The following is a 143,084-nucleotide window of genomic DNA, read 5'->3' as shown; positions in this document are numbered from 1 at the left end:
CCCAAAGTATTTTTGTTCTCCCATTGGTCCATTTCAAAAATACACTTCCACCATTACTTTATGAGTTATTTACAAATAAACCAAGGTCTACTTTTTCACCTACCATTTCACCTTTACACATGTCATTCTCCTATTCACCCTCCCAAAAGTATTTTTGTTCTCCCATTGGTCAATTTTAAAAATACACTTCCACCATTACTTTGTGAGTTATTTACAAATAAACCAAGGTCTACTTTTTACCTAGCACTCCACATTTACACATGTCATTCCCCTATTCACTCTCCTAAAAGTATTTTTGTTCTCTCACTTCTATTTATCAAAAAACCAAGGATCAAAGAATGTTTTTAGGGTTTCTTCACAAATGTCATCTTTACCCTCATACAAATGGAAAGTCCAAAAAGAAACAACCTAAACCTCATGTCTATTTTCTTTATTTTATGGTTGGACCACTTTATCCCCAAAAGTTCTTCAAAAACTCTATAAATACCTTCATTTTCTAAGAATAATTCATGCTCTCAAGCGCCCATCTCTCAACCTAAAACTCTACCAAAATTTTTACTCACTCTCTCATCTTCTAAACTTCAATCCACTCAACCCTCAATCATCTCATTCAACTCTCAAGTCTACCTTTCAAGGTTCAAGTTCATCAAGGGACAAGGTGGGGTTTAAGATGTAGTTCACTTATTTAAAAGTTTGCATTCTCTTCTTCTAACCCTCTCTTTTCTTTATTTTTAGAAATTCCTAAGATGTAATGTATACCCTGTCCCATCCCCGGTAGATTGGACTAAGGTTCGATCGAAAAGATGGGGGTTGAAGCCCTTTTCACCCCAATCTCATGCATCATCTTGTACACAATGCACACACTCATCTATGCATGGCAATGATGAAGAAATGTGTCACCCTCTTGATGAGGTGAAACACTAAGTTTCTAGCCATGTATACATGCATCAAGGTTGTGGCCTCAAGGGAACTCCATCATGGAATCTCTCTAAAAGCTCAAACCTACATTCATATTCATAAATGCAATGTAACTACATAGGTCATTCTCTTCCATAGAATAGCCTTAATATCACTTTGAAATCAAGACCCTTTTAAAAAGGGGACATTTCACTTTAATGCACACACCACCCTTGTCATGCATTCTCATGCATTTTCAATATTTTTTTTCTCAAATTTTTACAAAATAAAATGGCCAAGTAAGGTAACCACCTTTTTGTGGAGAGGTTGGGGTGTCTAACACCTTCCCCATTCTCTAACCGGACCTCCTTACCTAGATCTTAGGTACACCTTGCCCTTTTCAACAAATGAGAGTCACTACAATGCCATGAAAAAATGATTTTTAAAAAATCAATTCGGGTGCCCATTCACACCCATTTCCAAAAAAGAATGGTGGCGACTCCAAACAATGTAACATTGAGGTTCATTGTGAACATTTCATGTCTACAGGAAGCATAAGTTGGATAATCTTGCATAAACCAGAGACCTTCATGAAAACTTTTGGATTCCAATCAATGGTTACATCGAACCATCTTCCGATCCACGAGCAACGACTTGCTACGTGGATTGAGTCATGTTTTAGAATTAATTAGCATTTTTGAGTAACTTGCAATGGTAAACTTGACTTCTCTAAGCTTCTTTCCCATATTTCAAAGCTCTATTCTCTATTTTTTTTTATTCCAATTTACAAGTTGATTCCCATTTTATTTGTGCAACAAATCAATTATGTTTTAAAACCAATCTGTTTCTAACTCTATTTTAGATTTTAACCGATTGAACATTTGAATCCAAACTGTCCCTATGGAACGAATTCGACTTACCCAAAGTCCATTTCTTAATCTCTATCTCTACATTTATATATCAAACTTTACAACCGATCAAAATGGTGCTACTGCCGGGGACAGCGAGTTGATTCATTTTCCAATTCGGAAAGTATCCGAAACAGAACTGCAATTTGTTTTGCTTGAAACAGAAGTCAAACGAATAGAAAAAAATTTGAAAAAATTTTCATTACAACTCTCAAGATATTAGAAACCATTTCCAATTTGAAAAATCGATTTTCATCAAAATTTCACCGCTCCGCGGTTGCCCCTAGGTTCTCCGCGGTGACGTGGCAATATTTTTTGTTGATTTTTATTGAACAAGTTTCTGACATCATGGACATTGAAATGGTCATATTGGTTTTTTCCTTGGTATTCTGATTTGAATAATTTTATTATTTTCAGGTGAAGGACTCGACGAAAGTCAACGAAAATTGACGAAAGGCGACACGTGGAATTTTTATCCACTTGATTGATTCCCTCACTAAGAAGATCAGCAATTTTCAATTCTCTGTTCATTTTATTTCTTTTTAGAAAATAATTTGTATTAGGAATTTGAATTTGTATTAAATTTTAATTGTATCCGAGAGGGCTCGGATTGTAATAGAATTAAGGACGGACGATAGTGGGACGAAACTATCTCAGCCCCTAGGGTTCGTACACCAAATTTGGTGTTGGTGGCCCGAGTCGACTCAACTCGATCATCCCCCGTCTAGAACAGAAGGTAAAATTTTGAAACACTCACGCATCACTCGCTAGTAAGTTTCTGTATTGCTTTTGAGTGACTAATCTGTACACATTAGATCGCACATAGTAATAAGGGTACCCTTACGAGGATGGCACCATAAGATAAGAATCGGATTTCATTACCGATATCTTGCCCTTCTAGGAAAATCAAATTCATAGCAAATTAATTAATTAAAATTTGATTAAACTGGACTCCATGTTCTATCGAGCTCATTAAGCAAAGCTAATAAAAAATTGCACCAACTGCACTTCTTGATCGTGAACAGTGCCTAAGCGCAATCTTGCCCTGTAGTTCTACGTGAATTCAGGGGATAGACACACGTCTATTCAAGACGAAAGGTGATCTAAGAGTTCCCTTGCTCAGCATTGTGCGTCACCTCTCCTCTAGAGATTAAACTGGCTGTTCCGATTTCAGAGATTTGGGTTGGAGGCTTTGATTAATCCTTTGAACCAGTTAGCAGCTGTCTAATAATAGGCACCCAGTTCTCATATGTGAATTTCTCCCTCCTATTGTGTGCAATTTGGTAATGTATGTTAAGTAGGAGATCGCAGAAAAATCCAATTATTTTTTATCCGGAGATCACAAGGTCTCACCCACTACCTAAGGTTAGAAGAGAAAGCAACATCATTCTCACTCCACCAGTCCTGGAAATGGATCATCCACTTCATCACAACCATGAGGATCAGCGAACTCTCAATGAGTTGTTCGCACCTATTACTGCCAACCCTCCATTATGTATAGCTTTACATGCCGCTAATATGGCTCAATTTGAAATTCGAGCAGCCACCATCAATATGCTGCCCAAATTCCACGATTTCGAGAGTGAACAACCGTACAATCACCTCAATAAATTCTTGACTTTATGCCAGACATTTAAAAATGGTCATCTCAACGATGAGAATGTCAAGCTTAGGTTATTTCCACTCTCTCTCGAAGACCATGCTGCGGCTTGGTTAAATTCCTTGTCCTCCAACTCTATCACTACGTGGGATGAGTTGTCGAGAAAATTCATGGCCAAATTCTTCCCTATGGCTAAGACGGAATAATTCAAAAATGCCATTCGGAACTTCAAGGGAAGACCGGATGAAAAGTTTTCCCAGACTTAAGAAAGGTTCAATGACCTTCTTGTTAAGTGTCCGCACCATGGGATAGACAAAGCCCAATTGGTTAATTTCTTTTATCGAGGTCTCCCAACAGCCCAGCGTATTCTTCTCGAGTCTATGCATCAGGGTAAATTCATGAATCAAACTCCTAATCAAGCTTATGAATTCTTAGTCAAATTGGCTGAGAATGCTCGAAATGTCATGAATAGCCTTGTGAGTAGCTTACAAATATAGGGGAGTTCGATAGAGGAGATTTAGGAGCCAAGAAGCCGGGCATGTATGAGGTTAAGTCTGACCCTGAACTCAAGAATGTCATGAATAGCCTTGTGAGTAGCTTACAAAGTCTCAATAAAAAGTTTGACGCTTTCAGTATTAAATCCAACTTTCAAGAAGCCACTCCAATTCTACAAGTCGCCACAGAGACATTTTCATCATGTCAACTGTGTGAGAATTTCAATCATTCTACGGAGAATTGTCCTACCTTGACTCCCTCGCAGTCAGAGCAAGCCAATGCTGTTGGAAATTATAGCACATACAGGAAACCCACTCCTAACTCCTATAGTTAGACGTACCATCCCGATAATAGGTTTCACCCCAATTTTTCATATCGACAAAGTGAACCTATCCAATCAGGAGGTCCTCCAGGGTTTCAAAAAAATTTTAATCGTCAAACTCATGCCAGTGCGAACCTATCTTTGGTTTCGCAACCATCCTATTCTTCACCTCAAAATTCTGATCAACGGGCGATCGTTGTCGACCTTATGACCAATTATTCTCCTCTTGTTGCTCAAACAAACTCAACATTGGAATCAATAGTGGCTGAGATATTAAAGCAACAACAGCAACTCATACAGTAACAAATCCAAACTACCCAGAACCAGTCTCAGACCAACCAGGTCACTACACAGGCAGTTAAAAATTTAGAGGTTTAGATGGGTCAGTTAGCTTCATCCATGGGAGAGAAAAACAAATGCTAGTTTCCTAGTCAAACTGTGCCTAATCCAGCAGGAACTGTTCCAAGAGGACAGTATGAAATCAATAATCAGGCGGGTCCCTCAAATTCTATTCAAACCGTCCACACCTTACGATCTGGTAAACTGGTGGACAATAAAGTTGAAATGCCTGAGGATGTTCTAATCAAAGAAACAGCCTCTAGTACACCTTCCATAGAAAAAGAAGACCAGTCTAAGGAAACTCCTCCTCCTCTCGAGAGTCGAATGATCATTCTCAGAGCCTCATTCCCTCATAGACTCATAGATAACAAAAAAGAAAAACATTTGGAAGGAATTCTAGAAGTGTTCAAAAACGTTTAAATCAATATTCCCTTCCTTGACGCAGTTCGTCAAATTCCCTCATATGCCAAGTTTCTCAAAGATCTCACCACAGTGAAGTGAAAAACTCTTATGCCAAGAGAGGCTGTGATGACAGCCCAGTCTTCCTGTTTGATTCAGCAGACAATTTTTCCAAAATTCAAGGACCCAGGCTGTCCTACAATTTCTGTGCACATTGGAGATACGATGATTGAGAAATGTCTATTAGATCTTGGGGCTAGTATGAATCTTCTTCCTTTCTCAGTCTACCAGCAATTAGGTTTAGGTGAACTTAAACCTACGGATATCACTCTAAGTCTAGCAGATAGATCTGTGAAGATTCCCAAGAGAATAGTAGAGGATGTGATCATTAAGGTGAAGGATTTCTATTTTCCTGCCGACTTCGTAGTTCTTGACACTGAACCTGTCATTAACACAAATTCTCATGTTCCAGTCATCTTAGAAAGACCTTTCTTAGACACTTCCGATGCAGTCATCAAGTGTCGCAATGGTATCATGACCCTATCATTTGGGGACATAAAGGTCAAAATGAATGTCTTCCAAAATAAGTTTCAATCTACTGACATGGATGATTTGGAAGAAGTCAACATGATCGACACCCTGGTCAGTAGCACTTTTGAGGAAGCGAAGAATAAGGATCCGCTAGAAAAGTATTTTGGCCAATTCGGCCTTGAGTTCGATACTGAGAAATCCATCAGGGAGGTGAACTCTCTTCTTGAATCCGTCCCTATGATGGATTGGCAGCCAAAAGTACAGAGTCTTTCCACTCTCTCGTCATCACCAATAGTTGAGGAAATTCCAAAGCTTGAGTTAAAGCAATTGCCTGATACGCTGAAATACGTATTTTTGGGTAATGCTGAAACCTTCCCTGTCATTATCTCCTCTACTCTAGAAAAATCACAAGAAAATCGGTTACTTGACGTTTTGCGCGAAAATCGAGACGTTATTGGGTGGACCATAACTAATATTAAAGGCATCAGTCCTTCTATGGTCATGTATCAAATTCATCTTGAGGAAAATTTCAAACCTTCGAGAGAACCACAGAGGCAGCTCAATCCGGTGTTACAAGAGGAAGTCCAAAAAAAAGTCATCAAACTTTTAAATGCGAGTATTATATACCCCATCTCGAATAGTAAATGGGTTAGTCCAGTTCAGGTTGTCCCTAAAAAGTCGGGTGTCACAGTTGTAACCAATCAGGATAATAAACTCATACCTACTCGAGTCCAAACCGGATGGAGAGTTTGTATAGACTACCGGAAACTAAACACGATGACACGTAAGGATCACTTCCCTCTTCCATTCATCAATCAGATGCTCGAACGTTTAGCCGATCATGCTTATTACTGTTTTCTTGATGGATATTCGGGATACAACCAGATCCCAATTGCTCCTGAAGACCAAGAAAAGACAACGTTTACCTGTCCATTTGGGACCTTTGTCTATCGACGCATGCCTTTTGGGCTATGTAATGCTCCTGCCACTTTTCAAAGGTGCATGTTAAGTATATTTTCTGATATGGTCGAAGACTTTCTTGAAGTCTTCATAGATGATTTTTCTGTATTTGGGTCGAGTTTTGATAACTGTTTGGATCATCTGAAGCTAATTTTGAAAAGATATCAAGAGAAGCACCTCGTGCTAAATTGGGAGAAGTGTCACTTCATGGTTACTTCTGGGATAGTTCTAGGACACATCATTTCTCACAAAGGAGTTGAGGTAGATAAAGCTAAAGTTGATCTCATCGCAAATTTACCTCCACCTAGAACTGTGAAAGAAGTTCGTTCATTCCTAGGACACGCAGGATTTTACAGAAGGTTCATCAAGGACTTCGGAAAAATTTCAAAACCCCTATGTGATCTGTTAGTCAAAAACGTTTCTTTCGAGTTTTCTAATGCCTGCTTATTAGCCTTTGAGAAGTTGAAAACTGAGTTGACCTCAGCACCTATTATCCAACCACCCAATTGGGATCTCCCATTTGAGGTGATATGTGATGCATCCGATTACGTTATAGGTGCTGTATTGGGGTGGCGAGTTGAAAAACTCCCCCATGTCATCCAGTATGCTAGCAAGACGCTTAATGACGCCCAGCTCAATTATTCCACCACTGAGAAGAAACTACTAGCAGTAGTTTTTGCCTTAGATAAATTCCGTTCCTACCTCATAGGGTCAAAAGTAGTCATTTTCACTGACCACGCAGCGCTAAAATACCTTCTTGCCAAGAAGGATGTGAAGGTGAGGTTGATACGATGGATCCTTCTTCTTCAAGAGTTTGATCTCGAAATTCGAGACAAAAATGGATGTGAGAATGTGGTTGCAGACCACCTATCTAGGCTAGTAGTTGAAATTCTTTCTAACTCTCTTCCAATTTTTGAAAATTTTTCTGACAAGCAAATCATGGCAGTTTCTAATTCTGACACACCTTGGTACGCTGACATTGTCAACTACTTGGTGACAGGTCAAACTCCCACCTCTTGGAGTAAACAAAATTACCTGCGCTTCCTTGCCCAAGCCAAATGGTTCTTCTGGGATGATCCGTATTTATTCAAATACTGTCATATAATTCGTCGGTGTGTTGCTAAGAGAGAACAGAGTGGTATTCTCGAGTTCTGCCACAATCACGCTTGTGGTGGGCATTTTGAAAGAAAGAAAACAGTAGCTAAAATCTTACAGTGTGATTTTTATTGGCCCACAATCTTTCGTGACGCTCATCTTTTTGCTAAATCTTGTGATAAATGTAACCGTCTAGGAAAAATCAATCGAAGAAATGAGATGCCCCAACAACCAATTTTGATCATCGAAATCTTTGATGTTTAGGGCATTGACTTCATGGTCCTTTCCCCATTTCACACGGATTCCAATACATATAGTAGTCGCAGTCGACTACGTGTCAAAATGGGTTGAAGTTATAGCTTGTCGAACTAATGATCATAAGGTTGTCGTTCAATTCTTCAAAAATACAGTGTTTGCCCGATTCGGTACTCCTCGAGCCATCATTAGTGATGGAGGGAAACATTTCTGCAATCGAATTTTCGAAAGTTTGATGTGCAAATATTCAATCACTCATAAGGTAGCTACTCCGTATCACCCACAAACCAGTGGGCAGGTCGAAATTTCTAATCGTGCGATCAAAACCATTCTTGAAAAAACCTTCAATCCGACTAGTAAAGATTGGTCCTTACGATTATCTGATGCCTTGTGGGCCTAGAGAACAGTGTTCAAAACTCCCATAGGAATGTCCCCTTACCGGTTAATCTTTGGTAGAGCCTGTCATCTGCCAGTCGAACTCGAGCATCGAGCTTATTGGACGATCAAACATTTGAATTTTAATCTAGCGAAGGCCGACGAGCTTAGAAAACTTTAACTCACTGAGTTGGAAGAATTAAGGAATGATGCTTACGATAGCGCAAAGTTATACAAAGATCGAACGAGAATCTGGTATGATAGGCACATTCAGAGAAAATATTTTCACGTAGGGCAGAGAGTGCTCCTTTATAACTCTCGCCTTCATTTATTTTCAGGGAAGTTAAAGTCCCGTTGGACTGGACCATTTTTTATCCACAATATTCACCCTCATGGAAACATTGAGGTACTTAATCCAGCCAATGGAAATATTTTTCAAGTCAATGACCAAAGACTAAAACCATTTCAGCATCTCCCAATTTCTCAAGAGAAAGACTCATTTCCGAGTAATCCTGTGTACCAGGATTAGCTCTAATTCCATGTCTGGCTGAAGACATTAAACTTAGCACTACTTCGGGAGGTAACTCTTGATTTCTGTACATATTCTGTGTGACCATGTAGGATTTATTTTTTTCAATTCTTTCTACATTCACTCACTTTCTTTCAAGTGTACACCCTGTGTAGTGTGCTTTTCACTTTCACACCCTGTGTAGTGTACTTTTCACTTTTACACCCTGTGTGGAACACTTCTTTTGGTTATACCCACAACTTTTGCAACGTAATGACATCCTCTTTCAGGTGTACTCTAAACCTCTACTCTTTAATCATTGAGGACAATGCTAAATTTAGGTTTTGGGGTGTGGGATAGCACATTTCAATTTTTCAATTTTTGTACATTGTTTTCGGTACATTTTCAAAAATACCTTCATCAAAATGTTTATATATACTGTCATCATACGAATTTTTAAAAACCAAGCTCATGTCCAATTTGTTTATAAATTCTTATTCCTCAAAAATAAGATATTTAAAAAAAAATTTCACGTCATTTCTGATTGTAGTGAAAAAGTTATTTTGGATTAAGAGTTGTCTTCTTCGATGTCTAGAATAAGAGGGAAAGCTTGAAAATACTGAACTTTGACCTCATTGTCCTTTGGTTGGCTGAATAGAAGAAAAAAGAACTGTAGTTGATATTTTTGAAACAGCAACCATAGGATTAGACTGGATACCTTGAAAAGGGCTACCTGCTTTTTGAAAAAGAATATCGAAAAAATGATAAAAGCATGAAAAATGTTGAAAAGAAAAGCAGAAAGATATGAAGATTAAAACTAAAAAAGTACAAATTATTAAAAGAGTCCAATGAGACCAAATAGTTCAGTAGGGTGAAAGCCGTCAATGGTAAAAACGTGAGTACACTAGAATATCACAGATAAAATCCCTTAAAGATATTAAAGTGAACATCCATACTTCTCACAATCCCAGACAGGAGGCTCAGTTTCGAGTTAGAATTTAGGCAAACCTAAACATTTTAGTAGTTAAGAAGGGAAACCTTATTCCGAAAAATTTATGTTACAATCAGAAAAATTTGTACACACACTAAAGATATTTCTGAAAATGAGGAATAAAAAGAATTTTTGCTCAAATAGACCTTTGACTGAATTTTTGAAAATTGGTGTGATGGCATTATATGCAATAATTTTGAAGTTGTTATCTTTTTAAAATGTTAGAATTTTGTAGGTATATTCACTGCAAACCCTCACGAGTCAAACTCGTCCACTAGGGGTAACCTAGGGGTTTAAGGGCTTACTGCATAAACTAAATGCAGTCGGGAACCTCACGAAAGAGAAATTGTTTAGATTTAAGTTTTGCTTGGGACTAGCAAAATTGAGGTTTGGGGGTGTGATAAAGTCCCAATAATGTCACTTTGGGACCTTAATTTCACCAAGATTATCAAAAGTTTAAGTACTAGTTCCCTTAAAATAATAATAAATTTTATTTAAACCCAAATTTATGTAGCTAACAATAATATGTTACTAATTTCAGGTGAAAATGGCACATTCGGAAAACCAACAAAAGATGTAACAATTACTGTAACAACATGCGAGCAAAGAGGAAATAGCCAACCAAGACCATGCTGCGATCATCTCGAGGAATTTATCCTCGAGATTTACACCAAAGCTTCTAATTGCTTCGGTGATTGTAATTGATTGGGTCATTCGAATCAAATTATCCGCCAAATCACCCCGATTACCCGAATACGAACATTATAAATTGGAAGGGTGATTTCAGAGAAAAGGGCCTTCTTCTTCTTCTTCTTCCTCTGTAATTTTTGGTTTTTCTTTCTTTAATTCTCTGTAATTTTCTTTTGGGTGAGCTTTTGAGTGTAGTGAGAACATCAAGAGCAATCCATTAGCTCTATTATAACTCTTTTGAGAGACCATCAAGGAAGGAATTAAGTTGCAGCACTGTTCTACATTCTCTCCATCTATTATCTTCTTGCTTTTATTACTATTGCAACATGATCCTTGCGATGATCAGCTAGACTATCATTAGAGAAGTCAAGAATGCCGGAACAAGTTCACTCTATTAGTATTGTTTTAATTCATTACTTCTGTTTTACATGCTAATTTTATGAATATCTTCATGATAAGATCGGCCAATTTATACTTCCATTTCAAGCTTTGATGAGTGTTACTTAGATAAACTCAAGAACATTCATGCTCTGTGATGAATGGAAGCTTAAGTTGGATAATCTTGCATAAATCAGAGACCTTCATGAAAACTTTTGGATTCCAATCAATGGTTACATCGAACCATCTTTCGATCCACGAGCAACGACTTGCTACGTGGATTGAGTCATGTTTTAGAATTAATTAGCATTTTTGAGTAACTTGCAATGGTAAACTTGACTTCTCTAAGCTTCTTTCCCATATTTCAAATCTCTATTCTTTGATTTTTTTTTTTATTTCAATTTACAAGTTGATTCCCATTTTATTTGTGCAACAAATCAATTCTGTTTTAAAACCAATCTGTTTCTAACTCTATTTTAGATTTAACCGATTGAACATTTGAATCCAAACTGTCCCTGTGGAACGAATTCGACTTACCCAAAGTCCATTTCTTAATCTCTATCTCTGCATTTATATATCAAACTTTACAACTGATCACTCATGATTTTTAAAACTCGGTTTTGCATCTCGTTTCGCCCATGCCAAATCTCAAGTCCTCTCGGACAAGTTTTCTGATACGTTGAAACATCTCGTTTAAAAATGAGAAAAATGAATGTAGGGTTTTGAATGTCGTCCAGAAAATTGACTTGTTCGTTAGTCTCATCCTTGCTTGATATCAAGATGACTTCACCGATACATCTCAATCTCAGACGAGTTTTGAAACCATGATCATACTTGCTCTTTTCAATACATGTGGCTTCATGCCATTGGTTCATCAGCTTAGCACAATAAATTTGTACTCGACAACCATGGGTTATGTGTTTGGTAATGGACGTTTTTATTTTATTTTTATTAATCCATGTATGCAAATCTATTCTAGGTTGGGATAAAACCTAACAAATTAAAATTGGGTGGAATTTATTCTTTTTCGTTAGGCAAGCAAGGGTTATTTTTCAGAAGCTAACAAGCAAGGGTTTAATCTATATCAAGATAAAACCTCCAAAAGCAATCATCCGCATAGCCTTAATTTGCAGATTTGAATAGGGCGAATATATAGTTCCGGGACAAATTTGAGTATTATTGTGTTTTCCATTAAAAAAATTGGTAATTTTTGTTTTAAAAGATTAATTAAATACAAGCTAGGTTTAGAATGACCAGACCAGCACGATTTTACCAAACAGTCTCAATATCTTGAAAGTGAGTTTAATCGGTGTAAAACAATGTATAGTCTGCTCTCCCAAATCATTTCTAGATTATATTGGAGTATACTTGTGGGTGTTGCCAAACACCCTCTTGAGTGTTAGTTATTGTGTATTTCATTTTCTTATATTAATGTACGGCACTTCAGCTTGCTGCAACGTATTCTTGGAGACGATTGTCTTAAGGTGGAATCATTGTGGTGTTTAGTGCTGATCTGATATTAAATAATTTTCAATTTAATTTACTTAGGTTATATTAAATATGGGAAATGTTCAGCACCCTAAGCTTTACCCTACACTTTAACAAACGTTTTTTGTCCTACATGGGTTAAAAGTTTTGGAATGGGCTGATTTTTTATGAGGATGATCTCTATGATTAGAAGATCATCCTCCCCAAAAATCAGCCCATTCCGAAATGTTTAACCCCATGTTTACAAGTTGAAAAATTGTGGACCGTTCATTTTTGTGTAAACCATTTTTGATGAGGTTAGAAGTTTTGGAATGAGCTGATTTTTGGTGAGGATGATCTCCTCACCATAGAGATCATCCTCACCAAAAATCAGCCCATTCCGAAACATCTAACCTATGTAGGACAAAACACGTTTGTTAAAGTGTAGGGTAAAACTAAGGGTGCCGAACGGGACTCATTAAATATAGAGTTACTAGTGCCACACCAAATTTTACTGACGCCACACCAAACTGTGTGCAATGTGATTTTCATAGGAATTGGTGTGGCATTAGTAAAAGTTGGTGTGGCTATAGCAGCTCTCAAATAACCAAGTAAAGTGGTCAACATTCAAGGGATCAGGGCCCTACATTCAATGGGACCTATAAAAAATTTCTTGATAGTAGCAAAGCAAGAACATCATCTATTATCTATAGAAACTTGGGTGATCTTCATTATTTGTTGGGCATGCATGCTAAACTCAATTCCAATGGAATATGTTTTACATCAAACAAAATATTCAGTCTTTTTTTATTTTCTCCTTCACCGTATCATTTGGTCAACTTAATTGGTGACTTGTTAGTATAGTATTTGATTTTTTTTCTTGAATTATTATCAATGATTGATCATATTTTAGGGCTCAAATCAAAAGTCTATGCACATCAACCAAACCATTTTTTTCGTCTGTAAATCTAATTAGTTATGGAATTAATGAAAATCATGATTGTAGAGGTAAAATCTCGGATATCACCGATTCCTTGAGGTTTACTCCTATTGATAAATCTTTATTATTCTTAATGAACAAAAATGATCAAAATCATACACACACAAAAAAAAAATTCGAAGTAAAGGAAAAAAAAAGACTAAACACAATATATATTCACAAAGTTTGTCCCAAATCAGGATTACGTCCCCGGACTCAAAATAGTCATTTCACTATTCTTGAAACCATTACAAAATCTTCAAAACCTATCCTCATCTTCATTTTTTCTCATCATCTTTTATTTATTACCTCTCCTTATATAAATACAAAGCCAAATCCTAAAAGGAAAGACAAACAATTCAAAATTCTCTCTTAAATTTATCATTATCTAGAGATAGATACTCCCTAGTCAATTAAGGGACTTTCTATTTTAGGATAAGATTACATTCTTAACATAATAAAATTTAATTCAAAATATATCAATTGATGCCTTAAGATACACATCATGACTTGCAAAGGACAGGTGGGGATAGGTTGCTACCAAACTCCTTAGTAGTGCAAGATTTGTCTCTTATAAATGTTATTAAGTGGAAGGCATTTTAAAATGTTTAAATAAGATATTAAAAATGATAAGTTCATCGAATATAAATTTAAAAAAAAAAAAAAAAAACAAATACATACATACAAATATAAATTTGGGAATGAAAGAGATTTGATATCACAGCTTACGTAAGTTCGTTAATGATTGAAGAATTTTTAGGGTGGAAGCTAGGCCAGCCGGTTCTTCTAGCCATCTTTTTCAATCTATTTTTGAGAAGAGGTATTAGAAATTAATAACTCGGATATTACATACCACAGCAAACATGATTAAACCTTCATTTTTTTTTTTTCGCCCTCAAGAGTTGATCCCAAATAAGACCATAATTGGCATCTCCATGATTTGCAACCACAAAGTACTACAGTAAATTCAAGATCATCCATATCGAATTTGCAACCCCGGTCCATGATTTCCTGACTCGGATAGTGAGTTGCATTGGCATTTTCTTGAATTGGCTCCAGAGTTGACTCGGAAATGGGTTGTATGAGACCATTCAGAACAGGAGCGGGATCATTCATATTAGAACAATCTTTTAAATTTTGGGGCCAATGACTCCAAAGTCATTATTTTTTAATTTAATCTCTAAACCATCTACTAGAACCTCCAATGCTCAAGTTACTTCTCTTAACTCTGAGCCCAACAGTAGAGGCTCAAGATCAATTTGTTTGAAGGGAAAAATAAATAAATGTAGTCTAATAAATGCCCAAACTAGACCAATGCCCCAGCCCATGAAGGAGTCGTAATATTGAGACAATCTAAGACTCTAAAGAAGCAATCGTTAATAATCGAGTCCACATGAACCCTACATTGAGTCAAATAGTTAGTTATCACCACGTCTGTCATGTCCTTTTATTTTGGTATGTTTGTTAATTGTTGATTTAGTATTCTGCCACATTATAGCAGTTGTAAAACGTAGGCTATGTTTATGGTTTTCAGTTTCCTCTGTAAGGCTATTTAATAGTCAAGTTTGTTATTCAATAAGTAAGTGATTTCCTCCATCTCCTCTGTTTCTATCTTTCCAGTCTTTATTTCCTAACATGATGTAGCAACTACAGCTTTGCTGTTGCTTCTTCTCCCCAAGCAACTCAATAGCACAACAGCCCCTCTCCTCTCTTTTTATCATCCCAAGCAAGCAGCCCCACCTTAACCTCTCGCCCTCATTAATACCGCTTCGTCTTCTTCCTCCTTACTACTCTAGGCCCAACACTAATCACAGACTTCTATCTTGGACTTTATTTTATTCGAATTCTCTCGACTTTATTCGTCTCTGATCTTTTGCAAACCCTCAAACTCTGAAGGAATCCTGGCAACCACATTAGATTAAGAAGTTAGCCAAATTGGCCGAATAAAAGGTAATGCATTGTTTCCTTTGTTCATTACTATGATACAATTATTAATCCATTGATTGTTGCAGGAATAATATGAGCATCCAAATATTCAGCCACAAATATCGGCCATTTGGAGTTCATTGAAATCATGAATATCGGGTGATCATTTTTCGTTGTTTATCTTCCCTTCAAGGAGAAATAGTTCTCTCTTGCCCTCATTGGCTAAAAATAGAATTTTCCTTTGAAAGTGATAACCAAGTTTTTTTATGGATGAAAAATTAATAAGAAATTGGCTATTCTTACTCTATAAAAATGATGAGGCGACTCATTATTCACTAATTTTTCATAAGTATGGGACCAATCAAATTGATTTTTTTCTTTAAAGGTAGTGAGTCGACTCACTGAATTTCTGTGAGTAAAGGATCAATGAAATTGTTTTATTGCAAATAGGGATGTCAATGGATAACCGAAATTCGAATCCGAATTCGAATTCGAATTCGAAAAATCGGATATTATCCGAAAATTTTGAATATCGGATTCGGATTCGGATGTTATTTTAAAATTCGAATGAATTTCGGATACGAATTCGGATATTGCGATATCCGATTCGATAATATCTGATCCGATATAATATATGTATTCTGTATTCATGTTTTACAACAAAACATTTGTATATATATATATATATATATGCTGTATATTCACATTTTACAACAAAAATTTAATCTGTTTTTATCTCCTCTCAACCTCAACCATACAAACCAGAATCAATCGAAGTAAACGGAGGGTTTCGACCGTGCGGGGTTGCGAGCTCCTTCTCCGGTCGGCGAGCATACAGGTACATATTTTCTCTCTCTCTCTCTGTCTCTCTTCCTCTCTCTCTTCCTCTTTTTCGGTAAAACCCATTTATCGACGGTGCGAACTCCATAACCTCCGGCCGAAGAGCTTCAACGATCTCAACCCCTTGCGATCACTGTAGGAATCTCTCTCAGCGGCTCACCTTCGGCATCGGCGTCCATTGACAGGTCGTATCTAGGGGTGCAACTTAATTCGGTTCAAACAGATAACCGAACCAAACCATAGAATTTGGATTGGTTTGGTTCGGTTTACATTTATGTTGGTTCGGTTTCGGGTTTTAAAAATAAAAAACCGATGAATTCGGTTCGGTTCTCGGTTCAGATATAAAAAACCGAACCAAACTGAAAACCGAATTAATATTTATTTAAAAAAAATATTAATTTAATATATAATATATTTTTCATTTTTCATTTAACGAAAATAAACTCTCATCTCTCTCGTCTCTCGTCTCCCTCTCGTCACTGCGATCGGCTCTCACCGGCTAAAACCATGGAATCTCTCTCTCGTCTCTCTATCTCGTCTCTGCGAGTGGCTGCTACCGGCTAAAACGAAACCCATCTCGTCTCTGCGAGCGGCTGCTACCGGCTAAAACGAAACCCATCTCGTCTCTGCGAGCGTCTGCTACCGGCTAAAACGAAATCCCATCCCTCTATCGTCTCTGCGATCGACTGCCATCGGCCAAAACACCTCATCTCTCTCTCGTCTCTGTGAGCAGCTGCCAAACCCTCATCATCGTCTCTGCGATCGGTTGCCAACGGCTGCCGGCTGATCTCTGCGACTAGGACCTGCAACTTGCAACAGCCAACAGGTTCCTCTCTCTCTCCCCCTCCGGCTGCAACTGCGGCTGCGGCTGCGATTAACCACCAAACCATGGAACCGAACCGAACCAAACCGAAGTAAGGTTGGTTTGGGTTGGTTCGGTTCTAGAACAATTCGGTTCGGTTATGGTTCTCATATGATGGAACCGATCTTGATCGGTTCGGTTCTGATTTTGCTCTAACCCGAACCAAGTTGCACCCCTAGTCGTATCGGTCAAAATCTCTCTCTCAAAACTCATTTGATTTTATTTATTTATTTTTTTTCGGATAATTTTCGAATTGTAGATTTCGGATTCGAATCGGATAATATCGGATATCCGATAATTTATTCGGATACGAATTCGAATATTCGTTAGTGATATCCGATCGGATTCGAATTCGAATTCGGATAGTACTAAAAATTTTCGGATTCGAATTCGGATATAACACTATCCAATCGGATATCTATCCGTGGACAGCCCTAATTGCAAAGTCTTAGCCAATGAGTTGACTCATTAATTTTGAGCATGTGGCATTGAAATTTGACTCTTATATTTTTTCCTAAATGTGACCAATGAGTCAACTCATATTTATAAATTTTCTATTTTGGGAAATTTATGTTCATATATTTTTATTTTAGAAAATTCATGCTTTGCAAATTTCTAATTTGAGATTCGTCACATATTTGTAATTTTCTATTTTGACAAAATTTATTCTTATAAAATTCTAATTTGGAAATTTATCATATATTCTTAAATTTCTAATTTAGAAACTTCACAAGGTACCATTTTAGAAATTTTACATTTCTAATTTTCTAACTTGAAAAATTTTTACAAATTCCCATTGTTGTTAATTTGAAAATATTTGCATATTTGGATTACTAATTGACTTTAGATCATGGGATATAATTAGGATTTTTTCACAAATTTTTCCTTGTTATGAGAAATTCGATGAATAATTTAAATAATTGGATAATTTTATTCGTAAGATTCGTTTAGTAAATCCGATATAGATTGATGATGATTGGATCCTAGTTTGACTTTATCTTTGTGTGTTGACCATAGGATAGTTTTAGATCATAATAGAGACCGATCATCTCGATCGGGTGGGTTCGGTACTTAACACCTTCCGAAACCCGTAATCTAACCCCTTGCCTATTTCTCTTATTCGTGGATGATCCAGATCCATTTGGAGTTATTTTTGGTTCCTAAACCTAAGTTAAGTGGCGACTCTCATTTCTTAAAAAAATCCCCAATTTACCAATCGGACTCCTTTAAACTATTTAATGAAAAAAGGTCGAGGCGATTTCAGGTACGAAGAACCCAAACCCAAAGAAACATGGGAAAAGGACACCACAACTATATTCTGGGGTCAGTTCCAAAATGACCTCAGAATATCACCCCCTTCCCTAACTCGAGAGGTCTTAAACTACTACCACAAAGTCTCGAGGCAAATGATGGGGAATATTTTTCATCAGATCTACATGGTGGAGTTGATGAACTTTCAGCTCCCAACGGATTAAAAATTCGACTTGGTGGACATTTGAGCCCAATTTTTGGTCACCCTCGCCCTGAATTGGCCTAGGTTCTACTACATGTTGAAAAAGTAGGGGCGAGAGACCCTGCTCCAGCTTCTCGAGACTAACAAAGATTGATTCCTCTACCCTATCAGGCTAACAGATTCTTGGGAGTATGCCCCGGGGTGATCTTCCCCCGTCGTCAAAAACCATTTTTTAATTGGAACGGTAAGATTTTTCCCCTAACTCCTTTGTTATACATATTTTTCGTTCATCGACCTTATAAAGTTTCTAATTTTGTAGGTGTCAAAAATAACACTCCGTCCCCTTTCCCATTCTTGAAGCTATCATCAAAGATAGGGAGTTCAAGAAGAAGCTCACTTCTATCTCTCCCTCCCTCCCCATAGTCTCTTCTCATCAACGAAGAGAGGGTCATTCCCGACCTAGGCTTCTTTCTTCCACCACCTTCTCCAAGTTCGACCTCGGGTCCTCTTCTGACATCGAAATAGACGAAGAGATGAGCTCCCAACTCCAAGCCCACACCCTGCAAGCATCATTCCAACCTCAATGACCCAGTCCCCACCCCGGTCATTGTCCTTCTCCCAACCGACCCTTCTCCTATTCCTACCCACACACACACACTCAAATTGGTTCCCAACCTTGGAACGGTGACCTAGCCAACTAGGTCACGCAACTGGCTCGAGGGGGTGGGTAGCTTTTGAGCAAACGACAAAAGAGGAATGCTCTTATGAGGGATCAGGAGGTGGCCATGATCCCTTCTAATAGTAAGGACCAAATCAAAAGGAAAATATATTTTTGATATTATTAACTTCAAATGTATCTACCTTTTATTTTAAAATTTGTTATTTTAATACAAATTCTAGATTTTTCCTTGGAGACACCCCAATTTAATCGAATAAGCCCGAGAGTTCATTCGAATCCACTGGTGAGGGCCAAATCAAAAGGATTTGTATCAATCAAACTGGACCCACTTAAGCCTTCCAGCGAGTTTGTCACTTTTAAAATCGTTGATTATTACCAGTGAGATCACAAGTAATTTTAAAGGGACTTTTATAATCAACGATCTTGCCCATTGATATGTTTAACAGGTAATTCGTTCGTATTTTATCAGTGAGATCACTAATTGTAAAAGTGACAAATTCACTGGAAAACATGTTTTAGGAATTAAAATGAATAGTGTATCATAATCGAAATTTTTCCATATTCAATGCACTCTATGGTAATTTACCCATTTAACAATTATCAACATATACACTGATGTGTTATAAGTAAAATTTTGGTAAATAGAAATTCTCTGATACAAATTTATTTTGGTACTAAAAATTAATTATCGCATATGAAGCATAGTCACAAAATTCTCAAAATTTTTCGAAAAATTCATAAAATTCTGCGAATTAGGTGTTAGAGGAAGAAATTATATTATAGCTTACTTAATTCAATTCTCGATTTTGAAAGAAATTTCAACGTAGATTGGGCGTTGAACTCATTGCTCTGTGTTTGATCTGACATTGGGCTCATTGCTGTCATTTCAGGGTTAGCTTCAAGCTCAATGCTTGGGGTAATCACACTAAGATTTAAGGTTTATATATAGAGACGGAGTTTTCTGCCCCTATAAGGTCCAAAACTGTGTCGATAGACATGTAGTTAGTGATGGATGTCATTTCCACCATGATATGTTCCATTTGCTAGACATTTAATGCACTGCAATATCTTCCATTGCTAGAGATTTGAAGGCATACTTTTGCATCCATCTCTGTAGATTTGGTTACGACCCCAAAATCTCTTGCTATAGAACTCAAGGTTTTTAAAAAAATATATCACTTGTATTTGTAGCATCAAGCTCGATGTTTGTGAATTGTGATTGAGTGAAGCATTGACCTCAACACTTGAAAATGTTCACTTCGCCTCTTACGATCTCAAGCAAGGACTTCAACGTACTTTTGGGTTCAAAAAACTTTGAGTTGGACACTTCCCATTGAAAAAAGAGTTGGACTTGACAGTTGAATATTCTTTATGTCTCTTATCGATGTTAGGGATTATCAAAAGAGTCAAGCTCAACGTTTGGATTAAAATAGCAGCCGCCAAATTAATGACAAACAATGGCAAGTCCTTTGAGGAAGAAAATCAATTTATTGTCTAAGAAATGTCAAAAGATACATGTTCATGACATCCTAAAAGTACAAAAAACATATGAGACCATATGTCAATATGCAACAAGGTAATTCAGGAGGCCAAGCAGTTTAGAACAACCAACCGGAGGGGGGCAAACCCCTACTAGTTTTACCATTGAGCCAACCCGGACCCTTGAGGCTTTGTGGATCAAAATTCTTCTCTTTGCCAAATCTACATAAAGAAGATGCTTCCGTGGGTAAGAATATTCATGAGATCCATGATCAAGTGTGTAAAGGCATAGGGCTTAGTTAGTAAGAATATTCGCGGGTTCAAATCGAGTTTACCCATAAAAAAAATAAAAGAGTGCGTAAGCTTATATTTAGTAAATTGCAAATGGTAAGTGAGTTATGTGAATTAGGAAGAAAATATCTTATTCACATTTAATTTGAGAACTAAGAGATGGCTAGCATCAAAAATAACCTCAAGGTCACCATTAAGAAGAGTTGCGTACAAGTCTAGCTACAAATTCCTCAATATTTTTATCTGAGCTTCCACCTTCATTAGTTGCCTCTTTAACCAATTCTTTCCACCTGTTTAAATTTGTCTTTATCTCTTCTCCTTTCTCTCCATTCATGACTTCCCTAACACAACCCTCTATTTCATCCCTTCGAACAATCCCCTTCTCATCTTCCTTAGCTCTGATTCTCACTCTCCAAACATCCTCCATGAACTTAGCATTAGTAGTTTGATCTGCAAAATTCGGCATTGCAACCATACACCCAAGCTCAATGCCTCTAGTGTAGAGTTCCATCCGCAATGAGTTATAAAACATCCTATTGATGGATGGGCTAACACCTCCAATTGAGGACACCATGTCACTACCAACCCATTCTCTAACATCTCCTCCATGAACGTGAACTTGGTATCCTTTTCAACCCTAGAAATTACCCACAAGTAGTAGTTATTGCTCCTCATCATCAACCCCGACATTAGTTATTCCATTTGCTCTGCACCTAGTATGGCGATAGTCCCAAGCGAGACATAGATGACCGATCTAATCTGTTTCGTGTTTAACCACTCCATGCAAGTATCCAAGTTGAGTATGGAGAGATTAAGACCATCTTTGAAGAGATTAAGAACATTATGTTTGTCACCTTCGACTCGATAATCTAGGTAAATAGATTGCACGGTTGATCCGATCGTCATTATCCGCCTTGGCCATTGCTTTTTGATCCAAGTCACTACCTATAAGGATTTAGAACATGGAAAATTAGAATTTCCAATAATAATAAAATCCTCATCAATGATCCAACTAATTAAAATTGATGAAATACAATAGTATTCCAAATAGGTAGTAAAGAGAAAGTCGATTGGGATAGTTTGGTCATGTCATATCAATTGAATGTTTCAGTTAATGAGAAAAACGATATGGTATCGGCTAATACATACGCAATATACATTCCTGAAACGTTCAATGTTTCAAGATCAATATGAATGAACACAGGCATGACTTGAAGCATAATTAAACAAAGAATTGCTCATATGAACCCCCATATTTTTGGGATAAGACTTTGATTACGATAAAGATGGATTTGATGAAATATATAGGGACCAAAGTACCAACCTCATCCTCCAACTTATCAAATGTGTTGAAAAAGATCCAATCTACTTCATCGACCTTCGAGAATTGATTCAAAAAGTATGGCAACATCCTTGGGTACGATTCGGTATCAATAACGCATGACTAGAGTTTGCTCCTCTAGGTTGTGCGTTCGAAACTCTGGACCATCCTTGATTAACTGCCGCATGTGCTGTGTGGACCAGGTGCATGAGGCCATGGATTAGTCCTGTCGGGTATGACTGGGAAAAACTGGATCAGGCCTGTCCAATGGACTGTCTGATGAACCGGGGCCCGGTCCGCTACCAACGGGGATACCATGTCCTAAAAAAAAAAACATAAGTCGGTAATTCATTTAGTTCAAGCAATGGCAATCCAGGCATGGATACGATCGGCCCTTTTACAGGGATTGTCAACAACCCACAGTGCAAATGGTAGTAAATGGCATTGACGGCACACGTTTGAGTGAAAAATGGAGCGCCAATAAGCCCGTGCCGTTTAGCTAAATCTAGACCCCATGGTGTAAAAGAGTCATATATGAGGCATGTGATGGGGTACTTAGTGCCATTATATTTCTCAATAAGCTTAGACAAGCTTATCGAACCGACTGCTTCTAAACGCTCAAAATAAACTTCAATTGATCCGGCTTGTAACATTCCTCCTTCATCGGAGCCATCTGAAAATGGTTCAATTGCGACCGCTCCGGATTTAGGTTTCATAGACTTGGCAATGAAGCGGGTGATGGCCAATGTAACTTTGACTCCTTTGGAGGAGAAGCGCTTAAAGAATTGGAGCATTGGGTTTATGTGGCCTTGAGCAGAGAATGGGAGCACTAGAATATGGGCTTTCCAAGCATTCTCTTCTTTTTCTATTTCTCTTGTTCATCACAACAAGTTATTTAGAAAAGAAAAGTGTTAGAAACCATGATTTTAAGAAACAGATTTTGGGACTACTCCAAGGATTTGACAATACTTAATGAATCTATATATTTGCTTGATATCAAATTAATTAGAATTTCTCTTACTTGCTGAAATAGCAGCTTTGCTACTAGAATAATAACAGATTCTACATAAAAATTCAATTTTAAATTGATCTCAAATATATATATTTAAATTCTTTCAAACAATACATTATTAAATGAAAAAAAGAAAAGAAAAGAAAACTAATTCAAAATGGTTGATTCAGCCCAAAAACATGCCAATTTGAATCATGATTTCAAATCTAATCCAAGTTTAAAGCCCCAAAAAAGAAAAAAAAGAAAAAAAAAAAAGCATTATTATATTTGATCTTCTCTATCATACCTGATTTCTTGTTTAAATCCTATCTCCTCAAATGCTTCTTCCACTCCACTCTTTCTTTCAATTGGCATTAGACCCACCCACCATTAAATTTGTACCAACAGACCTCAAATTTATTATTCATATTATATAATATATATTCTGTTGACTGGCAAAGGAAGAGTCCAATTTAATTTTGTCTTTATTGCTCAACTAATAATCAAATGCTGTAAAACCCAAAATTTAATGAGGCCTCAAAGTCTAGAGGTTTGTGGAAGAGTAGTGGGATGAGCGGTGATTAAAATTTTGGGGGTGTTGTGTACTTTTCTAGAACCCAATTTGGACTCATACCTTTTGAGTTGCTCTTATTAATTTATGTGGTGCTTTTATAGACTGTAGAGTACAGGACACCTTTTCGATTTTCAACGATGAAAGGGAACCTACCTGTTAGAAATATAGTTGAAGCCCCCCCCCCCCCCCCCCCCCCCGCTTTATTCTATGTTTTCAATATAATGTGTTCTCAAACATAATCATATTGGTTATGAGGTCAAAAAAATTTTACTCAATTAACATATCCTTTGTTCAAATTAATATACTATTTAAAAAATGAAAAATCATAACATCAACATATTATCATTCCTTCTCATATTTCTACATTTTATAATGAACCAATTTCTATTATGTATGAAATCCCACATTAAAAAATAATCGTGAATAAAAATCACAAACAATTATAAAGCTATAAAGAAAGTGGTGTTGTTTTTTTTTTTTTTTCTTTAAAAAAAAAAAAAAAAAAACATGAAAATACTTGTTTAAAACATAAAAACGTATTTTAAAAATGAAAAAACACAACTTTTTTCAAAATAAAATATGAATTTTTAATTGTTTTAATCATTAGTGGTTTAATAAGTGTTTTAAATCCTTTTAATATATATATATATATATATACTATTTTTTATTACTACGGTTACATGGTACACAACACTATTATGAGTATGAATATATATGTAGCGAAATACTAACATCCAAGATCTCATGAGGCATTAGCATTTTCCAACACTTTTTTTTTCTAATAATGCTCCTATCCATTTCGTCTTTTAGTGAAAATACAAAGGTATATTAGTCTTTTTACATAATAAATGTTCATTTACATAATAAATACTTGTCTCACATAATAAATGTCAATAGCATTTAAACTTTAGAACTAAATGACTTGTTTGCTGTAACGCCATAAATTTTATTACGTATATCGAGGAATTAAATCAATTATATTGACATCTTTTCTTATTAAATTTTAAAACAAAATTAATTATTAAAAATTAATCATGATATTATCGATCTAAAATAACATTTCTAGAAAGAGAATTTGTTAAATAAAATGTATAATTTGAGGAAACTTATCATGATTATGATCAAATAATTAAAATATTTAATCGAAGTAAATAAAACTCAAAATTTTATAGGAAGCTCTTTTGGTCAAACGGATATTATCATTGACTTCAAAAACATCAAAAACATAGTTTAAACTGTCAACATGCTTAAATCTGAGTTTAATATGATAAGTTATGAAAATATTAATTTTATGAAAAAAACATAGTACGTAAGGGTATTTTGGTCAACAAAGAAAAATTTGTGAGGAATTTCAAAATTTCAAGATACACAATTTGAATTAGTCTAATGTAACGAACATAACGGAGAAAAAAAAATATATGGAAAAAATAATACAATTTAATAATTTTTATATTATTAAAATATTAAAATAAATTATTTTATTAAAATTGGGTTTAATTATAATTAGTTATATAAAAAGTATAGATTTGAAATTTTGAAATGTTAAAGGGGTAGAATATAATTAAAATAAATATAAATATTGTTATATTATATTAATATCATAATATATTATAAGTTAAAATGTGTTAGAATATGTGATACACACTTGTACTCGTTTATATATTATAATATAAAATATTATATTATTATAAGGTTAAAAACAAACCGATGTGTTCATTACACCCGTGAGATTGAAATCGAAACAAAGACGAGTGAGTTCGAAAGTGGGTTCGCGCACGTTGCATTCAATTTAAATTTAAACGCATTTAAGGTGTGAATTAAAATCCGGCATCCAAGAAGAAAATATCCATGACTTCGAGATCTACTTAATCATCGGATTATTTGGTCGAATCGTAGAAGAAATTAGCTAGAAAAATCATTTTAACGCTATAATGATGTGTAAAACCTAGTTGTGAAAGTAAGAAACTTATAATTTCAAATTCGTAGTATAGCTTTCAATGAAATTTATTTTATTTCAAATTTATTTAAATTCAAAATCATGTATCGAATTGTAAAATAATTTATTTTAAATCTTTTTTTTTAATATTTAAATATTATGAAATAAGAATAAATGAATTTTGGTGAGTATAACTAGAAAATCAATTTGTTTAACAAATTGATTTTTATAGTAATTTTCGTTGAGTATTCGTTTAAAAAAAACTGTTAAGACTCCTTATTTTGAAAATATATTTTCATTAGGTGATTATCTATTAAAAAATATGAAATGTTTAAATTTTAATTTGAAATCAAGAATGAAAGTCTCGATTGGTTGGAATCGATAATGGGATTCTCAACTATATGTATTGATGTTGATGAATTTCCAAGTTTATAGTGCTTTTGAACACTGTGTAATAAAATATGAGATGCAATTAGGACAGGGTACCTACATATTTATTGTTTTATGATTTACTATTTTCGATATACTACTATATGTTTATAATTTTATAATATTTGGGAATATCATCATACTTACAAATTTGTTTTAATTTATTTCAAATAAATTTTGAAAAATGTAATTATTATTTTTATTATCCATTAAATGGATAATGAATATCCATAAGATTAATCGATAATTCTTTCTAGAAACAACCAATTAATTGAGAATGAAAGAGGTTTGATATTTTCTCTAGTAATATGTGATACCACTTGAGAATATTTGTGTACCTATTATTCGAGAAATTCTTATCTTATCTTTATTGGAAAACAACAAATTGTACTGTAAAGATAATTTGTAAATGATTAGATTGATTGAAGATGCATGCATACCATAGAGGTACAATGAAGTTGACTTGTTAAATGATCATTTATAGTCTATACTAGTCAAACGATTGATCTCCATTAGGGATCAACGGCCAACCTGAGTAAAAAAATACGATCAACCAATTATAATAAATTCTTAGACCGATCATAAAATTAAAAACTAATCGTGAGTTCCACATTGATTAAGTACTGGAGCATCGATATTTAAATTAGTATTTTTGTATCAATTGTATACCTCATCATTCTTATCACATACACCACCAGGATTGATATTTTTATTGCATATTTATATTTTTTTATTGTGAAATGGAGATATTTCGTTATCGTTTTATTAAATGCCTATTTCGAATGTTATTTATTTTGTTTATTTATTTAAAATATATTAACTTATTTATCCATTTATATTAGGACTATTAATTTAAAATGTGAGTTTACTATTGAGTAATTTTCCTGTTACTCACCCTACTAACAAAACATTACAGTGTTCCCAATTATTGAAATACATATTCTTGATGAAGAACATTATATAGAGGGATCGCAAGATTAGGATGATGAATACTATTTCTGTTATATGTAAACATTATATAATGGAACTATTTTGTGTAATTTTGGACTTCCTTATATATAGTAGCATTATGTGTGTTGTGTTTTTTTGTATGTATATATTCAAAAAATTAGAGTTAATGTTTATGACGTGAACAACTGTTAATCAATATGAGATGTATAGTGGATCTATGTACACTTTTGGATTGTAATTATAGTATATTTTTTTAAGTGATGTATATTCGTTATAATATTGTGGTTAGAATACAAGAGATATATGGATTTTGATTATAAAGGTGTATTTCTATAGGTGGAAATTTTTCATAAGTCCAATTTTTAAGGGAACTCTGTCAAAATTATTTGGAAGAAATCTATATCGTATTTAAGCTTTGAATATCTTTATTTGGATTTTCTTTAATTATTTTTCGCTCCACCCTCGAGATTTGGAAAAATCTAGATCCTAAATTGGAGGTGTGACATTTGTAATAAATGATTTGGGAATCAATGCAAACAAGCATTTATTATATAAAAGACTAATATACCACTATTTTTCACTAAAAGATAAAATGAATAGGGGTATTATTGAAAAAAATAAATATTGGAGAATGTTAACATCCCCATGAGATATATATATATATATATATATATATATATATATATATATATATATATGGGTCAGGTTCCGTAGACACATAAAACTACTCATAAAGCTACAACGTTTTTGTCTTATATGGTTAAAAATGTTCAAAATGGGCTGATTTTTTATGAGGATGATCTCTATGGTGAGGGAATCATCCTTGCAAAAAATCATCCCATTCCAAAACTTCTAACCCCATCAAAAATGATTTACAAAAATTGGACGGTCTAAAATTTTTCAACTTGTAAACATGGGGCTAGAAGTTTCATAATGGGCTGATTTTTGGCGAGGAAGATCTCCTCACCATAGAGATCATCCTCACAAAAAATCAGCCCATTCCAAACATTTTTGCCCATATAAGACAAAACGCGTTGTAGCTTTATGAGTAGCTTTATGTGTATACGGATCCTAATCCTATATATATATATATGGACAACATTCGGTAAACAAAATTGTAGACAACGATCTAGACAAAGTTTTATCTTATATGACTAAAAATTTTGGAATGGGCTGATTATATGTGAGGATGATCTCTATGGTGAGGAGATCACGCTCACAAAAAATCAACTCATTCATAAACTTCTAACCCCATGAAAATTGATTACAAACTAATAGTAAAAAATTAACGATCCAAGATTCTTCAACTTATAAATTAGGGTTAGAAATTTCAAAATGGGCTGATTATTTTGTGAGGATAATTTACACATCATAGAAATCATCCTCACAAAAAATCAGACCATTATGAAATTTGTAGCTCATACAGAACAAAACACTTTGTTTAGAAGTTTGTCTACGGAACCTAACCCTATATATATGAAAATACTTTCATAAGTAAGTTAGGAAGCAACATTGACTTTGAAGCAGACAGGCTTAGTCAAAATTTTAAGGCAAACTATTTTAACGCATCACACGTGTTTCAACTTCGGACGTTTGGTTGTATATTTTTCCTCGAATTCAATTTTCCATCTTGGCGATTTTGAACCCTAGGAGGGAAAATGGATTCCCATCCCAATCCTCTAGAAAATAATTTTTCCATCACCAAATGCTATTCTCTTCTTTCTAACTTATAAAATAGGAAGAGATATATGAAGGAAAATAACTTGTAGCGGGTAATAGACCGAAGGAGAGATGAGATGTGATTATGGTGGAAAAGTGGGATTTATACATGGTTTTAAGTATTGGTAGTTGAAATGGATGCCAAGAATTGGTGGGTCGATTTTGAGTTTTCTCATCCCATCAAATTCAAGGAATTAGGTGAACAAGAAGTCAGATAAAATTGTGCATAGATGTGTAACATGGGGCTGGGATACCAAGAATAATAGAAAATTGTTGGTCCTACCTTTTGAAAGCGCCGTCGATCCACGGGGTGCACGGATCCGCTTTTGACCATTGAGGTTTGGGAGTCGCCACCTAGTTATTACGGTCTAGGAACCGATCAATGACTCTAAACGGATAAAAAACTAATCTAGAACAGAAATTGAATTCGGGGATCACATTACGGGGTTGGAAGGTGTTAGGCACCAACCCCGCCCGGTCAAAGTCGGTCTCTACAAATTTTCCAAATAAGTTACATTGCTAAAAAAAACCTAGATAATTAAAAAAAGTAAGAAATTATACCTTTTCGATAGCAAAGACCTTGTTCCCTCAGATCCGACAAAACTGCTCCTTGTACCATACTCCTTGCTTCGTTCTATCTCCGGATTTGATTTCTGATCTCCGAGGTAAGGTATCTCTTTGTTGGTCTGGATTCTTCGAGTTTGTTAGGGATTTTGGGTGTTTTTGAAGAGCTTTTAGGTGTTTTTTAGGCTAAAATCGAAAAAGGGATGTTAGGTAAGGAGTTAAGGCTCCAAAACTAAGGTTTATGGGAGGCTAGGGGGGCTTTTTGACTTACTTCTCTTAGGGTTTATCTTTTGATACGAAAATAGGGTGTGAAGACCTTTATTTATAGATTTTTTTAAGAGTAGATTTAGATAGAGTTAGTGTTTAATTAGAGTTCATTTAGTTAGAGTTGTGTTTTAGTTAGACTTGTTTTAGGTAGAGTTGTATTTTAATTAGAATTTTTTTAGGTGGAATTGTGTTTTAGTTAGAACTCTATTAGATATAGTTATTATTTAATTAGAACTCTATTATGATTTTGACTTTTGGTCTTATTTGATTGACTTTTAATATTTTGACTTTAGTCTTAATTGATTGACTTTTAATATCTTGACTTCAATCTTGCTTAATTGACTTTAATTTTGACTTTAGTCTCACTTGATTGACTTTTATACCTTGACCTTAGTCTTGCTTGATTGACTTTAATTTTTTGGAGAACCTTCCTCTATTATATCTTTAATTCTTTGGACCCCCAAATGGAGGGGTCCTTAAAGAAATATCTCACGATCCCTCAATAATTTTTTATGAGAGCCCGATTGATCGATTTTTTTAGTTCAAAATTTTAAATTAATTTCATTAATGTTTCACTTTAATTATTTAATGTTTTATTTATTAATTTCGAAATTTTTAATTATGAAAATTGTGAAATTAATGTTTTACCCCCGAAGATGATTTTTCACGTTTTAAGTCAGTTTTTAATGTTCTATGATATTTTAGAAGCGATTTTTCATAAGGAATTAAATGAAAATATTAGTTTGTGTCATTTATGAAATTTTTTTGTGTGAAATGGTTGTGAACTTTATGAGGGGCATTTTCGTAATTTTGTCAAATTTGGTGAAAATTGGCGAAATTATTTATTTGGTTTCGATTTGTTATTTTATGTGTTTGAATGAGTTTTCCTAATCGTAACATAGGCTCTAGGGTTGTTTTGATGTTAGGGGTATTTTGATAATTTGGCCAATTTTTAGTGATTTTTATCGTGAAGCTTCTTTTTGGTCTGAAAAATGATGATTTCTATGTTCTAAGGTCAAATTTTCCTAGCGTAGCGTGATTTCTACAGTTTTGTCAATTCAAGATACCTCTTCCGAATTTCTAAAACATATATGGTAACAAAATAAAGTAATAGAATAAAGATCCATCATTGGGAATCGTTGCGATCGGGTTGACGAGTTGATTAATCAGGCGGATGCAAAAATGGGGTGTCTACAGATGCCCATCTTTGGTAGAGGGTTGAAGCAAACTAGATAGCAAATCTATTTTGGTAGATAGTGCGATATCCGAATGCCAAAGCTAGTGACAGTTCATTTTGCAGCCTGATTTAGCAATTCGTCGGGGTATTCGGATCCTTGAGGGTAAAACTCTCCCCGAATTAAAATGCCAGGTCCTTGAGCGCGAGCTCTCATTGACAGTGTCAGATCCTTAAATTTTAAAGAATTCTCCTTGACTAAAAAGTGCAAGTGTGAGTGTGTGTACTGTGTGAAACTGAGTAAAAATGTGTCAAATTTTAGAGATCTTCTCTTACTGAGAAAAATGATTCAATATTGAAATGTGCTTATGCAACGAAAGCAATCATGGCAAGGTTGAACAATGAGGTAATTGGAGTCATAACAATATAGGAATTTCATTAAATCCTATTAAAATTCTTTTTTAGAGTTCGAAAAAGTATGAGTTTCATTTATCGAACTCGAACCTATTGTAACCACGTTTCTCGGGCTAAAGAACTTAAACAATCTTGTTAATTCAATATGATTCAAACAAAGCTGGAGTCTCGTTTCTCGGACTCTAACTAAGGTTTAGAGGAACTTAAACAATCCTATTAAAATTGGAGTCTCGTTTCTCGGACTCGAAATAAGGTTAATAGGCACTTCAAAAAACCTATTCATTATATGATTCAAAAAGTTTGAGTCCCGCTTCTCGGACTCGAACCTAGGTTTGTAGGCACTTAAAAAAACCTATTCATTCTATGATTCAAAAAGTAGGAGTCTCATTTCTCAGACTCGCACTTAGGTTTGTAGGCACTTCAAAAAACCTACTCATTCTATGATTCAAAAAGTTGGAATCTCGTTTTTCGGACTCGAACTTAGGTTTATAGGCACTTCAAAAAGCCTATTCATTATATGATTCAAAAAGTTGGAGTCTCGTTTCTCGGACTCGAACTTAAATTTGTAGGCACTTCAAAAATCCTATTCATTCTATGATTCAAAAATTTAGAGTCTCGTTTCTCGGACTCGAACTTAGGTTTGTAGGCACTTCAAAAAGCCTATTCATTCTATGATTCAAAAAGTTGAAGTCTCGTTTCTCGGACTCGAACTTACTAAGTCACATTTCTCGAACTTAGATTTATAGGAACTTAAACAATCCTATTAATTCATTCCATGCTTCAAAATTTGAAAGATCAGGCCTTTATTGACTTATCATGCATCTGGATTCATAATTATCATTGGGCTTCGTCGGACTTTTAAGCTTTTGTAAGATTTTTTTATACCATGTGATTAAGAACAAAAACTTTGGAATTAAAATGACCTTCAAAAATGCCCCTAGTTTCAAGGGTGACTTTAACTGGGATTTGACTACGAGACTGATGGAATGAATTATGCTTGAAAAATATGGACTCTGATATATGACAGATAGAAGAACTGACATTCTCTTAAATTTAAGACTCTTAAGATTATCATATGTGCAATAAAGAATTGATCATTATTTTTGAGAAATGCTTGAGCTGGACTTAAAAAATCTTGATAAATATTAGAATAGAAGATCTTTCTCTTCAAAGTTGTTGATGATTCTACATCTTCCATTAGCGAACACTTGAACAAGTAACATACTTTTGGAGATCCTACAATGTTCAAGATGACTTCTGATTTTTTGACTTCAACATTGTCTTCGTCAGATGTGAGCTCTTGATTAAAAAACGAATATTGTGACTTTATTGGTTCTGCATTTTCTAGTTTCTGCACAAGTTTCCTTCTGAATTTTTCTTCTTGATGGGACATTTCCTCCCATTTGATGATGTCCTAATTTTTGCCTAGATCGCCTCTTTAGGTTTTCAATCTAGCGGACTTTGTTTTTCTTTTTATGATGATGACTTGATTTTTGCCTAGGTCGCCTTTTCAAGTTTTCAACCTAGTAGATTTTCTTTTTTTATGGTTATGCCCTAAATTTTGCCTAAGTTGCATTTTTGGATTTTTGACTTAGCAGACTTCTCTTTTTTTCTTGATGATCTTGAATAACCAACTCGACAATTTCTTAGTTCCCTGCACCTTACCGAGTCAATTAGCATTCAGGAGGACTTAATAGGTGGGCTTAGGATATAGTTTAGAAAGAAAAGATATAAGGCTCAACTTCCCAAAATGCCCATAGTCTAATATTCTTTTTTTTGTCATTCTTTTCTATAAATTCTTTTGACTTTTTTTCTAATGCCCCTAGTTTGACATTTTTTTCTTTTGAACCTTTCAATAGAGGATTTTCCTTTTGGATGACACTTTTATTAAGAGAATACATTTTATTTGCGTGACCGGGCCTGAAATAACTTCTCAGGTTGCCTACGTACCCCAAATATTTCTTTTTCTTTGGGATCAGGTCAAAACGTAGTTCATACTAAGATTCCCTCCCAAGGTTGGTCGGTGTGATTTAGAAAGAAAAGATTATTTATTTATTTTTATTTTTTTAAAGGCTGCAAGGGACTAAAGAAATTTTTTTTTTTTTTTGGTAAGACAAGGAAATGGTTCGACCAAAGGAGGCCTCCTTTGATGAATGCTATTCGACTGGGTCAAAGTTTCAGAAATTTGATATCTGGATTGCTCTATCGAGTAAGGTCTTCTTTTGAAAATGAATATTTTTCAGTCTTCTTTTGTGAAATCGAGTATAATCGAGTTTTCTGTGTTTGACTATTCAACTATTTTATAACTCTGAGAAAATCTTTTATTTTCTTATGAATGAAAACTCTCCTCTTTTGAGTTATAAACATGGTAGATCTACTTGTAAGTCTTAGCGTTTTTGTTGATGCTTTCAACTATATCATTTTTGACCGATAATCTTTGACTTTGAAATCACTCATGACTTGATCTACGTTTTTGTGTAATCCATCCATATATCCTTATGAGACCATGCAAGAATATTGTTGAATTTCTCAAGTAAGTTTACTATTCTCTCATGTTCTCCTAAGGATAACGTATTACCAATTTGCACTTCTTGAGTGTACTCTTTAATTCCAATAGTTATCAAATTTGGTTAGTGAGCTTTAAGTCATTTCTCATGTTAGATTTTATATTCACATCATTATTGCACACATGATAATCAAAAGCTTCCTTATTTTATTAGAATTGAAAAGAACATAGACTGACAAACCTTACTAAAATCCAAAAATAAAGATGACTAACTGAATTCAAAAATCGACGCAACTGAAGCTAAAAAAACTAAGAAGACTTAAAAGACAACATCATTCTGAATGGAGGGACACAATTCTAGAGTCTATGCCACTTCAGTTATCTACGATGGATAACTTGAACTTGCCTGCTTTTACTATCTCTTCATATTCCGATTCAAGCCTGTCATATGCGGGACAACCAGTTGCTTCAATGATTTCTCTGTTCTTCAATTTTGTCATTGCCTTAGGGTAGTTGAGCTCATTCTGGCATGAAGCGAATGCACTGTTAAGACCAATTGGGTGAATAAAGGAAACTGGGTCAATTGATTCAGGTTTGGATATGGATATTAGGTTCAGAGTAGGAGGGGGTTGATTTTGAAAAAGTAGGCAAAGGGTTAGTCTTAACATTCGGAGTAGTAGGAGTGGGTATGATAACCTTTCCTTATTCAATCAAGTCTTGGATAGCATGACAAAGAGTAATACACCTATCAAGAACATGACCAGACATCTGATAGAATTCACAGAATTGCCCATTATCCATGTTTAGAGGAAGATGATTAGGCAAAGGCTTAGGTTGTAAAGGTGTTAGCAATCCCTTTTTCATCAATTTTTGATAAGCAACACTAAGGGACATTCCAAGATTGGCAAATTGTCCCCTAGGCTTGGCTTGTGAAGGTTGAGTAGCTTGAGAAGATAATACGAAAGAGGTGTTGGCCACTTGTAAGGAATTGACATTAAGTTTGAAATGTTTGGATTTTGACTCAGACGAATTACCAAAAAGTCGCGAAGAATAGGCATCCTCAACTTGATTTCCAGCCTCAAGGAGGGATTGAAAAGTAGAAAGGTACTAAGGCATCAAGTACTTGGCATAATTTGGAGTGAGATTCCTGAGGATAATCTTGACTTGTTCCTTCTCTTGAAGTCGATCCCACAATTGAGCTGCTTTAGCTCTCCATCGAGCAATGAACTCAGTGAAAGTTTCCCCGGATTTCTATTTAGTAGTTTCTAGATCTCTTCTTGTGAGTTCAATATCCGTGTTGAATGAATATCAACCAATAAACTCTTTTATCAATTCATGCCATATTCTTACCCGAGACGAGTCCAATGACATTAACCAGCGTAGAGCAGGACCTGTAAGGGTTCTTTAAAAAAGTTGAACCATCTGTTCTTCACTCAGACCCTGGGATTGCATTATGCCGACATAAACTTTTAAGTGAGTCCTAGGGCATCCAATACCGTCAAACTTCTCCATATCTGGCATTGTGAACTTCTATGGCAGACGGACCGTGGGAAATAAGGTCATTGCCCCTAATCCAAGAATAAGGTCATCGGGGTCTTTAATATTCTTCAAAGTAGTTTCAACCTGAGTTATTCGATGAGCTAGGACAGGGTCAACGTGTAATTGATCATCTTCTTGGTTTTCAACAAGGTCAAACACATCCTGAAGTTCTATAGCTTTATCTTTTCCCTTTTCAATTTTCAGGGATTCGATTTGTGTTTGGACAGAAGCAATAATCTATGCTTGAAAAGATTCTAAAATCTGACGGAGCGCAGCTTCATCCGTGGTACTCGTTTCTTCTCGTGGCAAAGACTGACTACTTAGCAATGGTACTCTAGAAAGACGACTTTTTTCACAGACCCAAAGTGGTACAGATGGAGGTTTAGAACGTTTGGGACCAATTATCACCTGATTGGAAGTAAACTAAGGTTAACCATTGACTCTAAAAGTTTGACTCTTAACCACATGATTAAAGTTTCGATATAGAATAGCCCCCAGTGGGAAATATCGAATCCAAATGCACTATAAATCTATGGTGACCAAGAAAGTAAGAAATGCTAGACGTGGGTCTACCCCTGATTAGGATTAATTTGATCCTAAGATCGAATCTATCTATAAAGTGGTCTGGATATTTAAAAGTGAAATCAATTAATCCAACTAATTTGATATTGATCAGTTTGATCCATTTGTCAATTGGGCCAACTGGTTTAATCGGTACATTTCACTGATTAGGTCGATCCGATATTACGGGTTTTGTTTGATCATTCTGGATCGGTCCGCCTACTTACCTGTTAGTTGGATTGAATAAAGCAACCCGGGAACACCCATAGTCAGTTTGGGTCGTAACCTATAAGAAGGCTTCTAGACTCTAAGCTTACTACATGCAATGCATTTTATCTGGCCACCCTTGCCCAAATACACCTATATACCTCTCGATACGTGGTGACTTGGTTTGATATACCATATGGATGATAATCTAAAACCTCAACTCACTTCTCTAAAGCCAAAAATAGCCAGTTTGATCTCCAGTTGAGAGGTGACGCACGATGCTGAGCAAGGGCCTACTTAAATACCTCTCGTCTAAAATAGACGTAATCTATCCCCCTCGTACAGTAGGGTACAGCGGGGCAAAATCTTGCTTAGACACCGATTTTGACCAAGAAGTGCAATTGATATACTTTGATTATCTTTTACATACATATGGGTACGAGTCAAGAGTTGTAGCTTTCATAAATGGTTTGGCATCCCACAAGGGGACCGACCACGTACTAGTACTACGTTGGCAATCGGGACATGTGACTGTGTGGCTCACAATAGGTCAAAGGCTCAGGTCGCTCCAGCCTGGGTGCATCGATATACCTTTCAGAATCATCTGATAGGACGGTACTGATGACCCAGTTTAATATACCCTAAGGTACGTGACTGGAGTTGTGGTTTTCATGAATGACGTCACATCTCCGAAGAGACTGGACCACGCATTAGTACCACGTTGGCTATATAGGACATGCAACATGCAATGCAGTAATATAAACATGCTAGTGATGTGTGCGAAATAGGGTGGGGTGTGCCCGAGGCTTTTTCCAAACAAATGGGCCTATGGGCCTGATCACATCATTATACATTGGATTTCACATAAATATTAGCTAAAATAAATACCAATCCAATAATATTATTAAAATCATAAATAAACACATCAACTATATATCTAATCAAGATCAATGGCAAATCATTAACGGGCATGGTATAGAATGGTTAATCAAACCCGAACATCGTAATAGACATAATTTTTATAATTTTTAAGGTCCAATCCAGGGTTATTTTGGGTGACCCTAAATAAATCGAAATTCTCAAAAAATATTGAATTAATGATGACATGACAATTGTTAACACATGAAGTAATGTCTTTCTTTTCTCTTTTTTTTTTTTTGAAAAAAACAATTTTTTATTTTTGTTTAAAAAAACAAAAATGAACAAAAATTGACCCTCTAATTTTTCGAAAGCAAACTAAATAAAATAAAACTAATATAAAACTATTAATGATTATTAAAGGAACCTAAAAAAAAGTCTAATAAAAAAAAAATCTATTGTTACACCATCTCATACATTTGCAATCAAAACAAGATTAATAAATAATCTAAATGGGGTATACCATAGGTAAAAGTTGGTGTGGTCAATAAAAAAAACATTCCCTCCTTAAAATCATTACAAGAGAGATGATATTCTCAATGAATCCCCCTTTTTTTTTTTTTAATTATCAAATTATATTTTACCCATAAATAAGAGAATAAAAACATAACACAATTAGTCTCAAAGTCAATAGAAATTTCTCAACTTAAGAGTGTAAGTTATAATTTCTCAACTTACACTCTTAAGACAAAGCTTCTCCTGCTCTTTTGTTGATGACAACAGACGCAAAAGTGAAACAGAAGGGAACAAGTATGACTAAGAGATAGACCCATAGAAGCCATGAAATAAGGCAACAGCGTCCATGAGATCGGCAAGAGATACAACCGTGAAAAGGACTCCTAAAGCAATTATGGGTTTCTCAAGAGACTTCTTGCAATCTACGTTACCATTACAGCACTCCATTTGAGTTCAAATCGAGAAACCAACGCAACGATTTGAGGGCAATAAACTGACTCCTCCTTCCTCTCCTAAACGATTCTAGTCTAATCTAAAAAAGTTAGGAAAAACAAACAAAAAATAAATAAATAATCAAAATAAAAATAAAAATCAATTCCTCCAAAACAGAGGTTGATCTAAGCCCAACTACACAATAATGATCATCACAAATGCTTAGCTCAGTAGGATCTACTCTGTCAATTTTCAAAACTCTCCATAGCGTTAAAATTTCGATCGAGTCTCGTAGTTTGAAAATAATTCCTCGGTTCCTACTCATCTTCAATCCGAAACTTCTACTCATTATTTGAATCCACTGGTTTGGATTCCAAGCCTCAGACGCAGAAAGAACTCGATAAAGATCAGCAGACACACCATAGATAAAATCACTTGAGTTCCAAACTCCAATAAAATAACTTTCGGTTGCTTTAAATAGAATATCTTCTTCCAAATCCCTTACTTGTTCGGCAACCAAATCTTTTACCAAGCAGCCGAACCAAATCAAATCACATAGAGAGATAACGTGAAATACAAATCTTTAAAATCTCTGAACAACAGAGTAGAAAGCAAGGGAGGACCGAAATCGAAACTGAGAGAACTTGGAATCGAAGCTTTTAAAAGAGGAAGTGAGAGATTGAGAGGGATGAGAAAAAATGGCGTTTTTATTTTATTTTATTTATTACTGTTTCTTCTTTCTCAAGTTGAGAAGAAGATAAAAATAAGAAGACTTACCTTCTTCTAATGGCACACCATACTTAAAATTGGTTTAAAACGGTGATGTTGGCCAACAGCACCCTTAAAAAAAAATTATATTTTTCTTATATATTTTTTTTTAATTTTTTTTGCAATTTTCCTTCTTGCTGTCAAAGGGCAGCACACCTAACATAAAAAAAAAAAAAAAAACCATTTTTTTTCTTTTTTTTTTTAAAAAAATTAACCAACAACTTTAACACATAAAAAAAAATCTAAAAACTAAAAAAAAATAAAAAATAAAAAATTGCTTGTCCAAGGATCAATCGCACACACCTAAAAATATCCTCTTCTCTTTTTTTTTTTTCTTTTTAAAAAAAAATATAAAAATAATAACATTGTCAAAGAATGGATCAATACATGTTAAAAAAATCGAATAATGATAGTCACTTAGAAAGACAAATTTTTTTAACAATCTCCACGATCTATTAATCATTATCCTAAATAAAATTGTCCCTTTGGAATTTCGCATTATTTAGGGTCATTCCGAATGACCCTCAATTGAACCGCAAAAGTAATACTTAATTGAATAATATGCTGAGATATCCAATATTAAAAAACACATGCTCCATAATCGAATCAAAACTCAAAGATGCAAATAAAATAATAAATAAAATAAAAAAACATTCTAGGTAATTTTAGCAATGCTCCCATACTTGGGGTTTTTCAAATCTGATCCTCAGAAAGTCCCCAGTGGAGTCGTCACTGAAAGCGCCCTCGATCCTCGGGGTGCACGGATCCGCTTTTGACCCTTGAGGTTTAGAAGTCGCCACCTAGTTATTACAGTCTAGAAACCGATCAATGACTCTAAACGGATACAAAACTAATCTAGAATAGAAACTGAATTCGGGGATCACATTACGGGGTTGGAAGGTGTTAGGCACCAACCCCGCCCGGTCAAAGTTGGTCTCTACTAATTTCTCAAAAAAGTTACATTGCTAAAAAAAACCTAGATAATAAAAAAAAGTAAGAAATTATACCTTTTCGATAGCAAAGACCTTGTTCCCTCAGATCCGATAAAAACTGCTCCTTGTACCATACTCCTTGCTTCGTTCTGTCTCCTGATTTGATTTCTGATCTCCGAGGCAAGGTATCTCTTTGTTGATCTGGATTCTTCGAGTTTGTTAGGGATTTTGGGGTATTTTTGAAGAGCTTTTAGGTGTTTTTCAGGCTAAAATCGAAGAAGGAATGTTAGGTAAGGAGTTAGAGCTCCAAAACTAAGGTTTATGGGAGGCTAGGGGGGCTTTTTGACCTACTTCTCTTAGGGTTTATCTTTTGATACGAAAATAGGGTGTGAGGACCTTTATTTATAGATTTTTTTAAGGGTAGATTTAGATAGAGTTAGTGTTTAATTAGAGCTCTTTTAGTTAGAGTTGTGTTTTAGTTAGACTTGTTTTAGGTAAAGTTGTGTTTTAATTAGAATTGTTTTAGGTGGAGTTATGTTTTAGTTAGAACTCTATTAGATATAGTTATTATTTAATTAGAACTCTATTATGATTTTGACTTTTGGTCTTATTTGATTGACTTTTAATATTTTGACTTTAGTCTTAATTGATTGACTTTTAATATCTTGACTTCAATCTTGCTTAATTGACTTTAATTTTGACTTTAGTCTCACTTGATTGACTTTAATACCTTGACCTTAGTCTTGCTTGATTGACTTTAATTTTTTGGAGAACCTTCCTCTATTATATCTTTAATTCTTTGGACCCCCAAATGGAGGGGTCCTTAAAAAAATATCTCACGAACCCTCAACAATTTTTCATGAGAGCCCGATTGATCGATTTTTTTAGTTCAAACTTTTAAATTAATTTCATTAATGTTTCACTTTAATTATATAATATTTTATTTATAATTTCGAAATTTTTAATTATGAAAATTATGAAATTACCGTTTTGCCCCTAGAGAGGACTTTTCACGTTTTACGTCAGTTTTTAATGTTCTAGGATGTTTTAGAATCGATTTTTCATAAAGAATTCAATGGAAATATTAGTTTGTGTCATTTATGAAATTTTTTGTGTGAAATGGTTGTGAACTTTATGAGGGACATTTTCGTGATTTTGTCAAATTCTGTGAAAATTGGTGAAATGATTTATTTGTTTCGATTTGTTATTTTATGTGTTTGAATGAGTTTTCCTAATCGTAACATAGGCTCTAGGGTTGTTTTGATGTTAGGGGTATTTTAATAATTTGGCCAATTTTTAGAGATTTTTATCGTGAAGCTTCTTTTTGGTCTGAAAAATGATGATTTATATGTTCTAAGGTCAAATTTTCCTAGCGTAGCGTGGTTTCTACAGTTTTGTCAGTTCGAGATACCTCTTCCGGATTTCTGAAACATATCTGGTAACAAAATAAAGCAATGGAATAAACATTCATCATTGGGAATCGTTGCGATCGGGTTGATGAGTTGATTAATCAAGCGGATGCAAAAATGGGGTGTCTACACGTTTGAGCATGAACCTATGCAAAATTGCACTGGTCCTTGTTTCTAGGACGGATAGGCAAAAATAGGCTTGGTCCATGCTCTAGGCATGGACCAAGTCTATTTTAGACTTTTATTGGACTTGGGATTTGGGCCGAGCCACTACTTTGGATATTTGGAGAATTTTGGCGCTGGGCTTTTTCTTGCAGGATTTTGGTAGCTCTCAGGTTCGGTCTAGACAAATTGGGTTGTTTACACTAGAGATGTTAATGCTTTGATGTTGTTTGCAACAGAATTCAAGCGACTACATGTAGTAGTAACACATCAAAGTTTCCAAACAAATGTTGTCTTCTTAATAGGTATGGTACCATTTCAATGGCTCCCCTGTTTGGACCAACTTAAAGCATATTTCCACCTTGGCCATGGTGGGTGCTAAAGATCAAAAGTTTTCAATAATGTTTTATTATGCTTTCATTCCCACACATAATTTACCTCTATATTACATGAGGATGTAATCGTGTTTTGATCTTATTGATGGGTGGGGCCTCACAAACACCCAAGTCACATAATAAATAAAAACTAGTTCATAGTGATATTTGATTTGGAATTCGAATTGTACTCGAAGACCAACGGAACTAATATAGCTTCTTATTAATGACAATCCCTGCTCGGAATTTCATAGTAGTTTTATTTGAGATACAAATTCCTCAATGTTCATGTCTGAGCTTCCACCTTCATGCACTGCCTCCTTAGCCAACTTTTTCCATTTCTCAGAATTCTTCTTTATCTCCTTCCCTCTTTCTCCATCCATTACTTCCTTTATACAAACCTCTATTTCCTCCCTTGTAACAATCCCCTTCTCATCTACTCTAACTCTAACTCCTACCTTCCACAAATCCTCCATCAACTTCGCATTAGTGGGTTGGTCTATCCCTTGTGGCATCCCAACCATCGGCACAGCCAAGCCTAATGCCTCTAGTATTGAATTCCATCCGCAATGAGTTATAAAGCATCCTATCGCTTGATGGGCTAACACCGCCAATTGAGGACACCATGTCACTACCAATCCTTTCTCCAATGTCTCATCTATGAAATTGTTCGGTAGTTTGTGCTCTTCTGAAGCTCTTACTACCCACAAAAAGAAATGTTTGCTCCTCCTGAGTCCCCATGCCAATTCCTCCATTTGATCTTCTCCTAGAGTAGCCAGACTTCCAAATGACACATATACAACGGACCTCATTTCCTTCGTATTTAGCCATGTCATGCAAGCTTGAGAATCGGGCTTGAAAAGATTCAACCCATAATCCATGTCACCTTCCACTCGCTTGTCCAAGTACATACTTGGCACCATTGGTCCAATTGTTAGTGTCCTCATTGGCCATTGCTTTGCCATCCAATTCACTACCTATAAGAATTTAGAACATGGTTAGTTATTATATGATGTTCAATCCAAATTTAATGCAAAAGGCCTAAAATTAAAAATCCTTTAAATTTATTAGTAAGCCAAGCTTAAAAAGAAACGCGTGTGGATTGAGATACTAAGAACATATATGAATACTCTTGAATTGATTGATTTTCTTCTCATGGTTTAGAAAAAATTCAACAGAGGAATAATATTTTGTTTCAATAAGCTAATTAAAATTTTTGGACAAGCCTTTGATTAATGATGCTATATCCAAGCTAATTATAATTTCTAAAACTAGAGGACTTACAATACCCACCTCATCTTCCAACTTGGCAAATGAGTTCACTAAGCGCCAATCAGCTTTGTCGAAATTCGAGAATTGGCTCAAAACAACCTGTAAGAAACAGGGATACAATTCCATATTATAAATATACGATGGCAATTCATGAGTTTGAAATAGTGGCAATCCAGGCAATATTATTGGCACAGTCGGCCCTTGAACAGGAATACTCAGGTTCCCACGGCACACGTGGTAATAGATGGCATTGACCGTGCATGGTTGAGTGAAGAATGTAGCTCCAATTAGGCCAAACCGTTTGGCAATATCAAGAGCCCAGGGTAAAACTGAGTCATATATAAGGCACTTGACCTTGTACTTGGAGCTTTCATGTTTCTCTATGAGTTTAGCTAAGTTTCTTGAGCCAATGGTTTTAAGGCTCTCGATATAGGCATCAGCGCTGCCTGCTTGTTCCATACCTCCTTCGTCGCAGCCATCAGAATATGGTTCGATGCTTACCAAGCCAGCTTGGGATTGGATGGACTTGGTGATAAAGAGGGGGACTGCTAGTGTGACTTTGATTCCTTTCAAGGCTAAGAGCTTAGAGAATTGGAGCATTGGGTTAATGTGGCCTTGGGCAGGGAAAGGAGAGACTACAACATGGACTCTCCCAACATTCTCTTCTTTCTCCATTTCTCTTCACTATACTTCTCTCTCTCTCTCTCTCTCTCTCTCTCAATCTCCTTTTGGATTTTAGAAAATTAAAGGAGTCATTTTATAGGAATAGTTGGATAAGTGGTTGCTATAATACATGCAACATTGGATCACAAAAGTGTTAGAAATATAAAAGATACATAGATCATCTACTTCAAGTCTCTTTGTAAAGACAATAGGGGCCCTCTTATATTTTGATTTCTAACAATTAGTGCCACATACTTGTATTGTGGGAGGGGCATATTATTAATTTTAATTTGCATATATGGTTTATTGCCCAATTTTGTTTGGCACGGCCAATAAATTTCTATCATGTGTATCAGACAAACCTGAGAAGCTTAATTTAGCAATTATTCTTCTTTCTTTTGATCCTATGCATATTTTTTTAAAGGAGACTGATTATATTATATATGTTCAAACCCATATTTATATCTAAAAATCAATATAAGACTGTTCTATGGCATTAGATATCCAAGAAAGGGTGGGCCAAAATTTTGTATCCTGTGCGCATCATGACTTGCAAAGGAGAAGTGGGGATAGGTTGCTACCAAACTCCTTAGTAGTGCAAGATTTGTCTCTTATAAATGTTATTAAGTAGAAAACATTTTAAAATGTTTAAATAAGATATTAAAAATGATTTGATATCACAGCTTACGTAAGTTCGTTAATGATTGAAGAATTTTTAGGGTGGAAGCTAGGCCGGCCGGTTCTTCTAGCCATCTTTTTCAATCTATTTTTGAGAAGAGGTATTAGAAATTAATATCTCGGATATTACGTACCATAGCAAACATGATTAAACCTTCATTTTTTTTCGCCCTCAAGGGTGGATCTTGTTAATCCCAAATGAGACCATAATTGGCATCTCCTTGATTTGCAACCACAAAGTACTACAGTAAATTCAAGATCATCCATATCTAATTTGCAACCCCGGCCCATGATTTCCTGACTCGGATAGTGAGTTGCGTTGGCATTTTCGTGAATTGGCTCCAGAGTTGACTCGGAAACGGGTTGTACAGGTGTTGAAGCATTTCCTTGCACCATATTACTCCATTCAGAACAGGAGCAGGGTCATTCATATTAGAACAATATTTTAAATTTTGGGGCCAGTGTTTTCTTTCAACACCATCACATTAGCTGATTTTGCCGATTCATGCCCCATAAATACAGAGTCATTATTTTTTAATTTAATCTCTAAACCATCTACTAGAACCTCCAATGCTCAAGTTACTTCTCTTAACTCTGAGCCCAACAGTAGAGGCTCAAGATCAATTTGTTTGAAGGGAAAAATAAATAAATCTAGTCTAATAAATGCCCAAACTAGACCAATGCCCGAGCCCATGAAGGAGTCGTAATATTGAGACAATCTAAGACTCAAAAGAAGCAATTGCTAATAATCGAGTCCATGTGAACCCTACATTGAGTCACTTTTAATTAAGGTCCAAAAGAGGCCATTTGATTTTGTTTCTTTTGGGTTGTCGATTTAATTTTCAAATTATTTGCTTTGGTCTAGGCCATATAATCATTATTAACAAACGTTCGAGACATGATAACTCTTCATCAACCATCACATTCATCAAAGATGAAGGGTATCTGTCTCAACGTTCAGATTTTATTAAGTGTAGAGAGGTATACAAAGAACAAAAATATTTTCTTTTTCCTTTTAAATCAAAGAATGAAGAAAGAATACAAAGAATGTCTGTTTACTTTGAACAAGGGGATGTCAACCAATAAAAGGTTTAGTTTGGTTTTTACTCGAGCCCAGGGACGACATATACAATAAGTAGTTCCATCTATAAACAGCTTGGTGGTGTGACTACACCCCGAGCAATTCCACGTATGTTACGACAGAAGGATTCAGCTGGTCGATCCTGGTAAGTGAGCTTTATATCTTGCAATCCGATTCCTTTGCATGGAGAAGAAGCACTGCAATCGAATTTCATTGCCACTTGAGACGCAGATGTGCCTTTGATGTCTTTGTATGTTACCTGACTGACTTTTATGCCAGAGTTCTGCATTAACATGTAAAGTAGATAAATTTAAAAGAAAAAATGTTATAAGATCCAACTCAAAGCATGAATCTATAGTCCTATAGAAAATGGATCACAACAACATAATCCAATTACCTGATTAGGGCAACCTTCATTCCGAGGGCAATAATTTTGATCGATAACGATTGGGTTTTGAACATTATTCATTACAGCTTGTTTAAAAACTATTCCTCTAACAAACCCATTACTTGGCCTTCCCCAAGATTTGATCCTCAACCCATTTTGAGTTCCAGTGAACACTACATTCTTTACTGTCACATTTTGTACTCCATCTTCTTCCAAACCCTTCCCTAGACTTCCAATACTGTAACATTAATATACATAATGAGTCACTATAAATAAACAAGTTCACATAATTAAATCTTATAAAGTACAATATAGTAAACTATATGGTGATAATGAGTAGTCTCTCTCACCTTATTCCGTGTCCTGGTCCACACGCGATACGTTCAATCCACAAGTTTTGAGTCCCCGGACCAATCGAGATACAATCATCCCCAGTCTTAATACCCGTGTTCAGCACACGCACATTGACTGCATTTTGAACGTGTATGCCATCCGTGTTAGGACTGTCCTCTGGAGCATAGATTCTAACTCCGTCAAGTGTTATGTTCTGGCATGAGTGGACGACCACGTGGTAGAGTTTTGCATTGATTGATGTTAAGTTGCGGATTACTACATCTTTCGATCTATAGATCGCAAGTGACTGCAAGCAAGAACTCAAACTTATAAGCTTCTTAATTTGAAAGAATATAAAAATAAAGGGCTTTTACAAAATATATGGATACCCCATGTTTATAACTTGTTGACTAACCCCTAATTTTTTGGTCTTCAATGAGAGACTAAAAGAAAAACCCATTGCTTAAAGATAAGGGTTTTTGAGTTGTGTTATTAGTACAATTGAAGTGGAATCAACAACCATGTTTAAAACACAAGGAATTGAATTCCGGGAAAGAAATAAAAGATTTTTGGCAAGGGGGGTGTGTGATCAAGTGAAAATGTACATTTTGTTTGTGTGTGGGTATCTCTAATTCTCACCGAAAAGCAGGAGAGCTAGAAGGTACCACCAAGGTGACATTTAGAGAATAGAGATCAAAACTTAGAGCATACCGTTGCCCCTGCAGGACACTTACGACGGGCGCCCTTGCAAGCCCACAATCTTGAGCCTAGACCATCAAGATATCCCCCTAAAACAGTCACCCCTTCCACACCATTGAATGTTAGCCAATTTTCGGTGGAACCCATCTTTACATAGTCAGGAGAAACTAGTATCCCATCGATTCGAACTCTGATTTCAGGACTCTTACATGGTCCTTGGAACACTATAGAGCTAAGAAAATATCTTTTACGTGGAACATATATTGTCGTCGGTAACTTAGAATTACAAGCAATAGTCCATGCTTTGAGAAACGCCTTGCTCGAATCGGTCTTTCCATTGCCCTTAGCACCAAAATCCGCAACGTTGAGATCTGCGTTTACGGATGATAACATGGAAATGACAAAGATGAGTGGGAGAAAAGTGTTGATTAGTGTTGCCATTGCAGAGAAGGAAATAAGAAATGTGAAGCTCCTTTGAATAGATAGGTTGAGAGAGTGAGTGTTTTAAGGTGAGAGAAGTTATAACCGTTTGGGTTCTTTTTATAGTTATAGGAAGAGAGAGTGGGGTTGAGGTGGTTAATAGAACTTAAAGAAAACAACGCCGAAATGGTTAGATTCATAGTTCAAATGTATAAAGCAGTTAACTTAGAGAAGAGAGACTTCAAATATAAGAAATTGGCGCCACAACAAAACTGGGGTTATTTTGGTCCTTTTAAGTTATAGCCATCTTTCAAAACCTTTTAATAAAGCATGTTTGGTAATGGGTGCAAGTCTATTCTAGCTGTGTTGGGATAAAATCTAACAAAGATAAAAATTTGTGCAAGTTTATTTATTTTTTTGGTTAGACAAGCATGAGTACGAATTTGCTGCTAAGGAATTTCTGAGCTGAGATGGTGAACCAATGGCATGATGCCACGTGTATTGTAAAACACTTAAAATCCGAACGTCTAACTATTCAGAAATTTTCTCCCTAAATTTTTTCTTCACCAACCAATCATGCTCATGGTTTTTAAAACTCGGTTTTGCATCTCGTCTCATCCATGCCAAATATCAAGTCATCTCGAACAAGTTTTCTGATACGTTGAAACATCTCGTTCAAAAATGAGAAAAATGAATGTAAGGTTCTGAATCTCGTCCAAAAAATTGACTTGTTCGTAAGTCTCATCCATGCTTGATATCGAGATGACTTCACCGATACGTCTCAATCTCGGACGAGTTTTGAAACCATGAACATACTTACTCTTTTCAATACATGTGGCATCATGCCAATGGTTCATCAGCTTAACACAATAAATTTGTACTCGACAACTATGGGTTATTTATTTGGTAATGACGTAAGTCTTTTTTTTTTAATTTATTTTTATTAATCCATATATGCAAATCTATTCTAGGTTGGGATAAAACCTAACAAATTAAAATTTGGGCAGAGTTTATTCTTTTTTCGTTAGGCAAGCAAAGGTTATTTTTCAGAGACTAACAACTTGGCTTATGTTGGCACCTTCATGGAATTAAGTTTACTCTATATCAAAATAAAACCTCCAAAAGCAATCATCCGCATAGCCTTAATTTGGAAGAATATATAATTCCAAGACAAATTTTAGTATAATTATATTTTCCATTAAAAAATTGGGAATTTTTGTTTTAAAAGGTTAAGTAAATACAAGCTAGGTTTAGAATGACCAGACCGGCACGATTTTACCAAACAGTCTCAATATCTTGAACGTGAGTTTGACCGGTGTAAAACAATGTATAGTCTTCTCTCCCAAATCATTTCTAGATTATTCAGGAGTATACTTGTGGGTGTTGCCAAACACCCTCTTGAGTGTTAGTTATTGTGTATTTCATTTTCTTATATTAATGTACGGCACTTCAGCTTGCCTGCAACGTACTCATGGAAACGATTGTCTTAAGGTGGAAGACATGATACAATCATTTGTGGTATCTAGTGCTAATCTGATATTAAATAATTTTCAATTTAATTTACTTAGGCTGTATTAAATATTGAGAGTTACTAGTGCCACACGAACTTTTACTGATGCCACACCAACTGTGTTGGTGATTCTCTTAGGAATTGGTGTGGCATTAGTAAAAATTGGTGTGGCGATAGCAGCGCTCACAATAACCAACTAAGATGGTCAACATTCAGGGGATCAGGGCCCTACATTCAATGGGACCTATGAAAATTTTCTTGATAGTAACAAAGCACGAACATCATCTATTATCGTTCGGAACTTGGGTGATCTTCATTATTTGTTGGGCATGCATGCTAAACTCAATTCCAATGGAATATTTTTTTTCATCAAACAAAATACTCAATCTTTTTTTTTTTTATTTTTTTTTCACCACCATATCATTTGGTCAACTTAATTGGTGACTTGTTAGTATAGTATTTAATTTTTTTTTTTTCTTGATTTATTATCAATGATTGATCACATTTTCGGGCTCAAATCAAAAGTCCATGCACATCAATCAAACCATTTTTTTCATCAATAAATCTAATTAGTGATGGAATTAATGAAAATCATGATTGTAGAGGTAAAATCTTAGATATCACCGATTGCTCGAGGTTTACCCTTGTCAATAAATCTTTATTATTCTTAGCGCACAAAAATGATCAAAATCATACCCAAAAAAAAAAAAAAAAAAAATCAAAGTAAAGGAAAAAAAAATAACTAAACACAATATGTATTCACGAAATTCGTCCTAAATCAAGATTACGTCTCTGGACTCAAAGTAGTCATTCCACTATTCTTGAAGTCATTACAAAATCTTCGAAATCTAGTCTCATCTTCATCTTTTACTTATTACCTCTCCTTATATAGATACAAATCCAAACCCTAAAAGCAAAAACAAATAATTCAAAATTCTCTCATAAATCTATCATTATCTAGAAATTGATACTCCCTAATCAATTAGGGAACTTTCTATTTTGGGATAAGAGTACATTCTTAACAAAATAAAATTTAATTCAAAATATATCAATTTATGCCTTGAGATACATATTAAATCAATCATGTGATCGATCATTCATATTCGCCTTATTTACACCACGTGTCTTGTATCATTTTTTACCCACACAATTAGTCCCATCTCGTAGGTGTAGATTGGTGAAGCCGAGATCCACTTTCGAGAATATTACGTTATTCTCAAATTATTAATTTACTTTTTGAAAATCTTATTCCCTTCTCATCTTTTGTCGATATGGTAGTCACTCGGGGATCGAGCTAAGCTAATTTTATGCTAGATTGATCTAGCTTTGAGTGGTGCTAAGCAGAATTTGGATAGAACTTAATAGACTTCATGCTAAGCTGAGCTGAGCTGGTTTTGGGATGAATTGATCTGGCTTCGGGTAGTGCTGAGCAAACTTCAGGCATAGCTAAGCTCGTTCTAGGCCGAACTGGTATGGCTTTGGGTAGAATTTAGCAGACTTCAAGCCGAGCTGAGCTGGCTTTGGATCAAATTGATTTGGCTTTGAGTAGAGTTGAACAAACTTGGGCCAAGTTCAGTTGTTTTGTCTCTTGAAACCTCAAGGCTGATATGCCACTCAAGACACCGAAGGTCACTTGGGACCCTATGTCAATCAAGGTTGAACTTAAACTTTAATATTTTATAGAATTTGATAATAAAAAATTATATTATGAAAAAAATTTAGGAAATTAAAAAAAAAAAAATGAGTAATTTAAAAAATTCTTAAATAATTGTTGATATATTTAACATTACACGTTAATGACAAAATAACTAAACAGGTTAAGCGGGTTGACGCCCAAAACTCAAACCCAACCTATTTAATAATTGTGTTAGACTGGTTAACACTATTATTACCCAAACCCACTAACTTTATGTCATTTTTTATTCATGTTCGTGGATCATGTTGAGATTGCTACCCCTAATTTTTTACTTACATCCTCAAAATGTTTGAAAAAAATCATTGACAATGACTTTGTCTTTCTTAAATCCTTTTTGACATAATGAAGTCTCTGAAACTTGATTGAGGTGTCAAAAATCTAATTTTTGGATGAAAATGATGAGTTCAAATGGTTAGAACATTCAATCGCAAAAAAATGTGGGAGGTGAGGTCCATGAACCATTTAGAAAGAAAAAGTTTACTAAATGTCCTGCCAAGCAATCACCGAAAACTTAGGGACTATTTAGAAAGAAGTCCCTCTGTAAAGGTCTTTTTTGTAATTTTTTCATTGAAAAAGATTTTTTACTTCTTATAAAGATTATTTAACCCTTTTTAAAATTTCATTCTTTTTTATAAACAAAAATATCCCAATAAAAAAAAAATCTTGTGAATGCTTAGAGAAGGATGTTTTCATAGTTTTAAATTTAATTTTTTAATAATAAAAGAAAAAAAAAGATTTACCATGCAAACCTAATTGTTGCATTTGTATTACAAAAATTACCTTGGAGTTCTGACAACTCCAAGGGAACCTTACTTTATGAAGTTTGTTACCCAGCAAACCTTACAGTAGGGATCCACATCATAAAATTTAAATTTATACCCTTAATTTGTTGCTTAACATGCATTAGAGTGAATCCTAACCACATTAATTTATGGCACCCAAAAACATGATCTAATGCCATAGGAGAATTTTGAAAAAAAAAACAAAAACAATAATTTTCACCACTAAATTTTAGTTTTAAATTTGGGACTTTTGTAGTCATTCATTTTCAACAACTATGATCAAGCACAAAAGGATTGATCGTTATGAGCAAATCCAAAATCTTTGTAGACATAGCCAATCATTGGTTCCCAACCATGGGGCAAGTGGAATCTGATACACAAATCAGTTAATAAAAGAATAGAAATAGCTCTTATTGTGTCACTTAAGTTATAGAGGAATTCCTAAACTTAAGAATTAAGAATGACAAGTTCTTCATTACCCAGAATAGAATAATCACTTAGAATATATAGCGAAACAGTTTTTTTTTTCTTTTTAATCTAAGTTTTTCCATGAACTCTAGATGTATCTAGTGTTAGATTGCAAATTTGGTAATTGATGTGGACCCAATGACCCTTAATAAGATTCGAAATCTAACTAAGCTAGTCGTGCTAACCTAATTCATAAAGTAAGGATTCGTTCAGAAACAAACTTGAAAACGTAAGGTAATTTTTGTAATAAAATTACAATAGATAGGTCTACCACCTAAATCCCTAAAAAAAAGATAAAATAATAAAATAGCATCTAAACTTAAACAACTTGTGTGAAAGGCAACAAAAGTGCAATTGTCAAAATGTTAGGGCATCAACATCAAATTATGCCAAAGTGTAATTTACCATAAATAAAAGAGTCCTGATAATATGACTTGCGGCATATTCAAATAACTCCATAACTTGAAAAAGTTCAGAAACTATAGATCTGTATGTCTCGGGATACACTTTTATGGTGAAATGCAATCGTGTATCCCAAGGCATACAGATCTACAATCGCCGAATTTGTCACGTCATAAAGTCATAAAGTCATTTAAGTTTGCCACGACTCTAAATAAGATATTGTGGGTTGACAATCCTCCTACATAACAAGAAAGCAACAAAAAATAATAATAATAAATCAATGATGAAAATCTTTCAATAATGGAAAAAAAGAGAGCAATGAATACCTTCCAAAACTGAAAAGAATAAAAAAAAGCTATAAATGGAACAACAAAAAATTTCTAAGAAAGAAAAAGGTTTCAGTCTTTAAGATAGAGTTATATATTTTTTTGGATTCTCTAAGTCTCCAAAGCAATCCAAAAAGGTGTTTTTATTTTTTATTTTATGCTAAGGAGATCGTAGTTATTCACTCTCAAAAGATAATCAGGTATGTGGTTTGATTCTTGAGTATATCATCAAACATCGTCCATAAGAGCAAAATCGTTTTCTAGAACAATTGGCTTTTTTTTTTTTTGATGATTTATGTTCATGGATTTTTTTTTTTTTTTTTTGTTCCATTATGAAAACTTTACAAAATGTACACTTTAGCAACTTGTGAGTCGCCGACAATCACACATTCAACACACCCTTAGTTTTGGCGATGAACCTTGTACTGCTTAGTAAACCCCACATAGGATGAGTTCATATGGTGGGTGGTGACAAAAGCTCTCACACCATTCGATAATTGTGGTACTCAATGATGATGGAATATTTGTGGGACCCACTTTCTATCATCCATTCAATTTTTTGAATTTGTAATATATTTTTCATACACTCCATGACGTGACATGTATTAGAACCAAATATTCTTTTTCTCAGGATACACAACTGCACATATTTATGGGGATGTACAATTTTGCATTAGAGAAAAAATCTATGGTTCTAACCGTGTCACATCAAAGGACGTATGGGGGTGTGTGTGTCAGAGGGGGCGTAAGAAAATCACGACTCTTTATACATTCCTTTCCAAATTTGATGAATATTTGAGAAAATCAAGTCTTTTTAAATCATTAATATGCCTTGTTGACTTTGGTCTTCTCTTACAAATTAATGTTAAATACCACTATTTACACTCTCAACCAAAAAATCATTGGTTTTTTCTCAAAATGAGTCATTTTCAATTCTTTAATCTCAATGGTAAATTCCATTCAATATATTTAATCCAATATTTTCAACCTCTTATAAACTATTTCTAAAAAATCCTTAATTTTTCTTTTAATCAAAATAATATCATTTTCTACTTTTCAAAAAATTCTATCATACCTTAAGATTTGAAAGCATAAGTCAATATTATCCTAGAGACATACTATACTGACTTCCTACAATAGTGCCTTTAGCACCATGTGTGCAAAGAATCACTGATTTCAATTTTTCTCGAGTGTACATCATATCCCGAGAAGGGGGCATTTATGATTTTTTTTTTTTTTTTTTTTTTAAAGTCAGTTTAGCATTTTCTTGAGAATGTTTTCTATTGGTTTAAAAACATGAGATAAAGGAGGGCATATAATATATTCAAAATCCTAGAGGATGTATCAAATATTTTCCCAAATGTTGAGGGGGTATATCTAAAACACAATTTTGATTTGATTAATATTCCATATTCGAAATGCAACTGATCCATTTGCCAATGTTGCAAGTTGATGGTTGATACATATTTTTGGCTTTTTTGTTTATCTTTATCCACCGCAAAGCTGTCACTGTGGCCCATTGGTACGCTAGCTTGGCTCGTTCGCATAAAACGAAGTTTACGATCTTTATTTCCAGTATGCAAAAGGTAGGGTTGGGTTCAAAATTTTCCAACTTGTTTGTCGGTGCATAATTATACCTAAACGACGTAGACCAATTATTAAATGCCACATAACTAATTAGGTTAGATAAATCACACCAAGACCTTTCACGTGTCAACTTGTCCGAGAGAGAAATTAATTTGACTATTAGGACAGGTGGCTTAAAGAGAGTAAAAAATGATGGAACTTCTAAAGTTGTAAAAGAAACATTAATCATTAAGATTCTCTCAAAATCCTCCAAATCTTGAATTTGAGAAAGATGCCTTGTAAATTAACTAAAGAAAGAAAGAAAATCAATTTGCATAAGAATCTTGAAAAGATAGGAGATTGAAGAATCTTTAAATAAAAGTAGCAGTATTAAGCTAAAGGTCATTTTTTGCACTTATTCTTAATTAAATTCATTCTAAGTTTTCTAATTTGACCGTTGCAAGGTCTTCCCAATTCTAAGACCTTTTTTTGTTTTTTCTTTTTGGCAGAATTCTGAGAGAAGATTAACACTGAGATTTGCATTTGGGGTGAGGTAAGATTTGTACCTACATTATTAATTACAAATCATGATTTTAAAACTCGTCTGAGATCAAGACTACACTTCTGAGTTATCTCGATATCGTCCACCAACGAGACAAATTGACAAGTTGTCTCACATCTGATGTGTCTCTTAAAAATCAATTAATTTTGTCATTTTTGAACGGGATGACTTAGATAAATTTAAAAACTCGTTTGAGATGACTCAGTCTCGTATACGGATGAGATAAGACATCAAAACGAGTTTTAAAATCATGATTTGAATGAAGTTAGTCCTAAGATACATTTTGAACATTCGATTTCATGCTTAATGGTTAGGATTTTATAATTTTTTTTTCATGGATTGAATAGATCCCAATCTCTCATATATTAGGTGTATTTTAAATAGAAATGATGATCAAGATCATTTGATCAAATCAATTTTTTTATAATTGAAGATTCTCTAGTGGGGCCTCTTTATGTGTAAACTTGGACCATATTAATTGGTTCATGATATAATTGATGAAGTAGGTGATCTACCTACATTTCCTTGATGAAACCACTATTAATAAGTATCTCAAAAATGTTATGTGTGGATGACCAAATCACATCTTTTTCCTCCTATTCACATTAAAGTGGACTTTTTTCTCATTTATTCTTGTCTTTTTTACCCAATAAAGTTAGGTCATCAATTTAATTATTTAATGTTAAAAAAGGGAAGTAATTGTCTCATGAGAATCTTTTGATCTTTTTTTTAGGGAATAATGTCAGATATAACAATTATTAAACAATAAATTACTCTAATCAGTCTTTAAAAAAAATTAATTATAATGAAATTTTAAGTCACCCTTCTAATTTTAGTGATTTTACTAATCACTCCTATGTTTACAACCTAATGCTATACCCCTTAACCATGGTTTTCTATGATATAAGTAGTATGACCTCAAAAATGCCAGTGTTCAACATCTTCAATTTTTATAATAGAAAGTTTGATTTATTTGACAAACCTTGATTTTTTTTTTTTTTTACCAAAACATTCATCATCCCCATCTTGGATTTTTTTATTTTTTATTTTTTAGATCTATAAGCCTTATTTTTAATGAGTTTAGTAACTCGATCCTGACGGGATATGAATCCAGGTCTCTGGTATCAATTAAGGTACGTAGCTGGTACCTACCCTCATCCCTTGATTTATTTGATCAAATTGTCTAGGGAAAATTTTTATTTTTTATTTTCTTTTAATATATTTAAGATTTAAATACAAAATTATAAATATAATCGAAAAAAATTATCTTAATCATGTGGAGAAGAATAGGCGATCTTGTCACCGTAACTCAAGGTTGAAAACGAAGGGAAGATACAATTTAGCTAGAAGTTGAAGATGAGAATATTTTGGTCAGTAATATTTAGTAAAAGTCTATGGTCAAGGGTTGTATTTTAAGTTTGAAAACGCAAGGGTATCTCAAATATTTACCAAAATATGGAGGGGTGGGGGTGTCTCTCCATTATCCTTAATTATGGAGGTTAAGTTTCGTATGAATTATCCATTATGGCGGGAATTTATTCTTTCATCCGAACAGACTACAGAGTACAGAAACAGCACACGTGAATCGGGACACAGCCGTCCTCACAAACTGCAAAATTACGAAAAATAAAATAAAAATGGAAGAAATGTTCCAAAACGAAAGCTATTTTCGAACCTCCAGAACTTGTCGTCTTCTTCTTCTTCATCTCTTTAGATTCCATCCCTTTGTAAATTACCGAAAAATGCCATTCCCTGTCTGAGATCTCGAGATTCGGACTAATTCGTTTCAGAAACACTAGAATCTTTGTTAGATCTAGTGTTTCTGTTGCTTTTCTCTACATCTCTTCAATTCCTAGCAAATCACAGAAGCTTCTCCATTAATCTGAGCTTCTTTCATTTGGGTTTTCTCAAGAAGGAGTGAGTTTCCGTTAAATTACGGAAAATGTCATTCCTTTGAGTTACTTTAATTCGCGCAAATGCGATGAAAACTCTATTTTTAGGGGGATTTCTTATGTAATTAACCTTGAATCGGTACAACAACAACAAAAAAAAAGCACAATTTGTTTGCAGAAATTTACAGTTGTTTGAGCTAAGATCTTCCATTGGTTTGAGCTCCTTCAATTCGTGCAAATGTGGTGAAAATTTTCTTTTTACCACCTTAAATTGCAGAATTTCAATTTATTTGAGCTTATAAGCTTTTGTAGATGGAGGAGAAAGCCAGAAGCATCTCTATAGGTTTCTTCTTGGTGTTACTTGCTGCGACTGCTTCTATCGTTGAGGGGTTAAATCTATGGCCAATGCCGAAATCAGTGAGCCATGGAGCTCAGACTCTTTGTTTCAGTAAGGATTTCGTACTTGAAACTCAAGGGAGCAAGTATAAAGATGCTTCTGGAATATTGAAAGATGGGGTCTCGAGGCTACTTAATGTAGTTGAAGCAGCTCATGTTATCGACACTACTTCAACATATTATGACCATTCGACAATGCTCGAAGGATTGAATGTGGTTATTTTCTCTCCAGATGACGAGGTATTATGCTTAGAGATTTGAATAATTATTGACTTATTAATTTTCTGGGTAAAATGAAAAGAGTGAAGAAGGTTTTTTTGAGTATGGTAGTTGGGACCTAAAGCATTTTCTTAAGAAGCGAGTTATAGTCATGTTTGGTTCAAATTTGTTTAAGGGCTTTTGAAAATTAGCAAGAAGAACTAATCCATCCATTTTGTAGTAGTACAGACCTACACAGTTAAACCTATCCAAGAAAAGAAAAATCTGCAGAAAGATTCAACCTTGAATCCATAGATGACATTGTTGTTTGTAGAATCTCTGGTATAAATTGATATTTTAGTTTTTAGTTTTTTTTAGTACAATATTAATTGCTAGCTTATGGAAATTTGTTTTTTTTACTTTGCAGTTAAAGTTTGGCACTGATGAATCCTACAAACTTTCTATACCTTCTACCGGGAACCCAATGTATGCACATATCGAGGTAGGTCTGAGCTCAAGTTTGCTATAATTTTCTTGGATAATGTGGAGTTGAGGAGTCAGTTAACCATTTTCTACTCCGTTCTAAGGTTGCTTGATTGTGTGGTTTCGTTTCATTTTTGTTATTTCATTATTATGGATTTTCCCTTTATCAGTCTTTTCGCTTGTTGAAAGTTAGCAATTTCAGGCTTTCTGGGGGGAGAGAAATGATTTTTTATGGCACTTATTCATTTTATTGTTGGCTAGGGTATTTGGAAGGAAAGGAATAAACATGTTTTTTTTAATGGGACATTGTTTTTGGGGCATTGTTTTTTTTTTTTTTTGGTGTAAGTTGTTTGAGGATTTTAGGGGTGTAACTTCCGATGACCTATCATTCAGATGGGAATCGATGTGTGAGCCAGAGGGCTAAGTTAGTGTAACTTTGTGGCATGATGGTAACATGACCATGGGTGGCGTATGAAGGAGACAAGAATTGTCCCGTGAGATGCTAACTCATGAATCAAACTAATAACACCCTAAGGTGAATACCCTTTGAAGGATACACTTCCATGAGGTATGATGAAGTTCACTTAAATATGGTACCTTCCACTAAGGAATCTCACTTACAATGGTGCTCGAGCGTGTGTTTGCAAGGCCCTCAATTGCTTTATGGAGCCTGTAACCATAGCACCTTCAAGAATGATGACGCCTTTACTCCCACACATCGGGAGGCACTCGTGTCATACTCCTTTGTGGTCCCGAAAGGATCATACTACAGTACCTCCACATTGCCAATCTTGATGGTGCTTCCACACTGCTGCCCTCCATGGTGCCTCCACATTACCACAATGGTGGAATTCCAGGCATCATGCGAGAGGTACGTTCACACCTCCATCCAAGACAGAAACTTAGAAATAATGCCCAAGTATTCTTGCAATCTGGTATCCAAGGTCATCACTCAACATGGGAAAGAGAAATGGAGGCACACAATCTGGTATCCCTGACACAAGTCACATGGACATCATACCAAGAATCATATAATTGCAGAGGCACACAGTAATGGTTTTTCAGATTCCTCCAATGGGGGAGCATGAAGAGATCGTAGGACTCTTGGGGAAAGCATGAGAAGTAGTGGCATGGCTCTTTGACTCTTGCCCACCCAGTATTCGTCTGTCAAAGGATGCTTATTTGTCAAATTGAGCTACTACGCCTAGTGAGAGAGAATAATCATTTTTTTGTTGATAAATAGAGAGAAAAATCTATTCCACCATGTGTAACTGACACTCCTGGTAGGCACAATAATCAGATGTTAGGGAATGTTAAGGATGTAACCTGGCTTCCCTTATTCCCCCATATGTTTACATGAGCTCTAGGCAAGTATGGGGAGGGGGGACCATCTCTTGGCTATTCCCATCTCATCAGTTGGTTTTCTACTCCTCTTGGAACACTCTCTTCTCTTCTTTTTCTTGGCATAAACCAAGCCCACCCTCTCACTTTTCCTCAACTTTTGGTTCTGCAAAATGCAAATGACCTTGCTACACTAAGTGTCTCTTTTCTTCCTTCAACCATTCTCACTCTCTTTGTTCCCAGTAATGCAATATTCACCTTGCTGATGATTCCCATGACAGCATATGCATATGTTGCCATGTCATGCATTGATTCTCCGCTTAAACTAGTGCACCATTGATATTTTTTCCTTCAGATCTACTCAATGGTGCCTTCCTTGCCTAATTTTTCAGTTTATAACATCTTTTTCTTTTTAATTTTTTTAAATTCTCTAATCAACATTTTTTTTTCCGGCAAAAAATGCAGGCACAGACGGTTTATGGGGCCCTGCATGGTTTGCAGGTTCCTTTCTTTCACTTGTATTACAATTGAATTATTTTTGACACTCACATTGAAAAACCAAACAAAGATGACCATTTCAGTATATGCTTTTCTTATTTGCTGCTTTAGGAACCAGATAGCTTATCTTACAAAAAAGATGTTGGTATGTAATCTTGCAGACATTTAGCCAATTGTGCCATTTCAATTTTACAACCAGAATAATTGAAGTTCATCTGGCCCCATGGAGCATTGTTGATCAGCCTAGATTCTCTTATCGTGGACTTCTAATTGGTGAGATGCTTTTTGTGTACCAATTATTACATGAGACTTTAATTTCAGTTTCCTTCTTATTTTCCCTCTCTTATGCACGGAAACAGATTCCTCATGTATCTTGAATAGATTATTTGTAGCTTAGGATTTTCATCTAATGCAGAATTCTTAATGGATTGACGAGAAGTGGGTACCTTGTTATCCATCACACGTTAATTGAACAGTAAAGAAAAAGAGCTTGATGTCACTGTACACTTAGTCTGATGCTAGTTTTGTTTATTCTGGCCTTTTTGAGTTATTTCAATGATTTGAGGTTGAATCTAGTTCTATGTTGATTGCCATTTATGATAAAAGTAAACCAATCATATTCTCTAACATTTTTAAGTTGTTACCCTTGTATGGAAGAGGTGTTTGTGTTGTTGCTTTGTTTCAATGGCCTTGTTCTTTTATCAGTTGGCAAGGCAAGTCCACTGTTTGTTTCTTTAAATAAATTTAGAATCTACTTAAACTTTGTTATCGTTAGTTTAAATGGATGCATAATTACAGGATGGATAACTATATCTGAGTGCATCAAATGAACTCACAAGAGCTGGGTATAGAAGAAGCTTAAGGATGTAAAGAATTTTGCTAGATATAATAAATCTCATTTTTATTATTCATAGTAAATGTTGTGTTTATTATTTATGATATATGCTAATTTTACTATTTTTAATTAATCGTATTTTATTATTTTGGAATGTTTTAGGAATCAAAGAGACATATTTGCAATAACTATCGGGGAATAAAACTATGAGCCACAGTATGAAATTGCGTATTAAGATTAAAAAAAAACATATCAATGAAATTTTTTGGTTTAATGCCAAGGAAATCAATTATTGAGGCAATCTTTCTACTTAGGCAAATGATGAAAAATTTAGGTAAAAGAGAAGAATCTTGTAAAAAATTTATTGACTTAAGAAAGCAAATGATGAAGAACCTAATAATTTGGTGGATATGGGGAGAGAAAGAAGACCTAAGTGGATATGGTAACATAATTAAGGACATGTATGTATGGGTTGTGACTAGTGAGAGAATAAATGATTTTGTGAAAAATAGTTTCTAAGTTATAATTGGTTTACATCAACGATCGGCTTTGAATCTGTATCTTTTAGCTCTAGTTACAGGCGAAGTAACCGTTGAGCAAATCCCTTTGTATATGTTATTTGTGGATATAGTGTTAGTTGGTGAGGGTAGAGAGGGGACAACACAGAACTAGAGTTTCAAAATTTTGTTTTGGAGTTATAGAGGCTTTGGAATAAATAAAACCAAGCCAAAATGTGGAGTGCAACTTCTGTATTGACACCCATAGAGAGGAATAGCTGGTAGAATGAATGGCTAAGAAACACCTCGAAGTGATCATTATTGTTACCTTGGGTGTTTTATACATAAGGAGAGAATGAGGAGGATGTTATCCATTGAATTAGAGCTAGAAGACAAAAGTGGAGGTGTACTTCTGAAGTTCCATGTAACTGACATCTCCCAATCAAATTAAAATTAATAATTTATGAGACGATATAAGATTTTCTATGCTTTGTTGGCATGATCTGTTCATCTAACTCCAATGCTTTGGGATGAGGTTCTGATGAATATGATGATTTTAAGTTGTTTCCTATTGGTATTAGTGTCCTTTTTGTGGGTATGTATGTGGGTACACCTCCACACACCACTTAAGCACAAACCATATAGTTTATCTTCAATTTACTTGAGATGCCTTCATGTACCAGCCTTCAGTGATGAACATATGTTGTCTTCTTTATGTGCCATGAGGCATGCTGGCCAATGTACCAACTAGTTGCTGTAATCATGTATCCTCAAGTGTGGGATTGAACCCATGACCTCTACCACAAGAGGTTTGCCATAGCCATCTGACCTAGTTGTTCTGGCAGAGTCTTTCTTGAGTGTTGAAAACTACCGGCAAATGAGTTCAATTCATATATATATATATATATGGGTCCCGTTCAGCAACAAACATTTTGGCAAAACATTTTTCAAAACAGAGGAGATCATCGTCACCAAAAATCAGCCCATTCCAAAACCTCTAGCCCTAGTTTACAAGTTGAAAAATCGTGAACCGTTCATTTTTTGTAAACCATTTTTGATGGGGTTAGAAGTTTTGGAATGGGCTGATTTTTGGTGATGATGATCTCCTCACCGTAGAGATCATCCTCACCAAAAATCAGCCCATTCCAAAACCTCTAACCCATGTTGAGAAAAATGTTTTGCCAAAATGTTTGTCAAAATGTTTGTTGCTGAACATTTCCCTATATATAATATATATATATATATATATATATTTGTGCACATCCCATCTTTTTCCCCTATTTCCAATGCCCGATGTATGTTTTCATTCCAAAGATACAAGGTGGTAGCATGAGGTTGATATTAATTCCATGTTTCTTTTTTTAGTTGATGTTAGAAAGAAAAAGAGATGAATTTGAATAATTCTGTGTATATATTTTTGTGTTCTGTTTTACAGAATATTTAAGCTTACAATGAAACTAATAATGGAAATATAAGAAAAATATGCTATTATAACAGATGCATAAAATAAGAAATTCCTGATCTTGTGCAATCCATAATTATGTGAATGGAAAGAGATGATTCTGTCAATATTGCCTAAAATAAGAAATTCTTGATCTGGTGCAATCCATAATTATGGGAAGAGATGATTTTGTCAATACTCCCCCTCAAGTTGGCGCATGAAGATCCGTAATGCCCAACTTGCATGAGAAATGATGGAAAAGATCATGGCCTAAAGCTTTGGTGAAGATATCTGCAATTTGCTCATGTGAAGAAGTGTGAATTGCTTTGAGGAGGCCTGAGCGAATTTTATCGCGAATGATGTGACAATCGATCTCAATGTGTTTAGTACGTTCATGGAACACTGGATTGTGAGCAATGTGAAGTGCAGACTGATTATCACAGTAGAGATGGAAAGGCTCGGGATGAGGGATGCCAAGATCAGTGAGAAGTTGTTTTAGCCAGGTGAGCTCACAGGTGGTGACAGCCATGGCGCGGTATTCAGCTTCAGCAGAAGAACGAGCAACGGTAGTCTGTTTTTTTGTAAGCCATGAGATCGGACTGGTACCGAGCTGGATGAAGTAACCTGTGGTGGAACGACGGGTGGTGGGGCAACTGGCCCAATCAGAATCTGTATAAGCTGTAACCTGAGTGGTGCTGGAAGAGGAGAAAAAATGCCTTGGCCAGGGGTTCCTTTGATGTAACGAAGAACATGTGTAGTAGCAGTCATATGAGGAACACGAGGAGCATGCATAAACTGACTAAGAATGTTGACGGCATAAACAATATTAGGTCGAGTGATGGTCAAGTAAATGAGACGACCAACTAGACGACGATAAATGCTAGGATCAGGAAGTAGAGATCCATCTTCATTGGAAAGCTTCAAATGTTGTTCCATCGGAAAAGAGGCAATCCGGGCACCAAGTTGACCACTGTCAGGAGCATATTTTCGCTGATTCAAGAAAATACCTGCAGATGAACGTGTAACTTTGAGGCCAAGAAAGAACTTCAGAGAGCCAAGATCCTTAGTTTTGAAGTGAGTGGGGAGATGATTCTTGAAAAACTCAGTTTGGGAGAGAGCATTGCCAGCAACTAAGATGTCGTCAACATATACAAGAACAATAGTGATGCTTGTGTGAGTAACAAGAGTGAATAAGGAGTGATCAGCCTGAGATTGACGAAAACCCATATCAAGAAGCACAGTAGTTAGTTTGAAAAACCAGTTGCGGGAGGCTTGCTTGAGACCATATAAGGATTTTCTGAGTCGACAAACACGAGTCTCCCCCTGAGTGCAATAGCCAGGAGGTGGGTTCATGTAGACTTCTTCATCAAGATCGCCGTGTAAGAAGGCATTGTTGACATCGAGCTGATGAATGATCCAATTTTTTGTAGCAGGTCATTTTGGCTACTGGAGCAAAAGTCTCATGATAGTCAAGTCCTTCAACTTGAGTGTAGCCCTTGGCAACCAGTCGGGCTTTGTATCTCTCAATGGATCCATCAGCTTTGAGTTTGATTTTAAAAACCCATTTACAGCCAATGGGTATCTTACCAGGTGGAAGATGGTCAAGAGTCCAAGTGGAATTAGCTTCTAGAGCCTGGAGCTCGGTGGACATTGCCTCGCGCCAATGAGGATGTTTGAGAGCATTAGAATAACATGAGGGTTCAACACAAGAGGTGAGAGCATTTAAATTAGTAATATGTGAGGGAGAAAAGCAGATAAAGGATGAGCAGTACCTGAAGCCGTTGTAGTAGGTGAAGACGACGTGGGCTCTGTATGTAAGGTGGGGCATATATAGTCATGGAGATAGGGAGGTCGTGTAGTATGGCGGCGGGGACGAGAGATAGGTGGAGGTGAAGATGAGGGGACTGGATTTTGAGGAGCTGAAGATGAAGAGGGTAGAGTTTGAGGAGGGTTTAGAGGTGTTTGAGAAGTAGGTAAAATGAGTTCAGGAACGGGAAGAGGAATGATTGGAGATGAGGAAGGAGAGGAGGAGGTGTCAGAAATATCTTGAAAAGGGAATTGTCCTTCATGGAAGGTGACATCACGAGAATAAGAAATGGACCGAGAGGAACAAAATAAACTTGAGTTAGGGTTAGAAATGGAGATAGAACACATGTGCCAAGACCCTCGGCAGGAATATCCTGACCCGTGGGAAGTCGAATGGAGTGGGGGGCTGCTAGAGGTTGGAGATCGGTGAAAACTTCCTTGTGGTGGCAGATATGGTGGCTCGCGCCACTGTCTACCACCCAATGGAGGTGCCGATTGAGAGGAAAATCAAGGTTAGGGGAGAAGAGATTACCAATGAAGTTAATAGAGGATTCAATCGGAGAGGAAGATGGCGCAAGCAAGCTAAGAAGCTTCTGGTAGAGCTCCGGTGACAAGCCAGGTACCGGACTTGAGGCCAACGGAGCAGCGGCGATCTGGTTTATGTTGGATGGGGGCTGACCAAGAATGGATGGCTGGGTCTTGGATCGCGGGTTGCGACCAGGGGGATAACCCACAAGAGTCCAACAACGATCTCGGGTGTGTCCGTCTTTGCCGCAAGCAGTGCACTTGAAGGAGGGTTTGGGGCGTCCACCAGATCGGACTGCCATGGCCATGGTTTCCGATGAAGATGGTTGAATATTGAGCAGCCTTTGTTGCTCTTCTTGAAACAAAATAGAGAAGACTTTGCTTATGGATGGGAGTGGATCCATAGCTAAGATTTGAGTGCGGAGGGAGGCGAAGGAATCATTGAGGCCGAGGAGGAACTGGAACACCTGTTCATCATCAGCTTGCTGCTTTAAAGCTTTGAGGTCAGTGCTCTGTTGGAGATGACTGAGTTCATCCCAAATTTGTTTGATTTGGTTGTAGTAATCATGGACAGAATTTGTGGTTTGGTGTAGTGAAGAGAGAGTCCGTTTGAGTTGGTAAATTCTGGCATTATTGCCATGACAAAACCGAGAGGAAAGATCAACCCAAACATCACGTAGGTTGGTATGATATTCAAGAGAATTGGCAAGAGAGGGACTGATTGAATTGAGAATCCAGGTAAGAACCATATCCTTCGTTTGGTTCCATTGGGTGTATTCGGGTGTGTTAGGTTCAGGAGGTTTGAGGGTACCATCAATAAAACTAAGTTTATTTTTGGCATTGAGGGCTCGGGTCATGGCTTTTTGCCATTTGGGATAGTTGTCGCCGGTTAGAAGTCCATTGACAAGAGTTAAGCTTGGTGAATCTGAGGGATGAAGAAGATAAGGGGAAGGAAGGGAAGGGAGAGTTGGGTTGGAAGATTCAGCCATGGAGTTGCAAGACCTTGTTCTAGTCTGATACCATGTTAGAAAGAAAAAGAGATGAATTTGAATAATTCTGTGTATATATTTTTGTGTTCTGTTTTACAGAATATATAAGCTTACAATGAAACTAATAATGGAAATATAAGAAAAATATGCTATTATAACAGATGCATAAAATAAGAAATTCCTGATCTTGTGCAATCCATAATTATGTGAATGGAAAGAGATGATTCTGTCAATATTGCCTAAAATAAGAAATTCCTGATCTGGTGCAATCCATAATTATGGGAAGAGATGATTTTGTCAATAGTTGATGTGTTTATTAGAAAACAAAATCTTTTTATGATGCAAATGCTTTCTTGTTTGTACTTATTAGTGAACGTTGTGCAGATACATCTCGACATTATCAACCTCTGCCAATGATAAAGAAGGTTCTTGATGCTATGGCCTATACAAAGCTGGTGCGTAGTACCATAAATTAGTCAAGATAATTTCTAGATTTCTTATGCGAGCCACAAGTCGTGATTAAAAAGTTTGAATGAGAAGTTCTTTATATATGATACCCAACCATGCCCATTCTTTTAGTAGTATATATTGGAGGATAATCTATGCCATATTACATATTAATCTGCAACTTTAAATGGATTCGGCTACATGCATAATTCATGTCAGGTGGTGCGCTCCTGATTGTTGATGGTCAGAAAAAGTAAATGCAAAACCCTAAGTCCCAGACTTGGTTTTTCCTGAATTTTTTTTTTTTTGAACCTATGTTCCATGATGTGTCCCCATATTCTAATTGCCTTGGTATGATTTCTTTACTTGTAAACCTTTATTATTATAAAACACTTCTATTGACAGGGCTGTGTTAAAAGATGTGCAAATTGAGTTGCAAGGATCTTTTAACTGAAAACTTCTTTTACTAATCTCTGCATTTTATAAATATGAAACTTGCCACAAACTCTCTATTGTTGCTCAACTAGATTTGGATGCAAAAGTTCAGGAACAGTCCCCTAAATTTTCTTGGGGTTTTTTATCCAATGCTAGTTTGTAAGCTTCAACTTTTATCAAAATTTTGTAGAAACTAAATAGACTGAATTACATAGGATAATTCCACTCCTGCGCTGTTCAGTTTGCTACCTAGCCTGGAAACTAGGAAAAAAAAAATCTAAAAATACTTGTATTTTCTATGCACCTTTCATGAGAAGGCATAGCTCCAGTCTGGCCATGCATGAACCAGAGAACCAGCCTCGGCTGCATTGTCCATGCAGGCACTGAAGTATGGGTGTGCAAGGCCTAGCTGCAAAGCATGTCTCTTAACAGTCACAGCCTGGGCACTTAAGAAATGTTTCATGACTTTGGCGAAAAGCCATGTTGAACGCATGTAATATGACATTGATTATCCTTCAGTGTTCTCAACTGTGAAATTATCCTTGAGGTGGAGAAAACTTCTAATGCACTAAATGCCCTTACATTTCAAATTGATTCTTTCACCTTTGTATACCGTAAGACCTTTTTCTTTCTTCTCTCTGCTATAGTTATATGTTAATGATTGAGTTAATAATGTTAGTTTTTTTTTTTTTTTTATAAATGGAATTAGTTTATTTCTCCTTTACCTGCTGATTAACCAGATATATAGAAACTTAAGAGAAAAAGTTATATAAAAGTGATCGAAGATGTTTTCATATTGATTTGGCATACTTTGACCCTGCTGATTTTTAAAGAATTGGCATTTATGATATGTGAAAAATTGATATTTGAGCTACATTGACATCCATGCATCAATTCTGTTTCCCAATTATACAGAATGTTCTACACTGGCATATTGTAGATGCACAATCTTTCCCCTTGGAAATACCATCATATCCCAAACTATGGAACGGTGCTTATTCTATTTCAGAACGATATACAATGGCCGATGCAGCTGAAATTGTGAAGTACGTGTTGTCTACTTTAGTTTGTTGATATAACCATACACACTTTCTCTCGTGCTTCTGCTAAGATGTTGGTGATGAACTTTGCAGCTACGCTCGAAGACGAGGGATTAATGTACTGGCTGAAATTGATGTACCTGGGCATGCTCTCTCATGGTAGGTTCAATCTAAATGTATTTTCACTATAATTCTTTTCAAATTTAGAAATGAAGGTGAGCAAGATAAAATTACTTAACCATTTTTCAGGAGCAAAATAAAAAGGGTATTCTTTATACTAAGTAGAATCTACTACTTAAGCTTTTTAATTTGTTAATGTATGTGGAACTTGTATTTATTTTTTCACTGTTTCAGATTTCCACAATGTGCACACCAATTTGGCTCTTACCATAGTGATAGATCCTGGTCTTGGAATTTTTTGGCTAGAAAAACTTTTGGGGAGCACTGAACTTTTCTCATCATCATCAAAGCCTTACCGAAAGTCTGGGATATGCTAAATGTATCCGTTCCTCCAGTCCACTCTGTCTAGAGCCACGACTTTTGTTATTGAAAGTGTGTTCATATCTACTTTCACTATCTTCATCCATATTCTTGTGGGTCTTTCTCTCATTCTTTTACAACCTCCTACTTGAATATTTCTTTTGAGTGGAGCTGTAATTGACCTAGTTGAACATGCTCAAAGCCTTTCTCTTAGTTTATCACCTATTGGAGCTGCTCCTACATGTACTCGAATACAAACATTTCTTATTTTGTCTTTCCTCAGTTTATTAACATAATACTTATTTACCACCCCATTCAGATCTATAAAATATGTGAGAAAATGAGAATATTAATTTCATTTAAGCATATCTAATCTCTAATCAGACATCAAACTTATCATTTTTCCAAGTTCTCATAGAACATCATGAGATTTAAAAAGATATTAGAAAGAGTAAAAGAAATGTATAGGTTTTAAAGAACATATACTTCAATATTTGAAAATTATGTGTAGGTTTATGTAAAAATAATATTGGAGTTATTTGTAGCAGAGATCACTTTGATGACAAACCAATATATGGGTGTGTAGGAGTTCATTGATCTCATGGTCTATTGTGAAACTTCGACAATGAAATCTAATTAGTTAATAGATGCTTACTGAACAAATAAAATGTATTTCCAACTTTTTTTCTTTGAAGCAGGGAGGTGGAGTCCAAAGAATTACAAAATACCAAATCCAGTTGACCTATTAGCATCCTTTTTAAATCCAGTGGTGAAATACACAAGAAATGCGTGCAGGGTCACCATTAGGTTTTGCCATTTTTGCTGATTGAACTGATTGGATTAACCAATATACTCCATGTAGAAATGCATCTAGTAATTATGCATAACTGAATACTGGAAGTATAGACGGGTATTTCAAATAACAGTTATACAAACATGAAGAATACAGATACATCAATATTATTAAGTAACAGTTACAAACAAAAAGAATACAGACCTAGGAATAATTTTTTGTTGTATTATCAGAAATTCCCACAGAAGGTAAAAGTAAGGAAGTAATTTTTAGAGTACCTTCAAAAGTGATAAGAACCTAACCAATACACCAAAATTACCTAGGTGATAATAATACGGAAGGTTAAGCCTTTATCTCTTGGGATCGAAACGCACCATCATATGTCACTGCCGACATCCATAACGTCCCGATCTATGGTATCAGAGACAACACCACATCTTGGGTTCGAGTCTTGAAAGGGGCAACCTAGGCACCCAAAAAAAAAAGTGTACCAAAGTGAAAGCTTCCATAGTGTATCACTGTGGACATCAACAGGAAGGGTAGACTAGTGAAAGGGCCACCTGCCACTGGTATCCAAGGTAATAATGGTGTGGAAAGTTAAGCCCTTATCTCTTGGGATCATAACAAATATCCTATGTCACCCGAATAAGCAAGTCAACTGCAGTTTGGAACTGCGATCATTCCTAGATGTTGTTGACCATTAATGGAAAAAAAAATATAGCTTTTGCATCAGAGTCATGCATGTATCTCCCCAAAAGTCATACCTTAGAGAGTGAAGGTTCCGAAACATACTTAGATAACGGCATTCCTCACAGACATTACTTACAAAATACTACCATCCAAACTTGTCAGACATGAGTAGTTGATCGAGTAGAGGTCAGTCAAACTAGTAACCAGCACTACGACTCAAACATGGGGATCAGTTTTGCACTCAACCTTATACAGGGTGGCACGATAAGAAACTGAAATAGCTGAACTTTAATGTGGGCTGATCCATGAAGGTCGAATGTCCAACAGAGAAATCAGACTCGGCGGAGATAGCCACTGATTTTAAATAAAATGTGAGATTATTTAAGATCGACCTCCCAGTGGGCCAGATCATAATCTTAATCCCCTCAAACATGGCAACGTCATATAAGGTAGGTTGGAGAAATCAGTCAGTGCTAGATAAGTGCTTATGAGGAGATGCTCTTCTAGTCAAGCCAACCAGTTGCGTTGTAGTGCCAGCTGCTTATTAGGACATTTTCTTCTATTGGCCATGCACTAACATTTTGTGAGATACTATTGCAAAGAACAATAATAAAAAAAGAGTCGTGCTGGAGTAACATTGAGATGTACATCAATTCTGACAGTCTGACGTGGTGGTGCACACATAACCATAGATGCTTTTCACTCGTATCTCAGTGAAAAGCATCTATGGTTATGTGTTATGTGTGCACCATTTCATCACAATGTACAACTGATGTACATTTTAATGTTACTTCAGCATTATCCTAAAAAAATGTGTCTGAAGCTTAATAGCACAAAGGGAAACATGCAAGAGAGTAAATAGATATTCTTCTAGAGGAATGCATTAAAGTTTTCCAATTTTCCATATTCAGGGGTATTGGCTATCCTTCTCTATGGCCATCATCAGATTGTCCGGAGCCACTTGATGTCAGTAATGAGTTTACTTTCAAACTGATAGATGGAATTCTTTCAGGTGAATTTGGCATCCATCTGTTACATTCGATGTCGTTATGGCAGAATAAGCAGTGATTATGATCTTATTTCTTCGTATGCTTTCATGTTTCAGATTTCAGCAAAATCTTCAAATTCAGATTTGTTCACCTGGGAGGTGACGAGGTTAATACAAGTATGATATTTTTGTTTGCATGTTTAATATTTCTATTTGGATATAATATAAACCTATATTTCCCGACATTGGCATATTCTTGTCTTTTTCTTTGCATCATCTGCATGTCCTAACGGACTTATTCCTTTGGATGACAAACATTATTCCTCTAGACCAAATGGTATTATATGTAACTTACCCAGGACACTCCATTTACTAAGAATTTGTACCATTGAAATCACGTCGTTTTTTTTTACAACCAACACCATGTCATATCAAGTGTCAGATATATGCCAACACTTTTTCATACAGACCTTATTTTATTCAAATATTTTGTTTCAGCTGTATATATTTATAATTTTGATATATCCTCTCATAGCATGAATTAATCAAAAACATCTCTCAACACATAGAATGAACTGGATAGCATATGAGGTTTTCTGGAGTTAAGCATGTCTGGCACACTTCTTATCAGTCATATTAAAGACTTTGTTACATGGTATAACAAATCCCTACAACTCCAACAAGGGAGTCACTGAATTTTTCCCTACCTACCTGTCTACCTATTACTGTTGTTGGGATCCTGAAGAGCTATGTAAAGAGATAAAGAGACTCAAGAAAATGAATGTTGTAGCTCCAAAGTAAAAGTTATAATTCCCCCAAGCAGAACCTTCTTCAATACCTTCCTTATGGCATCCGAAATAGCCTCTGACATTGGATTCACACCTAGAAGTAGCGACTAAAAATAGTAATCTGAACAACCCAAAGAGCAATCAAAGGATTTGCCAAATCCTTTGGTCTCTTAGACATGTGTTGGATATTGTCTAGAAGCATGTTTTAAAGTATTAGCATTTGGAGGAAAAATCCACTTTCCTTTTAGACCTTGTTATATGGTCTATGTTCCTTGCTTCATTTTTACTGTTTATTGGGGTTTTTCGAAAGAGATGGGAACAATCGGAACTTTGATGGGAAAGAAAAATAGTTGAGAAGATTCTCCTCAAGATGAAAACTTTATACTCTGGCGTCTTCCATTGTAGAGGATTGTTTATTAGGATTTTGGTATTAGGTTGGAGTTGGACTCAATTATATTTGAGCCCAAACTGTCTTCATTTGTTCTATGTAACATCTCGAGGGACTTCTTGTCCAATAAGGTTGAATCTTTTGCTCGGATTCGTCTCTTTGAATATATACACTCAAAAAAAATTTCAGGAAGACAACAAAAAATGAGTGTCTTTAAGGGAATTTAGAATAATTCCAATAGGAGATAATATAAAGGAAAATCATTTGGCTGCTTTTGGCAATTACAAAGAAGACCAATGACATCACAAGTGTATAAAAGGGCATGGGACGGCTGAAAATGACATAGATGAAGGTAGAGAGAGAATATATGAAGACACATACCTTGATAAAAGATAAAATTGAATAGCAAATATGGTTCAGGCTTCTGACCCCAGTAATTGGGATAAGACTTAGATGATGATAATGATGATGATGATGATGATTACAATGAGGTTGTTAATGTTAATTATACTATTTTTCTTTGAACATGACAGACTTATAGATACCTGTCTCTCCCCTGATTTGTAAGGGAATATTCATTACTTGAGTGATTGTTTTTCTTCATTTTTTATATTTTTAAAATGAAAAAAATGATAATTAAATAATGAGAATTTATCTACTCATACGATTGCATTGTTGATTTCAGGTTGCTGGGTGACAACACCCCATGTAAGGAAATGGTAACAATCTCAAAAATCTCCTTTTTCCCTGTTACAGCTAATATTTAAGACTTAAACTTGGCATCTAATTTTTACCCAAGAAAGTTGAAGGTGTCACCTCAGTGAAGTGATGAAGTCTGTGTGTGGAAATACAACAGACTCGGGATCAAAACCCCTCCTTCACTGTTGAACCTATCCAAAAAGAAAAAGAAAAAGAAATCCCGATAAAGCATTTTCCATCATTCTGGTAATTCGCAGGTTAAGAAAGCATGGGCTGAATGAATCCAAAGCTTATCAATACTTTGTCTTGCGAGTGCAGAAAATAGCCTTGTCCTATGGATACGAACCTATTAACTGGTACAAAGTCTCGTGCTTAAGGTTCTTGGTTATTTGAGATTAGTTTACAATACATCTTATATTCATTTGTGAAGTTAACAGGGAGGAGACATTCAACAACTTCGGCAGCAAATTGAGCCCGAAGACTGTGGTGCACAACTGGTACACCCTTGATAACTCTTTAATTTTATTAGAAAATTATGCCTAAATTAAAAGGCTGGTAGGGTTTATCCGTTGATAGGAGATTGCCATGATAAGTTAGGAATTGCTTATGTTCACAGTTAAACTAAGTTGACCAACATCTTTTTATGGAAAAGTATTACTTGTTATATTAGGAAGTATTCATAATGTGGAAAGTATTACGTTAAATACTATACTATTTTATGAGTTCCTTTAAATGTAACTGGACATATATGTATGATGTTCTTTATCAGCTTAAAAATAATGTTTCCTATAAAACAATAACAAAATTGTGTTGAAGAAAAATTTCCGAAAAACCAAAACTTGGCTTGTATCCTGCTTACAGAAAAAAAAAGGAGAAAAATGAAAAAATGAGAAAGGGAAGAGACTAAATTCATTTCTGAGGCAACCTATCTTTGCCTACAATAAATAAACCTAGGCCTCGACCTGAGCATTTCTATTTATTTATATCACTAGGGATGGACTAGGAGTGCAAAAATGGACAGACTCAAAACTAAAATTTGACTGATAATATCCCCATAAAACTTAGAAGAGTCAGCTTATGACGTTCTATGGAATTTATTTGTAATATTGAAATATGTCTAACTTTTAACCCTTCCAAACAAGGTAAAGGAATTCATTTTAGAATGCTAATTACCTCTCTCTCCTTAAGAAATTAGAAGCAGCAACAAAACCATTTACAACCATGAAGCATTTTCCCTTCCTTTATGAGTCAAGTCACAATTCCTGAATGATGATTGAATTTAATAAGACGCAAATTTGATACTTGAAGTGGTTCCATGGGAATTGAATTAATTGTTAGATAACCTGCAAATTTTAAGATCATAACTCCCTTAAACATAAGTTGTAGTTCTTTTTATGTCATGGAGTGATGTACACCTACACTTATAAAATAATTTGCTTGGGTACCTACCCATGAGGTTGCCAGTGGAAATCTTATTGTTAATGATCTCTTTGGCAGGCTTGGAGGTGATGTTGCTCCACAAGTAGTTGCATCTGGGCTGAGGTGCATTGTCAGTAACCAGGACAAGTGGTATCTGGACCATTTGGATGCCACTTGGCAGGGTTTTTATATGAATGAACCACTAGTAAATATCACCAACCCCAAACAACAAAAATTAGTTATTGGAGGTGAGGTATGCATGTGGGGTGAACATATTGATGGTTCAGATATCGAGCAAACCATATGGCCTCGTGCTGCTGCGGCTGCAGGTAGTTATCATGTTTCTTCTTCTTTTTTTATCTTTTAAGGACAAAATCTATTGTCCGAGTATGTAGATGGCTCTATAAATGGATTAGCAGGACATGTGACATGCTTAGGATAAGACTCATACATTCAATGTGTCGTAAAAGGGAGATCTCCTGAACCAGCTGACTAGATAACTGTGCATTTGTTCTCTTTTTTATTTTTTCATTCTTTGGCCTGTCAAACTATGTGGAAAAGATCAACACTTTCCTGACTAACATAATGAGGAAAAAGGCCTTACTAAGCCTCATCCACCGTCAAAGAGACTTCAAGATGCATAAAACAAGTCCTCGAGATTTGTAGTCAAGTCTTTTTTCCTCACTATGATAGTAAGGCTAGTCAAACTCTATGGAAAATGGCCTAGAAGAAAGCTTATGGATAGGACTATTATGGTATTCATTTCATCATTAACACCTAAGTGGTTCCAATGTTTTATTGAGAGCTTCGATTGACACCCCACCTTTGACTTATTCTCAACCATTTATTTATTTTCTTTATTTTTAATTGGGGTGTAATAAGTAAAACTTGGGGTACCAATAGCAGCTCTCTTTATTTATTATAGGAGAAAACTTTAAATACTCCCAATTATTAAATTGGCATTTGCATTTCAAACTAACTGAAATTGAAAAAATTGTACCAAACTTGAAAATTTATAAGATTACTGCTGAAATGGCTTGTTCCCTGCATGCCATGTTTATTATCCTTGATTATGTTAGCGTCAATTAAAACATGCTCATGTAGATTAACTACATTAGTTATTTAGACAATATTTGACACTGTAATTCAGGAATACTTGTAGTTTGCGAGTTACAAGTGCCTTCGGCATTAAATTTATTATTTACTTACATACCTTTTTTATGTGTTGAAGAGCGGATGTGGACACCCCTTGATAAACTTGAGAAGGATCCAAGACATGTTACTGGAAGGCTAGCGCACTTCAGGTGTTTGTTGAATCAAAGAGGAGTTGCTGCTGCTCCATTGGCTGGACCCGGCAGAGTAGCCCCTCAAGAACCTGGCTCCTGCTATAAACAGTAACCCCCATGTTTGTGTCACCAATATTAAAAACATTTTGATCATTGTTTTATCTTTCTCCCTCCAAAATGTCCTGAAAATAAAGAACTGTTGCTGATAAATCAGGCTGGTTCTCATGTTGTTGGAATTAATTTTAATTAACTTGTTAGTTCTATTTTATCAGACTTATTTATTATTTTACACCAAATGCCATCACCAGTGAAAATGTTGCGTTTTTTTTCTTCTTCTGTTTCTTTATTCCTCACCAACTAAAAAAAAAGTTCATTTTGGAGATAACTCTCCACATTTTGGTTAATATTTGAGATGTCCACCTACATTTTTTCAAATAGATGACATGCCACCCATGACCTAAGTCATATGGACTAATAAAAATGCCCTCATCTTCCAACTCTAACTAAAAACCCTTGATTTTTCTTATATTGTTGCAAGAGTTGTGATAATCTGACTATCCCACGTGGCACACTCATTCGATTCTCCGAATAGATCTGTACGGTTTGGGATGCACGATTCCCTCGAGATACACATTTTTTGGGGAACTGAAGTTTTGTATCTCAAGGCATACAAAACTATGGTTCCCGAACTTGTTAAGTTAGGACAATCGATTGAGTGTGCCATGTGAGGTAGTCAGGTTATCACGATTCATAGTTGCAAACATCTTACCCCATGAGACCCTTATGGTTCGGGCAGGATCTTTTTACCTAGATCAGATCATCTGTACCCCAGAAATGGTGTAGCTCTTGTTCTACAGCCCATAATACATCATATTAATTAACAAAAATAACAACACTGTCCTCTTCTACTCATGGTTTAGATCAGATTCCGAATTTTTTTTTTTTTTTTTTTCAAAAACACACCTTTTTATTATTATTATTATTATTATTATTAAAGCGTTTGAAAATGGAAGGTCAATGAACTCTTAAATTTAAACGGTTAGATGTAATTGTCTTGATGATGTGGCACACTCTCAATTGTTGAAAATCACTACAAAGAGCTACAGGAGAAATGCGTTACAGAGGATCTGCTGCCCTCGGTGCCATCATAATGCAAGTCTTACTGTAAGAATATATAGGCAGTTGCATTGGCCAAAAATAGAAGTTTTTTTACTGCCAAACCCCCAACTCAGGCCTTATTATAGATAAAAGGGTTTGAGCCTACGTGGGCATCCTCTTTGGGATTAAAAAGGTAAAAATGAAAATAAAATTGGGGAGAGTAAAAGAGGAAAATAATAAAGTTGGAGAGAAATTATTAAAAACCAAGGTAAAGAAAAAAAAGAAGTATCTCCTTTGGGGTTAAAAGGGGAAAAAGTGAAAATATGGTAAAGTTGGAATGATATTATTGAAAAGGGGTAAAAGAGAAAAAATAGTAAAATTAGAATGATATTAATAAAAAAGAATAGGTAGGAGAGGAAAGTCAGTAAAATTGACAGGGTGAAAAGGAAATTCAATAAAGTGGACTCCACTTCATTGTAGCTAGATGGGATGTTTATGCCCCATAAAATTATAGAGGAAAGACAATAACGCGAGTTTGTATGGATCTCATTCATTTGTCTCAATCTTTATGTTCCACAAAATCGTATTTGGAGTGGAGCCCACCGTTATATTTTATCATATATAATAGAGTTTGCCTACGGGATTGTGCCAATGGCATGAGCATTCTCTTTAGGGTTAAGGGGGTAAACACTGAAAAATAATAAAATTATAATGGTATTATTAAAAAAATCTTTGAGACTAAGGGGATAAAAAGAAAAAAAAATACGGTTGAAGAGGTATTATTAAGAAATCGGGTACAAACATCCTCTTTGGGAGATTAAAGAGGTAAAAAAAATGAAAGACAATAAAATTAGAGTGGTATTATTGAAAATGGGGTAAAATAGAAAAGATAGTAAAATTTGACAAATATTATTGAAAAAGTGGAGGGGAGAAGAGGAAAAATAATAAATTTGAAGGGGTGAAAATGAAAAACAATGAAGTGAGTATGGTGGACCCTAAAAAATAGTAGTTTAATGAGAGGTTTATGCTCTACAAAATTTTAGCTGTATAAGAAATTTATCCTCCCACCACAAAACTGAAGCAAAGTTAGTTCTACAGTCGTGTTTTATTATATAGATCATCCTCTAAAATTATTAATTTTGTGATCTTATAAATCATACAAGAAGCAAAGACAGGCATTGATCTTTTTCAGACTCTCCATGAGCCTCTTTGCAATCACTTGGACATGATATGTTGATTTGGTCCCACTATTGGGTGGGTGACCTACATGCAAGGTCTTTGGCCATATTTCACTGAGATAAGCACTAAAGGTTGTTTGTATGAGGCCATACGTATTTGTTGAACTTCAGGCTAAATCAATTCATTGGGCGATTTAGATAGCTTTGATGGGTTGTGATGGTGAATGACAAGTAGAGAATTATATACCCATAATTTTGAACGTTTAGATATAACTTTTGATTTATTTTGACAATCTATGACAACAAACAATGACCGGAGAATGACATACTCTTAATTTTAAAGACCTAATCGCAACGCTTGATTTGAGTGTTTATGTCACCATTATTATATATGCATTTTTAGTTATTTTGGAAAGATCTATCCAACATCGAGCTTGGAAGAAAAATCAAAATTGTTGATGCATATCTAATAATGACGAAATCGAAACTCAAACCAAAAGTTACCAGTTAGCACTGTTTGTTATTCATTGTAAATTAGAAAGTTAGTAGGTGGACCATGGAGATACTGCCCAAATTAAAGGTGGGGAGGATTTTGAAAGAAGCCTCTCTCCTACCATGCATTATGTTATTCTTCCACGTAAAAATGTAGGTGGATTTAAACACACCCCATTTTGACAAAGAGTCGTGATTTTTTGACACCCCCTCTGACATTGAAATAGCATGAGTTAGAACCATAGATCTTTTTTCTTGGGATACACAAGTACACATCCCTATAAATATGTGCAATTGTGTATCTTGAGAAAAAGATCTATGTCTAGCCCATGCCACATCAAGAGGTGTATGTAGAGTGGGGCACCAGAAAATCATTATTCTTTGATAAATATTTGAGGTGCCCCATGGTTTTTCAAATTGATGACATGACTCTTTGACCCGATCTTTTATTATAGACTAATTAAAATCACCAAAATACACTCATCTTCAACTTCTAATAAATAAAAACTCTTGTTTTTTTCTAAAAAATCCCTCATTGTAAAGCAAACCCTGCTTTTTTCTCTACTATTTCTTATCTTAAAGCTCACTACCTCTATGAAAAATTACTTTTAATCTATTCAATATATATTTATTTTAATCCATTAATTTCAACCTCTTTTTGTGGAGAATCCTTAATTTTTTTTTTTATCCAAAATTCAATCATCGTATAAGTTTGCTTTGATGTTTTTTATTTTTATTTTTGGATAACTAGGTATCCCTGTAGATAGTAGACCAGTCCAATCTATGGACCATGGTCTTGTCCAAGGATTAGTCTTGAGACACGTGCAATGCCTACACATCACATGCATCAAGTAAGTGAGGGTGTGCCCTTGTAAGTAGCTCCTGAGGAATTAATACTCATGTTGGGTATCGAACTGACGACCTACTAGCATTAACTACTTATTGGTCTGAAATTTCCATCAAGCCACCCCTTGGGTTTTCTTGCTTTGATGTTAGATATTGATAGAATCTTATATTTGAGGGCTAGGTTAAAGAAAATTATTCTGAATGTCGAAGATGATTAATTTTGAGGAGAAAAAAAATCAAGGGATTATTTATTTTTTTTATATCAAAGGTTGAAGATGTTTAGGTTAGTTTTTATTAATCACAAAGGTGAAGGACCATGTAATCAGTTTAAAAACATGGGTATCTCAAATATTCCCAAATTATGGAGGGTTATTTATATCACCCAAAATTGTATTACACGTGGTTACAATTGGCACTATGTACACTTGAGACATGGACCATTGATACACATCTCAGATTTCTCATATTTAAATAAAATAAAATAAAAAAGGGAGAGAAAAGGAGAAAAAAAGAGGGAGAGAGAGAGCTGTGAAGTGAAAGAGAGAGAAGGATGACAAGTCCCCTGAGGCTTTTGCTGCCTCTACACACAGGAGCCTCTTTGGGTACTTCAGAGTCTCCTTCAAAATCCCCTAAAATCTTCTTCTTCTCATCTCACTACCTCCCCATCCCTTCTACTCATGCTGCTTACAATGGAACGGTTGGATCAAAGAGATCCCAACAAAACTCAAGGACCCACTCTTCAAGGCAAATGGTATCTCTCTTCCACCCATTTCACAAATTTGTATCTGCTAAGTTATGTAACTTTTGATACAATTTTTATTTGATTTTATTCTATTTTTATTTGAGGTACGGTGGGATGTTTTTTTTATTTTCCTAAGGACTGATTTAGAAGTAGGTTTGCGATTGCATGTACTTTTTTTTTCCTTTTAATTTTAATTGGGTACTTATTCTTATTTTGAATTATTGTGGAAACAGTTTTGGGTATCTTGTATGTGGGTTATTAAGGCATTAAGAAAATACACAAGAGGTTCTACAGAAAAAAATTTAAAAGAAATTGGTTTTTTGTTTAGCTATATAATTTTTTGAACATTTTATGCTGTCTTATTCTTACATTAACTTTGCATTTGTTGTGAAGTAGGTTTGGACCCATAGCTCAGTTGGATGTCATCTTGATACCCATCCTAAAAAAATAGTACATATTTTCTGAAGTGGGTTTCTAATTTCAGAAAATTTGAGTGCAGAATTTAGTGTTAGATTTAGTTATCTAAATGCATGTTTAACATTTTCTTTTTTGAGCGAATATTTTTGTGTGGATCTTGCTATTTTATCCAGAGGTTTGAATTGAATATGGTTACAGACTTTGGATTCATGTACCATTAACCAATTCCACAAAATTCTCCATTTTGTTTTGTTTTCAAAATTAGGAAAATTTTGGGGAATATCCTCGCAGGGGGAGGGGCTTGACAAGTTCAACAAAATTGTAGAGAGAGTGGGCTAAACCTAGAATTGATTCTCATAGTTGAATAATAATCGAGTGAAATATCCGGTTCAAAAAGAGGTTGGAAGTCGATTATTTCCCAATAATTGTTGTACCTCACAAGTCACGTTAATTTACTCGTCAACGGTATCTCGACCTCTAAACTACCAAAACATTATAAATATTAGGCATCTTGCCAGGTGGAAAGGCTACATCCAGTACCAGACCAATGGTTCGAACAATACAACCCAGGCTTTTCTTCAAGTGCAGAAACCTCGGGAACAAAAGTAGTAGGATCGATTCTCAATTGAATAATTATCAAGTGAAATATATCGAAACCTTAATTCTGTAATGCACTTATTTATTGCTTTAAAACATCATTATTACAATTCATGATTTTTTTTATCTTAATCTCTTCAAAATTAAACCGAACTAACTCCCCGTCGCATAATTGCCAAATCTAAACTTGGTTACTCTGGTATTAACTTTGCCTCTAAATCAATCAAACATGGTGATTTTGGTGTTTTTTGAGTAATTTTCTAGCCCAAAGTTAGACTCAAGAGAATGGATTGGATAGATTGTTCTTATTTTCTAAAATTCAGTAGATGAGATGGGTCTTATATTGAGAAGTTGTTACTTGATTTTAGAATTTTGATGGTCAAAGATTCTGACTTTACACTATTTTACTGATATTCCATTTAGACAAATTTTATTTTCAAGACTTTAGACTAGACTAACATTTTTCATAACTTTTATAGCACTAAGAATCAATTCATGCCATGGTTGGCTTTCACTGATGATTTACTACCAGGGGATATGTTTTCTTATGTACTGGTATAGTGGCTTTGTGGATGTACGAGAAAAGATCGGGATATGGGTAGTTGGAAGGATGACGTGGAGAACGAGGTGCTCATGTTTGGGTCTGACGAAGAAATCACCACACAAGTTCCTACCCAAGTCCAATCTGTTGTGGAAGGGTCAGGAGCCTTGCTGGTGTCTGAGTTTAAGCCCACCACTGATGTGGATTATTTACAGGTACAAGATTTTTCATTTCTAAAGTTGTAAAGCTTTTGTAGAACTCCATGTTGAATATTTCAAATACTAGTATTCTGTGGGATATTATTTTCCTGAGTTTTACACTAATAGAGACCTGAGTGATTGTTTCATCATAACTTTTTTTTTCATTTTCGTTTCAATAAACTAGCCGATAGCACATGTGAAGCATGTGCTATCAGAATCTCCAGAATAACTATTTTAAGGGAAGTGAGCTACTCAAAATTATTTAATTTTCAGTAAGAATTATTAGTCAAGAAATAAAATGTTGTATGTGTTTAGATTGACTAGCTGTTTGGCCATTTTTATGGCCCCTAGCATTTAAGACACTGTCCAAGCAAAGCACTGAACCATGGGTATTCTAGATGTGTGTCAAGGTTCCAACACCTTAGATGTGCTGTAATATCTCTTTGATGGCTACATAACAAGAAGAAAATTAAATGGTCAATTATTAGAAATACCTAAATTAATTATCAAAAGATTAATGTTTTTACAGAGATTTTAGAAATTTATTTACTTTCTGTTAAATTTGGCTCTAATTTATATTAAAAGTTGCATTGAATTGCATATTTATGTCAATAACGCAAAAGAATGATTTCACCCATGTCTATCTTATGAACAAAAATAGTTTAGGGGTGTTTTTGGAAAAACCCTCTCCCAGATGCCATGCAAAAAGCACAATTTAGATGGGTTGGGGTTAATGGGTCCACTGAAAGGAAAGATCTAGGTCTGAAGCTTACTAGATCAGATGAGGCTACTCATCTGACCGAAGAACTTCCATGTACAATTTACTGTGTATCTTTGTCTCCTGAGAGAATGTGATTACTCATATTCAGTGGGTCATTAGGATCATGAAATTGGGTGTTTTTGTCTCATTAGAAGATATCCCCTATTCCCCTCAATTCAGTGGGTCCATCCTTTAGTGGCACCACTACCCTCCCCTGTGTGTGTGTGCAACATATACCATTTAGGGAGGATGGTATCTCTTTTTTTTCTTTTCTTTTTTTTGACATGGTAATCCTATATTTTCTGGGTATGGACTGGAACTGAATTGCTTTTCTGGTTTGGATTTCTAACAATATGCCCTCATTTACCTTGTTTTATAGGAGTTATTGGCGATTCAACAACAAGGGCCAAGATCAATCGGTTTCTTTGGGACTAGGAATATGGGTTTTATGCATCAAGAGCTTATTGAGATTCTGAGTTATGCTATGGTTATAACTGTATGATGCCCTAACTTTACTTTCATTGAATTTTCTCTACTGGGAAATCTTGCTTACCATTGAGTGGGAAATAAGAATGTTACAAATTGGGTTGACCATATTTGATGGGTCCTAACTAGGATGCCTAATTACGGCTGATTAGAATGATCCAAAACGCAATACAGTCAGGCAAAATGTCTATTAAATACTTCATCGAAATTGGTTTGATTTTTCAAACAGGAGATCCCTCAATAGGACCCATCTTCCAGCCTCATGTAGGGTCATGGACTATTTTGATGGTAGATATCTTAGATTTTCTCATCTAAGTTCTTGAAATTTCTAAGAACCATAATTCTGTTACAGAAAAACCATATTTTTACATCAGGAGCATCGGGAACTAATGCAGCTGTTATTAGAGGTGCTTTAAGGGCAGAGAAACCAGAGTTGCTTACTGTAATTTTGCCTCAAAGTCTGAAAATGCAACCTCCTGAGAGCCAGGAACTGCTGTCTAAAGTAAGTTTATAGTGGTTTGGTTTTTTCATATTGGATACATATGAGTCGTGCTGGAGTAACATTGAAATGTACATCATGGGGGACATTTTCTGGCGTGGATGTTTGTGAGAACCATAGATGCTTTCATCGAGATACGAGTGAGATCTCAATGAAAGCGTCTATGGTTCTGACACACATCCACATCAGAAATGTCCCCCAAATTGTACATTTTAATTTTACTGCAGCATTATTCTATCTATATATATATATATATATATGGGGAGTGGTTGGAGGCCCTAAAGAGAGCCAAACATTTTTCAAAACATGGGTTAGAAGTTTCATAATGAGCTGGTTTTTGGTGAGAATGATCTCTTCACCGTAGAGATCATCCTCACCAAAAATCAGCTCATTCTGAAACTTCTAACACTAGTTTACAATTTGAAGAATCGTGGACCGTTCGATTTTTGTAAGCCACTTTTGATGGGGTTAGAGGTTTTGGTATGGTCTGATTTTTGGTGATGATCTCCTCATCATAGTCGTCATCCTCACAAAAAAACAGCTCATTCCAAAACTTCTAACCCATACATTGAAAAAATGTTTGACTCATTTTAGGGCCTCTGAACGCCACCCTATATATATATATATATATAATCTTAATATTGCTGACTTGTGAACTTCATAGCTAATCTTCTTATCTAACCATACAAAGGCTTTTTTATTTAAGGATGGGGTATGGTGCTTGATGAATGATAGATACCCCAGAGGGCTGATCAACAAATACAAACACAAATGCTCTAGAGATGTGTGGCCTTAAAATTATTGTAGAGTCTATGCCTTCAAGGTTTAAAAGCTTGCAAATTGACATTGAATTAAGCTGGTTAGGATAATGCAGGCTCCTATTACCAAGTCCAACCTCCTGAGTTCATTGAAAACAGGTTGGGTTGATGACCAGTTTGGACAACTTTGTTATAGAATTGATGAATGGATTGATAAATCTTCATGGCGAAATATTACTTTTTTGTTGGTCTTTCTCTCTGTCAAAAAAAAAAAAAAAAAATTCCTTACCAATGGTAAATAACAAATGAATCTTTAGATAATGGGCATTCTAGTTTTTTTCCTCTTCGGCCATGGGTCAACTATTTTTCCATTCTTCCATAATGCACTTATGTATTATAGCGTATCTATTTTTCAAGCTATCTATCAAAGGTCATTTTAGGCAAGGTAGTCTTTAATACTCCTGAAAACATCTCTAAGAAAGTAAATGAGCATTGTTTTCTATTTTTCTCTTGTTGCAAAATTGAAATCCGTCTTTTATGGAACTTTTCTTGTTCTATTGAGAAATTATAAAATCTTATATAACTTTAGGTAATTATTTCAGTTAGCAGTAAAAGCCATTAGAAACCTCTCTCCAGATTTTGTTCCCTTGATATCCATTATTAACTATTTATAACCAAGTTTGTATTCTATCATCATTATCATCAAAGCTTTATCCCATAAATTGGGTTGGCTGAATGAATTGTGTCCCTCCATTTAATTATTTGTAAAGCATTGAATGAAACGGAGGATCAATTTTCATGTTAGGAGATGGCAAAGTTTTTAAATTAGTTTCTAACATAGGGGAGCCATTCTCTATCCGGCTAGGGTCCCTTTAATCTTTATAATAAAACATGATTGTTGTCCCCCTTCTTTAACCACCCCCCACCCACACACACACACAAGGATTTAATCTCACCACTAATCTCGAGGAGAACTTTCAACTTTATTCCTTTTCTCTTTTCCCCCTTTCCAAGAATATCCTTTCAACTTTATTGTATTTCCTCTTCTACTCCCTCTTTCCTTGAATGCCCTTCAACTTGATATATTGCCTTTCATTGTTCTCCCCCTTTTCCAATAATACCCCCTCGAACTTTATTGTCTTTCCTCTTCTACCCCATTTTCCCAATCTTACCCCTCTAACTTTATTGTCTTTCCTATTCTACCCTTAACCCCAAAGACGATGCCCATGTTGATTCCCTCTTATAATGACAATCTATCCACTGATGTTACTAATACATAACTGGCTTGTTCTCATTCATTGCAAATACCCCCAACTGGGTCGAGCCGATAATACCATTTTTAGAATTAACGCCTGGAATTATATATTCGTTTATGGAATATTCAACACTATAGGTTAACTGTAAACAGTGTGGCCAACTTGAGTAGGATTTTATCAACATTTAGTCACAGAAAGTTACTTCAGCAGTGTCTCTGCTGGAATGGAAAATTCAAGAGATTGTCTAAAATGATTTCCTAACATTGAAGGGTTGGTATTTCATCAGCTTGGAGGGTTTGATGTATTTTACCACAAACCCAAGAAGTGGAGTGAGAATGGATATGAAAATTAAAACTAAAATGGGTTGAGGTGGTTAATAATCACTGTGAAAGAGCTATTCTTGAATGCTCTATTCTGACATTTTTATCTTTATCCTTTTCTCTTTCTGGATTTGCAGGTGAAGAATGTGATAGAAAAACCCTTCAACGATCATCTGCCTTTGCTAGAAGCCAGCAGGTCTGTCAGAGTTCCTATTTCTTTTAAGTAAATAAGCTACAATTCTTTGGCATTTTTGCGACCAATTCACCTGTGTCAATGGAAAATTCGCTGATAGTTTGAAAACTCAGAGTTCGGTAAATTGGGGCCTGTAGAATTGGGTGATACCTGAGTTTATAGGTGATCTATACATATATTGTTTGTGTGGGTGGGGGGGGGAGAGATTCTTAGTGGCAAATCATCAAGATAGCAACCTCCACTGCTTTCCATCACCATGCAACTGTTCCCAGTGTTAACATGGCACTCCTACATGTATGAGTCTGTCATATTGTTTGGCTTGGCATTACCCAAATGCCTTGTATTAAAATTAATAATACACTACAAATCAATCAATAAACAGAGCTTTGTCACAACTTTTGTGGTTGGCTGCATGAATCATATTCTAACAGTCACTCAGTCTAGGGCGATATCTTCGTCTAAATCATGTTTTTTTTTTTTCTTTAAATCTTTCCTTCCTATCACGATCTGTATTCTTTTTGGCCTTCTCTTCGTCTTAGACCCTTTACATTGTGCCCTCCCAATGTGCATCAATGGTTTTTGTTGCACATGGCTAAAACATGTCAGCTGGCACTCCTTTATTTTACATCCTATTGGAGTTATTTGTCGATTCTTTTTTTATTTTTATGGGTAAGCCGGACTTGAACCCACGAAGTCAAAGTTGTTTTGCAATGTGTCTAACCAACTGAGCTATGGGTTTAAGACCTATTCGTCAATTTCTTGGATGTTCTAATTTCTGTTTTTTCCAAAGCCTGTTAGTATTTGTTATCTTTTTTATCTTTTTCAGTAGTGTAGGAAGCAATTGATGGGTTTTCTTTTCTGTTATGTTAAAACAACAGGCTTTGTAACATGGACATACTCTCACATGTACAGCAAGTCATCTGCTTTGCCTTCCATGACAGTAAGTTGCTCATGCAAACATGTCAAGAAGCAAAGAACCTTAGAAAGATTGTTACGCTCTTCTACCTGGATTGATTGATTGACTGAGGGAAGGATGGGAGAATTGCTTCTTTTCTTTCTTTTTTTATGGATTTTGGTGGGAATGAGGTGATGCAATTGTGGGATTTTGGAAAGAGGGCCCATTTGCTTCTCTTTCCTTCACAAGGAAATGAGGTGGGTTGGGTAGGGGTGGTGCTCATTTTTTTTTATTGTATTTGATCTTTATAAATGAAGAAATGAAATGTGATGAAAATACATTGATGCATTCTCTTTTTTATTTGTCTTCCCTTTTTAATCCCAAATGGTAAGCTTAAGGCTGTGTTTGGATTGAGAGAAATGGAGAGAAGAGAAACCCAATTTCTCTTCATCATGTTTGGATTTACAGGAGAGGATAGGGGATAATTTTGAAACTTTAAATATCTTAAAAGAGATCTAGGGGCAGAGTTCGAATTATAAAATATTTTGAAAGGTTTTCTCTCAATTTCTCTCATCTTCTCTCAATTTTTGGAGAGAAAGAAAACTCACCTATTTTTCTCTTTTCTCTCTCCACTTAATAATCCAAATAAGAGAAATGAAGATAAATTCATTTATTTTCTCTTCTCTCCATTTCTCTCAATCCAAACACAATGAAAGGAAAAGAAAAGAAAAGGGAAGATAAACTTAATTTCTCTCCGTCAGTTTGGATTTATAGGAGAGAACTTAAGATAAATTTTTTTTTGAAATTTTAAAATATCTTAAAAGAGATTTAGGGGCAGAGTTCGCATTATAAAATAATTTAAAAGAGTTTCTCTCCTCTTCTCTTCCCACTTAATAGAAATAGAGAGAAACTCATTTATTTTCTCTTCTCTCCATTTCTCTCAATCCAAACACAGCATAAAGAGAAGAGAAATTCAATTTCTCTTTATCATGTTTAGATTTATTGGAGAGAACTTGGGACAAATTATTTTTGAAATTTTAAAATATCTTAAAAGAGATTTTAGGGTAGAGTTTGCATTATAAAATAATTTAAAAGGGTTTATCTCCATTTCTCTCCTCTTCTCTCCCCACTTATCAATCCGAATAGGGGAAATGAAGAGAAACTCATTTATTTTCTCTTCTCTTCATTTCTCACAATCCAAACACAGTGTTTAGTGGACGGTTTTGCATATTTTTCTAAAATGGAAAATGGGCAGAAAAATGAAATGTCCTTTGGAAAATTGGATTTTTAGATGTTTGATTACATATTTTTTAATTGTATTTTCTGTTCAAATCGATTTTCCATCTTGGGAGGGAAAATGAATTATTATCCCTCTTGCAGGAAAAATGGTTCCCCCCCACCCCCACACACATACAAAGGAAAAAAAAAACACTAAAACCATAGTTTTAAAACTCAAAGACCCCAACTCGAGGCCAGTGATTAAGTGCATGTTCAAGTTGATTTGCTAAGTTGGCTCCATGAGTTGGTTGGTTCCATAGAAAAATTATACCTACATAAGCTCTCCGCGTAGACATCCAGTAAAGGAATGGGGTTTTGGTGAATATTTGAGATAGTCTGCTTTGTTTTCAAATTGATGATTTCACCAATTGATCTCAGCCTTATCTCTTAGACTAATGAAAATGACCTAAATGCCCTCATCTTTAACCTCTAGCCAAAAAACTTTTGATTTTGCCACGAATTTATCACCCTCAACCTCTTCAACATCTACGATAAATTGACTTTAATTATTCAACTGGGCTTTTTTCTTTTGCCAAAAATCGATTATCGTCAAGCTCTTCAACCTTTATGGTAAAATTGATTTTAACTATTCAATTTCATCTTCAATCAATCGTTTTCAACCTCGCCTTAATTCTTGGCCAAAAAATAAAATAAAACTTGATTTTTCCAACTATATCCCATGGTCTCCTATTCCTCCAAAAATCTTTAGACTTGAAGGATGAATCAAAGGTCGATCTCAAAGACTTGAATTGTTGATCTTGACAATTGAAAGGTGGGTGAGAGGGTAACTGGAAAAATTTACTCACTGGGCTATAAACTTACACCAAAAAATTAGGTGATATATTTTGAATGAAGTCCTTATGTTAGGACTTATAATCCAATGAGTAACTGTTTCTTTCTTGACCCTCTCACCCACCTTTCAATCGTCAAGATCAATGATTTAAATTGTTAAGATCAACGATTCAAGTCTTTGATCTAATCATTGAGTTTGATTTTTCACAATCATCATGAAAAGCGATTATAAATTGTTGATATCAACGCTTGAACGTCGAGCTCGATTGTTGATATCTACTGGTCCCCCATGGATAACTATGAGAACATTCTCAGCTGCTTCGACCACCTCTTCGTATCGTTCATTCCTATTGTAAATACTGTCCCTAGGTCTGAGGCTCTTGTTCTGGTTGCCTTGGATGTTGTTCTTGAAATGCATGTCTTTCACATTAATCGACGAATTCCCTTAGATATATGTTTCTTATTAAGTCCTCAATCACATATTTCAAGTTTTTGCACAGTGTTGCAGTGTGCCCATAGTCCTTGTGGAACATGTAGCATTTGCTCTGATATCGATTTGTTGGATCTCCAGCAATGGACCTCGACCACTTCAGGTATGGCACGTGTTTGATAATTCTCAGAATTCTCTCTACTGGTGTGTTGAGCGGGGTTATTTTAGAAAAGACCTTGGGAGGCAGACCTACTCTTCTGCCCATTTGGGGTGTTATCTGCCTTTGACTAGATATCTCTCATTGGTACATAGTTTGGCAGTTGGCCCTCTGGCTTGTTCCTTGGTCATGTTGCTGAATTCGTTGTTTGGGGTTGGGGCTTGTTTGGTGATGACGTACATTGGCATGTGTGCTGGTGGTGGCACCTGGACGATATGACCTCTTGTATTGCTACTTTATACATGTTCCAGTCGTGAGTACTTCTCTGCTCCCAACAGGAGCTCATCAATGTCCTCGGGTTTTCTTTTCACCAAAGAATCATACAACCTTGAGTTCTGTGGGAGTCCTCTTTTGAAGGTCATCATCGTCGTCTTCTCATCTCAATTCCCAATTTGCACCATTTCCGACCTGAATCTCTTCACATACTTTCTTAACGACTCATTGGCCCTCTGATAAACTGTGCTAGGAAGGTCTTACAGAGTTGGTAAAATGAAGTTATCGACCTAGTTTGCAGTTGCCTGAACCAAGCAAGAGCAGCCCCCCTAAAGACTGGCTAAAAAAGCTTGGCAAAGCAGTGCTTTGTTTCCTTCTTGTAAGATCATCATTTGTTGGTAATGGTATAAGTGATCCATGGGGTTGGTACTCCCATTGTAAAGGCTGAACTTGGGCATGTTGAAGTTGGCTGGCATGGTCGCTCGTGTAATATCCTCAATAAATGGTGTACCTTGGAAATTTTGCATAATTGAGAGCACGGTGAGATCCATTGATTTGCCTATCCGCGAAGCCTGTAACAAGTTGAAATCCTCCTTTTGTTTCTTGAGGACTTCGACAACTTCTTCTCTTCCAATGCTAAACCGACACATTCGACCGAGTTGATGGCCTTGATTTGTGACTTAATTTAAGCCTTGATTTTGATGTGCTTCTCTGGCAACAACTTGTCTTTCATGATATCGAGGCCTTAGTGGATAAGGGTGGTACTCTTGTTATTTTTATTGTTCTTGAGTCATGTAAGGATCTTTCCTATGACCGTCTTCGGTTGTATACATCATTTCAGGCATTGTTTCCCTTCTTGTTGCTCTTGTATGACTAGAGGATGGGAAAAATTCTCTTGGTTCCAAATTCGAAGCTTGCACTCTTGGTTGTGCTGTTATTGTTGGTGCTCTTGGTGTTGATTGCAACATCCTTCACCCTTGTGGTCGGACATAAGCCTGGGCCTCCAAATGTGCCATTAGAAAGGCATTCTCTCATTAAAGGTTGAACATTTGGTCTCCCTACTCTGCCAGTGCTCGGCCAAGTTATGTTGTAACTCTGCGAGTTGAGTGTGAAGGTTGTGAAGTGGAGGTGCTTCAGTGGAGGTTGATTGTTCAGCCATATCTACTGGAATGTAATGGGAAACTCTCGGGATGCGAGGTGTGTGATTCATGCGATTGTTGGTGAAATCTTGGTGATAGGATAAAAGGAGAAAGGCTTTCAAAGGTTGAAAATTTTAGAACAAAAAGTAAGATTCCCACGGACGACAATAAAAGTGTGGAGGATTTTTTAAGCTTCTACTCCTCAAGATTAGATTTATGCCTTAATGATGATGATTTTAATCAAGAGACTTCTCTTCAACTCTTTTTTGGCTTAGAATGGTGGAAGGTTGGAGGACCCGATGTGATGCCTACCAACGATTTACCAAAAATTTAATTAATAAAAAGATACAAAAGAAAAAGAGTGATGAGTGGTTCTGGTGGATCATATGATGAACAATGGAGTTGCAGAAATAAAATTTCTCCTATGAGTGAAGAAGATAAATTTTTTCAATCTTTGAAAGGGGTTTTATAGTCCAAACTCTAGGACATGTATTACCACACAGTTGGTCCAGGTGTAATGCCAGGTAGGTGGATGAGCTGAACGGAGGTTGTTGATTCTCTCTTAGGCTTTGTGTTCATGTCTTATTAATATTAATAATCGAGTTTGATTAGTAGTGTTTCAACACATCTATTACTGAGTTGGTGTGATTTTATTGTTTAGGGGTGGATGAGTCAGAGAATGTCACACCCACTTCATATCTTATAAGTACTATTAAATATAGCATTAAATAAAAGATTTGACGCATTGGAGAACTCAGGTCACATTTAATTCTTTGTTTTCTTTGGATATACGTCTTCAGTCCGAACAATTGTCTTATCGATCTGATCCATACCTTTAGGCTGTTAAATCCAACTCATATTTTACTTAGGCCATCTTGGTCATTAATCATCTTCATTATTCCTTTCATTCAATGTCCTCATTGGTTAACACCGAGCTAACTAGGTGAGGAAAATGTTATTCTACTCATTGTTTTCCACTTTGTTAAGATGTTAAATTGCATTTTAGTAAATTCTCATTTTGATCTGTGTCAATTTTATGCTTCTACTATTATTAGCTCGGTATTTTATCTCTGGACCCACCCAATATTCAAGGACACGCGTCCTTATCTTTCTAGCATGGCAAAAATGGTCTCCAAAAACATTAATTATGGTGATTGACGATTTGAATAGTCGATCTGAATGATTTGAGTTTCACATTTTACAGGGGATGGGACATTAAGAAAGGAAGATATAATTAGGTTGTTAAGCTACTGCCCAAAAGTCAGGGTGCATTTACAAAGAAGTCCCTATTGCAAGCTCATTAATTACAAAGAAGTTGGAGATGACATATTTTGGGAAGCAACAAAATCAAGGATTTTTTTAACTAAAGGCTGAGGATAAGGTTCATTTAGATCATTTTCATTAGTCTATTAAAAAAGATTGAAGTCAAGGGGTATATTATCAATTTGAAGAGTTAAAGGGGCATGTCAAATTATTCATAAAAACATACTTGAACATGTCTAATTGACTAATTCACACTCTACAAAATATTTTTGAGAAAATTACTTAAACGACCTTGGAGGAGGAATTTCTTTCTAAATAATCCCTAAGTTTTCTATTTAATAAAAAAAAATTATTTCTAATCAGTCCTTAAACCCTATTTCTCACATTTTCTGACGATTGAATGATTTAACCGTTCAAATTCACTGTTTTCATCCAAAAAATTAAATTTTCGACATCTCAATTGAGTTTCGAAGATTTTATTCCATCGGAAAGGATTTAAGAAGGAAGAAGAAGTTATTTTCAAGGATTTTTTTCAAACATTTATAAGAAATTAGGATGTTTTCACTTTTTTCTTTATTTTTCTATAAAAATTGATTAAGAATAGTTCTTTTGGTCTGAAATCATCTAAACAAGTCATTATCTCAAGTTTTTAGTTGATTTTTTCACGTATTTTAGCCAGAAAAAACTGAAAAATTGAAAATGGGTGAATTTTACCAGTACCGAGTTCGACAATAAATAAAATGTGGTGAACTCAACAATAAAAGTTGTGAACTTGAAAATAAATAAAAAGTGATGAGTTCAATAATAAAAATTATGAATTCGACAATAGATAAAAGTGGTGAGTTCTACGATAATTAAATAAGCAGTGAATTTCCCAATAATGAGGGACCATTAAGAAATAAAAAATTTATTAAATGAATTATCAAGCTACCGCCAAAAACTTATAGACTAATTTAAAAACGAATCCCTACATCAGGGTCTATTAAGTAATTTTCCTAACATTTTCCTCTTATTAATGTAGGGAGCTCATATTACCACACCAAATTTTAATAATGCCACACCTACTCTTATGTAAATCACCACAGTAGGTGTGGCGTTAGTAAAAGTTGGTGTGGCAACAGCAACTCTCTTAACGTAACGATAACGAAACGTGCGAACTGCGAAACTCAAGAAGACATAAAATGGAAAATTAAAAATTGTCAATGTTAGAAGACCTTTTTCTGTTTTATTATAGTTTCTTCCTTCCATTTCCAATTTTAATTTTAATTTTTTTTTTCTGTCTCGATCGAAATCTCTCCTCTCTCCTCTCTTCGATTGAATTTCAAAGAACAGAAGAAACCCTATATTTCACCATAATTAACTTAAAAGAAGGAGGGTTTCGATCTGCAGATCTACCCCAAATTAGCTCTCTGCGACGAGGTGTGGATCTCTCTCTCTCTCTCAGCAGCTATGGCGTGCATCAAGGGCGTCAGCAGATCAGCTTCAGTGGCCTTCGCGCCAGATTCTCCTTATCTTGCTGCAGGGACCATGGCAGGAGCTGTAGATCTGTCATTTAGTTCTTCAGCCAATCTCGAAATCTTTAAGCTTGATTTCCAATCTGATGATCCTGAACTTCCTGTTGTTGGAGAATCCCCGAGTACTGAGAGGTTCAATCGACTCTCTTGGGGGAAAACTGGATCTGGAACCGAAGAATTCTCGCTTGGACTCATCGCTGGAGGTCTCGTTGATGGTGGAATCAACATCTGGAATCCTCTCACTCTCATTCGGTACTTAAAAGTGCTTTGATTCGAATATTCAATTCGATTCATATAGTTATTAACTAATTTTGTTAGAAAAGTTAAAAATTCAAATCTAACCAGTGATCCCATCTTGTAATTGAACTTAATAATACCATCATTTATATATATATATATATATATATATATATATATATATATATATATTGTTCAGATTAGATCATCTTAAATAGTCGAATTGTACTGTGATGTCTGATGTGATTCTCCTTTTGAATTGTATGTGTTCGACGTGATCAGTTGTTTATCAGAATTGCCATATAATTGGCAATTTTCAATGTGTTGGTGTGCTTAGGTGAGATTTTTGTCTCAAATGTTGGTGATGATTAGGACTTATCCGAACTTTAGCCTGAAAACCGTAGAAAGAAATTTTTCTCAAATTCAGCTGTGGCAGTTGACAACCATTTTTGGTTCTCATTTCCCCATATCATGGAAAACTAAAATGTTGATTCTATATGATCAAATTAATCAAAGCTCCATCATAAAAGTCTGCGATTGTCTCAACGTATCTTTGTTCCTCTATTCAATTCGTCATATCTACCTTTAATTCAGGAATCCTTAATTCTTCTCTCACTACCTCAATCCACATTCTTTTTTTATCTCCTTTTTCCCTTTTGGGGCCTTTTACTTGCCCTTTCCTTTTAACTAGGACTGTTAGATAAATCCTAATTTTGTATAAAACTAGAGAGTACCCGTGCCTATGGCACAATTATCCTCTTTGGGGTTAGGGAGGTAAAAGAGGAAAGACAATAAAGTTGGAGGGGTGTTATTGGAAAAGGAGTAGAAGGGTAAGGCAATCAAATTGGAGGGTATTATTGAAAAAAGGGGATAAGAGGAAAGAGAATAAAGTTGAAGGGGTATTCCTAGAAAGGGGAGAAGAGAAAAAGACAATAAAGTGTAGAGTTGTCCTCGAGATTCATGGGGTGATAAAACCCCAACCCCTACATATGGGGGATAAACATTGGGAAGAGAACCGTTGTGTTTTATTATATAGATTGTTCCAACCCCCCAGTCGACTGTATTTTGATAAAATTTATTTGTTGCACTATCTATATTTCAAAACTCTTGCTTTTATTTACGACTAGCGACTGTTATTATTTTTGCAGTTCAGAGGAAATTGAAGGTGCTCTTGTTGGACGTCTTCAGAAGCATACTGGAGCTGTAAGCTTCCTTTTCTTCTTTTATTTTCTCAGGCTTCTCCTGCACTACTCTTTCATCTCTTGGATTTCGTTGGGTAACTTTTTCCTTGGAAAACTAATACAGGTTCGTGGTTTGGAATTTAACATTAATTCGCCAAATCTACTTGCATCTGGGGCTGATGGAGGAGAAATCTGCATCTGGGATCTGGCAAATCCAGCAGAGCCTACTCACTTTCCATCTCTCAAGGTATATTGACATCAACTGAAACTATGCATGTTGTGTTGTAGGAGAATTAGGGACACTCTACCACAATCATCTATAATTTCAAATTTTAACTCTTCCGGCTAGTGAAAAACATCATCTGATGCATTTATCATCATTTCACATGAAATCAGCAAGACCTTTAGGAGTACTGACTCAAGTCTCAAATCCCAAGCAAGCAAACCTTTCCGGACCTCATATTAGAATTAAGCCCAAAATAACAATCAGCAACATAAACAAAATTCAAATCGTCTTCCCAGCCTACTGACTACATTTTCAATGCACCACTAGGTGATGTTAGAACTTCCGAATTTAATTACTACATCAGTACTTATCTCTGATCATACATAACAATGACGTAGACATGTTGTCAAAGTCCCAAACAACTATTGTGCCGGACACAGTGCCCTTGAGGAGCCAAAAGCATACACGTCACTACACGTGCTATAATGCAATATTTTAGTTTTCTTCAACAATATTATTTAAAATGAATAATAAATAAATAAAATCCGTAAAGTTAATGAAAGTGTTGCCATAAACCATTTAAATTCTTAATAACTAGATAAATATCAATAGATTTAAAAGGTAGATTATCAAAAAATTCTTTTTGTTTTAACTGACTTAATAAACTAGTGTATGGAGGATGGAACGCAGTTGTCTTATTTAATTTTGTTCTAAATAATTATTTTTTAACGAGCAGAATCAGATTGGCATTACAAAGAAAGGTCGGTCAAGATAACCAACCCAAAACAACAGCTAGACCAACTCCCATAAACCACCCACACCTATTACACTTCTTCCAGGTTACAAACCCAATCTCATCTCCCCACAAAATCATCACAAACACTCTCCCAAATTCCTTGAACACTTTACATAAAAAAAGAACAGATCCAAAATGGATAAAACTAAATCCTGCAGGGAATGCTCTAGTCCTTTTTTTCCATAATCCTCAACAAATGGCTAACGGGTTGAGACTCCGTAGTAATCGCTTTGAAGAAAGAAAAACCATGCCCACATTGTAACCAGGAATGGATCAAAGCTTGGATTGATTGAGGAAAACACCCAACCACTCAATCAAATCTCCTGAGCCAAGGAGCAAGGAATAAAGAGGATGTTCTGCTGTCTCCTCATACTTCTTGTAAAGGGTGACTCTGCCATGCATATTAAGATGTGTATCGAGATATCTTGATACCCATATATGTGTCAAAACATGTTGACAAGACAATGAACACTGAAATGTGCTCTGTCATTTTTTTTTATAAGTGTAATATATTGAGAACGAGAAAAAGAGTTTACAAAGAGGCCGAGAGAGCCTCACAAGGGATAACAAGAAAACGAAGAGCTACAGTATTAGTGATTACAAAAAGAATTCCATCTAAAAACAAAATCATCAAAAGTAATCCCCGCGAATTCTATGTTCTGCTTAGACCAAAGATAAAGGAGACCCAAGATCTCCAAGAAATGTGCTCTGTCATTGTTAGATAGTGCTTACCATGTCAAGTGGCTACCTTATAAACACACATTGCCGCATGCAAGTTTATAATAGTAATGAAGTTAACTATCTCTAATGACCATTGTGTCGTTGAGTATGTCTGAATATGATCCATACTGAAAATGGAGGAAGTACCTACCTAGTTTTCATGTTTGCACTTTGGGTACCATTACTGGTTTGTTATCTTCAGTTGATGGATGCTTTGGGTGCACTTTGTGCAGAGTACTGGTTCTGGTGCTCAGGGTGAAGTTTCTTTCTTATCATGGAACCACAAAGTCCAACATATATTAGCGTCCACTTCTTATAGTGGAACAACAGGTGAGGAAGGAAAATATATTTTCCTTTTTAGTGTATATTCCAGTATTTTGATAAACCTATCCAGCTTTGCACGTTTTCTGTTTATACTGAAAATGGTGGTGCTTTTGACTTTTTTTCAGTGGTTTGGGACTTAAGGCGACAAAAACCAGTGATTAGGCAAGTTACTTCCTCACAACTGTGAAATGCTGTGGACACTTATGCATCGTGCTGTCTATAATTACATGATTTGATTTTTGTTTGCTGTCAGTTTTTCGGATTCAAATCGAAGACGGTGCTCAGTTTTGCAGTGGAATCCCGATGTCGCCACCCAACTCATTGTTGCATCTGATGATGATAATTCACCTTCTCTAAGAGTAATCTCTTTTTGAGATATTCTTTTTCTGTTTGGGTGTTAGTTTAATGAGCATGTTAAGTTCACTAATTGGCAATTATATTTATACACAGCTCTGGGATGTGAGGAACACGATATCACCAGTGAAAGAGTTTGTTGGTCACAATAAAGGTCTGGGACTGCAGTAATTCATTTGCCCTTCATTTTAGACTTGTTATTTTGAACTGATGGTTTATGATCTGGAGAGGTGTTTATGATATAGCAGTTCAATATATTTTAGTAGCTATTTCTTTTCCATTTAAATAAGTTGGTCTGATACTCTCTCTCTCTCTCTCTGCAAGTTGGTTGTTCTTACTGTTGCAGCATTATTCCTCATCTTACATGTTTTAGGTGCTAAATGAAAAACATTACTCTTATTGATGATATATTTATAGTTGTTAGCTGTTTTATCTTTATCTTTCGTATCAGGTGTCATCGCAATGTCATGGTGTCCTATTGACAGCTCTTTCTTGCTTACTTGTGCAAAAGATAATCGGACTATTTGCTGGGATACAGTTACTGGAGAGGTAGGGGTTTTTTTAAGTAGGGAAATATGCTAATTGGCTAAACCATTAAAAAAAAAAAGTTTATTGGCTTCTGCATTCTTTTGGAGCATTGATCGTTTTGTTTTGTCTTGCTGTCAGCCCTCTTTTTTGTAGAGATATTGATAGTTTGTTGTAATTGTTTAGAATTGCTTTACCTTTATAAATCCAACAATGTTTTTTGTTATTCAATTTGGTGCAGATTGTCTGCGAATTACCAGTTGGAACCAACTGGAATTTCGATATCCACTGGTATCCAAAGATCCCTGGGTTGATATCAGCTTCTTCATTTGATGGGAAAATTGGCATTTATAACATCGAGGTATGGCTGCTTTATATTTTACTTTAGCCCCTATTAGGAAAACCTGCTTTATAAGGCTTCCCCAGGGCATTCTTTTGTTCAAAAAGCATAATTATTTGTATAAGCTTAGAGTTAATGTCATATTGAACCAACATAAAAAAGTTCATCGCATTTTTGGCTATTGATGGCTAAAACACTTAGTGGTAAAGGCCTACTTTATTCTTCCATGTTTGCCATAAGTCATCAAGTTGGGAGCTGCTTGTGCATGTCTTACGATAATCCCTGGTTATTTATTGTGATGCTTTCTATTATATTTGATTTTTTCGCTATAAAAGAACCATATTTGAATATCTCGAGATCCTATCGCATCTGCACAGTTTATCTAGCAGATTGGTTTAAAGTGGCTAGATTAGGGTGTTACCTCGGGATTATATGAGAAACTGGTTGACATCATTATAAAAGAAAAAAAAATGATGAATATCTATAGTCAAAGTCTCAACTTGTGACACCTAGTCTACTGCTCCGCCAAGTTGAGACCATTAATGTCAAAAACACAGGTTTGATGAATGCTAGCTTAAGTTAGCCAAGATTAAGCTTTTTGTTAATGTGATCAAGTTACCTTTTTTATTTTTGGAACTGGAGGCCATTCAGCTTGGTAGGTGCAACCTATAAAATCATTGCCAACATGTTATTATCAAGGATCAAATTGGTTGTGTTGATCTATCATTAGCTTTCAGTAGAGCCTTTTCTGAAGGGAAGACAAATTTTGGATGGTGTAGTGATAGCCAATGAAAGCATCTTATAGGTCTAGATCAGATGTTCAAGGAGTGGTTTGTAAGATAAATTTCAACAAAACGTATGATCATGTGAATTAGAATTTAGATTTCATTGTATTTTCACTTTGTCCCGTCATTTTTTAGGGTTGGTCTCACTTCAACTTCTCTTTCTCATTTGGGAAAAGGATCATATGGGCCATAACCCGCCTCCTCTCTCCCAATTTGACAATTTACCTACAAAATTGTTCTAAAAAAAAAAAGAGTGGTAGCCTCTTGAGCTTGCCTTGACTTGAGCCAAAGTGTCTGCAAAATTACCTTTAAAATGAAAATAAAAAATGCTCAGAACGTATGTTCCATCCACTGAGACCTTAAAATGGCTCATTCTTCCCCTTCAACATGTTTTTTTAATGCCCTGTTTATAGTCTTACTTCTCACTTGCATATGCTTGTGGTGGTAATTATAGGTCTTTATACTTAAAAATTAATTTCTTGTCCTTTCTTTTTTTGCTTTTCTCACTCTAATCCCAGTTTAAAAATAAGATATTTTAGTTTAAATAATGACAACTAAAACATTTGTTTCCCAGAGGAAATTGATCAAGTTTTTTCTGTTTTCAAATTCTTGTTGTTAGCTACTCAGATTCATTACCATTACTTATTATGCCTCATACTTTTGGAATCTGATCCTATTTTTCGGAATGAATACCCAGAAAATCATTTAAAACTGAGTATTTCTTGCTGTCATCCCTAGTTGTGTCGGACCCAGCTGGACTAATACAAATTGCTAAGCTCGCCTGGGTTTGCTAGTAATGTCTGGCGTGGCCAGGCTTGGGACTTGGATCCTAAGCCAACTGTTCGGATGGGCCAGTCTGGTTTGGCTCATATGACATAGGGTTATTTTTATTTATTTATCTATTTTTGATACATGGGTATCCAGACTTAGTCTGACTTCCCACAGACACTTGAGTTACCCCTTCCAACACATGCCAAGTGTACTGGCCTCTTAAAACACCAGGGGGATGGCCAACTTCTAAACCTGATCTGAAAAGAGAAAAAAGATAATAGCTTTTGTTATATTTGCTGAAAGCATATTCAATGATGATCTCATTCTTGGTACAGGGTTGCAGCAGATTGGCTGCCGGAGAGGCTAACTTTGGTGCAGGTAACTTATTTTCATCTAATAAGGATTATAATTTCTATTTTTCCATTCAATGCATTAGTTTAGCCATATATGTTTTAATTAAAAACTGTCAGTCACTCTCTTTTTCCACTGCTGTTGCTTTTTTGAAAAACGTGATGCATTTTTCCTTAGGTTTAACTAATCATGTTAATAGGTATCATTGGTTAGTACTTGTATAGTTGTGTGCCTTGCATGTTTAAGATTGTATATGCAGGATTCTCAAGTTGCCTTAATTGAATCGATGGTTGCATAATCCATCTTATCAAGTGAATTTTTTGAAATATGTTTCTGTGAGTGTTATCCATCAGCAATGTTTAGATGCCATCTAAAGGCGATTAATGTGCCTAAATAGTTGCAATTTCTTATTTGAAATTGTGGTGTGAACTTATATATATACCATCTGAGTGATACAAGTTTGACCAAGTAGCTTGTAATAAGAAAAGTTTGGGCTAAACCTTAGTTTGTTCAGTTACTAGAATGAAAGTCTGTATTTGGGGGTGTTGTTTTCTAGGGTTAAGTAAAAGTTTTGGTAGTTTTTGGAAATTCCTAGTTTTTTGCCGAAGTTCTACCCCAAACTATATATAGGGACTAGGGGGATAAACATCACTTGGGACCAGAAGAATTTTCAAGATTTTCATCTCTTTTATCCCTTCTATCTTCTTTCTGCTTGTTTTCTGTAGTAGATATTCCCTTATAAATTTATATTTGTGTTTCATCTTAGTTTTGTTTATTTTATCTTCTCTTTGCAGCAAATTTAAGAGCTCCTAAGTGGTCGAAATGTCCAGTGGGTGCATCTTTTGGTTTTGGAGGCAAGCTAGTCTCATTTCACCCTAGTAGTCAATCAGCAGCGGGTACTACAACTGGAATTTCTGAGGTATGCCTAGTGGCTGTTCTGCTGCTTTGATTTGCCTCCATGGAGCTGAATGGTTCATTTCCTCTCCTTTTCTAGGTTTCTGTTCATAACTTAGTTACCGAAAACAATTTGGTGAACCGCTCCACTGAATTCGAAGCTGCAATACAAAATGGGGAAAAATCTTCGCTAAGGGTTTTATGTGATAGAAAATCTCAAGAGTCCAAGTAGGTCATCCTCTTAATTGGGCACAAGTTTAAATTAAATGGTTCATATTTTTAATTACATTTCAATAATTTAACTAACTCTTTACATGGCATTTGTCCATTTTGTGTTGTATTGGTTAGATCTGATGATGAAAGAGAAACCTGGGGCTTCCTTAGGGTTATGTTTGAAGAAGAAGGGACAGCAAGGACAAAGCTACTCACCCACTTAGGCTTCAGTGCACTGGATGATACTGTACAAGATGTGCTTTCCCAAGAAATAAATGGTGTTAGTCTTGATGAAGGGATAGAAAATAAAACAGGATCAGCTGGGGATAAAGAAGCTAGTATATTCCCTACAGATAATGGAGAAGATTTCTTCAACAATCTTCAAAGTCCTAAAGCTGATCCCTCTCTGCTCCATTCTGGTGATAACTTTGTCGTTGAACATGGTGATATGCCTAAAGGGGAACAAATGCAACAAGAATTAGATGGACAGGGTGAGATTGCTACCTCATCAATTGATGAGAGCATTCAACACGCTTTAGTTGTTGGAGACTACAAGGGCGCAGTTTCGAAGTGCATATCTGCTAATAGAATGGCCGATGCTTTAGTTATTGCTCATGTGGGTGGTGCTTCCTTATGGGAGAGTACGCGCGATCAGTTCCTGAAAAATAGTCATTCCTCTTACTTAAAGGTAGCTGGAATTTTTTCTCTTCTTTTCTTTCGAAAACAAGGAGGCAATTTATCTATAATTGTAAATTAATCTTTGTATTTGTAAAATATAACATGATCTTAACCTTTTTATAGAGTTTCTCTTATAAGATTAGGATTTATGCATGTTCAGGTTGTATCTGCACTGGTGAACAGTGATCTCATGAGTCTCGTGAACACCAGGCCCCTGAACTCCTGGAAAGAAACACTTGCTCTTTTCTGCACTGTAAGTTGTTCAACCAATAAGAAATAGAACTATGATTAATGTGAGTACTTTAACTCTACTTTCAGGGCTGGAATATTTATGGCTTGGAAAAGATCTCTATGTAGATGATAATTGACTACTTTTGGGCATTGTGTGTAACTTATTTGGATATTGTGTTTGTTTTTTTTTTTTTTTTTCAAGTGAGACTGCTCCATCATTGGTCACTAGCAAGCTTTTCTTTCCTCCTTTATTATGTATTGTCATCTGTTTATGATTAATTAGAGACTGATAGGTCATAACTTGATTGATTTGAGGTGTTATTGCGAGGTTGAGGGTTTCATTCCAACTCCGTCACTCCCTTTTTTTTCTTTCTTTCTTGATGAGTAACTCTATCACTCCCTTGAGTGAGGGGACTCTTTCACTCAAGTGAGGAGATCACTCCCCACAACAACAACAACAACAATAATGTATTAATAATGACTGAGAAAAATAAATTATTATTAGTGGAGCAACGGTAATGTATCTTAGAATTTCTGTACATCTATCATATTCATAGTGACAAAAATCGGCAGCTTTTTGAAATGTTGCAGTTAATTTGTGACTCTTTCAATTGGAGATTTAATCCTGACTTATTAGCAAAGTTTTGAAAACTACAGTTTTATATTATGTTTAATATAAAAAATACATTTTTATAATATGAAATTTAGTAATTTTGAGTAATATTATGTTCTGTTTTATGTTAAACATATGAACTATATGTTATTATATTCTCTCCAATCAATAGTACTTTTCTATTGTTTCTATTGTCCCAATTCTTTTCCTACTTTCCGAATTTTTCCCTTCCCAACTTTGTCACCATGATCTTATTGCAACTGAGCACAGGTATAGCTTGTGGCTGAAATGCTACAACTTATTGCTTGTTTTTACCGTCTCTCTGACAGTTTGCAGAGAGAAAGGAATGGACTGTGCTCTGTGATAGTCTTGCTTCGAGACTCATGGCCGTCGGTAACACACTAGCTGCCACATTCTGCTATATCTGTGCTGGAAATATCGACAAAACGGTGGAAATTTGGGCACGAAGTCTGCAGCCTGAGCATGAAGGGAGAAGCTATGTTGATATTCTTCAGGTGGACCTTTAACTCTAAGAAAGTTAGTTGAAATGTATTTATCTGCCCAGTTAGCCAACTGACAACCTCATCTATTTCTGTAGGACTTAATGGAAAAGACTATTGCCCTTGCATTGGCAACTGGGCAGAAGCGATTTAGCGCATCTTTGTCCAAGCTTTTTGAGAACTATGCTGAACTACTTGCAAGTCAAGGGCTTTTGACAACAGCAATGGAGTACTTAAATTTTTTGGGGTCTGAAGAACCGTCTCATGAGCTTGCCATCTTACGAGATCGTATATCTCTCTGTGCACAAGGTGGTATTTCTTTAGAAAGTTACTTTGTATGTCTTTTTTGTTTCGGTTTTTGCACTAGTACCTTGGTGATCAAGAGAGGCATCAATCAGATAAATTCCTCTAACTAGCAACAATTTGGTGGTTTAAGTGTTATTTTTTCTTGTTCATCTCAGAATGTATGAATGTGGATCAGTGGTTCATGGTGCATGGTAAATACCAATTTATATCCTTGGTGAAATATAAATATATCTGATATTATAACTCAGTCTTTATCTACTTTTTTTTTTTAATAGGTAAATGCTAACTTTATAAATAAAGTGGTCAAGATGACCAACTGAGCACAGCACGACAGACCCTTTTGGGTTATGGCCTAAAACTTACATCTTTAAAAACTAAGTATTATCTACTTATAGCACGTCAGGAAACTCGTGGGGTCTGGTGTGCAACTTTAGGAATTAGTCCATTGAAGAAAAAAATCTTCCCAAAAAATACACCCCTGAACTGTACTAAGACTTTGCACCACTAATACACAATACCCAAAACAGAAATACAGATTTCCTGGAAAAACCTTGATAATTACCAAGCTAATGGGAAAACTGTCACATCAGCCTCAAAAACCTTGATATAAAGTGCCACTTTATGCATGAATCATGGCATCTCACTTTATAGTTTTTGGAGATTGTTCACTTCAAAGTCTCAGATACATAGTTTATCAAAAAATGACTAAATATATATAGAGTGAGGTTATGACCATTGGTTTGTTTACATTGCTTACTGAGTTTTGTTTAGCATTATCGTCCTTTGCTTTAAATCAGTTCTGATATGGTCTGTTGGACGCACTAGCTTCTGTTCTTTTTCTTGTTCTTTTGTTTTTTAAGATTGGTAAGCCTGTTTTTATTAAGTTCGGTAACTCGATGCTGTTTGGATTTGAAACCAGGTCTCTGGTATCATCACCCAAAGAATTTACCAACTAAACTGCACCTGTCACTATCTTCCGTTCTTTTTTATTGTAAATTGTGATCGGTTATTTTACTTGTCAAAAAAAGAAATTGTAATCATTCTGGTGTGATCAGTTGGATACATCAATTAGCCGTAAGCAGTGTTAGAAAACACATGTATCAGTCCATGTCCATCTATCTTTTCCCAAGCTGTTAGTATGTTAGACATCAAAATTGTGCTGGCCATAAAAATTAAAAACATGGTTACCAAGTTCACCCTACTCCAAACTGGGAGCCTCGTTAGCAAACTCCATTTTTTTTTATTATGGAGTGTGGTGAGATGCTTCAACGACCTCAATATTGAGGATGTAAACCTTGTGAGCATGCCTTTTAGATGAATAATAGAAAGAGAAAACTGGAAATGTAATATAAGAAGATATATATATATATATATAGTATGGGGGTAAGAGATGTCTTTGTTGATATTAGCTAATAGTAGCCTATTATTACATCACTGAACATTTTGTGAAATATGGAGAGGGGCTATCTTTCCTCACGTGGTGGTCGTTTTATGGAAATTACGATTCTTAGATTTTATGAAATTGTTAATCTTCAAGAAGGCCTATACATGGAACATTTTTCATTTTAAATATCCTTTTTCGTAATTGATCTTTGTGAGCAAGTATCTGGAGTGACATTCTGACTCATTCCTTGTCATAAAATGTAGAATTGCTTTTGTATTTTAATTTTATTTTTTAAGCAGTGTTTTAGCACATTTTGGATTTTGGTTGGTTATATATGTGTCGTTGTTGGAAGAGTGACACATACTTGGATTTAATGTATAGTTGGTAAAAGTAGATTAGGTTTCAGTTGTATCATGATTTACATCAGTATACATGATTATGACACACTTCTTTGCAGAGACTGAAGCACCTAAGACTTCACTTGTTGAAAACACCCAGCTACAAACAGAATCTGTGTTTGGCTCAAATCAACCTAGTTTTGACATGGTCAATGCCCCTCAGCCTTATTATCAGGTACACTCTTCCAGGATTTAATGATTTGTTGTAAATGGCGTGATTTCTAACCTTGTATCATTTTCTAAATCTTCAATACCAGGCACAACCACATCAGAGCACTACTGGTAGTTCTTATGGTGAAACTTATCAACAGCCATTTAATACTTCATATGGGGGAGGGGGAGGGGGAGGATATGTTACTCCTCCCTATCAGGCAGCACAACCCCAGATATTTCTTCCTCCACAGGCAGCACCTCAGATTCCCAAGGTATTTCTCATCATTGAGCCCATTGCCCTTGCGAAAATTACTGATCTACCATATCTTCTCAGTACCTTCTTCGTAATTGACCTCATGCCTCTCTCATTCTTCTGTGATGACTGTGCTACTCAATAGTCAATAAGACCCTGTCTGACTTTTGTCATTATATATATATAAAAAATTCACCGTCATCAAGACCTAATCCTGTTAATTTAAAAATCATGAGTGAATTTTGTTCCTCCATTCAATTCTTCTCGATGTCATTTTTATCTGCTCTGACTAGAATTTCCCAACTTAGCTAAGTTGATAAGCTTTGTGAATGTCGATACCAATATCTGGGTTCAAAACCCAGTTTCACCCACTAACTTGCTTCCCCGCCCTCTGCGGAAAAAAAAACCTGCTAATCACTATTCACTACTTCAGTCCACATTCTTTTTTAGAACCTTCAAGACTAACTGGGTTTTACATAGAATCTAGTGTTTCTTACTCAAATTGTTTATCTACTAATTAGTCTGGTTTATCTTAAGGTGAGAAAAGTTAGGTGTGCTTGTTTATCTTGATCAGATGGAATTATATTACTGATTTTGTGAAAGAATGGAGTATTTTGGCTTTGTACAACATAGCTACCTTTGTTCAGAGCAATGTGACATTCCAGAAAAATATTACTGAACTTTGGTCATTAGTGAGAAGTTAAAATAACATAAGACTTGGCTGGACACAGTGGAATGGAGGAACAAGTTTTGTTTAGCCAACCCCAAAGTTTCGGATAAGGTTTTATTATTATTGCTGTTGCTTGTATCTTTATTTGACACTTAGTTATATGATAAAATATAAATTGTGGGGACGTTATTCTCTTTTGAGATATGGGCTCATTATCTGAATGGCTAATATTTTTGTTTCTCCTTCAGGCAAACTTCCCCCCTGATGCTAGTCAGCATGCAGTAAGGCCTTTTGTTCCTGCAACCCCTCCCGTGCTGCGAAACGTGGAGCAATATCAGCAACCAACTCTGGGTTCTCAGCTATACCCTGTATGTATTGTATACATATCTTTATTGTCAAATTCATCATTCAAACCTTTTCTTTATATATGATATTGGGAGAGCTCGTAAACTAACAGGTTTTCCTTTCATGTTTGCTCGATAGGGAGTTGTTAACACCACGTATCAAACTGGATCACCTGGATCTGTTTCACTTGGTTCAGTTCCATCTAACATGGGTCCAGTTCCTGGCCAGAAGTTGCCTCATGTTGCAGCACCTACCCCAACACCAAGGGGTTTTATGCCAGCAAGTAATTCGGGATTTGTTCAACGACCTGGAATAGGTCCAATGCAACCACCTAGTCCTACTCAATCAACACAGCCAGCACCAGCCACCACACCTGCAGCCCCACCACCTACTGTGCAGACCGTGGATACATCAAATGTACCTGGTAAATCAAAATCCTTTTTTATGTGCAATTTTATTGATTGAATTCTGGTCCAACGTATTCTGTAAAGTAATCCTGAAAATGCTTCGAACACTGGTATGAACTAGAAGCATCATTTAAAACCTAATTAACGGTTCATTGTCCATCCAAGGGAGATCAGTAGAAATGTGACACACGAGAGGGGTTCAAATGTAATTTATTGTCCAACATGCCTCTGTTTTGTTAATTTAGTCATGCACACTCTGTTCTGTTTTGCTCAGTCACCCCTCCTACATCTGTTTCTTTTTACACCACATTAATGCATCTGTTTCTATGTGTTGAATGCCACAGCCCAGCAGAGACCCATCATCGCAACTTTGAAAAGACTCTTCAATGAGACATCAGAAGCACTTGGAGGTTCTCATGCAAATCCAGCTAAAAAGAGGGAAATAGAAGACAATTCAAGGAAAATTGGTGCTTTATTTGCTAAACTTAACAGTGGGGATATATCTAAGAATGCATCAGATAAGCTTGTTCAGCTTTGCCAAGCCTTGGACATAGGGGATTTTGGTACTGCCTTGCAAATACAGGTACCCACCTTGACATTGTGCTCCTAATAGGGCATAGGCAGGCCCGAATTAGTTCAAAGATTCTGGTTTTCCTTTTTGATTCTTCTTTTCTGGAACAGGTGCTTCTGACAACAAGTGAGTGGGACGAGTGTAACTTCTGGCTTGCGGCCCTCAAGAGAATGATCAAAACGAGGCAAAATGTGAGATTAAATTAGAAGGTAAAAATTCCAAGCAGAGCTTTTCCAGGGCCAGTAATATGTTATTTTTCATATCCACATGTTATATGACATCATCCTTGCTTGTAATGAATGGTACCTAGAGTTTTTTTTTTCTTTTTCATGAGTAATGTTTCCTAATTAAAGGGAAAATTATATTTAGCGACAGTGTTGGAGCACGTTACAGAATTAAGAATAGTCATGAGTATACAGATACTTATTACTACCAAGTGTTTGCTAAGCAAGTAAACATATTATATTTTATCTTCTGTATGCTTTATCTATATGTTCTCTACCCTAACGATACCAATCTTTTTTTCCAGAAACCTCTCTCATCTCTCCTATTTACCAACCAAAGCAAAGAGTGAAAGAAAGAAAGAAGAGAAGATTGGCCAAGGCCAGAACATCTTTTTTTTCATTTTTTTTTTTCTTTCCTGGATTTTTCATTTTGGAAAGAGCCTTCAGAATTTAGAATCTCTTTTTTTTTTTTTTTTTTTTGGGTCTTCTATTGATGTCTATTATTTTTGGTTTCTTTCTTCAGTTTCTTTTATTATTGCAATACATGAGCCTTTATGTATTTGTTTCTATTTTGGGATTAGTTTTGGTTTATTTATTTTGCTGTTCTATTGGACTAGGTCTACCTCAAGGCCTTGGGACAAACATGACCAAATGAACACGAGAAAAAAAAAAATCAAATCATGACTAAGAATCACGTAAAAGGGTTGATCTGGTATCATAAACTCCTTGAAGACCATGTACCATTATTCCCCTTCGTTCCATGAAAACTTTTATTAGCTGAGAAGGAATATAGGATGAAGTAGCGATGTTTTAAAGGATTTAGCACTTGATGATGGATGTTTTATGTTTAAAATGTGAGTAATGGATAACCTGACCATTGAACTGCTAGGGTTGGACTTGGAAATAGTTTTATCTTAAATTTCATCTAGTAAAGGGAATAATTGGAAGGGACCTCTCACACGCGTAGATACATAAAAATATCAAGACCAAAAGCACGTAGGAGATCAGGAACCATTTTCTTTCAGAAGATCTAAGCTTGCGTGTGTACTCTTGTGAAGAAATAAATCTATCCAGGCACTACAATTGGGAGTTCAGCCTCGCTGTATCAATAGATATTACAACCGGGTGGCGTTCTTTCAACAAAATCCTAGACAACAAAGCATTTTGGCTTATATGGGTTAAAAACTTTAGAATGGGCTGATTTTTTGTGAGGATGATCTCTATGATGAGAAAATCATCCCCACAAAAAATCAGCAAATTATGAAATTTCTAACATTAGTTTATAAGATGAAGAATTGTGAACTGTCAATTTTTACCGTTAGCTTGTAACCACTTTTCATGGGATAAGAAGTTTCAGAATTGGCTGATTTTTTATCAGGATGATTTACGGACTATAGAGATCCTCACAAAAAATCATTCCATTCCGAAACATTTTAGCCATATAAGACAACTTTGTCTAGAATGTTAGTTAGGATTTTGTCAAAAGAATGCTACCCATTTCAACCTATATCTTTTAATTACCAAAAATAGAATTAGACGTTCTTTATATATAATATATATTATTAGTCATTAGCTCATAAATTATGATAAGAATTCTCTTTGTATGATTATGTATAGAGGAAAAAGAACATAAAAAAAAATTCTAAATTCTTTTATTCCATTGCAATTGGAGTGGAAATATATATATATCCTTAAAGCAAAGCAAGTTCGCAAGAATAAAAGCATTTGGAGATGATGATGTAACCTAAGAGTCTTAGAAAGAACAAATCTCAGAAGAATTGGAGAAAGCCTTTTATGGAAGCAACGCCTCATCCTCAGTTGATCTCAAGAAGTTCCCAGAGAAGAAAGTTAAAAACTTTTATTATTATTATTATTATTATAAATGATTGTTTTACTTGATAAACTTTTCTCCAAAATTTCATTGTTAATCAAAGGAGGACGTTCACTGAAACTGAGATTTGTATCACCATTCTCATCAAAATAAATAGAAACCATATCTTATTGATTCATATCCTCAGCAGAATTTTGCTAAATCTCTCACCCAAGTACCAAACTCTTTCTTACCATACTACCAATCTCTCAAAATATTCGGCTCAAACTCAGTATTATTATACACTCCGGCTTCTCCCTCTTCCCCCACCACAACCGCTTTAATTGATTGGTGGTAGCTGCATCATTTCTCTTACCATTGCTTTGTGATCCAAAAAATAAAAAATGGGTTACAGCTCCTCACCCAGACCCACTAACTACATCTTCCAAGTCTGCAACGTTCATATTAGTTAGCTGACTAAATTTATTTATTTATTTTTTTTTTCAAGTTATAAGGAAAGCAATGGTGCCAGAAATGAGAAACAGTTAATATTGTAATCTAAATTGTTCAGTCACTTATTGACCATGTATTTCCCTCTTCTTTTTTTTAACCTTTTCTACATCAATATACCCACACACAAAAAAAAAAAAAAAAAGTAGGCACAACCCCCACATTATCTTCAGCATAAAAGCCTCTATATCTCAAAATCTTGAGATAGGTAGGCTGAACGAAGTCCTGTTCCTCCTCCTTTCCCTTTTCCCAAACAAAAACTAAATTGACTTTTTTTACCAACAACAATGGATTGACAGAACCCCAACCTTCTAAAACTACGCCATCAATACTCCCCCACAGACAACAAAATACTAGCACCCACTACTACGTACACACACATATAGGGGTTAAAAAAAAAAAAGCTTTTTTGATATTGTAACAAGTGTCATTATGCACTACCACTGCTGACTGGCTTTCCCCTGCCCAATGTGAATCCCCGTGTCCCATCTGGCATACGGGGCCCTGGAGGTTGCTTGGTTGCAGTTGCTTGTTCGTTCTGGATCGAATTATTTGCGGGGGGTGTACCTACATGGCTTCCACGGTTATTATTATGGTACTGACCCCGGATGCGGCCCTTACCACGGCCACGACCACGTCCCCTCCTCAGACCACCTTCCTTATCCTTATCCTTATCATGGACACCACCCTCCTCACCCTGTTCCAGAAGTGTAGATTCAAAACTCATAAATGCAAATATAAATTGCTTCCCAGTCCAGGTTATATATATATTTCAAAACCAAGAGGAATGCTTACTGTGTGCTCAAGTGATGTTGAATCAGATGATTGAGAATGATCATCTGAGTGCTTATCAGTTGGCTGCTCCAATGTGGACAAGTCGTCTTCCTCATAGTTCCCCCCTTCCCCTTCATGCCCGGCCTTTCTACCTCTTGCTTGTGCAGATTTTGACTGGATGGAAAAGTCATATAAATCATTATCCAACTCAATGAATAAAACTTAAGTCGTAGAAGACAAAAGTCAGGATTTCATTTTTAAACATTTGATCTGATTTGTCGAATTAAGGAACTCAAGTGTAACTTCAGTAAAAGCTGGTAATGTTCAAGAAAGATTATTTCAGTATTTTCTTGTAATTAAAAAAATCATGACTCAATTTGCAAAATTTACCAAATCAACTTCATATGAGCTTTGAGTAAAACATCAGAATGAATTCTAGGTAAATACCGTGCGCTTAAGCAGTAACCGCACTCTCAGGCCACTTCTCCAGTTCCTCTCATTGTTTAGCTCACTAACCTACACCACAAGACATGAGATACCCATCGGTCAAGTCAAAGAGGGTAGATGCCAAAAACATACAATTTTGAGTTCCGAAACACTCACCGCTTTCTCGGCTAGCTCAACCGTCTCATATTCCACAAATGCATGCAACTGGAGGTGAAACAAAGATTGATCGGTGCAAGTCAGAACACCAGGACTTGTAAAATACAAATAATTATACAGGGGTCTGAGAGTCAATCCAGACATCAGGGTCAATCCAACTTTAAATATGGAGTACGCATGGACAGGAAAGGGGAAGCTATTTAGCTTAATACACAAAAGAAAACAAGCATTGGCAATAGTTATTGGTGTGCTGACGCCAACCTCTTACTACTATTTTGGCCCCCATGTGGGTCCATCCAGACTTGTAAAATATATTGATTAGAACACGAGTCTGAGTGTCAATCCAGACATGATGGTCTTTTTTATATCAGAAGACCTTTAAACAAGCAACCCAGGCCAAACTAGATCACTGCACTATTCCCTCAGTTGACCCTAGATAATGAATCATCAGATATTAAAATAGAAGCAGACAACAGCCCAGGGAAAAATCCAAGAATGGGGCCCACATGCCACCATCAGGGCTACAATTCATAATACGGACGTGCACACATGACTCACGCATGTCAACACATAACACTTTATTAAACACTGATTTTTTACTGCAGATCAATATATGCTGTTAGGGGCCAGCCTAACCCCAGTTTATCCTCCAAACAAAAAAGTACAGGAAGGATTATGACCTTGGACTATAATGTTAAGGAACTTGGAAGGTTTGGATGGCAAGATGAAGATAGATTGAATGATGTTCCCATTTAATTTGGGTGGAAGAAATGCACCTTTATGTAAAATACAACGAAGACACATGATTAAAACTTGTATTACCATTGGGTTATCAACCACAAGGAGTTTAATTGTGAGTCTTTGACGGACCTGTAAAAATTCAAAGTCCTTGGTTTTGGGCACTAACTAATGTCAATGCTTGTTTCTTTTGTCTATTAAGCTTAAATAGTTTGTCCTTTCTTGTCGATGCATACTCTGTACTTAAATTATAACCCTTTTTGTTCTAGCAATCTGGGTTGATAATTCATGAACTCATCTGACAAGACATAACACAAGTCTGTGCATAACAGAGTGCAACTTCCACCCTCAACTATAACTGAATTCCACAGCCTTAGAAATGCAAGATAAAACAACACATCTACTACAACTCATACCTTGTTAATGAAAAGCATGTTCTCCGTCTTAGATATTCTAGATGCTGCAGAAGCTCCACCATTGGAGCTTTGAGGTTGACAGGTACGGATTGTCTTCACACTGAAACAAAGAACCAATTCACATAATTAAGGCCCATGGTTATTGATAAAAGGATAGATTTTTAAATTAGCAATATGCCCCCTACCTCCCAACAGCTGAGAAGACCTTCATTAGGTTTTGGTAGGAATGATCATCAGGCAAATTTTCAGCAATAACAATGCGTGACTACACACCAAAGTACAAAAAAGTTAAGACATGCTGTCACAAAAATAAATCTTGGGAAACATTTGGCAAGGGGACTCTAGGAGTTTTCCCCTTGATGTGTGAGGGTGGGTGCACCAAAGAAGTACAATAGGCAGGCCCAGTCAAAAAAATTATTCTGGTTAGCTTTGGCAAGAGAAATTCGTAGGGGACTTCAAATTTTTATTTATGTTTTCGTTTTCCTTGTGTTCCTACCAGGAAAATCTCGCGAAACAAATACAGGAAACTATTAGGCCAAAACTGAAAAACTCAAGCATTGTACAAATTACATTATAAACAACAAAATTTGACAGGGAATTAGCAAGAAAAAGGTCATTTTTTCACAAAGTATCCAGTGGTTAGCATGAAATAAGGTTCCTATTTTAATTCATTCAAAGCAAGATTTTCAAAGTGAGTGCTGATTGTTGAACTCAACCTGACAGGGGGACTCAAAAACTCACCGACACGGCATGGGCAAAGAACCGAAGATTCTGTCCCTCGGGATACACAACCGACCTGCCATCTGCAGTTGTGTATGCCAAGGTACAGTTGTGTATCCCGAGTGAAAGAATCTACAGTTCTTTGCACATGACATGTCAGTGAGTTTTTGAGTTTGGCTGTCAGGTTGAGTTCAAAAATCATTAGTCTTTCAAAATAGGAAAAAAAAAATATTAGACAGAAGGTGGAGATCTTCAACAGGGATAAAAATCAGCAGAATAGTCTTTTTTTTAATGAAAATCAGAACTATAGAGACTACCTGCAAGTCTTCCATATCAGACTCAGTCAGTGACTGGTGGCGTCTGACCTTCTTCCCATCATCGCTTACAACCTGTAAAGTGTACCACCAAAACTGGTAACACTGATGGCAGACAAAAAATAGCAAGGCTCGTGTGCAGAAAAAGAGGATGCATTGAGAAAATTACAAGAATAAAAGAACTTACAAGCTTTGAAGAGTTCCGGAGAACAGTAGCAAGCTGAGGATTACTACTGATGAGGGCTTTAATCTTCTTAAAAGATGCAACAACTGATATTGGTACTGTTGAATATAACAAGGTCTTGTCTTAGTTAGAATGATACCTCAAACAAATTAATAGAATACATAGAACAAGAAAAGGGTTTGACTAGGTGGAGACAGGCCAAGTTAACTAATCTCTCACAAGATGAAACCCAAATCATGATTAATTAACCTGGATGTGAAGGTAGCTGTGAGGAAGCTTATCTTAGTTAGGCGATGTGCAGTTTTTAGGACGATTAGGACCCTCTAAGCTTCCTATGCTTTATTAGCCTTACGTATGAAATATTTATTCCCCAAGGAAATCAACAAGAGAAGGTTGGGTTTCGGAGATGAACAGATATAATACCCTGAATTCACGATTCATAAATCGGTTCTGATTGGAAGAACAGATCTAGGTCTCAAAGAGATATAAGTGCTCATGGAGAAGATCACAGGCAATACATACGATATCATCACCAAGAACTTCGGATTGGACTTAGCATCTCAGGTCCATAACTCAAGCAGAGATTCGTGCTCAGGCTGATTCCCAACCTGATTCAATTCACAACTCCCAACCCAACTCACAGCTCCCACTAGACCAGTCTTTGAAAGGTCAAATTGTTCAATTTCAAAATCACAGGTAAAACAGCAATTTTCAGTTTGCCAAGGAGCGGAGTGTCAGAACAATAAATAATTCAAAAACATACCAAATACCATGACATCTTCACAAGGTCTCCTTGTGGTAAGTTTCATATTTCAGCACTCAACTAGATATGTCTCTGCATAAGTCCAGTTTAATATTCCATAATTCTAGGCATTTTCACAAGGTCCAAGTGTTGTTCACATGTAACCTATTTGTTTGCCATATTTATACGAACTTGGCCCACTACTTTAAGGCTGTATTAGGCTTCACATTCTTTAGTCCAATTTAGTGGTGAGGTTAATCACATTTTCAAAACAGGTATCTCTCTGTTAGCATTAGAGTACCTATGGGCTTTACATTCTACCAAAGTTTTGATTTAGATTCTACCAAAGAACTGATTTCGGCACCAAATGTTTTTGGCAACCAATTTATTTACCAACTGATTTAGGCACCAACTTTGGGTGGGTAGGTTCATGGGTTGTTTTAGGAGGGGGGCTGATGCAGGAGGGAGAGAGAAGATGTAATACAAAGTAGAATCTGATTTGGGTTTGGGTTAATGATTGGGGCTACGATAGGGTCACTATAACAGTTTAGGGTAAATCCAAGAGGTTGAGTTGCAATAAAGTATAAAATATAATGACCCAAAGGAAAAGACCCGTCATGTCGGATGTCCCAATAAGGGGGGAATGGGGGGGAATGCATTACTCCATTAAAGATGCTGCTACATGCATGATCATAAAGTTAAATCAACATCTTGCAAGTGAGGAAATATAAATAAGAAAATAAACCCGAAAAATTAGCAACAAAATCAATGTAGTGTTAGAATCCGACATGTGTCTAAAATGGGTACTTCGCCAAGTCAAAGGAATCCATGCATCATAACCTCTCTCTTTTTTTTGCTAGGCCATGCATCATAGCCTTATTACACATTGCAATTTGTTTTCTTGTCCTTATCTCCTTTGTCTAGGCCTTTGTGGACATTTCTCCATTTGTCGGACTTAATGTTGCATTATTATGAAGATGGGCAATGGCTACAATGCATTGGTCCAGATTACTCACTTCCGGATCACTATATATTGAGCCGTGCTTCTATATTGTTTTTATGTACAAGTCATTATTTTCTTCCTCAATTACAAATATTGAACCAACTAGAAAGAAAAATATCGGGTTCTCATGAATCAAATCGCTCTGTAATGCACAAATAAGGAAGAACTTAAGGGAAGGTAACCAAAGAGACAACAAATTGACAATATCTTACCAAAACCTTCCGGATCTTTATTGATGAACCTTATTAGATGGTCTGTTGTAGCCAGGTTTACATCACTGAAGTAGTACTCCACCTGCAAGATTTAAAGGGGGGGTCGGATCACAATGGTTACATGGTGTCAAAGTAGATTATATAAACCGATTGAACTTGATGGCCCCATCCAAGCTGTGGGCCCAATTGGAGACCCAAGATCAGGCTCAACAACCCCTAATGGACTGTTTATTGAGTTGATTTCTATCCCACCAAAACCTTTCGTGAATGGGATTTCCAGCCCATTTGTTCAGCTATTGTGGGACCCATGGTTTGAATTCCATAATGTGTTTGTGTCAATGAATTTTAATCTTGAGTAACTAAAAATAATGATTTATATGGTTTATAATGACTCTCCAATTAGTAGCTAAATTTGAATTTTGAGTTCTAAGCCAGAAATTAGCTTCCAAATTGTAGCAAGGTCAGAAAATACTAACTAGGAAGTGTTTATGTGAACATTTAGTAATTAGTCTTATAAACCATGTTCTAGAAGTTAAAGAACGATCCAAGGTTGGAGCATAGTTGATGTTAAATCTAAAGGATCCACTGCTGTATATATACCTTTTCAGCTAGACCTCTTGATACTAAAGAAGACTAAACGAGGGAACGAGGGGAGGGACTGAAATGCTTTACTAGCGGTGAACCTATGGGGTATGAGCTGGGCCTACTAGCTTTCTTTGTTGCTTCAATCGCTGAATCAACTACTACTCATGCAATTGATATTACTTCTACTTATATTGCCTCCTCTAATGGTGGTGGATTCATTCGTGAGAGGATCAATTGCATCTAACTCTATATCTTTAGGAACTTGCTTTTCTTATCTAGTTTGAGTTTCTCAAAAGGGAATGGATGCCAAGATCCTTCCCTCCATTGTTTTGCCCTGATATCCTCTTGGTAAGGTACATGCTGATTACACTCCGATGCCCAAATTAGTGATAAAAACAAGCACTAGTATTTGCTCAATTTGCATACTCCCTCTTAATCTTAAGTTTCTCGATGGATGCCGAAGATGTGGTTGATTTGGGGGGGGTTCAGTGTTTTGCACTGAGCAAAGCACTCCAATTTGAACAATCAACTCACAAGTTATATTTGATGTCTACATCCATACCTTATCAGACTGATAACTAAATTAAGTTGCTCAATTAAAGGAGATTCAAGCAACAAGTAAAAAAAACTTGGCAAGTTCAAAAACTCGACTGGATGTCACTTTAATCAGACCACAATTGATGGAACTTCCCAAAACTAGGATAACAACCAATTCAATGAACTCTATTTAGAAAGATACTTAAATGTATTCGAGGCAGATTACATAGGACCGCAAATCAGGCCTGGCCCATCCTGCCTTTGAGCCAGCCCAATATAAACCTATAATAGGCTTTGAGCTTGAACCAGATTTATTTTTTGTAAATAAAATAACAGAAATTTTCAAAAAGTGTTTAAAAAAAAAAAAAAATCAAAAGTTCAATTTTACACGGGAAACATATGTTACTAAAAAAAATGGAAAATGAGTTTCCAAAGTCCACCTACAATATCTATGCACACATGTATTTTGATTGCTCGCACAACAATTGATGGAAAAATGTGATTTCCAGGTAAATGAATGCACATTTTACTAAAAAATCATTTCTCATGAAACAAAGTTTCTAACTTGCTGGAAAATGGTCTTTCAATAGGACCAGAAAATGCTTGTCCAAGCAATTGAACATGGACAAGCATTTTCTGAGGAAATTTGTGTTTCCATGACCATTTCTTGATGAAATTTCACTTTTGAAGAATATATTGTCCCTGCAATCATACAGGCCCTAAACTAATGAGGACATCCCTACATCATAAACTTTTGAGCATACAATTCAAGCTATGACAAAAAAAATACCGATCAAACATGTTTCTTTAGCACAGGCCACAAAGTGAAGTTGGAAGGTTCAATGAGTCACATGAAGGGAAGATCTTGGGCAGTGTTGTTGCCTATATGCAAGATACAAGTTTCGTAAGCGAACCTGTGGTAACTCATGGAGTAGTTAGCGAGTGCCACGATCATCAAATGAGATGGTAGCAATAGAATATGCGTGTGAGATGTAATTAGTATACAAATCAGGACTTGATTGAACCTGTTGTCTGTGGCTATATACATATCTATGGTTGTTTGGCCGATGCCTACCTTTCCACTGGCTTTCTATGTATGCGCCATTGGTTTAGACAAGAGAAATTAAGGGGGAGAAATCCATCTCTCTACTCTCTATCCGTAACTCAAAAAATGCTAAATTGTTTATTAGAAAGAAAGAAAAAAAAAAGGAGAATGCAAAAAAACAGGATTCCATGATATGGGTCTGGCTCATATAAAGTGTAATGTTTTGGAACTCTGTTATGGTGGGAAACCCATCAATATAAGAAGAAAATTGAATTTAAAAAAAAAAAAAAAAAAGATGTCCAAGCCTTCACTGTAAAATAATCCAAAGACAGCACCTTCTCATTCTCTTCCTTCTAAATCGAAGGGCCTATGAAACCTCCATTCGAACTCTCTCTCTTTCTAACCACAGACGATAAAAAAAATCCATCTACTTGTTCAAGATTAAAAGAAACAAAGATATGAAAACTTTGAAGGTTTTATCTGTTATGGCACTGCGCAGTTTTAAAATCTGGGCTGAGCTTAGAGTCGGACCGGCTCAGTATCATGCTTGCGGGCATTTTTTGAAGCCCAATAAGTATGTTACTTGAAAAATATAATAACAACAAAACTGCCATTGGCACCCCAACTTTTACTTACCACACCCCAATTTCTTAAATTATTTATCACACCCCAATTAAAGATTAAAACACACTATTCAAACATTACAAAGACTAGAGTTTGGTAGGGGTTAAAGGGGTAAGAGAGGAAAGATGGTAAAGTTAGAGGGGTATTATTGAAAAGGGGGTTAACAGAGGAAAGATGGTAAAATTGGAGGGATATTATCGAAAAATGGGAGGAGGAAAGACAATAAGGTTGAAGGGATAAAGAGGAAATAGTGTAAACCCCAATCCTCTGTAGTTGGAGGGGACATTTATCCCTCCACAAAAATGTAGTAAAGTGGGACCTACTATTGTGTTTTATTATATAGATTTGGCTCAAATTATTAATCAACATTATTACACTTGTTCAAACAATTCCAGTAGTTTTTTACATTTAGGATTAGGCTCATGTAAAATCCTAAACCTAAAAATAGAAATCTAACAACAAAGAGAGAGAGAGAGCTACTATTGGCACCCCAACTTTTACTTATTCTCAACCATACATTTCTCTTCTTTATTTTTAATTGGGATGTGATAAGTAAATATTGGGGTGCCAATAGCAGCTCTAAAAAGAAACAATCTTTAGAAAATTGCATATTTTCTAAGTAACGCTGAAGTGACCTCAAGATTGGACCTCACATCGCACACCCTGACATGAAAGTGTATGGGAACCATAGATACTTTTCCTCAAGATACAAGTGAAAAGGCATCTATGGTTCCTATGCACTTTCACGTCAAGATGTGTGATATGAGACTCATTTTCTAACGATTTGTAAACTCAATGAGAAAATTACATATTTTCTCCCGAACCCCATCCATCGCGTCCATTTAATTTATTCAGATACACTCAAACACCAATATAAAGAAACAATCTTTAGAAGAACAAATTAAAATATACACCGCCTCAAGTGCACATTGGTCTACTACTTGATCAACCCCACCACAGTAAAATTAAATCGAGTGCGAATAAAAACAATTTGAGCAATAAAATCAACAAGAAACAAAATTCGATCCATAAAACACAAATGAATTAACGAAAAACCAGACTTGCCTGATTCACAATCTTCTGACAAACTTCATCAGACAGGCCATTTCTGGTAGGCGGAACATGATCCTGGTCGTCCGCAACTTGAACTCGAACAACCTCGTGTTCTGCAAACCCTCCATAATTCTGATACGGAACCTGAAATGGAGAATTCGGAGTCGGATAGATATGAATCGGACCGTGATCTTGCTGGATCACCAGTCTAAGATTCTGTAGATCGGTTCGATTCGAAGTCCGAGGAACGAATTCGGGGGCAAGAGCGTTGAGTCGACTAGATGATGCGTTTCGGGAGAGAGATGGATCCAAAAGGACAGAATCCAGTGGAGATGTATCTGCAATTCGATCGTTTGATAGATCTATTGAAGATGAAGATGGTTCTAGGGTTTCTGCGGTAGATTCTTGAGCCATTATTTCTAGTGTTAGGGTTTAATTGATCTTAGAAAAAAGGGAGGGTTTTTGGAAGCCAGTGAGTATAGTAAGAGCCCGTTAGGGCGGAAACGATGGAGAGAGTATCTCGGTTTCAGGGGTTTCTGTACTGAGGAGGGATGGGTTTATATCCGTAAAAAGAGATGGAAGTCTGACTCGAACCGAACTTACGAGTTTTTTTTGTTGGCCCTTGGAATTGTAGTAAATTACATTTTGGTACTCTTATTATAGTGTGTGTGGACTGTGGATGCAGTGGATTTTAGAATTTTGGATAGGAATCTAGAATCAATGGTCCCTTGGGAATCTACTCCATCATAACAGCCAGATTGGAACCAAATCCATTTCTATAGCAAAAATTGAAGTTTTATTGGATCTTGTAGATGCAATTCTATGATCTACCTCAAGACTCTGCACCCTCTTGCCGATGCTAGTCCTTTGCACCCTTGATCCTCTTATGTGTGCATGCATCACAGAGCCTTGACGTCCAAGTTAGTCACGAAACAATTTTAGCAGAGTTTTAGGAAGAAATTCTCGCGTACCTTTTGAATGTTCGTGAATATCCTAGTTATAGAGAATGGGACATCATCCCTCTTTTTGGCACATTTCCTTATTATCCTTATCCTCATTAAGTGTCATTTTTTAATTAAGATTTTACCATTTTTGGTATCCTTTTTTATTTGACAACTTTCTAATATGAATCTTTTCTTAAACAATGCCAAATCTCTTGAAATTTGGGATTTGGCGTGATCCGCAAGGTGATTTGTTTGAGAGAGTTTTCTCCTGACCCTATACTTTCCATCGTTGAACACTCCTTCTTTCGTTCATTTGGCATAGTTCCTAAAGCTATTAGCTCAAGTGATACATTTTTCATCACAGGACGAGAGCCTTCACTATGGTGTGCTTGCAACACAACATCTTCAACACTTTAATCAGAATCTTATATTAATAAGTAGTGATTTATTTATCAGGAAGAATTACTTACCTTCATTTTTTCTTCCTTTCCCTATTTATAAAATTTTCTCTAACTTGTCAAACAGAATCTCCCTTACTTTTAATAATGAATCTTATTATGAAATACATTTTTATTCATCCCTTATTTCGGGGAGATATTCCTTCAATTTAGGATGATCTCTCGAATTATGGGTTAAATCATATCTTATCTTATCCTGAATCCTTAATTTCTTGGGATTCACTTATATCATTGGCCTGTATCGTGAAATGTGATCTCGAGTCCAACATATCATCCCTATCAGAAAGTGAAAATGTCATCGAATCTTTGATTCATCGGACTCAGTACCTCAGAGAAAGTCAATCCTTATTGAGTCGAACATGATGCCACATGTCACGATCTCCTGTGTCACAAAAATTATTCTCTACAATACGCCCTCTTGTGGGCTCAGATTGTATCCAAGTTCTCGAGATTCGAATTTGAGCACTAGTGGGATGTGGCACTTTTTAATTTCATTTAGTGCACCATTTGGTCTTTCAATAACTTAAACGGTCGCAATACCACATGTCTCCTTTTTAATGGTCCTTAGCGCATGCACGTTCGTACTTGTCATTTCATTTCTTAAGAACTAATTATGATGAATCATCATTATCTCGTGCCTCTAATCGATCTCCTCTGTTAATTTTAATCTATACATACCTATTGAACCTTCTTATTTTTCTTTTACATTTGCTTCCTTATTTATTTGTCTGATTTTCATCAACTCTTTCCTTTTCTTTTCGTCTTCCTTCACCTTCAAAATTCTTGCACAACTTTCTCAGTATTCTGTTGCAGTTTTTCTTCAAAATAGAGGTTAGTATTTGGGGTTTCTAGGTCTTTCTTCCTATGCATTTCTGATTTTTGTTATATTTCTCTAATGGCTAAGGAGAAGTCTTATGTCCCCCCTTGCCCTCCTATGCACTCGGTCAGGGATGCTTACAATATCCCTGAAGAGGTTGGGACCTCTTACACAAAGGACCTTCTCACCTCGCGCGATTTCCCTGTTGGAACCACTATGGTGTATTGAGGTCAGTTTAAGGTTGGCTTCTAATTCCCATTAAGTCGATTGCTTCGAGAAGTTCTCAATTATTATAGGATGGGCCCCGACCAAATGAGCGATAATTTCTACCGACTCATGCATACTATAAAGCAAATCAACACTCAGTTTAGATGAGAGTGAAAAGATTGGATTGCTGGATATCTGATCTCACTTTACCCTAAGGAGGTGCTCCGATCGAAAAGGGTATTTCTATCTGACTAAAAGGATGGGGAAAGCTCCCTTGTTCGTTCTCCCCGACTCGGACAAGGATTGGTTCATTTACTCGATCCACCTTACTAACGATTGGGAGCATACGGTGGGGAAGGAGGATCCCCCTTCCGTCTTTCAACGAATTTAATTTGGTTGGTAAGTCTTTCAACAATGTTCTTTGAATAACTTCATCTTTTCTATTTTTATTTTTAACGATCAAACTTTTTTCTTCAAACTCAAGAAAAGATAAGAGGGTCCCAAACTCGGTGATTATAGCCAATATTTTGTCCAACTGAGCCCCTTATGACAGGGTGATCGAGTTTTTAGCTCTCGAGGAAGATAACGAGGAAGAAGTCACTCGATCTTTCCCTTGACCGATTCAACGCTTAAGGGACAACAAGGAAGACGATTTGGGAGATATGTCCATTCTCTGTACCAAGTGCCCTCTTACCATCGACTCTGATTTCGAAATAGAAATCATAAGCTACCTGGGCCGAGGTCTACCCTGCCACCCCCCATCGTCGCTCCCTCTGGTTCTTTGGGACTTTCTAAGAAAAAATAGAAGACGGGTACTTCTTCAAATTCGGCTACCATGGAGCTGACTATTGTCAAGGGAGAGATGTCAATTCCCGATCCCTTATCTCCAATCCCAACTCCCGTTAAAGGATCAAGTTCTAGGGAGACGGAAACTTCATGGACCCCCTGGTCGGTCACCTTAAAAATCAATGACCTTGTTGTCACCAAACAACATTCTGCACTCAGTAGTGCTCAAGTAGCATGAGTAGTGATAGAGGTGGCTTGCTTCTTTAGATACTTGATTATGACAAGTCAAGGTTTCTCCGAGAACCTTTTAAGGTTTTTTAATGATGTCTATCGTGCGATGGTGGTGGTAAGTCTTGTGTCATAATATTACGTCTTCTATTTAAATTTATTTTTGGATTTTAACAAAATGTTATTTACTTCTTGATAGGTCCAGCACGGGTTGACCAGACTTGGTCAATCTCAGGACCATGTCATCACGGAGAGACACAAAGTCAAGGCAACCAACTTGAAGTTGTGCTCAGCTCGAGAAAGCAAAATAATAGTTGGAGGCTTAAAGTCCGAGCTTCTGAGTTTGAAGCTTCAGGCAAAGGAGGCTGCCAAAGAAGCTTTGTCCTTGAGGGCCAAGAAGGACTCAACTCAAGTTCAATTGGAGGGCATTGTGATTGCCAAAGAAAAGGCAAATGAGAGTGCTCTAGCTGCTTATGTAGCTCTCATTCAGTCGAAAGTAGACACCTCGATAGTGAAGTGGGAAAAAGCCTATAATAAAGTAAAGGCTAGATTAGATAGGACCAAGAAAGCTTTGGTCGAAAAGGGCTTCACCTCCTTCTGATTCGACTTCTACTTTCGTCGTCAACTTGGATGGGGCTAGAAAATACTCCCTCCCTTTGAGACTACCTTTTCGAGAATACCGTATTACCAGTCGGTGGGTCTCCTTATCCCAAACTACCAATCGATTCTACTAGCCAAGATCCTTTTGTAGGTTAGCTTTTTCTTCTTTTTATTTGTATGTAATTTCTCTTTTTGTAATGACTTTACATATATTAATGAAGTAATGTTTTATTTCCGACTTATTTCTCTTAATCTTATGTTTGAGCTTGAGACTCCAAGTATTCCGAAATAGAATATTTATGCTGACTCCCTAACGAATCAAGACCTCTAGGTGTTGACCCCTTATGGTCGGCCTTGGTTCCCATTACGAACCAAGTACCATGTTGGGTCTAACCCCCAATAATTAGGCTTGACTCCCTATAGAGTCGAGACTTTACGGGTGCCAACGCCATACGATCGAACTTGATTCCCATCATAAACTAAGTACACTGCGGGATCTGACCCCCAACAATAAGGCTTGACTCTATCTTGAGTTAAGACTTTACAAATGCCGACCCCATACAGTCGGACTCCTCGTTAGCAATTCGGAATACGACAATAATTTGATGTGGGACAAATTTGAGTTGTATTTGATTTTAAAGGGCAAACATTCGTTAAACAACAAACATGCGGCATATGATTTATGCATGTATTATTCTTCACATATCAAAAATCTGAAAAACAAAAATTTGCCTTCATCAAATAAGATAATTCAAAATCCAAATAGATAGAATGAACTCACATACATGGGTAGAATTGATTATTTTTAAATAATACCATTGATATTTAAAAAAATGAAAAAATATAAATCATAGAATGAATCAACAAATTAATTAAGGATGCTCCACCTCCCTATCATAGATTGAATTCACATACATATCATTAATTTCAAAAATATAATTCGATTATCAACGTCCTTCTACATTGTAAATTCATACAATCCACATATAAGAACCTTACTTTTTAATCAAAACAAGTGAAAAAATTATGAAAAAAATTGTCAAATCCCAAGTCTACTATCAAGTCAAGATGTATCATGGCTACTACCAATGATATTTGTGCCTTCGGAGGTACCCTCTACGTTTCCATACTCATCTCACGACCATCATCAACATAATGAGGAAGCTCCCCAAGATTCTTTAAGTTAATCGCTTTCCTAGTTTTGAGCTTAAGATTTTCAGAAGTATCAAACATCATTGTATTCACCCTAATATAGACGAAATCCTCCAACATGTCAGGAAGCAATAGATTTATCTTCTTTGTTTGTGCTACATCAAACACACTCCAATTACACTCACAAGCTGAAGCACTACAAGGTTGGCTTAATATGCCAAAATCAATCTTCTTAAGAATAGGAACCATGTTTCCATTTGCTTCCCACCATAATCCTACGTATGAATTAAAAAAAAAAATAATAATAACATCATATTATAAATATTTAAAAAAAATTAGAAAAAAAACTTACGAGAGTGTACAGTTTTCATCTGATTCAATGAAAAGTAATGGAACATTTTTGGATACCTTCCATCATAAATCAACAATTGGTCTTCAAACTCTTCTTTTTCCTCGTCAATGAGCATCTTACTTCCAAGAAATAATAAACCATCTCGCATATCAGGTTGATCATATACAACCTTCCTATCATACATCAAAGTAGGATTGAGATAAGTCGCAACCGCATTTACTTCATGTAATACATTCTCATATCATCTTGATTCAAATAATTAGAGCATTTTTTAATATTTTTCTGAACTACGTATACTCAATTGTCAAAGTCCCTCCCTTTCCCTTTCCATTACTTCATATAAGTGCCCTGTAGTTGACCCATCACCATCAACTAAGCGTAGTACTTGAATAAGAGGCTCTAATGAAGACAAAACCTCTTTTTCATCTCTCCAAAAATCTTAATTATGGATTATATTTTTAACCTTTTTATAATCTGGTTTGGTGTTGTACGTCAAATTTATCCAAGTAGTAAATGTCATCCTATGTCGTAGACCTTTAGCTTCAAGAATCGATTGAAGCATAAAAAAATGTGAAACAAACGAATCTTTGAATACTTCTTCAATTCTTTATCTATGTACTCTCTCAACAAGCTCAAAACAATAGTGTGCTTATACATTTAATCAACAATAACCTTAGCAGGGTCAAAAATACTCTTTACCTATTGGACATTTACATAGATATCCTTTAAAAGTAATTGAATACCATGTGCAGCAACTTGACTTGTCGCACCACTTTTTGTAAATGATCTTTTCTTACTAGACCCACATCTGTTACCATCCCAAATAACAACAACAACTGCGGCTTGAACATCTTCTGGCACTTTTGGACAACCCATAATGTCTCATCCCGATAGTCTAGATAAATGTGACTTCAACCTAGAAGTACCATCGTAATACTCCATCTTACAAAAATTATAGACAAAATGACTATGCAAGTTATTAACCTACTCCCAAAATGAATCTTTCTTCCTCGTCTTGTTTTCCTATATATAGACAAGTATTAATTAGTAATCAACTAAGAGAGGATCATTATATTATTAAAGCAAAATTGTTATTCTTAAACTAGTTATGGAGAGAGAGAGAGAGAGAGAAAGAGAAAGAACTAATTAACAAATATAAGCATTTTTTTAACTAGAAATGAAACATTAGGTAGATGTAAAATTGTTAAAAATAGTATTGCATAATAACAAAGTAATAATTTTACACATAATACAATAATACTCATATTAAATAGAATAAAATGATTATTTTCACTTCACAAATCAATTACTATTTCTATTTCAATACACGTGGCGTCATGTCATTAATTCATTAACTTAGCACATAAAATTTATAACACGAATATTTGTTCAATTTAAAATGAATGTGGTAAGAAAAAAAAATAATGATTCAACCATTTATTTGCCCAATTTGTCCGACCTGGGTTAGATTATATTCAATTTGATTTATTTGGATTCATTAAATAGTTTTGACCTATTTGAGCCAAATAATTTTCTCATTTTCTCATAGATGTAATCCAGTGGCAATTATAAATCCACAAGCACTCCAGCTTACTTCAAGGACATCATGTGTCATCATTAAAAATAAGTGAGAAAAAACTTCTGACCCTTTGAAAGAGTCAGGAACCCTACATAAATTCGGTCATTTTTTACCATTCTTAATGAATCAAACATGAACCTAGAATAATTGTTGGTCTAAAGTTTAGTCTAAATCAAATGAAAAGAGAAACTCCAATCTTATGGAACAAAAAGTCTTAGGATTTGCACCCCGAAAATTCAATTTGTGGATAGGAATACACCACCAAACCTATAAGTGGGACCCACGCTTGGATGAGTAAATCTTTCTATTACCAATGTAAATCTGAAAAGTATTATACTACTAACTAGAAACAAAAAACTTTCTATTACCAATGTAAATTTAAAAAGTATTAGTTTGAAACAAAAAGGGGGGACCTATTGATTAGGTGGGTCTTTTTGTCTTCAACATCTGCTCTATTGTTGAAAGCCTAAACTTCAAGTAAAAAAACTTCACCTTTCATTATCCTTACATCGCAGATCTGATTCTCTCTCTCTCTCTCTCTTTGTATTTCCTCCCAAAAATCCATTATGTCAACCATTAAAATACTTAGATGCTAACAAAGAAAACCCATAAAATATGTATTTCCTTAGAGATGGAATGGAAGTAGTGCTAAATAGAGAAAAAGACATGAAAACAATAGTAAAAATCAGTGAGGAAGCTTACTGAAAGCTTGCCCTTCAAAGCTTGCTGCTATGGAGGTCGAAGTTGAAGTGAAAAATAAAGAAGATGAAGGATCTATTGTATTTTTAGGTAAAAATTAGTAAATAGGTATTTAGGTTTATTTTTCTATCATTTTACCTAACGTTTTTGTTTTTGTGACGTATTTTTGAAAAATCCTTTAGAATTCGTTTAATTCTTTTTAATAGCAAAAACTTTGACTTTTTGTGAATCATTCAAAGGTGCAGCCGAATAATACTTTTACTCAAAAAATGAAAAATTCATGAATTTTTGGCGAATAGAACGGGAGATTGCTAACAAGGGTCGGACTTGGTTCCCATCATGAACTAAGTACCATGCTGGATATGGCCTCTAATAGTCAGGCTTGACTCCTTATCAAGTCAAGACTTTACAAGTGCCGATCTCATACGATTTTATATATGCATAAAATCTTAGTCAGGAAAGAAGTTTATTTTATTAAAATAGATGCGACTCAAAAAGATAGATTTTCTTTACAAAGCTTTCAGTGAAATTTATTAATAATACTTCTTTAGGTTGTAGGCATTCCAAGGAGATTATATCATTTATCTCGTTCTTGTTTTGAGGTGGTAAGCTCCAGCTTTCTCGAGTTTGTGCACAATATAGGGTCCCTCCCAATTAACTCTAAGCTTCCCACTATTTTGCTCTTGTGTGTTCGGGAAAATCCTATACAATATTATATCCCTTGGTTTAAATAATCTGTTTTATACTTTTCGATCATAGGATCTCTTCAACTATTGTTGATATCACCCAAGTCTCTCTAAGAGCATTTCTCTGATTTAATCCTGCCAAACCAAATTTCAAGCAATCATCTGTTCATCTTCTTGAGTCTCTACTATTTAGGGTCAGATAGTCGAAACTTGTATTCCAATTGATATGATAGCTTCCATTCCATAAGCTAGAGAAAAAGGAGAGTATCCAGTTTCTCTCCATGGGATTGTTCGATAAGCCCATAAGACATTGTGAAGCTTGTCTACCCACCTGCCCTTGTATCCATATAATTTGTTCTTTAAGTTGTTGATGATGGTTTTGTTTAACGTCTTGGCCTATCCATTTTCCTATGGGTATCTTGGTGTAGACTGTAGAGATCGTATTCCATTATTTTGCAGTAGCTACCAACTTTATTTTCTTTGAATTGTATTTCGTTGTTTGAAATGAGGGTATACGAGATTTCGAACCTAGTTATGATGTAACACCCCGGATTTTCAACTCATATCTCGAGGAAATTAAATGGTGAGATTTGGAAGAAAATATCGAAGGAGAAACTTAGAGTAAAATACTCGGATCTTGTTATGATTAATTTCGAGGAAAATCAACTTCGCCATTAGATTCAAAAGGATCGAAATATATACATTAGCCTGTAAGCAAGTCCGAATTCGAATTCGGATAGAGAAGTTATAGAATCCTCGAATTTCGTGTTAAGTGGGACCCAAAACAGTGGAATTTCGTTAGAGCGAGAATCAAAAAGATTTGATGACACCATTAGATCCGAATCGAAAAATTATTCGAAATGGTATATTCGTTTGTCGTTTCCGAGTCCGAATAGTTAAGTTACGATCGAAACTAGAAATAAGGGGGAAATTACAAGTATGCCCTTAGCTGTGTTATAAAAGAAAAATCTGATTTTCTTTTATTTCATTTTTCTCTCATTCTCTAAGAAACCCAAACGACAGCCACTTTCAACCCAAGGGTTTCGACCCATTCCCATCAAGTTCTAGCCCGAACGAAGCCGAGTTGAACATCGACGAAGAAGGCAAAGTTGTCGGCCACGACGAGGGCTACAACTTCACCACCTTTGGTTGTTCATTCTTGTTCATTTTCTCCATCCTCCATCAAAACCAGCCGGGTAGCTCGAGTAAACCTCAACATCTTCCATCCGAGGGCTTCATCGAGTTAGGAGCTAGGTCTATACTTCATTGTAGAAGCGAAGGAGAACGTCATTGTCGGATACCTTGCAAACCCTTGCTTATTTGGCATCCAAGTCAACCCAACCTCGACTCTCGAGCCATCCAACCTTGAGTTGTAGTGCTAGCTTGTACCCTTGGCGTCACAACCAAGTAAGGGACTTCCAATTCTTATTGGTAGCTTTAGATTTCCGAAATGTGCATTTAGGGTTTTGAAACAAAACTTATTGTTTGCATTTAAATCGTAGAAATTGGTGTTTGATTTCAAATTCATGGTAGAAGTAGGTGTTTTGTTTATGCTTTATCGAATTTTGATAACAAAATCGTGGGTGGGTCGAATGGTTCGAAGAATGGATGAAGAAATCGAAAAAGGGATCGAAAAACCCAAAAATCGCGAGTGAGGTTCAGGCTGTAGGTGGGTAGGGTCGGTTCCACCGGCACCTACCGAAGGCATTCTGTCGGTCCCACCGACAGAATGTTGCTTCTGCCACCGACGAAATCAAGAAACCGCCGAAAACTTTGTTCTGTCGGCAGGACCGTCGGTCCCACCGACACCTGCCGATGTGTATTCTGTCGGTTCCACCGACAGCATCCTGGTTCTGCCACCGACAGCCACCGACAGACACAGTTTTGATAAGAACAGTGTTCTGACTCTTGGCTTGACTTCCTCACACCTTATACACTATTTCTCACCCTTTATTTCATTAAAAACATTTAAGTAAATGTCCTCTTTAAATGTCCTCTTTAATTTTTACTTTCCATTTACTTTAAGTTCTTTAATGAAATTAAGGTTTTACCCCCCATTTCGGAACAATGGGAATGGTTTTAAGATCCAAATCTCAAAGGATCAAAATCCGAATTTTGGTTTTAAGAACAAAACGTATTTTTCGACGTTTTCGACAAGTTTTCAAAGTGTAATAACTTTCGCGTAACTTTGAATTAGATTTCAAAAACTATATGGTGTCGAATCTCATGATCAAGACTTTCATTTCGAAAAACCCGTTTTTAATTTCGAGAACTTTGAAAAATTGAATTTCCGACACTTAGCCAAATTTTCACCAGCTTTCTCTATTTTTAACAGCTTTAGTCCCGACCATTGCTGGGACCTTGTTTTTGAATAAACTTTGGTGATTTTCAATGGAAAGACCAAAATAATGACTTTGGAAGATTGAAAATGAATGGTTGATTTGAAAGGACGAAAAATGAGAATGTTGAGAGAATGGAAAAAGGGAATGAACGGTAAAATGTCAGAATCACACCCGAGGGGTGATGTCTACATTTTACATTGTATGTTGTATGTAGGTTGGTGAAAGGATATCCAGGTTATTAATGAAAGGGTTGCATGTTTATTTCCGATTATGTTAGCGCGTGCGCTGAGTACTGTTATTTATTTTAGGCCGGGTGGTCACGGTTGCATGGTAGGAACTGGATATCCGTTCTCAACCCTGTTATGTTAATTTCTCTTTTGTTTTAAATGAAAAACTATATATATGCGTAACTATTTTGTGAGCTGTTAAAGGGTTTGTGAATGCCTGAAGGGATAGTATGTCACATCATTCGGAGGGGTACACTATCCTGGGATGTACGGTAGGGACCACCAAACTCATACGTGGTATGGGACGCGTATGAGAGTGGAGTCACAACTGGAATCCGGGTCCATTCCTTTCTTATCTTTACCAGTGAACGTGTTTTAAAGGTGGTCGTATACGAGTGGAGTGTCATTTGGGAATCACATGCACGCCTGATAGGCATAGACGAAGATGATTAGTCAGTGATCACTAACAATCTAGTAGTAGTCAAACGTTCTGACACATCGAAAAGAGACCCATTGCTTACGGTCACGTCAAACGGCCAGCCTGAGCCGGATAAATGGTTCCGCAAGTGTGGTAGACACGACCAGCCACAAAATCAGGAACTACGATGTTATTGGAGAATATCATGTCCTGACTGGGAGCGATCCAGTCGTGAATCCCAACTCTTTAATTCCAATACTCCACCACTTGTATTATGTATCTGTTGTTATATTTCGAATTACAAACTGAGAAGCATGTCTATTATTTTAATGTTGTCAACATTATTTGCATAAAATGGAAAATGTATAATGAGTATGGATAATTGATGTTATGTGTAATTTTTAAACTGTTTAGTTGCTCATCCCTGGCTATATGTACCAGTTGATCGTATTTTATCTTGTAAAACCTTGCATGTATTAAAAATATTCAGTATGCTTTATTCGATCATGCTTAGGAAGGGTTATTGGTAGGAATTGGCTGTGGACTTGCTGGGTAACTTTCGTTACTCACCCTTTCCTTCCTATTTTTTTAGTTTCAGCACTTGCAGCTACCGAGACAGGCGTAGAGTCAGTATTTGAGGAGTATCTGGTCGGTCAGACCGACGATCAGAGTTTATTGCCTGGTGAGCACTAAGGCTACATCCGTTAGAATTGCCAGTTTCATCCAGGATGTATATAGTTTTTGGATTGAGAGTTTAGGCCTATGTTAGAGTGAGAGTATTTTGTAAGCCTGTATATGATTAAATCTTCCGCACTCTGATCTATTTACATATTAGATGTAATTAGTCTTCCGCTGTTATTTTTTCCTGTATCTACGTTTTTATATACAGGTTTTGTTATAAATTGATTTATCAGGTTTGAGTTCCGTGAAACGCTAACATAAACAGAGGAGATCATGCCGAAATTTCGAGGTGCCACCTAGTACCTCGGGATTGGGCCTTGGGATTTGTGTTAGCGTTTGGTGGGGCGCCACATATGATGTGCTCCCATAGGAATTTAATCACATCTTCCTCTCTAATCCAAACTAGTGATATGGACTCAATCCACTTCATGAAATAATCAATTGTTGCTAAGATAAACATTCTTCCACCCACCCTTAGGCAAATGACCCACAATATTCATATCCCAAATTACAAATGGCCATGGATTCGTCGTGGGGTACAACTTTCTTGCTGGTTATCGAACTACATTCGCGTGTTTTTTATACTGGATAAAGTTTCTTACATATTTCTTACAATCTTTTTTGTATCTGTGGCCAGTGATATCTTTTTATGATCATCTCATTTGCCAATGATTGTCCCCTAGAGTGATTGCCGCAGATGTCTTCGTATGTCTCTGCTATGATGACTTTTGATTCTTTCATCCTTATGCATTTTAGGTGCGACCCTCCGTAAGACATTCGGTATAATTCTCCTCTTACTAGACATAGTTGGTGGATTTTCATAACAAGTTCTGAGCTTTTCCTTCTACAAATATTCAAGGTAATCGTCCATCCAACTTGGATTTGGATCAATTTGCATGTACGTTTCAACTTATTTTTCTATGCTCAGCCTTTACTGATATTCAATTGGAATTTCTCGAGATTCTGTATCTCTTAGCATGGACGCAATGTAAGCCAGTGAATTAGTATGCCTATTATCTTCTCGAGGAATCTTGTGTATTTGAATTTCGTGGAAAGTATCTACCTATGCTTTTATAAGTGTTAGGTAACTAGTCATTCTCTCATCCTTCGCCTGGTACCCCCTATTGATTTGATTTACCACTAATTGTGAATCGGTTAATAATTACATCTTTTGTATTCCAAACTCCTTTTCCATCCTTATTCTTACTAGTACTACTTCATATTCGACTTTATTATTTGAGAGTCTGAATCCGAGTTTGACAATTTTTTCGAACCTATCATTACTAGGCATTATAATTATGACCCCAATCCCCTAACCATATGGATTTGCAAATCTATCGACAAACACTATTCATCTAGCTTCGGCTCTCCAAATGTCTTATCCTTCTATTACTTTTAATCAACAACCTCTTCTTCCAGCTAGTTCAGATCGTTCGCAAGGAAGTCAACTAGGAAATCTACTACTACCTGCCCCTTGTGAACGATTATGTTATTAGATGCTAGGTCATATTCTCCGAGCATTATTGCCCATTTCGTCATTCGTCTTGATTTGTCAATTTTTACAATATCTCATTGAGTGGGTAGTATACAACTACTTTAATTCAGTGTGATTGAAAATATGCTCGGAGTTTTTGTGCAGAATTTACTAAAGCTAACCCAATTTTCTCTATTAATATGTACCTTACTTAGGACTTGCCCAACGATTTATTAAGAAAGTAATTCAGGTGTTCTATTTCGAGATCTAGGGAAAATAAAATCGAACTTACCGAGATAAGTATGGTTGTGAGATAAATTCTCAATTCTTTTCCAAGTTTGGACGTACTCAATACTAGAGGCTCTCCCAAATATCATTTCAAATTCTGGAACGCTATCTCACAATCCTCGCTCTACTCGAATCTCTTTTCTTTTTTAAGAAGATCAAACAATGGTCGATGAATTTGTTCAGGATGACAATTCTTCCTATGAGTTTTTGTATTTGCTTCATGGTTGACAGACTTGGCATATCCAAAAGGTTATGGATCTAGTCTAGATTGGCTTCGATTTCTCTCTGTGTATTCATATACCCCCAAAATTTCTCTGAGCACACTCCAAAAGTACATTTTTTGGGATTCAGGTTCATCCCGAGCTGTCTAAGCCCCTCGAAAACAACTTGAGCTCTTATAAATGATCACCTACCTTCTTACCTTTTACTAGCATGTCATTAATGTATACCTCCATGATTTGACCTATTAGATTTTTAAATGTCTCAATCAATAGCTTTTAGTATGTTGTTTCCACGTTCGTCAGTCCAAACAACATGACTCGATAGCAGAACAACCCTTGTTCTATGATAAAAGTTGTCTTCTCCCGATCTTCTGGACTTAGTGGTATCTAATTGTATCCAAAATATTCATTCATAAAGGATAACCTTTCTTGTCCCGAAGTAGCATCAACCAGTTGATCAACTCTCGGGAATGAAAAATTATCTTTTGGGTAAGCCTTATTCAGATTTGTGAAGTCGGTGCATACTCTAACCTGCCCACTCTTTTTGGGAATTGTTACTATGTTCACCATCCATTATAGGTACCTTATTTCTCTAATAAATCCAACCCTTAGCAACTTTCCAATCTTTTCATTCACCTCCTGTCAGAGGTGTGTAGCTAGTTGCCTTGACTTTTTGTCTGATTGGTCGGACAATTAGATTAACATTGAGCTTGTGGCACGCCACCTAAGGATCTATGCCTGGCATGTCTTCAAAAGACCATGCAAATATGTCCCTATTGGCTTGCCAAAAGAAGACTAAGCATTCTTGATCTTCTTTGGATAACAACTTGCTGATGAAGGTAGTATGTTCCCCATTTGTTCTGAGATTTATTTATTTTATCTCTTCTATCGTTGCCACCTTGTCTAATGTTGGTTCGTGTTGTAATTGCTATAATCGATCATTTTAAGACCTTTTTTTTTACTCCAAGTTCTGATTGGCTTCTTTCGATCTTTAATGATGTCGCAAAACACCTCTATGCCATCTTTCGATCTCCTTGAATCTCCTTAGGCATTTCTTTGCTTGGAAATCTTATCAGCTGATAATAGGTGGAGGGGATAGCTTTGAGGCTGTGGATCCATCTTCTCCCAAGTATAGTAATATAAGCAGATTTGGTATTTACTACAAAAAATCTGGTCATGAAAACTAATGGTCCTGTTATGACTAGCAAGGTAATTTTTCCTATTGGAGTAGTTGGTAACCCATTAAATCTAAAGATTGTCATCTATGGAGGGTCTAATATTTTCGTTACCCCAATCTTTTTTATTACTGAAAAAAAAAATGTCGATTACGCTCCTTATGTCTATCAATATTCTTTTAAAGTCTACATTCCTGACTTGGAAAGTAATTACCAATGCGTCAAAATGAGGTGATATTACCCCTCCGAGGTCCTATTATGTGAAAATGACAGCTTTGTCTCCTCAGATTGACTCGGGAACTCGAGTTGTTTTCACCCCTACGCTTATTTGATTTATACTAGTTTCATGCCTGACTTTTCTTATCAGGTTCCGAGTTGAATCCCCAACATTATTTTCGAATCTTAACTCTCATGCAATTGCATGGACTACTCTTCATTCCTCCCGAGGTTGTTGGTTCTTCACCTTTGGAAGAGGAGAGGACGCATAACTTCTTGTTGTCAACCTCATATTACCTCAGTTACTACGATGTACCTTCTCAATTTACCTTCTTCTATCATATCTTGGATGATGCACAAAAATCGGTAGCAATTTTTTGTAGGATGATTTTCTGCTTTGTGATATTCGTAGTAAAGCTTCCTTAGCTTGCCTCGGTACTCCTATGGAGGTGGACATAACTTGGATCGTTCTGAATATGCTTGAAGATTTCTAAGAAAAATTTCATTTAAGGGAGTATACACCCATCTCATTTTTTATGAAGTCCTAATCCTTGAGTCTTGATCTCTCTTCTGCCCTTGTTTTTAGTCGGAACTTCATTCAACTTTGGTCCTGGATTAACTGTGTTAATGATGACAATCTTCGTTGCCTGGCTCTCTACTTTCATCGATTCTTCTACTAGCATGTATTTTTCCACCTATACATAAATGATTCCAACCATGTGGGCCCCAATTTTATCAGTGACTTGTGGAGCCTAGTTATTGGAATTACGATGGTCATGAATGCCATACAGACCGTCCTCTCATATGGTTCCTAGACGGTCAAGAGTTTTTCCTTGAATGCCCGACGACTGGTTTCTTCGTGCTCATGTCTTAGATGAAAGGAAACGTTTATCCCAACCTTTCGTTTCCTGCTATGTATATGTTGTGCAATGAATAGTTCTACGAGCTCAAAATTTTTTTTAACCAAACCTAAAGAGAGTCCTCGAAACCATGTGATTGTGTCCTGCCTCAAAGTGGACAGAAAAAGTTTGCACATTAATATATCATCTCTATTGTAAAGTACCATATGATTCTTGTAATGGAGTACGTATTCCAACGATCTGCAGTGTCGTCAAATACTTCGAACTTTGGGATGTGGCATACCCTCGGAGGTTAGGCTGCCATTATTGCTTCTGAGAACGGGGCTCCTCGAAGATTTCAAATTATATTGAGAGCTATCCTTCTAAAATTTCCTTTTCAAATATTATCATCATTTTTTCATTGTAACAAATCTCATACTTCTTCCATGGTCATATGCTTTCGAATGATGATATTTCCATTGACGATATATTTCCTTCTTGAGTCCTCTGTTTGTTCCAAGTTTACTCATTCTGATCTGTCCGTCTAATATATTATCCATTTGATATCTCGATCTCTAGTTCTTTCCATCCCTTCAGATCCTTGTTGACGTAGCTCATCATTTTTCTTATGAAGGTACCTTATTTTCGTATTCTGTTTCTCTAATCTTACTCTCATTTTCGTCATCACTTGCATGTTAATGCATAGTTTGAATAGGATCTTGAAGAGCAGCATCACTTTGAAGTGTTGTTTATTCATTTCCATTTCTCTCTCACCTTGTTCTTGCCATGTTAGTCGTTTTTCTTTATTTTTCTACCATGGATGGCGTCAAATTGTAGATGTAATTTCTTGCACTACCTGAAGATCTTTAATTGTCACTTTAAGTCTATAACTCCTCCTTCTCTTTGGTGTGCCTGCAACATAACTTATCCGACGTTCTAGTCATAATCTTATTTTAATAAGTAATGATTTTAATTATCAAGAAGAATTACTTACCTTTATTTTTTCTTTGTTTCCCTATTTATAAAATTTTCCTTCGCTTGTTGAACATAATCTCTCTTATATTTTGGTAATGAATATTATTATGAAATACGTTTTTATTCATCCCTCATGTCAAGGAGATTTTCCTTCAATTAAGGATGGTCTTTCTTGTTCTAGGTCAAATCATATCTTATCCTATCCTAAATCCTTAATCTATTAGGATTTGTTTCTATCATTGTCTAGTATCTTGAAATGTGATCTAGATTTCGACCTATCATTTCTATTGGGAAGTGGAAATGTCATCGAGTCTCTAATTCATCGGACTCGGTATTTCATAGAAAATCGATATTTATTGAGTCAGACATAATGCCATGTGTCACGATCTCGTGCGTCACAAAAATTATCTTCTACAGGAACTATTCTGAATTTTCTTAAAATGATCAGAATGCCATTATATTTTAACATTATAGCTCAACAAATTATGTTCCAAAAAAGTAATAGTTACTGTTTTTATTCATAAAAACATTATACTATCATTTTAAACTCAAAATATACTTATTTAAAAAAAATCAACATAACCTCCTCTAAAATTGAATATATGAAAAATAAAATTTGTACAAAAATATGACAACTATCATATAATAAAACTTGTATCATCATACATGAAATCATATAAAAATTTATTGTATTCATAACAGATATTAAATAACTATATGTCATGATCAATTATATTCTAGTAAGAATAACATGTTTCATAATACATACAACTACTTAATAAAAAATCTTACAACTATCATAAACAACAAAATAAAAATTATCATAAACTATAATATATTACATCCTATTGATGCATATAAGATCTAGTCTCGTCCCCAAAAATTTATTTTTATTTTTTTCCGTATACTTATTTCGTCATAATCAATATTTTCAGCTTCATCAAATCTTCCATAATGAACACCTATAGAATTGTCTATTTTTGTTACTTTTGGTGTTGGAAGTATGCAACCTTACCTCTCATTTGCAAGAGTAATAAGAAATTATAATAAATTGTAATAATCACACCAACAAACGTAAAATGAAAAAAAAAATATACATATTATTATTATATGAATAAACAAAATATATAAATTATTTAAATAATAATAATTTCTAAGTCATAAAATTATATAACTATATCACGTTGATCATAAGCTTCTTTTACAGTTTTAGTTACGACTTTTCTCATACATTATATTTTTTATATTTCTCCGTTGTGAACGTCTTGAGGGTCCAAGTTCATCTACACTCCTAAGGATGACTTCATCTATATAATATATTTTGTCGTGTAAGACAAACTCAACATCTGTCAAAACTTATTTTCAAATAAAATTATGCAATCTCATGCAAGCAATGATAATGTCTTTCTGTATATCAATGAAGTATGCGTGTATGTTCCCAAGAATTAACTATCTTTCTTTTAATACCCCAAAATACTTCTCTATGACATCGCATAATGATGAATAAAAATGGTTAAATAACTCTTTCTTCTCCTTTTTCTTCTATTATATACTCTTCTGGAAGTCTTATAAATGATAACAGATATATCTAATGGTGTCATGTACCCATCCATCAATAAGTAATTAGAATCAACCAAGTAATATTTGCCTACAAATAAATAATATTTTCATTATTTTCAATATATAACATATAATTGAATATGCTTATAAGTAAAATTTTGAATACCAACCTGATGGAGGGTGAGAAAATCTCGAATTGGGATAGTTTATGATTTTGAAGAACATGTTCGCGTAATTTGCTTGTCCCTTTTAACTAGCAACTACATATGTGAAGAATATGTTGAAAGAATATACAACTATTACATTCTACGTTATACCATTTTGACCTAAATGTCAAAGTTGGTCTATTTTTGGAACGCGTGCCCAAGTACAAGTTCCATCAATCGCTTCCACATAATCTTTCATGTTGTGTGAAATTTTAGATTAAAGATTAAATATTATAAATATTTATAAATAATTTTAAAATTATTTTAAAGAAATGCTAGAATCTTCAATTTGTATGAATTTGATGAAAGATCTCATTCAAAGAACGATGCACAATGTGAGTTTTGCACAATTCAAGGATAACTTTCAAGATTCTATAAAAGTGTTCACTCACGATTTCTTCGAAACATTGAAATCGATCACCAATACTTCCCATGCCTTCATTTCGTTCCAATATCTTTATGAATATTCTTAAAAATACTTCTAAATAAATATTTATTATTCTTTCGAACTACACCTCTTCGTGCAGAGTTTTACACAATTTTTTGTATATATGTCTCTCCATCTAAAATTATTTGTGACATATTACATTATTTCTGAACAAAATATAGTTCTTATTATTTCTAAGATGTTGTTAAAAAATGATGAATACTATTAATAGATATTCCATAAATAAGTAAAATTAAATATGTTAAAAAATATTTATTACCATTTACTTGTCATTCGACCATTCATCGCTTATGATGATGGAATAATTATTTAAATCAATTCCAATTACACTTATTAGATTGGATCAAGCCTTCCAATTTAATTTTGTTTTGCTTCAATGATTTTTGAATTGTCTTTAGTTACTAATGTAAGTTTTTTAACATTGGTTGTTGAAATATATATATATATTAGAGTTCTTTTGTGCTTAGGTCACGGGCATCCTCTTAGGTGTTGAGGGGGTAAAATAGAAAAATAAAATTGAGGAGAAATATTATTAGGTAAAGGGGAGATCAGGAAACATAATACAATGCGTTAAAGGAGTAAAATATGAAATACAGTAAAGTCAAAAGGATATTATTGAAAAAAAAAATAATAAAATTAGAGGGATTTTACTGAAAGGGGTAAGAGAGAAGGAAATGAAAGATGATAAAGTTGAAAGGGTGAAACGAAAAGACAACATTATGGGTATGAGATGTTTATCCCCACAAAACTGTAGTAAAGTAGGTCCTGCAACTGTGTTTTATTATTATTATTATTATTATATATAAAATTAAGGTTTGAAATGCGTAAAGATCCTACTTCTCATCCCAATCTTCCAATGTTCATATTATTTATTTTATATTTAAAATGAGAAAAATTATATAAAAAATATCAATTGCTCTATTTGAAATTAGGAAAAATCAAGGCTTAAGGATTCGATTGTGCTTTTGGAAGCTATATTGAACTTTGTCTTGTATTCAATCCAACATTCACAAAGTTAACTATGTTTTTTTTTTTTCTATCAATATCTAGATCAACATATATTTTTTTTATTTTTATTACTGGTAAGTTGGAATTTTGAACCCACGACTTCAAAAAAAAATTCTACAATGGTAATTTTATATATTAGATTAATACATTTCAATATTCAAATTACCAATCAATTTTTATTTTTCTTCAAAAAATTAAGATTTGATAAGTACACAATATGATTACATTGTTTTGTTGTATTACTTAACTTGTACTCAACCTATTACTTTCTTTTGTAGGATAAATCCATGTCAAATATGTTTTAATTGTTAGTAAACAGATAAGTCTTTCAATTACATTACCCTACTTGGACCATGTAGCTCTTCTTGGATAAATAACATTTTACTTAGACTATGTTAGTTATTTTGGATCAACGATGTTATGATTGAATCACATAACTTTGTTTGTACCATTTAGCTCTTCTTGTGCCGTGATATTTTTTTTTTATCTTATTGTTTTACTTAGATGATGTAGTTTCGATGGGATTAAGTTATTATGTTTTAACCATGTTACTTTCAATAGTTATATTATTATGTTTAAAGTTGGAATTCATAGATCTTAAAAAAAGGTCCAAATAAACATGACATTTTCACAATATATTCTCGAGATATGATCATTACCTAAATTATTGAATTCATTGTTTTATCTGACCGGGATGTCACTTTTATTTATGATTCATTTTCACAAGTCTACTAATCCCAACACTAAGATCATGTTTTAAAATATCGTATCACAACATAATATATTGCCTGATACGTACCATTTTTTTGAATACTCTAACAAAAAACATTCATGGAATTAAATATTTTGATTGGTGTCAGTTTGTATCAAAATGTTTCACTCGAATTGATATGTGTCTAAGTGTTTTAATCAAAATACAAAATAATAGAATTTTCGCAATAATGTTATGTGTAAAAAAAAAAACAAAGACTCAAATGATATCAAAAACCTTTGTAACATGTCAAAAATATGTTAGTTATTTTGAATTTATTTTATTTATTTATTGTTGATAAAAAGTTATGTTTTAAAGAGTTTTTCTCAAATGAAACTTCGAATGAAATAATACAATTTTTTGGTTGAAACATATATCTTATCTATTTGACTAAGAGTATTTTTTTTTCTTCTTTTGTTGAAAATTTAAACATCAAATGTACTCGAGTGCATTTTTATTTAGCATATTCACAATATATTAATGTCTAATAAGACTTATCAACATGAATAAAGTTATAGTTAGAATAAATAGTTGTAATAGTGATTATCGTCTGAAATATTTTTAATATTATTTATCATTAAAATATTAATATTGTGAATGCTTTAGGGATTTTTGAATATTTCATTTTTTATGTTAGACATTTAGATTTTTTCCTTGACTGAAATAGTCAATTGATACAATATTTTAGATCTTGTCTAAGATTATAGATTTTTTACTTAAATCTTCCAACAGTTGCTGGCTAAGCAATATTAATGACACACAAAACAATCAAGCTTATGTGGTTATAATATTCATTAAATGATTTACCATTTTTGGCCACTATAAGATTCATATCCTAGGTATGAAACTCAGATTGCTTGCTCCTACAACAGTTCATACGGTTTATCTTCTACTCCTCTCTCGATACAATTTATTTCATGATCTTTCCCTCATGTTTATTTCAATAGGCATACAGATCATTTGACATATAACAAAAAGTGATTTATTGACGAAAAGAGGTCAAATCGATGGGACCTACTCGAACAATCGCCTTAATCAATTAAAGTCGATTAGCAAGTCAACCTACTCTTAAGATAACACTTCTCACATTTAGTTTATTTAGTTAATTATGATTGTTCACTCTTAGTTGACAATTCTGCTGGAACTTCCTTTTGAAGTGTAAGTCCTACGCTGCACTATAATGTTGAATTTGTTGATTGACGAAATGAGTTATTGCCTTTCTTTAAGGGTTCTTGCCTAAGATGAGTTAAATGTAAAGATAAGATCGATGTAATTGATTTTGAAACTTTTTTTAGATGGGGATTTGACAACATCCAAGAGGAGGTCAAATCGTCTTTTGATAAAAAAGACAAGCATATCAAGTTTTGATTTCCATGCCCTATCAAGTAATGGGGAGTGGTAGCAACCGAGTCAAGTGTTTCAAAGAGCAAAGCGAATGAGTCACTTGAAAGAAGAGGTCTTATTATATTAAAAGTGAAATATAATGTTTTCGAATAATATTCAATGACATAATCAATACATTAAGAAAACTTTTTTTATTTATATACACATAATTATTTATGAGTAGCTACAGTAATATATGATAATATGATATTAGAAATGGTGAAAATGTTCTTTAGGAGCATTTAGAAAGAAAAAGCCTACTAAATGTCATGTTTAACTAATCATGAAAACTTGGGGATTATTTAGAAATAAGTCACTTCGCGAGGGTCTTTTAAGTATTTTTCCCTTGATTTAGACATAAATGACTTGTGTGTGGTGAATATTTGAGATATTCGTATTTTACCATTGTGTCTTATATCTTCAATATGTATCAACAAAAAAGGCAAAAATCCTTAGATTTTCTCTATAAAATAAGTCATTTTCAATTTCTTAGGTAATGCTTTCCATCATTGTTTTCAACTTAAAGATTTTATAGGAATTTTGGATAGAAAAAAAGATTTTCTACAAAAAATTTACATAAGATTGAAAATGTTGGATTGAAATCCACATTAAATAGGTGAGTTTGTTCAAACAAGAGTTGCGTTACGCTCTGAACGTAAGTTCTTATAAATGAGAGTTGTGTTTCACTTCAAACATTAGTTTGCATGTTATGAAGTAGTACGAACATCAGTTTGCACAAACTAGGGTTGCGTTTCACTCCAAAAGTCAGATGTTGCATTTCACGAGAGTTACGTTACGTTCTGAATGTTAAACTATTCCCACTAGGGGTGTTAGTGGGTACCCATTTAACCGAAATCGAACCAGAACCGAAACTAAAAACTCCAATTCCAAATCCTTTTTTATTGGAACTGATTAGAACCAGGTCTAAAACGGAACCGAACTAATAGGAACCATAATCATTAGGTTATATCCAATGGGTACCCAGAATCGATTTATTTTGTCATTTCTTTCTATATTATAGATGATTTAAGGTAATTTTTATTTCAAAATAAATGCATGTTATATACAATTCTTCATTTTTTCATATAAATTATTGATTGGAGCTTAAAATGAGTTATTCTTCTAAAAATTCATTACTTTTAACAAAGATAAAATTTTTACTTTTGAAAAAAAACCATTAATTTGTATCTTTAGTATAATGAATTACAACTAAGTTAATAATTTTGTTGATAATATGTTATTATTATTATTATTTTTTTTTGAAGGAAAATTCTTGTTATAATGATTTGAATGCTTTTTTTCTCATTCGATTCTTAAGAATCGAAATCGATGGGTACCCGTGATTTTTGGCAGTTCTGGTTTAGGTTCCATTTATTTTGGAACCGGAATCGAAAAGA

At 35.4% G+C, this 143,084-nt stretch overlaps 6 protein-coding genes, 1 long non-coding RNA gene and 1 pseudogene across 9 annotated transcripts in view; 4 read left to right on the top strand and 4 right to left on the bottom strand.

The window, feature by feature from the left end:
• Positions 1 to 23,421, bottom strand: part of LOC147382119 (UDP-glycosyltransferase 74E1-like) — a 46,404-nt gene extending 22,983 nt beyond the window's left edge. Inside the window, exon 1 of the mRNA XM_086428767.1 lies at positions 23,339 to 23,421. Within this exon, the coding sequence (XP_086284893.1) occupies positions 23,339 to 23,406 (68 nt within the window). The 5' untranslated portion in view covers positions 23,407 to 23,421. The remainder of the gene's footprint in view (positions 1 to 23,338) is intronic.
• LOC147382120 (uncharacterized) lies at positions 16,616 to 19,185 on the top strand. The gene is made up of 3 exons (XR_015173615.1): positions 16,616 to 16,781; positions 18,442 to 18,514; positions 18,590 to 19,185. It is a non-coding gene; the product is annotated as an uncharacterized LOC147382120 (long non-coding RNA).
• A 17,973-nt stretch (positions 23,422 to 41,394) lies between the features above and the next one.
• Positions 41,395 to 43,270, bottom strand: LOC147382118 (UDP-glycosyltransferase 74E1 pseudogene; annotated as a pseudogene).
• A 1,811-nt stretch (positions 43,271 to 45,081) lies between these two features.
• LOC147382117 (polygalacturonase-like) lies at positions 45,082 to 46,878 on the bottom strand. Its single transcript, XM_086428391.1, has 4 exons — positions 46,450 to 46,878; positions 45,756 to 46,045; positions 45,415 to 45,643; positions 45,082 to 45,300 (listed from the first exon to the last, which is right to left on the bottom strand). Exons 1-4 carry the CDS (start codon positions 46,876 to 46,878, stop codon positions 45,082 to 45,084), a joined length of 1,167 nt encoding a protein of 388 aa, XP_086284517.1.
• An 8,853-nt stretch (positions 46,879 to 55,731) lies between these two features.
• HEXO3 (beta-hexosaminidase 3) lies at positions 55,732 to 74,819 on the top strand. Of its 2 annotated transcripts, XM_086429550.1 has the most exons (15): positions 55,732 to 56,086; positions 56,374 to 56,697; positions 57,083 to 57,157; positions 58,945 to 58,980; positions 59,139 to 59,250; positions 65,455 to 65,525; positions 66,868 to 66,998; positions 67,086 to 67,151; positions 69,867 to 69,967; positions 70,061 to 70,120; positions 71,805 to 71,838; positions 72,076 to 72,174; positions 72,256 to 72,315; positions 73,316 to 73,566; positions 74,469 to 74,819. In XM_086429550.1, the coding sequence occupies exons 2-15, from the start codon at positions 56,374 to 56,376 to the stop codon at positions 74,633 to 74,635; spliced, it is 1,587 nt and encodes a 528-aa protein (XP_086285676.1). In that variant the 5' UTR covers positions 55,732 to 56,086; the 3' UTR covers positions 74,636 to 74,819. The 2 variants fall into 2 exon arrangements, with proteins under 2 accessions (XP_086285676.1, XP_086285675.1); XM_086429549.1 differs by having other exon boundaries at positions 55,733 to 56,697.
• A 3,802-nt stretch (positions 74,820 to 78,621) lies between these two features.
• On the top strand, positions 78,622 to 86,149 carry LOC147382115 (uncharacterized). 2 transcript variants are annotated; one of them, XM_086428515.1, is made up of 6 exons: positions 78,622 to 78,888; positions 80,455 to 80,649; positions 81,774 to 81,890; positions 82,233 to 82,382; positions 84,851 to 84,909; positions 85,785 to 86,149. In XM_086428515.1, the coding sequence occupies exons 1-6, from the start codon at positions 78,688 to 78,690 to the stop codon at positions 85,918 to 85,920; spliced, it is 858 nt and encodes a 285-aa protein (XP_086284641.1). In that variant the 5' UTR covers positions 78,622 to 78,687; the 3' UTR covers positions 85,921 to 86,149. The 2 variants fall into 2 exon arrangements, with proteins under 2 accessions (XP_086284641.1, XP_086284642.1); XM_086428516.1 differs by having other exon boundaries at positions 78,750 to 78,888; positions 80,426 to 80,649.
• Positions 86,150 to 92,340: 6,191 nt separating this feature from the next.
• LOC147382114 (protein transport protein SEC31 homolog B-like) lies at positions 92,341 to 107,711 on the top strand. Its single transcript, XM_086427860.1, has 23 exons — positions 92,341 to 92,899; positions 94,033 to 94,087; positions 94,190 to 94,312; positions 96,041 to 96,137; positions 96,257 to 96,293; positions 96,385 to 96,490; positions 96,582 to 96,639; positions 96,937 to 97,034; positions 97,252 to 97,371; positions 99,242 to 99,284; positions 100,052 to 100,176; positions 100,252 to 100,379; positions 100,500 to 101,052; positions 101,203 to 101,295; positions 102,216 to 102,401; positions 102,485 to 102,695; positions 104,534 to 104,649; positions 104,732 to 104,899; positions 105,799 to 105,918; positions 106,034 to 106,319; positions 106,647 to 106,885; positions 106,984 to 107,082; positions 107,403 to 107,711. The coding sequence occupies exons 1-22, from the start codon at positions 92,583 to 92,585 to the stop codon at positions 107,077 to 107,079; spliced, it is 3,375 nt and encodes a 1,124-aa protein (XP_086283986.1). The 5' UTR covers positions 92,341 to 92,582; the 3' UTR covers positions 107,080 to 107,082; positions 107,403 to 107,711.
• A 1,722-nt stretch (positions 107,712 to 109,433) lies between these two features.
• LARP6B (RNA-binding protein) lies at positions 109,434 to 119,516 on the bottom strand. The gene is made up of 10 exons (XM_086427861.1): positions 118,980 to 119,516; positions 115,124 to 115,205; positions 113,170 to 113,264; positions 112,986 to 113,057; positions 112,134 to 112,213; positions 111,949 to 112,048; positions 110,795 to 110,842; positions 110,639 to 110,707; positions 110,213 to 110,365; positions 109,434 to 110,114 (listed from the first exon to the last, which is right to left on the bottom strand). Exons 1-10 carry the CDS (start codon positions 119,379 to 119,381, stop codon positions 109,848 to 109,850), a joined length of 1,368 nt encoding a protein of 455 aa, XP_086283987.1. The 5' UTR covers positions 119,382 to 119,516; the 3' UTR covers positions 109,434 to 109,847.
• Between the last annotated feature and the right edge of the window lie 23,568 nt (positions 119,517 to 143,084).

This window comes from Akebia trifoliata, chromosome 16, assembly GCF_017979445.1.
Source record: "Akebia trifoliata isolate Shusen 1 chromosome 16, ASM1797944v1, whole genome shotgun sequence".
Taxonomy (NCBI): Eukaryota; Viridiplantae; Streptophyta; class Magnoliopsida; order Ranunculales; family Lardizabalaceae; genus Akebia; species Akebia trifoliata.
The sequence above is the reverse complement of the archived record's forward strand: the minus strand, read 5'-3'. Positions and strand labels throughout refer to the sequence as shown.

Bases quoted from the DNA above. Each gene is read 5' to 3' on its own strand.
- LOC147382117 (XM_086428391.1), bottom strand. From the start codon at position 46,878: ATGGCAACACTAATCAACACTTTTCTCCCACTCATCTTTGTCATTTCC. The intron at 46,046-46,449 runs GTATGCTCTAAG...TCTTGCTTGCAG, and splicing joins AGTGTCCTGCAGGGGCAACG to TCACTTGCGATCTATAGATC. The intron at 45,301-45,414 runs GTAATTGGATTA...ATGTTAATGCAG, and splicing joins ATGAAGGTTGCCCTAATCAG to AACTCTGGCATAAAAGTCAG.
- HEXO3 (XM_086429550.1), top strand. From the start codon at position 56,374: ATGGAGGAGAAAGCCAGAAGCATCTCTATAGGTTTCTTCTTGGTGTTA. The intron at 59,251-65,454 runs GTGAGATGCTTT...AACGTTGTGCAG, and splicing joins TTATCGTGGACTTCTAATTG to ATACATCTCGACATTATCAA. The intron at 73,567-74,468 runs GTAGTTATCATG...TATGTGTTGAAG, and splicing joins TCGTGCTGCTGCGGCTGCAG to AGCGGATGTGGACACCCCTT.
- LOC147382115 (XM_086428515.1), top strand. From the start codon at position 78,688: ATGACAAGTCCCCTGAGGCTTTTGCTGCCTCTACACACAGGAGCCTCT. The intron at 82,383-84,850 runs GTAAGTTTATAG...CTGGATTTGCAG, and splicing joins GCCAGGAACTGCTGTCTAAA to GTGAAGAATGTGATAGAAAA. The intron at 84,910-85,784 runs GTCTGTCAGAGT...TTAAAACAACAG, and splicing joins CCTTTGCTAGAAGCCAGCAG to GCTTTGTAACATGGACATAC.
- LOC147382114 (XM_086427860.1), top strand. From the start codon at position 92,583: ATGGCGTGCATCAAGGGCGTCAGCAGATCAGCTTCAGTGGCCTTCGCG. The intron at 104,900-105,798 runs GTATTTCTCATC...TTTCTCCTTCAG, and splicing joins CAGCACCTCAGATTCCCAAG to GCAAACTTCCCCCCTGATGC. The intron at 106,886-106,983 runs GTACCCACCTTG...TTTCTGGAACAG, and splicing joins GTACTGCCTTGCAAATACAG to GTGCTTCTGACAACAAGTGA.
- LARP6B (XM_086427861.1), bottom strand. From the start codon at position 119,381: ATGGCTCAAGAATCTACCGCAGAAACCCTAGAACCATCTTCATCTTCA. The intron at 113,058-113,169 runs GTAAGTTCTTTT...TACACTTTACAG, and splicing joins TCCGGAACTCTTCAAAGCTT to GTTGTAAGCGATGATGGGAA. The intron at 112,214-112,985 runs GTAGTCTCTATA...TTTGGTGTGTAG, and splicing joins CTGATATGGAAGACTTGCAG to TCACGCATTGTTATTGCTGA.